Source organism: Triturus cristatus, chromosome 4_1 (assembly GCF_964204655.1).
Source record: "Triturus cristatus chromosome 4_1, aTriCri1.1, whole genome shotgun sequence".
Lineage (NCBI taxonomy): Eukaryota > Metazoa > Chordata > Amphibia > Caudata > Salamandridae > Triturus > Triturus cristatus.
In genome coordinates, this window is record NC_140585.1 from 192,853,966 (window position 1) to 192,988,513 (window position 134,548).

At 44.4% G+C, this 134,548-nt stretch overlaps 1 protein-coding gene across 1 annotated transcript; it reads right to left on the reverse strand.

Moving 5' to 3' along the window:
- Positions 1-15,596: 15,596 nt before the first annotated feature.
- LOC146853991 (zona pellucida sperm-binding protein 1-like) lies at positions 15,597-102,118 on the reverse strand. The gene is made up of 12 exons (XM_085650463.1): positions 101,874-102,118; positions 92,098-92,219; positions 91,122-91,314; positions 76,672-76,818; positions 60,292-60,476; positions 60,105-60,202; positions 59,886-60,013; positions 46,163-46,352; positions 45,943-46,084; positions 34,172-34,253; positions 33,985-34,089; positions 15,597-15,775 (listed from the first exon to the last, which is right to left on the reverse strand). The coding sequence occupies exons 1-12, from the start codon at positions 102,067-102,069 to the stop codon at positions 15,618-15,620; spliced, it is 1,746 nt and encodes a 581-aa protein (XP_085506589.1). The 5' UTR covers positions 102,070-102,118; the 3' UTR covers positions 15,597-15,617.
- Positions 102,119-134,548: the final 32,430 nt, after the last annotated feature.

Consider the following 134,548-nt stretch of genomic DNA (forward strand, 5'->3'; position numbering starts at 1 on the left):
GTACATCATTTAAATAAAGTGCATAGTGCCTCGTGATAGTACAGCAGCACACAGAAATCTGCATATAACAGTACACGTTTCCTCATCCGAAAGTCGTTGGGGGAAGAGGTTGGCTGGGACACAATGTCTGAAATTCCTTGAACCCCAAAAATGGAACCAACAAACTGTTATATAATTAATAAAATATATAAAAAGAAAATGGACCATCGATTGACCAGCACCATTGTTGCACAGGTATTCAGTCACAACTAGATTCAACTGGGTCCCTATAGGGAAACAGTAAGTACTTAACTGTGTCCGCTCTAAACTGAATTATGAAAGAATGCTCCAAGGTCCTTTTTTTTTTTTAAACAGATTTTATTTGTCAAAATAGCACGTATGATGCAGAACTCTGAGCCCCAGAGACAACTGCTGCATGTAAGATACAGATTTTAGACTTTGACCATTTTACATCAATAAAGACAGGAGAATATGAAAGACAATACAAATAAAATCAGATCCTGCAAACAACCAACTACCCCACTGTCCTCCCCCAGCGCACCGTCTACATATCCCGGATCATCATATTACTATCCTAAACTGCCAACAATCAACACCAGAGCTCAACATCCAGAATACCAGTGTCTACTGAGAAACCACGGGCCACACATAAAAGAGGTACAGGGGACAGGAGGGGCCCTTAACCCTGGTCCTCCCACAGCGGCTCCAGCTCCAAGCCACGGTAATCCGCCCAGCGTTTCCAGATCTTATAGAGCTTCCTAGGGCACCCTCTAGCCTAAAAGGTGGGGAGCTCGAGGCCCATACTAAAGTCAAGACCATTTTTCCAGATTGAAACCGAAGGGGCAACCACCGCCTTCCAGGCTCTAGCTATGTCTCTCTTCGCTAGTCCAAAGTCCTTCTTGGTTTCACCTTGGTCTACCTTCTTCAGGGATTGTGCAGGATCAGACATTTTCCAGCACAAACATAGGTTATCTGTGGACGGCCGTACTAGGCTAAGGCCAGTTGGTAGCTTGGGGGTCTCTCTGGCTGGGACATCTAATATTACTACGCAATTATGCTCAAAGTGAGTAGGTACAATGGTGCCATATATTAAGCAATTTAACAAATTATGTAGTGCATAGTCTATGTGAATCTCTGCATTATCTCTGCCAGCTATCTCTAATGCGTTGTGCAAACCGGATGAATCCAGTGGTGCCTCCAGCTCCTTACCCCTTAAATCCCCTCACCAATAATCTATTATGGAGTGTTATTTGCTTTTGATCGGGAGTTTGGCGTTGAAATCTTAGGCCAAACAGACGCAAGGTGATGACCAGCATTTACCTTTTGTTCTGATATTGAAGAGATGAAATTAAATACAACAGGGAATTTTTTTGTGAGGAACATTGTAAAAATTAACAAGGTATAACTCCAAAGCCCCCCTGTATACAACTACTTGAAAATTGTTCCCCCTTTAATTCCAAGGGCTCTGCTCTATCCTCAAGCAGCAGGTTAATCCAGATAGAAAATCCCCCGGTGGGTGCCCAGACAGAGGGAACTGCAGGTTGGGAAAAGCACACAAAACCTTCATAAACAATAGGGTCAGTGCCCCAGGTTTCCTGAAATAATAAAATGTTATATGTTCTTATGAGCACTTGCCACTCGGAGTACGATGTTAGAATGCATAACAGCAGCAATATTCAAACTCAGAATTTGATGGACGTATTTTGCTAGAGACAGGAACAGTTTTAGTGACATTGTTTAAATAATATGGTTTAGGGCAGTGGCGTAACAAAAGTTTAAAGGGCCCCCTGCAATGTACACGGAGGGGCACCCGCTTCGCATTAAATCCGGAGCGCTCAGGCCAGAGTACTGTGCTGAGGGAGGACCCCTGCAGGTCAGGGTCCCCCCGCACCATGGGGGATGCAGGGGCCTGCATTATGCCCCTAGTTTAAGGGTATCAACATCATTTGAATAAAATGGTTTAAGGGCAGGGACTACTTAATCCAGCTCTACGGGGATTTCCCCCCCAAGTCAGGAGAAAACAAAACTTCCACAATCCCAGGCCTTGGTGCCAAAACCTCAGCCTCGACTGACCTAGGCACACCGCATCAGTCGACCATGTTGCAGTCAGCTAGATGGGAAGATGTGTCTGCTTGGCACTACTGGCCCCAAAAAGGCTCCGAATGATAGTTCAACCCAGCCCTGTGACCATCTGTTAGAGAGGTCTATTATAATAGCCCAGTGGGAGCGTGATGCATGACTGCACGTGCTCTTGAAAAGTTTGGGTGTAACCGTTTCCCAAAGTGTTGGGCCGCTGAAAGTTAATTATGATGCAATCACCAGGTATGTCTTTCGGAACAGTATCAATCCAGCTGATCGTGTCAGACCATTAAAATGTCATTTCCATCCAGCATCTTGAGCTTCTATTAGCCCATAGCCAGTGTGTCGCCTTGTCCTGGGATTTCTCCCATGATTCAGTTTAGCCATTCTTCAGTGGGGACACTCCTGCCAGGACATGACAACCCTTTGAGGGAAGATTTAAAATAGTGGTGCTAGGTTTTGCTTCCCGAGTATATGACTTTGGATTATTTGAAGATACTCTAGCAGGATGACCAGGTACTAGGGTAGGATTGCTCGTACTAGAGCACCAATCCAAGGTGTATGTACAAGCTATAGGTTTTACCTGAACTAAGTTTTTAAAGACTGCCTTGACACTGTCACATACTACATCCACTAGTGCATGATCACTATATCCGAGCGCATTTGCTTCCTATATAGTGCATGCACACGAGGAGTCTTTAGCTCCATCACACTAATGTACATTTATGATAGTGATTTTTATTAATTTTTGTTGGCCTTCTATGCTTTTTCCCTTTCTTCTAGGCCACTCCATTGCGAAAGTGATAGATTAATTCACACTTTCTTAGGGCAGACTGGACTAGGTACATACACATCTGTGAGACCCTGTCATACACCCTCACGATTGTAGATAGTTTGCACCACACTGGTCCTGATGAATTGCCGCTGGATCCTCCGGACCATTAGGCGAGAAACATGTTGACCATCCGAGCTGAGCGTTGTTAGTCCTTGACTTAATGAGTCCAGACTACCGCCACTCACACCGTTTTTAAATAGGGTGGTTTACTGACCTAATAAATGACGTTATTCAGACTAATCAACCCTTTTTAATACACCCACCAACATCTACACCTACCTGGCCCTCACTTGCACTCATCTTACGGCAAGGAACAAAAGATCTCCGATAAAGAGCCCCTTACAGGGTGCCCGTTGGGTATTGCAGCGCCGATCCGACGAGGAGCAAAACCCAGATGATGAAGCAGGACACCTAGCTTGCTGGGTGTGTGAGGATTTTAGTTCCACCCTTGTGGGTCCCCCACTCCCTTTACATTTTTTGACATCAATTTTCATTTTTCACTTTATCTCCACCCGGGGTAGATCGTGTACTTCACAGAATCACCCCTGACCAGGAGGAACAGCATCTGCTGCTTTTTGTCCATCGGCAAACTTGCCTCCATCAAGTGTGAATCCAACTCAATGCCCAAAAATGAAAGCTGTACTGGGTCCTATTGTTGTTTCCAGAGCCAAGGGCACTCCAAGTTCCCTCATGATCTCTTTGAAGCTGTCCAGTGCTGCCTGGCATTCCGTGGAGTCTGAGGTGCCAACAAAGAAAAAGTCATCCAGACAGCGCGTTACCAACGGGTGACCCGTGCGCCGGGAAAACAACCACTGTACGAACGTAATGCGCAAAACAGAGCAGCCAATCAGTAATGCCTTGTCCACGTACCATTTACCATTGAAATGGATGCCCAGGAGTCCCAATCCTCTGTGTGGACTGGAAGCAATCGGAAAGCAGACTGTCGCATTTTGCCATTTCCGCTGTTGCGCCTGAGGTCACTACTAGGGACATGGCCACGTCAACCGACAAATAAGACACAGTAGCTTCTGTGTCGTAAAAAATATAATTTACCGAATTGCCTTCAGGCCAGGACAAATGCTGGATTAACCTGAATTGCCCCAGTTCCTCCTTAGGAACCACACCGACTGGGCCACTCTGCAAATGGGTCCATCATGCGGCCCTCACTCACATCATTATCTAATTTGGATTGCACCCCCTCCGGGTGCTCCCTTGCTGACTGTAAATGGTCTGTCCATTGCCTAACCCTGGGGCCCCTGTAGCCGAACTGTAAACAGTCCGTAAACCCATCCTGTAGTGTCTTTGCAGCCTTCTGGTTGTCATAACCCTGTAAGGCTGCTACTAATTTATCCACCGTAACTGGCGTACGAGCCCTTTGGCCAGCACCTCTAGCCCCCTGCCCTTCCCGAAAGCCTGCTGCTGCTGTCCCCCTGCCTGCGATCCCCATTGTAACCACTGCTGGCCCCCCGACTGCTGTCCCAACTCCCCCCAAAGCAATTAACCAAGGCGTGTCTGCCTCCGCATTTCGAGCAGTCTAGCCTGAATCTGCAAAATTCCCAGGTGCACGTTTCCTTATTGAAGTCCCAGCAGGCCCCTCCACACCCCATCTGCCCTCTGCCTGTACTACCCACCCCTCCCTGAGTGGGCCGATGAACTAGCAGTACCTCCTGGCTGTGAAAATAGTCTTCCCGCCCTTGCAGTCCCCACCGTGTGCTGCCGCAGGTCTGTATGTAACTTCCCCCATTTGGCCTCTGTGTCCAATGCCATACAAGCTCTAAACTCCTCATCGTATGGGGCCCACGCATATCCCTACACCATAATCTGTGCCTTCTTAATTGCGTCCATATACTTAATGAGTGCCACAAACCGTTCTTTTTTTTTTCGCAATATACACTTGCATATATTAGAAAAGCTGCAGTCCAGTTTTCGATCGCGAGGGGCACCCTTGGCAACTTGGCCAATTCGTATTCTTCCTCTTTTCACCCTTCCTTTGCGCGCACCTCCCTGTGCAGCAGCTTGAGCATTTCCATATACTCTCCGTTCCGTATGCTCTCTTTCGTGGCAAACATCAAATGCGTACCCAATGGCTTCGTTATCCCCATATACGGCAGCTTCGTGATTTTCAATTCCTTGTTCCATAGTTTTACGTCACTCCTGTCCCTGATGCCCCTGCAACACCCGCCGCCTTCGACTTAGCATCGACCCTGCACTTACGGACGTCTTGCCTGTGTCATCCGTGCCCACACCCACATCCAACATGTATTTACCTTTGCTTAACCTCTCCCCCCCCCCCCTATCTCCACCGACACCATCACAGATTTCACCCTCCCATCCTGTTTTTTTACCTGGCTCCAAGGAGGGTGCCTGTCTTGTTGCAGTTCACCTTGCCACAGGAGCAGTCTCGTCCTACAACCACGCTGTCCGACCCATGGGCTCGGCCAGGCGTCGTGACATCTGCAATGTACTAGAACAAATATTACTCTGCACCCCCGCACCGCCCTCCTCACTTTCCCTCAATTCACCCTCCTCAAGACTATCCTCCTCAGTCTAACTATGGGCTCCAACTTCCCCAAACTCCTGTCTACCAGAGGCGCAGACTGCAACCTCCTATGACCCGCTCCCAGCACTGCCAAGTCTGGCTCCCGCTGCTGTTCCACCGCCTGCAACGGAAAGGGATGGTCTGATGTGCTGGGCCTAATCTCCCTATCCCTCACTTCCCAATTCCTCTTACGCACTCCCAAAGTACCAGCCGCCTAAGGACGCCCTACTCTGCTGTCTACAGCAACCCATCCCCCCCCCCAACCCTGTACCCTTCCTAGTCGTCGCTCCATTCCAATCCCCCCCCCCCCCCCAAGGCTCCCAAACCTACCCAGCCCTGCCGCTGTCAAGCTGGAGCCCTGACCCCCACCACACCTGACCCCTTGCCTGCCAGCTCCCTCCACCTGGCCCCCAGACCCAGCGACCCCCCTTGCGCCATGTAGGCATCAATCTGTCCCACTCTGGTTAAGCCCCGTACCTCCTACTGCTAGGAGGTAAAAATATCCAGGCCCTCCCAGTCTGACGGCCCACCTCCGACCCCAGCTCCTCTGGGATACAATCCTCCTCACCCAGAACCCAGCCCCCCTCCCCCTGCCCCCTTCGCCACACCAGAGAAACCCCTTGCCTCCCCCCAACCTACCCCTCCATCCAGAGCTTCCTGCACCAACTCAAAAGGAGCAGGCATCGTGAGCAGCTTCAAACCCTCCTCTTCCCCTCCTGCACACGGCCCCAAAAGGCACCCCTGCTCACCTCCACTCAGCAGGCTCTCAAGATAGGTAACCCTGCTGGTGGGCCCTCAAGTCTCTACCCCACCCCCCCCCCCTGCCCGCAACTGGACCCGTGCCCTGGGCACCTTTGCCCCCCTCCCCTCTCCGTGTCTTGCTGAACCGGGGCCCGGCCAGGGAACCATGCGGCTCGTTCCTCCGGTGGGCCACGCGCACATTCTTTCCCACCGGAACTTTCAAGTATACACGAGGTTCAGGTACATTCCCCACAAGCGGGGCCACTCAGAGTATAGGAGCGGCCCGAATCTTTGGAGACCCGCCGGGGAGACTCGTGACATGCTCTGCCGGCGGGCCCCGCCCCAAATTCTCCCGCCGCAGCCTCAACGCCTAACAGAGGCTGCGGCTCCTGTACCATATCCTGTGTCCGCTACCCTTGTGGCCCTGGTCACTCACCTGCCCACGCTTCACCCTCTTGGGGGATGAGCAGGCTGCAATGGCGGCCGCCACCACCGCAGACTCGCACCTCGCAGGGCACGCATTCTGAGGCCTCTTGCATCAGCAGATCAAGCCGGCCAGCCTTACTCACCAACCTGACCGCCTCCAGCACTCTATAGTCTTCTCCCGCCTTCATTAACCGCTGAGTAAATAACACTAGCCACACAATACTATAGCCCTCCAAATGACAAATTCCAGCTATGCTCCCAGCCACCAGGTCACCAAAACCTAAAATGGTGGCTGGGAGAGGGGATGCTAACCCCTTATAGCCTTAGGGCTATTACATTGAGTTGGGGTACGTTTGGGCTATTGCCAACATAGCCCAAAAACTTTACAAAAATGGCCGCTGCTGACTGCCCCTCCCAAACTGCCCTGGAGGCAGACCTCACGGGGCTCGGCTGCCCCCCAAGCCCCCCAGTAAGTTTAATGCAGTTTTAACATGGGGTACTAATTTTATGACATGGTATGAGGTGAGCATTTTGAATCATTGTTGCCCACAATCCTCTTACATTCAAGATGTCAAAGTTTGATTTGACTTACTGTGGTGTTTGCTCTAGATTTGATTACCTCTCATTTTAAAGAGTTTAGAACAGCAGCAATGTATCCAGTACCAAACTAAATATCTGCATGAAACAAATTAAAGTAGTCTTAAAATGACACTAGGTAATGAAGGCAGACATGACAAAAATGTATACAGGTACACTATCAAATGGTATTCAAAATGGTTGTTATTCCAATGAACATTATGTTAATGATATCGTAACCAAATCATGTCACATCTATAGTGGTCATAAATGCAGGATGATTAAACTTTTGCTACCATCTCCTAATCATGTTGAACCAAAACATTTTCCATAATGTATTCATGTACTCTTGTTAGCAGGTGCTCTGCCTGCCTAATACGGTGACTTAAATATTTTCTATAACAATCATTATCTGTGTCTATGTACCATGTTTACATATTTGTTATGCCTACAATTTCATATAAACGACAGAAACCTAATGCATGCATAAAAATATACATGTGCATTCTGACCATTTTTTTAAATTATCCGTATAGATGTATAAAAACAAAAGTATTAAAATTTCTGACAAAACGAATATGACGTGCTAAAGTAGCTAAAGAGTAACCCTAGGCGGAGAAGGCAAACCTCCGCACACTGCAGAGGAGCGGAGTTGGTAATCCTTCATAAAACAGCACGCGCACGCACATGAGCATTTCTTGTAAGAAATGCAGACAAATTTTACTTGAGGATTACCGAGACGGCGAGGAAGAGGAGGGCAGCCCGGGGATGCTGCAGTACAGAGGTAAGTGGTTTTAAATGTATTTTTAAGTAATGTTGAATTACTTGTTAATGGGGGGTTGAGGCGGGTAGCGGAGCAGAGTTTAACAGAGTTTGCTCACAACTCTGGACCTTCGCGTAGTCCCACTGACCAATAAAACTGAGGGTTACAGACTAATAGGTTTCCTTCAGACAGTCAAGATGCAGGTATGCTTAGGGCTGTATGGGTACGGCCTTAACGCAGGCTCAGCCACACATGCCATTTCCCTGCAAACCTTACCATGCTTGCCTTAACCACACATATGCGTGGTCAAGGCAATGCACGGTCTAGATTCCAAGACAGGAAGAGAGGACGCAGTGAGGTAAGGGGGTAGTTTGTAGGGGGTAGGTTTTCGGACTCGAGAGGGTCTGGGTCGTTTGTAGGGCAGGGAGCAGTTTTAGGGCTTCGGGCTGAGATTTGGGTAGTTAGAAGGTGTAGAGGACCGTTAATAGGGTTTAGGGTGGGGCGGAGGTAGTTTTTAGGGTGGACAGTTTTTAGGGCTAAGTGGTGGCGAGGGAAAAGGGCCAGTTTACAGGGCAGAAGACAGTTTTAGGGCGGGGGCTGGGTCGGGGTACTTCAGGGATGTAGGGGACAGACTTTAGGGCAAAACCCACACGATTGACTGAATGTTGCACAATGGCAAAACATTCACCCCCAGTCACAGATCTGGGTTTAATCCATCGTTATTTTGCTCACCACGCCACCCCAGTTCAGACATGGCCATATGCAAATCAGTCTTGACCCTGTGCCTCATGGGAACAGCCCAGCCCAAACTGCCAAGCTACGTCTTCCCTGGACCGGAATCAAGCAAGGGGGGGCTGGGGATGGGTAGTTTTTGGGGCATGGGGTGAATTATTTTTAGCGCTCAGTGTAGGGAGGGGCAAGAGGGACAGTTTGCATGACAGGAGGCAGTTTTAGACCTCAGGGCAGTGGTAGTTTAGCGATGTAGCAAACAGATTTTAGGGCTCAGGTGGACCGGGGTGGGTTTGTGGCAGTTTTTGGGGCTCAGGGCAAGGAGAAGGAACAGTTTACAGGGCAGGTGACTGGGGTATTCTCTTTAGCATGCATGTCCCTTTACCCATCATGTCATTACAACCCAATTGCATGGTAAAGATGCGGTGATGGTAGAGACAGAGTGGTACATGCGTGCGTTGTACCATCATACAACCGATATGTACCCATAATCCAGATCTGGGCCTTCTGCTGTCCAAAGTAAGGATGACTGTTTCCAGAAGCCACAATGTCACCACACACTGGAATATGTGGCAGGCAGATGCTCTCAAATAGTGTTCAACTTCTCAGGAGGCAAAAGGTGTTATTAAAAAAAAACTAATTTCTGATGAAGTCTTCACAGAGTTAAAGAAAGTCAAGAATCACGATGTCACATAAGTACAAAGAGCAAAGGATCATAATCAGCAAGCGGAGGGAGCAAGAAAACAAGTGAAGGAACACTGCTTTGTGGTGATGCACCCTCTAACCAGACGGAGGCCTTTAAATAGGAAAAGAACAAGAAAAATGACAAAAAATACCACAGGATAGGAAACATAATGGATGAGAAAGACAAAGGGAGGGACAGCTATGATGGAAAAGAAAAGAATGAAAACTTGACTAGGTGCAGAGTTGTCCTAAGAGGCAGCTGCAAATCCTTATGCAGTTAATTGCCATTTTGAAGTTGTAGGGAGAATGAGCAGTAGCTATGAGTTTGAGAGGAGACCTGCCCAGGTGAGATGCTCCCAGCCCACAGCTTCAAGCTTTGTATGATATCTTCTGAGCCTCTGGAACCATAGGACATCACAAAGTACAATGGTCCCCGGGTGCCTGAGAAGCTACAGGTGCAACTGTTCATCCCTCTCCAGAGATGCCCCAGGTTTGGGAGGAAGACCCAGAAAATATTGGTGAACAAAGTCTTGGGGCATGGACTGAAAAGGCAGGGAGAGACTCAAGAACCTAGATTAGCAGGATATCCTTTCCATTGAATGAAGAGCTGCAAAAAATATCTGAACATTTAGGAGCTACAGGTCTTGCTGACCTCATATTCTGGTTCCACTTCTACCACGACAGGAAGAGATCCAATGAAAAGGAACACGTGCAAAAGGCTTTCACTGGGAGACATTAAAGGTAGGATGAAGAGTGGAGAAGACAGCCTGAAGGCAACTGGATTTGTTTGATTATAACAAAGGGTAAAAATAAATAAAAATTGTGGACTAATCCAGACTAGCCCCTTTCAAGTGGGCAAAAACCTGAAAACAAACCATACCTTCTTGCCAACCTTAAACTTTGGAACACTTATCAATCCTAGCTTTGTAGCAGTCCTCGAATTGCGACGATAGAGCAATTACTCCCCTTTCAGAGTCAAGTTGCTGTAGCAACTCCGCTGCCTACTCCTCTTGTGCCTGCTGCTGCTAAGAGGGAAAGGAGCAACGAGCGAAGCCCTGGATGCAATAGAATAGGGAGACTTTAGCAGCAGAATACATAGCATTATACAAGATCTCTCATAAGAGGTATTCTGCCCAGTTGTTTTGAGTGGCCTCTCTAGGCTCCGATTCACCTTTTCCATTTGGTAACTTGAAGACAGAGCTTGATCGACAGCCAAGGTAGAGCAGTGTGTGCCAGAACTAAACTGAGACCCTGTACGAGATTATGGTGTCAAGGAGCCCACGGAGATGAAATACATCAGTCCAGAATTTGCTTGCCACCATGCTGGCAGCCTCCAAAACAGAAAAAAGGGAGCATTCTAGGTAAAATGGTCTACAGTGATGATCACCCAGTTTCAAACGTATTGGGTTAAGTCCACAATAAAGATGTTGGAAATTGTGTGCCAGTGTTGTGGATGAACAGGCAAAGGCTGAAGAAAAATAAATTGCTTATCATGGACTGCTTCGGACTATGTTCAGATAGTATAGGGAATTGACAAAGATTTACATCTTGGTAAACATGGACTACCAGAAGGAACTCCGATCAATTTCTAAGGTTGATTTAACTCCATGATGGCCTGCTATTGCAGAGTCATGGCTCATTTTCACAACCTCGGTTTGAAAACTTAGGACCCGATTCCAATCTCACTAGGAAAGCCCTCCGTACGATTCTGATCCGGAGGGCTTTCCAATCAAGACTAGCTCCATGAGTCTGGGCGAGCGAGTACGATGCTACCGTATGCTTACGGACTGTTCGCTCAGACTCCCATTGCACTCTATGGGAGCCTGTGTACAGACATGTACACAGACTCCCATAGCAGAAAAGGAGTGGATGGGGAAAGCGTACACCATGTGGCGGGCACCCCATGGTGCCTGCCACACTGTGCATAACTGGATCGGTGGGACTCAGGGGCACACTCCCGTGACAGATTCGGAGTGGCCCAGGCGAAGGGGGGGGCCTGCTACAGCCCCCCAAAGTACGCTTCCGACAGCGGTTTTGTCTCGCTGACACCGAGACGAAGCGGCTGTCCACATCGTGCATGGTCCTCGCCCGGAATATGGCTCCATTGCACGGCACGAATCGTATGGACAGGTTTGGGTCCCGAAAATGATTCAGTCGTCGCATATGCGATCTTCGCATCGTACTTGGTCGTTCAGACCCGTGTACGATTCAGTTGTAAACGAGGGCTACAAATCGGATCTGGGAAAGCCAAATCAGATTCAGAGGCCTTACGAACTACATCGGAATCAGGCCTTTAATTGGAATTTACAAGGCCTGCAGGGAATGGTGGTAGGTCAAGGGCACTTGACGCTGCAGAGCATCAAGGCCTTCCAGAGAGATCTTAGCATAAGCAACCCTCACACGATGTCAGAAGGACCTTGCCACACAGATAACTGTTAGGGAACAAATGGAGGTGTCTCATAATACTGCACAACAAAGTCATCTAGAAAAGGCATCAGCAGGAATGCTCTTAGTGCCTGGGATGGGAACAACAAAACAAAAAGTAATTGTGAAAAGAAATAGGCCAGCGAGCTTGGCTGCGATTTCTACACAGCATGCTCTGTAGAAACTGGCGGTTCAAGACATGGGAGAAATTAATGATGGGAGGCTCCAGATTATCATCCTGGAGTCGGAGAACCACTCCTGCAGCAAAATTTGTCAAATCTGTCACCACAATAAATTTCTTGGACAGATGTGGAGGCCTAAGAATAGGGGCTGGATAAAAGCCTGCTAGAGCTTTATAAAGGCCTCCTGAGTATTTGGAGTCCGAGAAAAACCTTTAGATATGCTCTCCTTCAGAGTGGCAGAAATGTGACTAGTCATTTCAGAAAAGTTTTCATAAACTGTCTTCTAAACAATTACCCAAACCTAAAAAATAGTCTGAGTCTCCTTGATAGACTTGGAGATTGGGAAGTCTAAAATGGCAGGGATCTGCAGAAGGTCCATAGATAATCCGCTTCGGTTCTCTCAAATTCACACTTCTGTCTTGCAGATAGATGGTATTCCCAAGACGAATTAAACAATGACTCAATGCTCAGAAGGGAGTCAAAGATTAGAATATCATACACATGAAACTGGTTCAGGATGTCAAAGAATACCACTAAAAAACTGGTGGAGCATTTGTAAATCAACTATCCTTAGTTTCCAAAAGGCTATCTTGCACTCATCACCTCTTAGTTTGGAACAGATGGTAGGCGCTACAGAGTTCTAGATTTGTTAATTATTAGTTCTTTGTGGAGACTGAGAAAGTGGTTTAATCCATAATAATCAATGCAAGGTCTCAGCTCTTTGGACTGGTTAAGGATGTAGGAAAGTGAAACGCCAGAAAGTGATGTAGACTGGACAATCAGTCCACTTGGGAGATTCACATCTAAATATTCCTGCAGAACCAGTTTCTCATGAAGGGACCAATAGTACATTCTACCATATGGAAGTATGGCTCCGGGATATAGTAGAGATGGCACAATCCGAATGTCTGGGAGGTGGGAGAGAGACAAAGCTAGGCTTTTGAAAGCCATCAGAAAATTCCTGGTGCATCGTAGGAATAAACGCTTTAGATTTGCCTTTAGTAAGTTCTTGTATGATTGGGAGTCCAATAAATTCTATCCAAGTAAGTTATCCCTGTAGAACTGTGAGGATAGAGAGAAGACCTGGTCTCCAAATTGACAAATTTTGTCATACCAGCAGGGATGTCCCAATCACTATGGCATAGTTTGGTGACAGGATTAGATCAAATGCAAACCTCTTTATGAATGCCTAAGGAAACTTAGAACAGAACAGTGATGGAGGTCATAAGGCCAGAAGTCAAAGGAGAAATTTTTTGTATATTATGCATAGAGGACTTCTACTTGATTGGAATTTGGAGTCTCTGGGCACAAATCAAGTCCATATACATGCTGGAATAGACTGGCCCAATTGACTTATAGGGTCAACTCTAGCACAAACAAGCGTGAATTGGCTCCACCGGAGGAAATACAAATGTTTGGGAGTGTGGAATCTCATGCCCCTTTCAATGGGCCAGACCTGGCCTCTGCCTGTCGACTAGTATAATTCTACAGCAGATGGTTAGGACTTGCACCATACAGATACAAACTTCCATTGCATCTTCGTTGCCTTTCGGAGTTGGACAAGAGACCTCTAGCAGATTTGAGCTGCATTGGCTCAGACACCTCAGAAAAAGGAAGAATTGGCTCAGTCCACTTAAAAATTCAAGGAGTAGAAGTGCAACTTCTACGTTTTTCCATTTTCCTTTACACCAGTTTGTGTTCAACCAGGAGAACTTAGGTCAGCAGTTTAGAAAACAACAAATCTGAAGGAACCCTTGCCAGTTCATCCTTTAACTTCCTCTTCATACCTCTATTGAAAAAGTCACCTGAGTGCATTTCCAGCCAGGTGGTTTTCGCAGCAAATAATGGTGCAATAGGTGGGTACTTCAGAATTTCCCTGTGAGATCTTCCACTGGGCATCAACAGCAAAATCCACGATCTGGTCTCTCAAGAGTCTTCTTGAACTTAAAATTATTATTTTTTTTAAACACAAAAGAAAATGAATCAATGTTCATACAGGATCTTTATTGACAATCCGAGTAGTTGCCCAGGTCAAAGATGCACGGGTCAAGGAACCAAAAAAATCATTTTGGATCTGTCAAAAAAAAAAAAACAGTCCAGGCAAAACCGATAGTCGAACAAAACAGTCACCCCTGTAGATCTCCAAAATATTTTAATGTGGAGGGGCTGATGGAGCCCATTGCAAGACCTGGAGTGGACTACTTGATGAAAAGCAGCATTTTGGTCCTCAATTGGTCCAATTCCAGCTTTTAATGCTGGAAGACAGCGGCCAGCTCAACACAAGGATCCATGATGGAAACAGTCAGATGTTTTCAGCATTCCGACTTGTTCAGGGCTGGACGCTTACCTGTAAACAAGATCTCTGTATTACGCGGTCCATGGTAAGGGAGACGTTTTCCAGAAGCCACGATGTCAACACAATGGAATATGTGGTAGTCTTCACAGGGTTGGAGAAAATCAGAAGTCAGCAATCCAGGCAAGGAAGTCCCAAGAGCAAAGAGTCCGGATCAGCAATTGGAGGAAGCGAGGAAACAAATGAAGGAACACTGCTTTGCTGCAATGCACCTTCAAACCAGACTGATGCCCTTAAGCAGTAAAAAGAAACAGGAAAAGGAAATGACATCAAATGCCCCGATACTAGAAACAATTCATTGGGAAAGTCAGGAAGAAACCATGACCGGAACAGCAAAGATGAAGATGGAAAAGTCATAGAAACCTGAAATGAACTGCAGAGTTTCTTTGGAAGGGAGCTGCAAATTCTCAGGCAAGTGATTGCCATTTTGAAGTTGGAGAGAATGAGCAACAGCTAGGAGCACAAAAGGGAACTGGCCCATGTGAGACTCTTCCAAGACTCAGATGAGGGCCCCCTACAGCATCTTCTGAGGCCTGGGAACCGTGGTACCCTATAAAGTACTACAGTTCTTGGGTAACCTGATAGTCAAGAGGCCACAGACTCAACAAGTTAAAGAGATGACACGATTAGCTGTTTTAACTCGCAGGCATCGCTTGAGATCATCAACATTTTCACTATGATAAAGAAATGAATAGTTTAAGACAAATCATGTGTGAGCTAGAAGTTAGCAGTGCTTGCTCCTCTTAAGAAAATTTACCAACCAGGATAATGCAGTTCTCATTAATACCAGGAAGTCCTCTTGGTAAAAAGCAGCGCTTGTAACTGGGTAAGCAATACAATGATATACTTCTCCATATTTTGATCTAACCTGACGTAGGAAGTAAGGTTTGGAGTATTAATTTAAAGCACACTGTCCAAGCCCTCCCCCCTCCACCCCCCACCCCTCCACCAGTGATCCCACAGCAGAATTCACTGGCTTGGTTGAAGTTAACACAGAGGCTAAATAGCCAAATTGCACCCCAACTATACAACTTTTTCTCTAGATCAAGGATTTGAAATCCTTTGATTTTAAAACAAAACAAGGACCCCCACCCCCATTCCACCTCCAACTGTCCAACATTCCTCCAATCCAACGTTTTGCAATGGAAAGTGCTGGCAAGACAAGACTTTCAAGGTCTTGAGACCCAACAACTTTAACATGTTGAGGGTCAACCAGTTCCCAAACTGACTTTCTACCACAGCACAAACAGAGCCAACCTCAGCTGAAGAATTTAAAATATTTATTTTTAAATTGGCATGGTCCCAGCAAACACAGCCTGCCCAATTTTTCTCCAGCACACCACAGATAAGGCAAGAAGTGCGACAGCCATGCCGGTGGCCACCCCTGCGGCAACTGGGAGCCAGGTGAGCAGCAAAGGCGCAGAGCTTGGAAGAGGTGATGACCCTATAGAGTAAATAAAAAGAGGAACATAAACCTATGACACATTTAACGAACAGCAGGCCCAACATGACCAGCAAGTGTCACCACAAAAACAGACACAGAATGGCCAAGAGGGACAGTGCTTCAATACGACAAAATGTGAATTTAACATTTTACCAAAAAACTATAATACACTTTTTTGGTTGCTGGTGTGGAGGACCACATAATTCTTGTTTGTATGACGGGATCCTATGTGCTTTTTATAAGGAAGAAAAGTATTGTAGAAGTACAAGTCAGAACTCTATTTTTCACATTTAAGTTACCTACACTAGAAACACTTGGTACAATTTTACAAAATGGACTGTATATACAAACACCAAGATTAAGGGCCTGAAACATAGAACACCAACAGTTGATAACAGCACACCTACCAAATGACAGCCCATCAAAGGGATAGTTGCAAACATTGGGTTTGGCTAAACGTGAACATCTTACTAATAAGTCCTCTGGCTTTACCATATGCTCTGTGGGTATGACTGTCACCACCAGATGGGGGTGGAGTGGGCATCAGAACTACAGCGATTAATAAACCATTATGCCTGTACAGGTCACCTCAGTGAAAGTGTGGGTGACTTTAATAGAACGCAAAGCACGAGGAAATACACCCTCTAGTTACCTCCTTTTTTTGTTTGATTTGGACATTGGGTATTTTGAATTCCTACAGTCCTGAGGGAACACTGAACCGCTTGAAGGGCCTAAATTAAACAATGAAAAATTGGCGGGAGTATCAGACCACAGAACCTCAATACCATATATTCTGCCTTCTCCTAGCTCTGTGATTGCAAAGTTGAAACAGACTGGAAAACCATCACTCTAGTGCTATGTGAATCACCCTTACTTTGAATTATCTTGCATTGCAAGTGTGACCAACTCCATAAACTATTAGGGGGAAAACAGTTATTTGTTTGCTATTTTATATAGCACAGACATGGCCCAAAGGCATCGGAACGCTTTACAACACACAGGTTACAGGGTTACAGCAGGTTACAGTAATAGTAGTTAAACTCAGATGTTTACATCGGTACATGTGTACAGGAGTTACCTCAAGAGAGTTGCAACACATTCACATTTAAACAAAGACAAAACAGGAAGCAGAGGAGAGAGTTCTGAAGTCTGGTCGTGGGTGAATTAACCAAGAGGTCTGTCAGATAGGAGGAACTGAAGGTCCTATTTGAAGGCTGCTTGGCAGGTGGTTAGACGGAGTGATGGAGGCAGAGAATTCCAGATTCTAGGGGCGCTACCAGAGAGACTGGTTCATGTATGGTTCTCAAATTAAGGGGGGGGGTTCAAGGAGCAGGGATTGGGCATTTCTGGGGCTTCTATTTGCTCTGGAGATTTTCAGTTTCGCCTTTAGATCGGAGGGTGAGGAGGAGCGCCGCACTCTGTGGGTAATGCAGGCCATTTTGAATTGGGCCCATGCTTCAATGGGGAGCAATTGTAGGGTTAGCAGGGCTGGGGAAATGTGGTCAAATTTCTTTAGACCCAAGCCGAAGCGTGCTGCAGCATGTAGTGTTGCCATCAGTAGACCTAGGTGAACTTCGGGAATGCCTGAGAGAAGAACAATTCCATGGTCTAGTCTAGAGAAATCGAGAAACTGCACTACTGTTTTGAGGTCCTGTTCCAAAATCAATTGTCTGATGGCCCAAAGCTACTCAAATTGGTGTTGTGTGCTGTTGTCCATGGCTGCTATGAAGACGGAGACAGTGTTCAACGGTGATGCTGTGTGATCTGGCACTCGTGACAATGGTGGGGCAGCCATCCAGGGCAGGAAAGTTGGCCATCCATTCTTGTAATGGAGCTTTAGCTTTCGGACGGGAGATCAAAAGAAATTCTGTTTTAGTTGTGTTGAGTTTTAAATGGTGATTGGAAATCCAGTTTAGAATCTATAAGAGTATTTTAAATCAAGGAAACATCTTCTGGGGATGAGATTTTCAAGTAGATTTGAGTATCATTTGCCGTAGAGGTGAAAAATCCCAGAAATTCGGAGAATCACACAGTGGTTCTAGGTAGAGGTTAAAGAGGGTTGGGGAGAGGATCAAACCTTGAGGGATTCCTTGGTGAACATGGACTGGTCTTTGAGAACAAGTTCCCCATTTGCACAATTTGGGTATGGTTAGATAGGTAGGAGGAGAAACAGTTGAGGACAATACCTCCACATCCCATAGAATGGGAGGTCAAGATGGTTGACCGTGTTGAATGCGTCTGATAAATCCAGGAGTACCAAGAGGCAGGAGTTGCCAGAATCAAGGATTCTAAGGGAGTTATCAACTATTTGGAAGATCACAGTTTCTGTACTGGGACCCTAGCAGAAACCTGACTGGAGAGTGTCTAGGAGGTTGTTTGTTCAAATGTGTGCGGCTAGTTGGGACACCACGCAACATTCTATGACTTTGCCTAAAAATGGGAGTGTGGAGACTGGGCAGGAGTTATTCAGGTTCTCTGGATCTAGAGGTTTCTTCCAAGGCAGAGTGATTTGACCCATTTTCAGTTGTTCTGGAAAGAGGCCCTGTTTTAGATCGGAATTGACCATGGTAGTCCATTTGGGGAGAAGATGTGTGGCAAGAAATTTTCTGATAGAGCCTGGAATGGCATCCTGATAATGATTTGAGGATTTTACTTTGGAGATAGTTCATTGTAGGTCCTGCTTGGAGATTGGAGCGAAAGATGACCGGGATTGCAGTTTCTTGTAAGGTAGAGACTCAATCGTCTCAAGGGAGTCATTAATGGAAAGTGAAATATGGAGGTCTCTAACTTTTATATCAAAGAAACCTGCAAAGTCATTGCAGCGGGCCACAGATGACTTGGCAGCCGAAGTGAAAGTGAGGTTAGTAGACTGCAATTAACTCAAACAGGCGCTTCGGTCTTTTGCTGAATTTACAAGGGGTCTGACATGGAAGGATTTGGCTCAGAGGATATGGTCTTCATATGGTTTTCTCGCTTTGTGAAGCTTAGTCATACTCTGATGAGATGGCACTTGTCTTCATTCTTGATCGCATTTTCTGATAAGCTTTCGTTCTTTACAAAGATCTTTTGAAAACCAGGGACTAGAGGATTTTTGTCTGGATAATTTGCACTTCAGGGGAGCACATTTGTCAATAAGGGATTCCATGCAGGAGTTGCACTAGTCGGTGGCCTTGTTAATGTCAAGATGAGGTATAATCACAATTGGGGTGCGAAATACCATGATGGCCATGGCTTGTGGGTCAAGGTTGGACGCGTCTCAACTTTATTTTCCCTTCCTTGGGTTGCCCATACGTTTTTGTACAAGAGCTGGTTAGAGAGAATAGGATCTGCATGTGATCAAGCCAGTTAACTGGAACTGGCTCATATGTCTTTAGGTAGAGGGAATTGGAGATTATCAGATCCAGAATGGCGGCTTTGTGATGTGTAGGTTTATAGCTGTGCTGTCAGATAGTTGGCATTGAGAAAGTAGGTAAAAGTGTCCACATAACTGTTGCCCACGTCTTCCCAGTGGATGTTGAAGTCACCAAAGAAGATCGTGTTGTCAGAGCTGTTAAGTTGAGAGGTGAAGAAATCCATGCATTTCTCGATGAATGTGTTTTGACCCGGTGGGTGGTAAACCACATTCAATCGGAGGTTGAAGGTGGTGGATGTGGACAGTTCCACGGACATGTATTTGAAAGACAAAGTGAGTCGTTGGGAGGGTTTGACATCTCAGAGTGTTGAGTAGTTCCTATAAACCTATATAGGATCTGCGCGTTTAGACAACATACACTGTAGGATTGCGTCCGGACTTATTCTAGACGTCCCTACTGGGTATATTAGCCTGTATACCAGCTAGCTCAAAGTGCCACTAGGAACCCCTCTCACCAAGGAGAGAATAGTTCTTGGCAACTATCGAACATGAACACCCTGATGCCTCAGGATCGTGGAAACAGTGCGATACTTTCCGCTCAGTCACTCGTGCTCACTTTGTCTCGGAGAGATACACAGAATAAATGGTGGGGGCGTATTTTAATCAGCATTTATTGAACCGGAGTCATTCTAGTGTAAAATAGGTGTACTAAAACAACCACTAGACAAACTGATCTAAATGATTATAAGCATTATCCAATAAATAGGATGGTAGATTTCTACCATCTTGCTAAAACAATGACTACAGGCAAGTATATACAATACATGACAGTAGAATGCGTACTCCTGCGATGCGACCTTAACTAGATGAACCCAAGTGTACCTATCATGTATGTAGGTGTAAAAGTTAAGAATCCCTCTAGGATAAAGTCAACCCCATTACCTGAAGTGAGACACTGTGGGACCCAGTCTTGGTCTCGAGATGGACATCTCGCAAGGGATGTCAGCCCACTGCAAGCTGGAGTGTCTGCATGCAGGAACCTCAGCGTCTCGCGTCAGTGTGTCAGCATAGAAGTCATTTTCTCCTGACTACATCAGCAAACTATGGTGTATATATACCCAAAGTGGTACCCCCTGGGGATATACCTTGCTGTGTCATGTCAGACTAGGATGACCCTTTCACATAGTTATTATGCAGGAGATGGTAGGCCTGCTGTCCTGCTGTGATTCCAAGAATCCTCATGCATAATGACTGAGGCTCCAGCCTTTCGGAGAAAACCCCAGGTCATCTTCAGGCATTGCCGTAACTAGGTAAAAGGTCAGTACTAAGAACCGTTATGCAGTGTAATGGTAGGGGAGAGTATAGGTGAAAGGTTATGTGACTACCTGGGCCAATATTGGGGTACCTATGTGGAACATAAGAGTTTCGGTGAACGAGTGCGAGACCTCCACTATGCCCATCTTCCAGGTCGTGGCACAAAATGGAGTAGCCTGAAGGTCTACAGCGTGGTTAATGAGACACTCGGCCAGGTTTCCGTGAGGAAAAGATGTCAAGATGGGTCCAGATCAAGTCTGATAATTCTGGACCTTGACTGACTACTGATTGCCAATTGTGTAGCATGCAGTTCAGGGAGAAGCTGTTGTCTTACTGACTTGGTTGCTTCAGGACAGTAGGTGGAATTTTTATCAGGCTAAGGGATGAGCATACACTGGGATGGTGTGCGAGTCATAATGCGGTCAGAGATGATGAAGGAAATCAGGCAGCCGAGGGGATAGCAGGGAGGCATAGTGGAATTTGAAGCTGCATAACGTTTGGAGCTGGAGTAAGTGGTTTAGCGGTGGTTGTGTCAGTTTGGGTAGGCAGCTGTCTCTTGGTTTAAGGGAGGTCTGTAAGGGCTGATGAGGGTAGATGGACATGGTACATACCCCTGACTGAGGAAGTCCATTCTTCGAGAGGTGCGAGAATGAGGAAAGTAGCTTTTTGAAGAGGAGAGTTATGTTCCGTAATTTTGGGAGAATTGGGGTGGACTGTCAGGAACTGACTGATGGGTTGAGGCACAGGAGGAGGTAGGTGCTTGTTGTTGGTGTCTGGTGTTCAGGGAGGTTAGGACGGGGATGAAAAAAGGTAGGAAGGCAGGGGAAGACATGGGTCAACTGTGGGGGATGATAGAAGCGTGGTGGTGGCAACCTGAGTGGGAGATAATGGTTTGTGGAAGGTTGGAGAGGAATGGTGCAGAGATTGTATAAGGGATGATCAAGGTCTGGTATTGGCAGTGAGCTATGGGTTGTGGAGGCTATTATAACTGATTGTAGGAGAGTATGGGGTGAGAGATGTTGTCTAGGTGGACTGGTATGGGGTGGGAGGGTGTTATGGGCATATTGGGGGGGGGGGGGGTTGTGGAGGACCATAGTAGAGCCTTAGCATGAGATAAATTAAGTTGATTGTATCCAGGATTGTATCGTTCATTTGGAACATGATCTTCCCATTGATGTAAATGGATACAGAAAATTTTCCTAAGAAGCCAAAGGAAGAGCAGCATTCAGTTTGCATCCAAAGAGAATGTTAGAGATAAGAGGATGGGAGAAAACTGCTTAAGGATCTGAGACGCAGGTCAGTGCTGTGTGTGAAAAGGAGTAGGTCAGTTTTGAGGGAGCCTTTGCGTTGGCAGTAGTATTAGTCTGAAGAGGGTTTCTGGAAAGTCTTTCAAAGGTCCTGTTTTTCATTGCATGTTTGGAAAGATTTTGGGGGAGGGGGTGGTGGTATGTGTTCTTAAAGCATAGGTCCAGATCTGGAAAGGGGCACTGGGGGGAAGCTGATGGCAACGGGTGTCATCAACATGTTGGAGACTGATGCCAGTTGGGAAGTTATCGGTATTGACCTAAACAACCATTGCTAGATTGAAGATGGTCGTCAAGAGGGCATCGACAGCCTTGCAAAGTGAACTGACTGAGGGAACGGACCGATTCAGTGGCAGCTCCAGGCTCACACAGTGAACTAGAGGAGGTAAACCCTCATAGTCCCTACGTCGGCATCTGAACGTGTTGCAGGCTGTGGGAGCACTCAATGGCATGGAGTGGCAGCTTCAGGCAGCCATCTTGGAGAGGGTTTCTCCACTTGGTAAAGGTTTTCCGCTGTTGCGTCAATACTCTTTTGGTGAATCAGTTATAACTTTATTGGGATGGCTTATTAATAGTAATGTGGCATACTCCTAATGGTGAGGAGTGTGTTCAGACAAGTTGGGACCACTCCAAGTCCAATACTCAAAACCCTGTTGCGAGGCTGGGACCGCAACCCAGGTGAGCAGACCAAGAGTAACTATGCTGTAGTTGAGGACCCGTCATGGGACACAGGGCCGAGTGGACCCCTTGGGTCAGGCATGCCCTGCAAAGCAGCAGGGTTTGTGGCAGCTGCCCAGGGAGAATGAGTTTCAGGAACTCACCACTGCGGACCATATGAAAGTTCTTATTTCCCCCCTCAACGACCGAGCAAGCAGAGCGCGGCCATTACGGATGTTCATTCCCTAAAAAAATGTATAAGCAGTGAAGGCGGGTGAGCTCCAGGGAATGGCCAAGAGCTATGTTCTGGGCATAGTTTCCTGGCCTCTATGAAGCACTTCCCCAGCAGGCCTCTATGTGGGTCTCAGGTTTCTCATCCTTCAGTATAATGCAGGATGCCGGCTGCCAGTTTAAAGTCGGGCAGCATGTCAGATCACGTTCGGGCCTTAAAACTTAAAAGATTGTATTTTCTCCCTCGATGTGCATCACAGCACTGCCATTATGGAGTTGCAGGGGGGGGGGGCAGGGCTTTTCCAGTGCCACAGAGCTTTTACTCAGTTGGCTCACTGAGCTCTGTAATGGCCGGTGCAGTCCTCTTGGCTAGATTCTGAGGGGTCAGAGTCTGAGCAGTTTGTCTCCAAGGACTCATTTCATGCACTTATTGTTTCTGCTGGATTGGGCACCACACAGGAGGAGTGATCCTTTAGACTAATGTGGGTGTTGATTAGGTCTCAGGCTACACCAAGATCTGAGTCGGGGCTCAGGGTCTGCAAGGTCAGGTATGTTTTGGTGTTTGATCCAGTCCAATAAAGCCATACAAGAATAGTTCACCAGCCCCAAACCCCAGCGTTTCCTTGGCTCCACTGTTTGGAATTATGTGGTTCATTAGCTAAACGGCCTCACTTGTATGTGGGCTTTTGCTTCTTTATGCCACAGCTTTAGCGGTTACCCATCTTCTCAATATGCAGTTCATTTGCTAAGCGTCCTCTCTTGTAGAACACCAAATGACCGGTCAGCACCAGCAGGCTGTGTGTAGTTTCTTCGTCTAGAACAGAAACTTTGACCAGTCAATCAAAATGGAAATCACCTTTGATCCTAGTTGGCAACAGCTGTAGGCAATGTAAATCATTTTGTTCTGGATCTCTGAAAATGTCTACTTGAGGAAAGTTTCATTCACAGCAGACATGGTCCTACACTGCATCGTTTAGGACATACCCATTGTGAGAAATTGAGTTGCTGGTTCGGGTGGGGGGAGCATTCTCCAAGCAACAGACAAGTCATGTTAGGGTGAACCACAAAAAGTCAAAATTAACCTGTGCTAACCCTCTGGTAATCTGGCACAAAAGCAGTCAGGCTTAACTCATAGGCAATGTGTAAATTATTTATGTAGCACACAAGCAGTAATTAAATAAAAAAATACCAAACCAATTCAGAAAAATAGGGTAAAATGTAAAAAATTATCTGCAAACAAGTTAACAAAATACCCATCAGTAGAACCAGAAATATATAATTTCAAAGATTTCAGGTAAGTATAGCACCTAAAAGCACAAAGAACCACTCGCAATTATCTGGTCGAGTGAGAGTAAAAGTCACAAGTTCAGGGTGACCACAATTGAGTGTGGGCCGGATACATGGATCATGCTAGTCTCCTGAAAAAGTTACCTTCTAAAGTCCAGCTTGAAGAGTTCAACTCATAGTGGAGGAGGCCGCAATGAGCAAACATTGTGGATGGGCTTGTTGTAGCAGGAATATTTGGTCAGATGCTGTAGATGGTTGTTGCTGTACATTTGCATTGGCAGTCACTGCGGGCTGCCTACTGCAGCACCAAGTGCAGATCTTGTGTTGCCAGTCACTGCAATATGAAGAGGTTCACAGGAGCTTTGAGTTGGCAGGCAGCAAGATCTTGGCACAAATGGGCCTGCTCAGTCGTGAACAGCCCAGAACTTCAGAATTTCTTTTCTTCAAGGAGCTCAACCGATACCACACTACTGACCCAGGACCTAGGAGGCACCTCTTCAGAATTGGAACTCGCACCAGCAGAGGCCAGCAGGGCTCAGACGGATTCAGATGCAGGTCTAGGGAGTGGGTAAGCTGGGCAGATGCAGGGAGGCCTCTGGTGCTTGTAATGTTCGTGTAGGTCAGCTGACCATTGGAGTCACTTCAGCCTGGGATGAAGGGTGCAGGTCTAATTTTTTTTCTCCACAAGCAGAGCAGGCTTTAAACAGCAGGGCGTCCTTCTGTAGGATCCACAGCTCCAGGAATGTTCTGAAGAATGGATCTGAGGTTCTACTTTTTATACCAGATGCCCACTTTGAAGTGGAGAAGCATCTGAAGTCCCCGCTACAGAGGTGTCTGAATTTCCTGCCTCCCTGCCCTGGTCTCAGTCTCTCTGGAGGTACAATAGGCTAGTGTGAAGTCCTTTGTGCGTGAATGGGACCGGTCTATTTGAAGTGCAAAAGTGGTAGGTGACCGCTAAGCACTTCCATCCTGCCAGAGAGATTCCATCCTGCCAGAGAGATCCCATCCTGCCTAGACCCTCTGGGGTGATTAGCTGCACTATAAACATTGATTGAGTGTTGCAGTCTTGGAGAAATACACAATGAATTTAGACCATGGACGTTCCTTCATTTTCAGATAACCCAGACAAAGGGCTTTTGTTATAGCCCTAAATGCATTGGGATGTGCTTTACAGGCTAGTCTTCAGATTGTCAAGACCGGCTTTCAAGAATGAATTTCACCAAGAACTGTTTCTGAATTATGTTTTTGAATTAAATTGGTACGAGTTACATTGTGGTTTTGAGCTTTGTAGAACACCTGTATTTGTTTAGTGTGGACAAGCTTTGATGATTTGATCACTTTATTAAATACAGGAGTCCTTGTGTATACCAGTTTAAGCCCCCACAAGGGCTCCAGTAGTGCACACTGTTTAGGGCAACCGCTCAAGATAGTTTTTGTAACGTTTTAAAATTTACCATTTTCAGAACTGCGACTCAATATCTATCTGCCTGTACCACTAAAGAGGGTTTTAAATTACAAATCCTCAGACACCAAACAGGACTTGCCCATGTTCACCCAATCCATGCTTATCGCTTATTAAATGTAATAAGGTAACCAAATGTTAACAAGGTAGCCTGTGCAATAGTGAAAAACATATTGGAGAGTTTTTCATTATTAGGACATGTAAAGCTTGAAAGTACATGTCACAACTACTTCAATCCAATGCCACCTGACCTATGGGGTGGTTAAACTTGTGGTGACTTAAGTAGGATGGTTTAGGCCTGACAAAAGGTTGATTTTGCCGGGTCAAAATGGTAGTCTAAAACTGCACACAGGCTGCAATGGAAGGCCTGAGACATTGTAGTGTAGTTCCTATTTCCCTTATAGGCTCTGCGCATTGGAATAATATACACCATAGTTTTTGCATAGGACTAAGGTCAGTATGCTCCTATCGAGTACATTAAACTTAATTACTTGTGTGTGCCAGCTAACAGAGGTCACTAGAAACTTCTCGAAAGAACAAGGGATTAGTTTCTGACAACCGCATAAACATGACAACTTTGTTTCCCTTAGAATCGGAACGAGTCTCAGAATCGTGGAAACCATAGATAACAGTTTCACTCAGTCAATCGTGCATGCTTAGTTTCGTCAGAGTTACACGAAAACAGATGGACGGGCGTTTCAATAAAAGGGTTTATTGAACAGTCTTGTTTCTCGTGTAAGAGATATGAGCTGTTAAAATCATTAGACCATAAGCAAAATATAATACGCACAACGTAAGCAGTAAGAAGAAATACTGCAATAGCATTGTCTTTTAGCTAGGACATATATTCATATATATACATACATAAATAAGCTAAAAAGGGAATACTCGCCTGATGCTTCTAAATAGTTCCACCCCAGTGTACCTAACCTAAGTGTAGTACGAGGTAAAAGTATGTGCTGTTTTTTATAGTATGGTATATACTAAGTTTGTATGCCCAGAGCCCCTCTAGGTTCTTGTCAACTCCATACCTTTAGAATGAGAGGTGGGAATCTCTTTCCGTGTCTCGAACTCCAACACCCCGCGACAGGAGTCAGAACACTGGACGCTGGATTCCTCTGCGAGCAGGGATGACAGCGTCGGGTCAGTGCGTCAGGCCGGGATATGGTCTCTTCCGAACTTGCCGTGGCGAACCATGCAGTCAAGTTGTGCCGAGCCGTGCTTTGCCATGGTAAGGGAAGGTATTTTATACCTGGAAGGTGCTTAGGAATGCTAGCATTGACGTAAAATCGGGCCGAGGAAGACATCATGGATGAACCCCCAAGGAATAGTAGTTCATGCAGACTAGATGACTTCTTGGACAAATCAATCCTAGCTAGGGAAAGTCCCGATGGCTTAAGGGTCTGGTTTCTAAGAACTCGTGACGTTGGATGGACGGATGGTGGTGACCAGGCCTGTATTTGGATAGCATGGCAAATGCCTAAATAAGGACGGGGACTCTATGTCCAAATAAGGGCAATGCGAATTGTGCCTGTATAAGGACATGATTTAGGAAACCCAATGTAAGGGCATCTAAATCGAAACCTGTTCAGAAGTGCTACCTAACTGGGTGACACAATAAGTGCTGCTGGTCCACTAGTAGCATTTAATTTACAGGCCCCAGGCGCATGTAGTACCACTTTACTAGGGACATACAAGTGAACTAAATGTTCCAATTGGGTGTACACCAATTTTACCATGTTTAAAAGGAGAGAGCACAAGCACTTTACCACTGCCAAAGTCCTAAAAGTCAACAAAATGGGTTTAGAAAACAGGAGGGTTAATACAAAAAGGTTGGGAATGACCCTGCTGAGAGGCCAAAGTCCAACATACATGGTTTTTGTAGAATGCTCTACTGACAGAAAACTGCTTATGATTTCTGCACACCTGGTAGGTGGACTGGGATGTGCCGATCCCTGGCAAAAAGCCATTTCCAGATGGTCTGGGCTTCAAAATCCAGTTCTCTTGATCTGGAAGCCCTTCCCTAGCTTACTTAGGTAGCGCATAACTGTTGTGTTTCTTATCACAAGGATGGAGTTCATCCTGAAGGGCAGATGGAAGAACTGAGAAAAGCGGACAGCTCATAATTTTGGAAGGATCATGTGGTACGACATTTCATTCTGAGACTATGTGCCTTGACAGCGAAGGTGATACAAAAGGCCTTTTCTTCCCACAAGAAAATATTTTTGAATATTTAGCAGATACCCTGTTGAAATGAACATTGTGCAAAAGGTTTTTATGGTTAGCACGCCATTAGAGCTGCTGAATAGCTATGGGGGTGGCCTTCCAGACATTGAGGTTGCATATGAAGCACAGGATTGGGGACCAGAAACAAGTACACTGCCATGTAGGATATCTGTCTGTAAAGAGGGTGGTCCCCTAGGTTTTGTGACAGCAGATAGAAGAAAATCATTCATCTGAATTAAAAATTCTTGCATTTTAAATGGTAAAAACAGCACGCAGATCCAGAATGGGCTGGCTTAGTGTTGAAGTAGTGTTAGTATGGTTGCCAATGGTGGTTAAGCAGGTTGCGGATATCTGGAAATGATGAAGTGCTTGCTGTCATACGGAGGTTTTGATTAGCAGATCAACAAGGTGTGGATGGAACATCATCCTTCAATGTGTAGCCACCACTGCCCAAACCAGAAAACTATATACTGGTAGTGGTTGTTGCAAACTAGAATCCGCTACTTGCAATATTTCCCTGCAACTGAAATGTGTAAAGTTTGATTGATCTGAGGAGACATCTGATAGGATTTTCTGTTCAGTTTATTTGGCAGTCAGAAAGGAGTCCGAATTCATGCATGGGCCTTTTTTCCCCAAACAAGGGAGACAAATGATTTGCTGGGATGGAAAAGTTCACTGCATGATAAAAGATGTGTATTGCTGCATTCTTGTGAGCTGGGTGCAACACAGGTGAAAGGGAGAAAAAAAGACTTCAAAAGGGTGTTCTGAGATTTAGTGATAGATTGCAAGGAAGATTCTTGGACACATCTAAGGAAGGGGATGGGGCTGACAAGGGAATCAAAAAGTAGGGCTGGGAGCCAGGGAGTAACCTTTTAATGCACATTTCAGTGGCTGAAAAACAGGTGTCAAATCTAGTCACTCCTTTGGCATGTTGTGGGACTATCCACTTCAGAGTCTTTCCTGCTGTAATAGGGAGCCTTTCAAGAGGAAGAGAGAAAAGTATACTCTGCAAAAGAAGCAGAACCCCAATAAAACTTCAAAGATAAAGACCCTAAATCATATTTGGTGTCTTGCAATGGAATATCAGAAGGGGAAGTACAGACCCCAAAAATGTAGTCTGCCAAGCAGCTAGATGGGCTGTTTGAGAAGTGGAAGCTCTGCAAGAACTTCTGCTTGTGACCAGTGCTGGGGGAAGTCTGCTAGTGTCCCTGTTGGGTTAGGGGGATATCACCCAGAAAAACTAAGACCACCTGCCCTGGAGCACCAGCACCTACCTAGACCAGTGTGACCTGTGAGGAAGAGGGGAGCATTGGAGGGAGTAAGGGCCACTAGGGAGCCTAACGGAGAGGACTCCTGTGTGAGGAAATGGAAGTGCACCGACCGGGTCGTTGCCCATGAGCAGAATTGATTTGGCAACCCCCGATATGCCAGAAGAGGATCACCATGAACTGAGCCATGCATCAAGCCCATACCACCTTGTTACAGTGATCCTGTATGCCAGAGGAGGTCACCATAGTAGCTGTCCCAACAAAGCGCCAAGACTTCTATGAGCCTTAGAAGTAACCTCTTTATGCAATGAGGGGCCACTGTGGTATTGGTGATTGCACAGGATCAATCTACGCCTTGCCAGCAGGTATCGCAGCGACCCAATACACCAGGAGGGAGTTTTACCAAGATCAGGCTGTTGTCCAATAGACTTGAAACTGACTGGCAGGTCAAAATGATGCATTGAGACCTGCCCCCTGACCGACCTCATGGACTTCGGAGGACGCACAGAGGATTTTGCTCCATCCTTGGCATCCAGTTGAGAGAAAACAAGATTAACCCCTTCCCCTTGGTGTGTGGTGAAACCTGAACTTACTGAGCCACCAGAAGCACCTCTAATCGCTGTTGAGGCTGGCAGCGCAGAGCTGGAGAGAGCCTGTACCTGCCAGGTGCTGCTGCGCGTACCACCACCAACCAGACTCCTCAGAACAGGACCAGTGCTTGCAAGTGCCCGCATTCAGTGCACCCACTGAAACGTTGAATGCTTCCATGCTGCTGGAACATAGGCTTGAAGCAGGCCTGTCTGGCCTCAGGGTACTAGCTTTTGAAGGTGCTACGGCACCATACACTTGACTGTTTTCTAAGAGTCAAAGGGGAGTAAGGCCTAGTAGTGAGCATTCCCTGGATGTGGCTACCAATGAATGGGGAATAACCCCGACCACATTGCAAGGAAGAGGGTGGGACAGGGATTTGTCAGATAAACATTAGAGCCCTGACCTCTAGGGGGATTGTGTTGCTTATGAATGTCGTTATTTCTTTGAATGTGTAGCGTTCGAAATAAAATACCTCTTTCATATAAAAGCAAGTATTCGACAGGACACCGATTTATTAACATTATGGAATGAACTTTGAGTTATAAGTCGTGTTCACTTAGCTGTATCTACCGACCCCAGAGGGGACCTTGAACTACGCGTCCACTACCATTGAGCCTCAAGTGCAGAAGTGTACTTGGGGCAGTTGCTCAAGATCCATAGTAGGTCGGGCCCTGAGGCATCAGGTGTAAACAGACGTTCTAAGGAATGGGTAAAGTGGGCTCTGGCCCAGGGCCAGAGTCTTTCAGGGGGCCCGATAGAGCCGGCTATGTTCTGCAGATAATCTTGTCCCGATGACCTTGAATAATTTTTAAACATTGTTGTAAATAGCATTTTTCTAATCATTTATTTTTAATGTGAGAGTCTATTACAGACATTACGCAGACACGTGTTTATGTTTCATGCAACAGCCATATAGGTTTTTTTAGTTCAATACAGGACCTCACATATGAGAAGTGGGAGGATGTGACAGATTTGCAGTAAAATTAGTGACCTGCTGCTGTGTTGCAATGCTGAAAACACACATCACTATCCCTGCATATCAGATGGACACACATTTAGAACTTGACCAAAGAGGGTATGAAAGAGCTGAAACTGGATCATAAAAGCAAAGGTGTTCTGAACAAGGGCCCCCAAAATACATTTGGCCCAGGACCCTCAAAATCCTTAAAACTTCCCTGGGAGTAAAAGACTCCAACCACCACGGTGGGGCCCAGTAGCCCCTCCATGCCCAATGGCCTTCCAAAAGGGATTCAGACATGAGTAAAATAAGTTCCCTTTCTTGGTTTTGGCGATTAGGCATCTTATTACACTATGAATGTCTTCATGATTGTATTGGAATTCCTGAAATGATATCGCTGGGGGAAAAGTTTTGGATCTGAGATAATGGCCATTTTGCACAATATTCAGTACACCTGTTTTTGGCGATTAGATATTATATATACTCGGCTCTGCTTTTTCTCCATCAGAGTGGCATATGGAAGAGAGCCAGAGAGCGAGCAGGAGAGCAAGAGAGCAAGCAAGAGAGCAAGAGAGCAAGCAAGAGAGCGGCATATGTAAGGGGCAGAGAGCAGGGTGGCATATGGAAGGGGCAGAGAGAGGGAGAAAGAGCAGAGTGGCATATGGAAGGGGCAGAGGGAGAGAGAGAGAGAAAGAGCAGGGTGGCATATGGAAGGGGGCAGAGAGCGAGAGAGATCACTGCTCACCAGCAGGCTTCCATGTGGCTGCAGAAGGTTGATGTCTTTCTCTTCCTGGTCTGTGCTGTTGCATTTATGGAGGATAAGGCCACTGAGGGGTATGAACCCTCACTGATAGTGGAGGTGCTCGAGGAAAGTGTTTATCGTTCATTCACCATACCAACTGCTATTAAAGTCATCATGTCAGACAAACCTCTAGCATGTTGACGAAAAGCTGCAATCAAAATGCGGGTAGCACAAACAGGGGTATTTCAAAAACCTGTGCTGGGCTTCTGGTTTCAAGTGCTGACAGAATTAATGTCTTTTGAAATGGCAATAACGATGAGCTGTCGGGTGAAAGGAATATGCTCCCATACTTATGTGGTTGGATATCCATTCTGGAGGAATTTCTTTGTAAGTCTGCCTTCTTTACGGAGAAAACTTTTTCAGCAAATAATTTTACAGAGTCCCATCTGATCTCTCATATCTCACCAATAAAGCAGAGGCACTTGCAACATCTGCAACCCACGAGTCCATACGATCCATCGGATCTGGAGGTGCAGTAGATCTAAGCAGCAGTACATCTATGGCAGGTTCTCGCAGTCTTGGACCAAGGTCAGCTTGTGATATGAAGTTATTTAGATACTGCATCCGCTTTGTATCTCATGAAAGGTTTCATCATGAATAGCAAAGACGCTTGCAGGAGAAGAAACCATGAGTAGAGAAGAGGACCTTCTGTGAAAGAAGAAGATTTATCAATGAGGTGTCAGTGTCCTATGGTGAGCCGCACTGCAGTACTGGAATAATAAATAAAAAACTCAAGGTGTAAGAGCCTCACGAGGAGTGTGGTCTGAGGATGCAGCCCCCATGCAAAGTTTGTGGTCTTCAAATTGAGTATTCGGACCTTTGGGAGGTTGAACACCGACAGCTGGGCTGAGGAATAGGATAGACTCCCTATAATGACTCGCAGGCCTAGGTGGAGAAGCTAAAGAAGTTCCACTGGTGTTTTCCATGGGAGGTGGGACAGTAGCAACTCATACAGCTGGTAGAGAGCAACCAGTATTCACAGACCAAGAAGATACTGAAGGATCCACTATCTGAAGAGGCGACTGCAGAGTAACAGTAATAGCAAATTGTTCTCTGCACAAATGCCATAAACAACCACTCCAAGAAGGTTTCTCTTTTAAGCAAGAGGCTCTGTGTTCCAACACATACGGTCATTAAATATTGCAATGGTGTGCGCCTGCTTCTGTAGGTAACAGTGAAAAGGTAATCTGCATGGTTTCGTCTGCAGGTTTTAACACTTAGCACTGTCGCTTGGCAATGGTAGGCAGATTGCCTTATTATGCCATTCAGCAACTGCCCATGAAGTTTCATGTTGCAGGGCAAAGAGCCTCCAGCTGTCAGCGCCTCCATGCTCTCTGCTTCAATCTGCTTGCGGTGTTCGATATAAACTTTGAACTCTAGTGGCATCACCACAACAGTAATGCCATTCAACAATACAGTTGAATAATGGAAGTTAATCACATGTTCCTTATTTCTATTCTGAAAACTTTAATTCGTTTCCCATTGCCTTTCTAAATGGTGTTCTGCAGAGCACAACGTTGACTAAAGCAATCATTGCATGCGCATCCAGCCAAAACGTACAATCCTCTACCATTTGTGGTGTGCAATACTACCATGTCTGAATGTTAAGTTAGTTTCTGTAATGCACGCCTCCCTTTTCTCCTTCAATTTAGATTATCCAACAATCACAGTACAATTATTGTCCTAATTGCGGGAGCCTAAATCACCTAACCACCTATAGGCAATTCCGATCTATGCAGGGGAAGTAGGGGAATCCTTACTATAAATATCTAAAGTAATATATGACCTAAATACATTAGATCCTTTAACTATAATACACTGTCTTGATGAAGACTTAATAATCACTGCTAAGAGGGCTGAAACATGTTTTTGCATTATGGGTGTGATCAAGAAGTGTTTTTTCCTTTTTGAAGGATTCAATTGTAAAAGATAAGAGCATCACATCACTGCTCTTGTTCTAGTTTTGAAAAGGTTGACTAATATTGCTTTCAAACAGCTGGAAAGCAGCAATTTACTGTTAAGACCAACATATATGCTGAAGTAATTTCCATCTTAACCATGCTGCTCATGGGGAGTAAGGGTATCCTTTCATGAATTAAAAAAAAGAACATTCAAGTAAAAAGGACTTTAGTTATCACATGAACACATGGTATTTGGTCTGAAGATCCAGACTAGGAGCTCCGCCGGACCCCCGCATGTCCACAGTCGGTAAGCGGGAACATAAACCTTTCTATTCTTCGCATTTGAATGGGAGCGCAAGGACAGAGTTTAGAAAACACCCAGTTTTCCTGCAATGCGTGATGTTCCCGCTTCAAAGAAGAGCCCATACCCTACCCAGTGCAACAAATAGATACAAAAGCAAAATAAGTCAATGCCAACTAGTACCCTGCAGCAAAGCGCTACTGACCGCATGAGAGATATCAAGATGGAAGCTCAAAAATCTAAAATGTATTCAAATTAGGATATTAAAGTTGAATGCGATTTCTCAGTATGTAGGTCTACCATAATAAGAAGAGGCCAACAAGGGAGAAGAACAAGAGGACCCACAAAGTTGAGTGGCTGGATTACGCCCTTGACCGAAGCACAGAATCCTTAAAAATGCCTGTGCTACAGATTTCACATCTGGATAAAATGACAATATTAAACATTACATACACTCAACATTTACATTGCAACAAAGTTGCACTGGTGTCAAGATGATGAAAGTTTTCCAACAAACCCTCATGAATAGTGCCACTGCTTTGTTAACTTGCTCACCTTTCTTCTGGTCCACAATAGGCTTTCCCCGCAGAATTACCGGTCCAGGAGAAATGACTAAATTCATTGGCTCGTCTTCAACCAGACGCAAAAACCTTTTTGGTCCTAAAAAGAAAAAAAGAAAAATAAACGGGCAGCAAAAATGGATAGTCTCACAAAAATGACAATCAATAAAAGGACTACTTACTTCCTCTAGGTGGAGGGCACAGTGGGGTGCACTGCTCTGCAGCAGTAGGATGGCAGACCGTGGCAGTGCAGAAAAAGTAGACCTTGAATGAGAAAAAAAAAAATTATGGCATCACTATCCGCTGAACCTGAAAGAAAACACTCCTCCCATATGTCATTCTTACCAAGTCCAGAAAAAAAAAAAAAGTTATGAAGTACAATTAAACTGCTTGCAAAAAAAATACACATACATATAAATATATATATATTCACTTAAAAAACCATAGGTTTCACACATGTTATAGTTAGCTGTACATTTCACTCGTAAAAAAACAATGAAATTCCACGTTATAGTTAGATCAGGTAACTATAACTTGCGCGCCCACAATAAACTGCTGATGACGTCACATATTACATCACTCATGACATGGTCAGTGACATCACTCATCACATCAATGATAATCTGAAATGACATTGTGGATTGCGGTCGCGCAAGTTATAGTTACCTGATCTAACTATAACGTGGAATTTCATTGTTTTTTTACGAGTGAAATGTACAGCTAACTATAACATGTGTGAAACCTATGGTTTTTTAAGTGAATTTGCAAGGTTTTGTAAATGATAATTCCTAACTATAACGTGTGTGAAACCTATGGTTTTTTCAGTGAATTTGTACGATTTTTTAAATGCTAAGTTATGTATTTATTTTTTATTTTTTTTCTGGTTTTTCACTGTGCGCACACCCTGCACGCACGGTGCGCTTTGCGCACCGTGCGCGCGCTGTGGGCACTCGGTGCGCTTCGCGCACCGAGCGCCCACGTTGCGCAGTTCATGCCGTGCGCGCCTCGCCTTTTTTTACACAGTAACAATTGTTTTTTTCTCCCTTGTGGGTCCTTTAATTTATTTAATAAATGTGATTTACTTTTTTTTTTATTATTTTTTACCGTACGCGTACGGTAAGCTTACCGTACGCGCACTCCGCGATTTTTTTTAAAAATTATTAAATGTATTTTTCGTACTTTTGGGTCCTTCTTGGACCCCCTGACAAACACTAGGGGGTCTGCAACTCTCTTCATTGCCCCCTTTTCACGTTCCCCACCTTTGTTTCTCAGTGCGAGAGACATAAAATGGCGGCCGACACTTCCTGATTTCGACCGATTCGAATGTTTACAGTCATGTAACCACCAATCAGAATTGAGCTCGCGCACGGCACCGTACGCGTACGGTAAGCTTACGGTAAGTGCACGGAGCGCGCTTACAGATATATATATATATTGATTTAAATGCTATTTTCTCAGGACCTACTGAACAGATTTACACCAGACCTACAAAAGACACATCCTTGACCTGAGGACTACCTCTCTGCCAAATTTCAAGTAATTCTGTTCAGCCGTTCGGGTTGTAGCTCGGACTAAAGGTCCTATGGGAAAATGCATGGGGAAAACGCGTTTTGGGACCCCCTTTTTTCTCAGCCCCCGCTTGACGAATCCCCCCCGAGACTTTCAGGGTAGGAGCGCAGCGCCCTATTAGTTTTGAAAATTTCGCGAAGATTCGTCAACCGGCGCCAAAGTTATTCCAAATAGAATGTTGCGGATTTCCTATGGAAACACGGTCCTAACTATAACCATCTACTGGCGACCGCCAGTAGATAATATATACATACATACACATATATATACACAACTGCTGTAAACATCTTGGAAGCAAATGTTTCTATCATGGAAAAGGGATCTTCTCTCGGTAAAGTTAAATATCGATAGTACATTTGTTGTGATGTACATGAAACCAAGGAGCCAGAGTACACTGGCTCCTTTTATGTATGTGACCCAAGACTGCCCACACCATCATGCACTAGTCTTAGAATTCGGCTTTGCCCGTATCAACCAACTATACAGCCAGGCATAGGCTAGCAACATGCAGCGGAGACAAATTCAGGGTTTTGACTTTCGGGGTTGAATCTGAGAGCATGTGCTAGCACATGCATCTCGCATGCAAGACACTGTGTACAGAAAGGGCTTGAAACCTGCCCACTGCTTACCATTTATTGGCTTGCATGGCATTCTTAGAGTAGTAATGGGTCACTGCGGACCAATATTTGTTCTTTTCCGTAGAGCAGGGACCAAGCACCGATTGATTCAGCTTAAATCAGTGCCAGTCCGCTGCTCCTTATGTGCTTGAGGTACTATTTTGTTCTTTATAACTTCTAGTGCCCTGCAAATAGAAGGCAGCAGACTTGAGTGCGTGAACCCATGTACAATGCAGATAATGGGAACAGAACTGTACTTAATCCGGGGTTCAGGAAAAGTTAACTCGCCAATAATGCTGGCATGCAGCTAAAAGCAAGCTACAGAGCTGAAGCAGCACTTTCAAGGTCGGACTACCAATTATGTCATTTTGCCAAGTCTTCATTTCTCATTTTGCAGACTCGTACTAAGTTTTTGCTTGTGTGCTCTGTTCTCGAAATTGGACGATCTTGTTCTAATTATTTCAAAGTAACATTATTTCTGTTTTATGTATAATTTACTAAATTATGCCTTCGCATACAGTCATGCAACCCTCCCCAACCCACACCACTCCAATCCAATGCGCCCCACTCCAATCTGCCCCACTCCAATCCAGTTCAATCCGCCCCATGCCAATCCAGTTCAATCCGCCCCATGCCAATCCAGTTCAATCCGCCCCATGCCAATCCAGTTCAATCCGCCCCAGGCCAATCCAGTCTGCCCCAGTCCGGTCCACCCCAGTCCAAGCCTCACCAAATCCAGTCGACACCACCCGAAACCAGTCCACACCACACCACCCCACCCCAATCCAGTCCAGATCAATCAACTCAATCCAGTCCTATCCAATCTACCCCACCCAGTCTGCTCCAGTCTACCCCAGCTCACCCCAGTCCAATCAAATCCGCCCCACCCCAGTCCAATCCAACCGAGTCTGCCCCACCCCAGTCCAATCCAGTCCGCCACGCCCCACCCCAGTCCAATCCAATCCAACCCAGTCCGCCCCACCCAACCCCAGTCCAGCCCAATACAACCCAATCCAATCCAATCCAGCCCACCCTAGTCCAATCCAACAGTCTAGCCCAATCCAACCCAGTCCAGCCCACCCCAGTCCAACACGCCTCACCCCAGTCCAATCAAACAGTCCTCCCTACCCCACCCTAGTCCTGCCCAATCCTATCCTACCCAACCTGCCCCAGTCCAGCCCAATCCAACCGGACTGCCCCACCCTAGTCCAGCCCAATCAATCCAGTCCAGTCCAGTCCAATACAGTCCAGTCCAGCCCAATCCAATCTGCGCCAACCCAGGCCAGCCCAATCCAATCCAATCCAGTTCGCCCCACCCCAATCCAATCCAGTCTGCCCCACCCCAATCCAATCCAATTTTTCCCACCGCAATCCAATCTTTCCAACCCCAATCCAATCCAACCCAATCCAATCCAACCCAACCCAACCCAGGGCACCACCCCACCCCAGTTTGCGCCAACCCAGTCCAATCCAGTTCGCCCCACCCCAGTCCACCCCAAACCAATCCAGTCTGCCCCACCCCAATCCAACCCACCCCAATCCAATCCAACCCAGGGCACCACCCAAGCCCAATCCAGTCCAGCCCAATCCAATCCAGCACAGCACAGCCCCCCAACACTACACCCCCCACACTACACCCCCCTACTCCACTCTACGACACTCACTTTAAGCCACGCTAAACAGCAGCCACACTAGTGTACAACATTGTTAAACACATTACCAAAGCCACTAGCTCTTACATTGGCGAGACTGATTGCCTGTTGACCCTGGTGCTTCCGGATCCTACTCAGATGAACTAATTCATCAGTGGATGATCAAGACTCTTATGCCTAACTTCACTCAATGCATGGTTGATCTGCTCTCCATTGCTAGTTGACCTCCTGCAACCCCAACCCTTCACTAGTGTAGGTTCCCATACTCCGAATTTCAATATGTTTCCCTGTCTTCTATTCTTTAGGTCTGGCTTGACCGTGCATCTTTCCGCTGACCAATTGTTACCCATTCAAATAGCAAACTATACATAGAATGGGCTTTAGTTCCACCCAGTGACACATTACTCACTTTATTCTACTAACTAATTCATGAACTATTCCCCCTTCCAGCAAGTGCTTCTTTAGAAATGCATGGGGAACTACTCTGCATTTGAAAAGTACACTCAATCACACTGCTTGTCACGTTGAAAGTTGATCGCTTACCTGAACTCTGTACAGAAAGCAATCTTTCTTTGCTTCAGTTTTTGGAGCATTTCCAAAGCCAGTAGTTCAGGCTTAATGTGATAAATAGCACTGGTAAATGAAATGCATGTAAACATCCTTCATCGCCAGGATTCCCTCACGGGTAATAGCTTGTTTTACAAATACACATAACTTGTGAATGTCTTGGACTGTAAGTATTGGCACATAAATGACTACCAGTGCTCGCTACATGTTGCACATCAGCTCATCTTCATTACCCACTGCCACTTGCAGAATTGTATGATGCAGTTGGAAGTAATTTTCCTCACCATTTACATTGTCCCAGTGTCTGCACATCAGATGCAGTATACTTCTTGCAGAGACACTGATATTTTTGTATCAATGAACCGATATGAATAATGTGTAAAATAGTGATAATATTAATGAAAATTGATTTATATGTAAAAAATTCTATTATGTTTATATAAAGAAAAAGGAAAATATAAAAATATAATAAACAGAAGTAAAAGATATAAATTGTTCTTTGTGTGCTAGCCCATGCTGACTAGGATCTTATGTAAAACAAACTTTTGATCATATATAGGAAATTAAAATAGAGGTCGAGAGGGAGCATTATTTGTTAAGTTGTTTCATTTTTCCCCTTTTCTCCCTGACCTTTTGGAAAATTACTTTGTACAAAGGGGGTCCCAATATTTTCTGCATTGCAATCACGGTTCTTTAACTGTGGGATTGGATTACCTAATTTTGGGTTTTTCTGTTTTTTTAATTGTATGACACCTTGATTGGACCAAGATATACAGTAGTTGGCTAGGTGAACGTATATAAATCACTTGGTGCTATTCACTTTTCATTCTTGCACATTGGTTTGGTGGAGGTTTATTATTTGACTTTAATTGAATGGAGGGCCTTAAAACTTTTGGGTTTTCTGATTATGATTTTACTGCATTGATTGGTAGGGCAATTACAGGTGACAGTGACCCCTATACAATCTAGCGATAGTGGAGAATGGAACAACTTACTGAACTTAAGAAAGAAACTTAAGCGTATGGAATCTCATGCTCACTATATGCTCGAATACTTACGATCAGGAGTGATCCCTTCTGGTTTAAGGGTACGTAATGTCCCTGCATTGTTTGTAGAAGTCCGTAAGTTCCTGGAGCGGTGGTGGCATATTGCGAACCGCTGCTCCAGGGACTGGATGATTCTTATAATAGAAACCACCAGGGAAATGATGGAGGTCCTGAGCAAGGAAATCACATCTCTAGAAGAAAAATTGAATACCTCCACGGCATTAGAGGAAGCAAAAGCTAGATTGGAAAAAATCAACACCGATATGAAGGACTTTGAGATATATCTGAACAAAAAAACGGATAAACTAAGAAAGGATATCAGATGGTATACACAGGAAAAGGCATACCCATATCTTCGCCCTACTTACTACCAGGATTCAAATTACAATCAAGACTATCCAGGTAGGAACAATAATTATCAAAGAAAAACTCAGAATTTTTCTGAAACGTTCATCGGACTCTGACAATGAGGCTAGACAAGACTTAGATGAGGCTCCGTATGATTTTCACCCCCGTAGGGGTAGACAGATGGGAGCACAGTCATATCGTGGCCAGACATCTTTATCACGGGGTCAATATCGAGGAAGAAACAGGAGATGGGCATCGGACAGAGGGGACCCACAACCAATGGCCCCTCAACATCAGCAGCCATATTTGAAAACCCGGAACCAACAATATTGGCGCCAATAGTCAGTATGGGGGAATGTCGAAAAAAAGACGATGTATTACCCATCTTTAATCTGTCATCTGTCAATTTAGACACAGAAGAATGTTCAGTTTTAAGTCGAGGCTTGTCCTTTGTCCCGGTCACACGGCCTAATCTGTGCAAACTACATGAGGACTTGTATACCTTCTTCAGGAAGGTTAGATTGAAAAAATATTTTCTGGACCGTCCGTCAGAAATCAGAAATTAATGATGAGAACCAGTCGAAGTGTAAACCTCCATCTCAATTCATTCAGACCTTGGAGATGGTCGGCCCAGAAGTACAGATTTTTTAACAAAATGTCATAAAGGAGATTACTAAAGTAACCAAACACCTACCATGGGTGAGAAACAATCTGTCCCTTATTGAAAATAATGCCTTGCAGAAGATCAAATCCAATAAAAACCTTATTGTGAAACCATGTGACAAAGGTGGTGGAATAGTTGTTATGGACAGGAATGACTACGATACAAAATTCTTAATATGTTAGCTGTTCCCCAACATTATAAAAAAAAATCGCATCCCAGAGAGCTCGTTCATTCAGGATTTAACAACTAGAGCACTGGAGGTTGGTGACATTTCTCAACAGGAATACATATTCTTGAACAAAACTTGCCCAAAGACTGCCGCTCTCTATGGACTCCCAAAAACTCATAAGGATGTTCATAATCCACCCATGCGGCCTATTATATCAACTATAGGCTCTAGCACTGAACCACTCTCCAAGTATGTGGACTCGTTTTTATGTCCTCTTACTCAAACATATGCTTCCTTTGTCCGCGATACCGGAGAGGTCATCAGTAAACTTGAGGGTAGACCATTCAACCCCATGACTGAAATCCTAGTAACGCTTGACATTGAGGCCTTGTATACAAACATACCTCAATGTCAGGCGTTGCAATCTGTCACTTCTTTGCTTCAGAGGTTCCCCGGGGATAGACCGGACGATTTCATTTTGAATTGTCTGGAGATTGTCCTTTTGAATAATTTCTTCGAATTCAAGGGTTCCCTATACCAACAGGTTAAGAGCACCAGTATGGGAGCTTCGGTTGCTCCTAGTGTTGCCAACACCTACATGGGGGAATGGGAAATTAAGCATGTGTTCAATGAGGCGGCTCCTTTCTTTGACAATGTGGAGAGTTGGAGACGCTTCATTGATGACATTTTCTTTATCTGGAAGGGTGACGACTCATTGAGTGAATACATCTTATGGTTGAATGCAAGTGATGACAATCTGAACTTCACAGTGAAGAGTAGTGTCCACTCTGTGGAATTTTTGGATATTCTGATCTCAGGATTTAACAATACCTTGGAAGTTAGTCTATTCAGGAAACCTACTTCAAAAAATACCATCCTGCAGTACCATAGTTATCACCCTAACATCCAAAAGGACTCTATTCCATTCGGAGAGTTCCTACGGGTGATCAGAAATTGCACAAATATGTTGGATTTCCACACTCATGGTGATGCTCTCAGAATGAGACTCTTGGCAAGAGGATATCCAAAGAGATTAGTAAGTCACGCATACAAGAGGGCAAAATATTATAATCGTGATGCCTTATTGGAGGGAGCAAAACGCACTACTAAGGAACAAATGGTATGTGTGATCAATCACTCCCCCTTGAATTTCAAGATTATAAACATCATCCAGAAAAATTGGAAAATCTTGAATACCGATACTGATGAAACCCAGCTAGAGCAACCCCTGGTAGCTGATCGCAGAAATCGTAACCTTCGTGATATATTAGTACACACGAGATCGAGCCCTAGCAATATTTTGCGTCAAACTACCATAACGGGCTTACCAGTCATAATGGGAAATCATACTTGTGGCTCCTGCCATGCCTGTGACACTGCTTTAGTTACAGATGTATTTGTGTATCAGGGATATACTGCTAAATTGAAAGATCTTACAAACTGTAGAAGTCGAAACGTCATTTATATCCTCCTGTGCCCTTGTAATCTAGCTTATATAGGGGAGACAGCACGTGAATTTAGGGTACGCTTTAGCGAACATAAATCTGCGATTCGTACGTGTAAGACCTCTGCTCCTCTTGTCCAACATTGTTGTACTCCACATCATACTGAACAAGACATTAAATGGTGCATTCTGGAGAAAGTGAAAGGCCAAGAAGGGATCCCCATGGAAATTTTGCGAAAAAGGAGAGAGAACTTTTGGATTTTTACTTTTAACAGCGTGAAATATGGCCTTAATGAGGAAATTCAATGGAATGTTACCCAACCATGGTGAAGTCTTTGGGTAGGTATCATCTTTGTTACCACCTTTAGATGCCAGCCATTCTTTGTCTATCGGTTTCTGAATTACACTGTTAGGAGTCCGTTGAGTAACCTACCGTTAGTATCTATGAAATCTGGATAACAGACGGTTGCCCGTTTGAGATCAGGGTTAGACTGTAATTACTGCCTTAATACTTTCTAGTATACCTGAATATGAATAGCTCTAATGAGTCCCTTGTAAGAGTAAAAATTCCTCTGTGATTGGTTTTTCTAAGCGGGACTTTAAAATTCGGGTTTTTGGATAAATGTGGAGTCATTGATGGAAGAAATTGTTATTATAATAGTCTTTGTGAATAACTAATTTGGACTATAGCTTTTTCGTTCAGAAAGTCTTATTTTGTATATTTTTTTTTCTCTTTGGAGTGAAAGTATGTGTCTCCTATATTGATGGAGACACATATATAACTCTTTGCACAATGTAGTGTTGAGTTTGGCGGAAATTAAGTGGTTCGATGTTTGCAGTCCCTGTCGTATTTGACTGTTCAAAGGGAAACCATGCGATTATTTACATGACTCTCTGTGTACTGTCTTTGGATTCCTAATACTGATGACCTTCTATAGACCACTCTAAGATGGCGCTGTTGGAAAACGTTAAGCCTAGAATCGTTCCCTTTCGTGGAAAGTCGTACGAAGGTGTGAGCTTTTGGAGACCTTGGTTGTGAGCTTTAACTTGTATATCATATTTGGTCAGTTAATACAGATCTCTTTAGGTAACGTATTATGGATTAAGTCTTTATGGTAACTTGGAAATGAGGCATTATGGCATGAATCATGCCTTTCTAAGATGGCGCTCTGTAATAACGTTACTCTGTTAGTCCTTTTTCCCTTTTTTGACAATCTGAGAAATACCACTATAAGATGGCGCTGATGAAAAAACACTAATTGAGAATCGCTCTACCTTGGGGATCGAAAAATGAGGTTATGGTCTTTATGGAGGCCTTAGACGCGAGTTTCGACTTGTGAAATATAGATGGCCTATGATTACATAGGTTTACAAAATCTTCTGGGGGGATGTAGTTTAGACTAGGCTGCAGTGGCAATTCGTATAAGGAATCAGGGCATGTAATACACCTCTCTAAGATGGCGCTCTGATTAGCGTCAGTCTGTTAGTCCTTTTTCAGTGATTGCTTAACTCGCAGGTGAAGCTGCTTAGGCAATATTGGCAGATTGAATGCAGACTGGAGGAGTATAAGTAGAGACACGTATTTGGGTCAAGGCTCACTTGCTGACGGGAGGATGATCTGAGGACGCCTACGTGCTATTAAAGGACTTTGATGTTTTAAACAATGGTGAGTCAGGAGGGAATGGTTTGAACCGTTATTTGAACTGGGGTAACTGAGTCCTTTTCTCCGTTGTTAGTACCTTGATTTAGCCCTTGATTTACTTTTAACCAACAGTTAGCTGGGTACTTGGTGATATTAAAAGATTAGGCACCGCAACCCTCCCTGAAATAAATGTGGGCGTACATTTGTACGGAATAGTGGTGAAATTTTGGTATCGACCTTATATATACCTTTTAAGAAACGGATATATTTTTCTACATTCGCCTTTACTATCCTGGGTTAGGACTATGGGAATAAGTTTTTGATGAAGTAGTACACAGTTATGATTATCGGTGCCCGATGATTTTACTGTGGTCCCTTGCTTTTGGACCTAGACTCTACATTGGGGTAACCAAGAATATTTGACTTTCACCTTCCCGTTTGTCCTCCTTATGTTTTCCTGTACCTTTGTCATCATAGGGACACCACAAAGAATTGTAACAGCGTGCATCTATATCCTTGGGAATTCTTCCTATGTCTGGGTTCGGCTGAAAAAGAAATACCCTGATGGTCTTTAAGCAATATATTTCTTAAAGGTACCTATGACCCTTCGACTTTGGCGATAGTATGCAGTAAGGAATCTCCCTGTAATTAGAAGATAGGTGATAATGCAGTATACTTTAACTTCTTCACACAGATATATGGAACACTACAGAATTATTGTCGGATGTACCGTGGCCTTACACTATATCTAGTGGGACTTGGAGGTTATCCTCACTGGTATGTAAATAGTGCACTGATGTAATAATTAGATCTAGTTATATTTAAATAGGGATTTAATATGGATAAACATAAAATGCAATTAACTTGATTTAGTCGTTGTGTCTTAAATTTTTTTAGGGTATCGTCAGATAAAAAGGAAAACAAAAGAGAAAAGGAAGGAAACTACTGTGATTACCTTTTACAGCACAAACCGCAAGCTTTGTAGTTCGATATTATTCCCCTTAATAGTAAGTATTTTCCTTACTTTTTTTGGCAGGACTAGAACAGAAAATATTGTCTTTGTGTTTGGACCTATACCCTTTCAGGTAGAGTACCATAGGGACTACTTCCTCCCACATCTTGATCAAATAATTTCCCATAATGTACTTGTTTTTGATTAAAAATAACTTTAATTGCATTGTTATGCATGTTGGCCTTCTAAAGCTATCTTTGGTTCTTTTTATAATTGTTTTGGCTCACCTTGGTGCTTATATGTATGAATTGGCTCAATCGGTGTCTTTGTTTTAGTTCACAAGTTTCCTAAAAATAATGTTCTGTGGCTAGTGACTAATTTTTTTATATATATGAACTCTTTTTAGGATATCCCAGGTTGGGAGAACTTGCGATACGAGAAGTAGCTGGTCCTGATGAAGGTGGTTTTCACGTTTTCTTTTGCCACCGAAACGCGTTGACCAAGTCTCTTTGTAGATCCTACAAACTTGTTGTAGTAGCTCCCTCTTGGGGGCCATAAGGACTACCTTATAATTAACAATGTGCTAATTGGGACAACTATTGAGATTTATGTGTAAGGAGTGTTTTGTATGTGGTTGTATGAATGAAGAGTATGATTGTGCAGTGTTCTTCTCCCTGGGTTTTGTTCTTGTCATGATTTGGAATAATATTTTTGTATCAATGAACAGATATTTTGTATCAATGAACAGATATGAATAATGTGCAAAATATAGTGATGTTATTAATGAAAATTGATTTATATGTAAAAAATTCTATTATGTTTATATAAAGAAAAAGGAAAATATAAAAATATAATAAACAGAAGTAAAATATATAAATTGTTCTTTGTGTGCTAGCCCATGCTGACTAGGATCTTATGGAAAACAAATTTTTGATCATATATAGGAAATTAAAATAGAGGTCGAGAGGGAGCATTATTTGTTAAGTTGTTTCATTTTTCCCCTTTTCTCCCTGACCTTTTGGAAAAGTACTTTGTACAAAGGGGGTCCCAATATGTTCTGCATTGCACATCAGCTCATCTTCATTACCCACTGCCACTTGCAGAATTCTATGATGCAGTTGGAAGTAATTTTCCTCACCATTGTCCCAGTGTCTGCACATCAGATGCAGTATACTTCTTGCAGAGACACTTTTAAAATAGCTGATGTTACACCAATAACTGTGGTAAGTAAACCAGAAGTGGCATTAAGCTATACTCGAGTAAAGAGACTGATAAGCAGCTACCTGGTCTCCATGGCTCAAAGGAGATGTAAAGTCCACGAATGTGAAAGCAGCTGCAGTGAAGCGACTGTAGTGTGATGGGAATTGCATTGAGGTGTCCAAAGATACAGTGGTTGATGGGAGATTGTCTCCAGAAAAGGGGCACCTGAAACAGACAAAATACATGGTAGTTTTATTCACCTCCCGTGCCTACTTATAAGCTCAGACATCTTCCATTACTCACCCATCTAGAAGTATTGGCCATTGGGGCTCCTGCCGAGGGTTGGATGTCTGACCTGCCCAGCACTGGTCCAGGACCAACCTCAAGCTTGGGTCTGTCCTCTGAAGGAGCCGGACCTCCACAAAGATCAGATCCCGCAGGACCCTCACAATGGGGTACTCTTCCTCAGTGTAGTAAGCACTATACAGAGCATCTGGAAGGAGTACATTAGAAAAAGGTGATCAGGGCCACACTTCTCACCACTGGTTTACCTTAACCCTTGTACCCCTCAGCGCATTCTTGAACTCAAGTCTGTAAACATTTAATCTTCTCAAAGAGCACCTTGCCTACCTATGCTCAAATATCCACACTAACATGGCAAATAAAAAAAACATGTTTCAAAATCATGTCTACAAATGGCCCTAAATTCACACCAATCCATTCTGCAGCATTTATTGCATCACTCACTTAAGGAGCCCTTTAAATAGGTCTTAGGTCCATCATTGCAGCCTGTGTGTGTAGTTTTACACTACCATTTCAACATGGCAAAATAAACCTTTTGCCAGGCTCAAAGCTTTCTTTTTAATACATAGAAGTCACCCCTGGGTAGGTCTTGAACAGCCCAGAGGACAGAGTTAAGTGTATTTAAAAGGTTGGACATGTACTTTTTAGTTTTACATGTCATGATAGTGAAAAATACTTAATTCATTTTATTACTGCAAGGCCTACTTCTCCCTTAGGATAACATTGGAATCTGCCTATTACATTTAATAAGCTATAGCTTCCAATTGGGAGCAGGTGGACAAGTGTAGTTTGCAATTGAAAACAGTCTTTAATTGTCAAGTCAGCTTTTTAGTCACAATTCTGAAAATATAACTTTTAGAAAGTTGCCATTTTCTTGTCCCAACCATTTGGTGCCTGTAGCCGGTCTACTGGGCCACATGACTAGGTGTAGCTGGCAGGTGGTCTTTGTGTATTGCTCCTAGACAGTGAGACACAGGGAGAATAGGTATTGACAGGATGGGATATCTCGGACTTGATGGGGAAGGGGGGTGGTCACCTACCACACTTGCACATCACAAAGACTCTGCCTTAGCACACTCAGTTTCACACTACTAGTCTTGTGTGCCCCCAGACAAGCTAGGGTCAGGGAAGGGAGGCAGGAAATTCGAAACACCTCTAAGGGGTAAATACCTCTAGAACCTTCTACTTCAAAGCTGGCACCAAGTATAAATATTGGATTATCAGAACCAACACGTCAGTATATCCCTGGACCTGTGGAAGACTCAGGACTGCTATGCTGCTCTATTCTAATATGAATGGCTACTCTGCAGACGGAGTAAGAAGAACTATACCTGCATCTTGAACCCAACACCACTAGAATGACACCAAAGGTTAGTTGGCTGGCCTCCTGATCAGAGCCTCATGGACAGAAAAGGCTCCAACCACCTTCAACCTTGCACCTGTCTCGGTCTGCTTTGAGTCTCACCCCTCTACCCCCAAGTGGTGCCACTCCAGTCCTGGACCCGAAGTAGTGAGCCTGAAGGTACTCTGCCAGAATGGTCTTTGGGGCAGAACTGATGCAACCTGATGCATATCCTAATAGCTCTGCATCTGAACCGCTGCTGCGTGGCACGTCAACGCAAGATACTGCAGCCCGCAGCTCCTTGGAACTGCTGCTGCGTGACGTATCCCGATGTAGGACTTTGCCTCACAAGCCTTAGTCAACAGCATCCTCAACGACGACGCAGGACCAGACATCACAAGTCTTGTTGACCGCATCATTGGAACTAACTGTGAGATGCATTCTCAACGCAGGACCTTGCTTCGCCACCCACAGCTTCCTCAACACAGCTGCTGCATGAGCTCCTCAACACGTAATCTTGCAATGCTCCATAACCAAGGTTTAAGGTACTTTGTTCCACTGGCCTAACTTGGTCCCTGTACCCGGCCTACGCTCCATTGTCGGCAACCTGACTTGTGACTCCCTCCTGGTCTAGCACGACCAAAAAAATCCACAGTTCGCCCTTTGGCCTTCTAGGGACTATTTAAACATAAATCCTTAAAATTGCACATCTCTAGTTCCACTGTTTGGATTTTTGTCGATTGGGTGTCAAATAGAATACATTTAAATCTTTCTAAATAAAAGTGTGGGATTTTTCTTGTGTTTGTGCTTAACTACTGTGTGAAGTGCTGCATAAATTCTTTACACTTTCCTTCTAAGCTGGACTGCTTTGTGCCTCCCTACCAGAGTGTTGAGTACAGGTTAATTTGGAGTTTGTTTGTTCTTCATCCTGAAAAATTGTGGTTGCTGCTCCAAAAGGGTCTCACCTTCCCCTCACTTTTGAATTCTCAACCTTCTCCAAATACTACAGCAGCTGCAGTGACAACAGAAGTAGGTGTTTGTTACAAGACCGGACACAGGAGTAGGAGATGGTACTACTGTACAGGCTCCTTCAGTTGTTGTATCAAGTACACCAGCTAAGACAGGAACAATAGCAATGGTTAGTACTAGAAGACCTGTTTAGCCTATTGCACAGGTTTAGGCAGATTCACCTGAGAGAATGGCTATCGTTGAGGAGCCTCCTGACCCATTGGTATTTTGGAAATCAAATTTGGTGAAATGCTACAGAAAGCAGATTTGAACAGGCTGTTGACCTACAATGCTGATAAAATGAGATCCTTGATAAAAGCAGCAGCCAGATGGGCGAATGATGACCATGAGAAGGTAAAATAATTAGTTGAAGAATTAAGCTGATATCACCAAAATGAAAAATGTTAAACAGTTTACAAAATGGATTGGACTCATGAAGAAACCAGATAAATGAGCTTGATTACTTTAAGGGCTCATATTCAGGATTTATTTGAGAAAACAAGAGATTGGTGTGATTTTAAGAACTTCAGAGAAATAGAAGAAAGGGGCAGCATGTAAAACCAGAGTGAAGCAGCTACAGGCAAAAAGAACAGTAAGTGATTCACAAGTTTGGAGGAGAACGGTTCTAGAGTTACAGAGGTACATAGAGAGAATCCTATGGAATACCATGAACAAGAGCTGATATTTATGCTTTCACTCCTAATTTTCCAAAAGTGTGAGAGGAGCCAGGGAAGTGGTATGAAGAGGTACACACATTTTACGGTATTGTGGACGGATTTGAATTCGTTGTTTGGAATTGTGGTTCCTAGTGACTTGTGGGCAGAGTGCAAAGCTACAGCAAATGGAGAACCACCAAGGATAGTTCCTAATAATGTTCCAGTTGCCGATATAGCGGAAAAATATAAATCTGATTATCTGAAAAAATTAGTTCCCAAAAATGATATTAATTCATTAAAGATTGAGACCTACACATGAGCAGAGAGTAAAGTCATACTTTTTATGAGAGGCTTATGCAGATTTCCAAGCAGCATAGAGTCGATGACCCTGAGAGAGATTGTGTCAGTGGTTTTGGGTATTCTTTTGTGACTTGTTTGAGATTAGTAATCACATTCAGTTGAGTATTATATTGGCAATCAAAGAGTGCAGATGAGATTTTGAAGCTAGCAAAATAGTGAGGATTAATTTGATAAAGAGAAGTTGATTGCTCAAGCAAAACGGTGACAAAGGATCTCCAAACCAGAGGAATTCGAATGTGAACTTTGATCAATCTGGAATTAATCAAATGTATGGTACAGAAATGGGACATGGAAATGGAATGGAGTCAATGCAAAGTAGTGGGAGAAGAATGGTGAACACTGATGTAATGAGTGTTGAAATGATTAAGAAAAGCAGGTTGCTACTTCTGTAGAAAAATCACGCACTGGAAGCGGAAGAGTCATCAAAATCTCAATAGAGGTCAGAGATGTGTTCTGCAAATGAAGCAAAACATGATCCCAATTGTTTCAAATTCTGAGCAGAATATGCAGAGTGAGAAATTTTGAATGTCAATGCCTTCAGCTCCAGAGATGCATCAAAATATTAAAAACAAAATGCCATATAATGCAGGGTACCCACAGAATCCATTTGATTCTAAGAAATGAATTGGCATGGATCAGTTCACAGGGCTGAAACCTGATGAGATAGGAGGATTGCTTACTGCTAACAATTCTAGAGGTAGACCAAAGTGACCCATATGTTGACGTCCAAGTCAATGACCATTCAATGTATCTGTATTGTGGCTACCCATTTTACAGTTCCTTCTGTGGAAGTCCTAAACTTACCCCTCATTAGGAAAAGAAGTCCAATTTGTAGGTTTCAGTAATTAGCAAATTGCTAATCCGGTCTCAGTAAAAGTCCCAGTTAAAATGCGTCAATGGGAATATAAAGATCAGTTCATATGTGGTTCAAGTCTTGTGCATCACCTTGGAAGAGGCTAGTTATGTCAAACGAATTGTGTCATTTATTGCACTAAGGAAGGTTTAACCATTGAAACCCATGTAGGGAACTCCGTATTCAAAATAAAATCATGAGACTAACATGCAGTTATTTCTAGCTTCTGACATAAGGTATACTGTTAATGAGGAGGTATGGGACAGCTCAGGAAAGAAGATTGATCTAATCCAAAGTGCATATTTAGTTCAAATAAAAGTGGGACCAGATGCAGTTTTCCCTAAAACTAAATAGAAGAGGGCAGTAAACCAGTAATTGAAAAAAATTGATAACAGAATTTCCCGGGAGGTACTATTTTGTCCTGTTACCTCTCCCGTGATAGGATTTAAAAAGATGAATGGCAGGTGGAGAATCTTAGAAGAACTCCACAAGATTATAGTATTTCCATGTTGTCCAGAGAATTAATTACCAAATCCAGCAGCAATATTGTTCCAGATTCCATCAGATGCAAAATGGTATACAGTCCAACTTCTGTCCAGCTTTCTTTTCAATTCCCCTTCACAATGAGACAATTTCATCTTGTGTTGCAAAGTTTGAATACATTTCTAGTGTGGTGCAGAATTTCACAGGGTATACCAAAAGTACTTACATTTTTGGTCAAATCTTAAAGAAAGCTCTAGAAAATCTGAGGTTGCCTCGAAGTTCTGTTTTGGTGCAGTACATGGACGATCTACTTATTGCATCAAAAGGCAAAAGAAAGCTATCAATTTGATACACTTGCCTTTTTAAAAACACATAGCTGACGATGGAAATATGGTTTCTCTACGTAAAAAGCAGTAATCTAAAAAGAAGTGATTTATCTTGGACATCACATTGAAAGATTTGGGAGGAAAGTCAACAGAACACGTTTTGTAAATTGAGAATAAGCACACCAACCACCCAGAGGGATGTTTGGATGTCTTGCAACTGTTGGCTCCTGTAGTCAGTGGATTAAAAACTTTTCATGAATGGCAACACCTTTAGTGAGGTTGACCCACAATGACTCACAATATCTGGTACCATTTAAAGACAAATGCACTGGTCCATTTAAGTTTCTTAAAGACTCTGCAGTGCACCACCACTGGTAAAACCAGACTACAACTTGGCTTTCTACTTAGGCTGCCATGTGAAAAGTGGATGTTCTTTATCGATTTTGACCCAGACACATGGTGGTTGGATGCATCCACTTACATACTTATGCTTTGTTGGATACTAGCAGCTGTAAGTGTTCCAGGTTGTTTAAAATTGGTTGCAGATGTTGGTGTTGCTACTTAACAGCATGAACTAATAGTGATGTGACATACATTAATTGTATATATTCCCCATTCGGTTCAGATCATATTGCTTAGAGGACAGCATTGACAAACAGCCGACTGACTCGTTAGGAGCAAGTCATCCTTGCTGCTGAGAACATTTCGGTCAGAAGATGCAACACATTGAATCCAGCAACATTGCTTCTTATTTCAGATAGAACCTGGGATCACAGGGACAGGGATGGCATTGATAAGGAAGCTCTTCATGGCTGTTTTGCAGTTACCAAGGTATGTAAAAAACCAAGACCAGACATGAGAGACACCCTTAGAAGTGGCTGATCTGGCATTGATTATTCCTATTTAAGAGAGCAATCTGGCATTAAAAGCTGCCTTTGCAGTATGTTCTATTTCTGACACCCTTGAAGCATCCCATTTGCCAATTAACTTTAGCACAAGTGGCAGAGGTAGTGTCATTGACAAGAGCCTGTTCACTATCAACCGACTTACAATCTATACAAACAGTCAATGGTGGACGTAAAGGGGTTTTATGACAGTCTGGAACTCAAGACTAGTGTTTACATTTTGGATTTGTTAGAGGCAATACACCAGCCAGAAGAAATTGATATGGTCAGGTGTGTTGCCCATAAGGTTGGAAAGGACTTAGTCACACTTGGCAGTCTATATGCACATCAAGAGGCCAAGTACTATGCAATTCATAAAGAAAGCGATACAGGAATATGAGGAGGATCAAGAGCAAATGGAGTAGAATATTTCTTACGAGTTCAATTTAAACTTCCTTTAAATGAGTTCAGAGATTTGAAGGAAGATTTATCAGAAGAAGAAATTGAGACTGTAAAATTGCCAAGATTTAAATGTAAATGCAGAAAATAAATGCATATTTCCAGATGACATGCTGAATCCAGTGAGCCATGAAGGCAGAGAGTTCATGGTGTATCTTGAAAAAGTATACGGAAAAATGTACATTTAGGAGTGTTGCTGATATATGTTCTATGTGCCTGGTGAATCACTGAAATAATCAGGGTTACAGGACTTTGACAGTGATTAAATATACTGGCAAATCAGAGGGCACACTTACGAGACAAAAAACCTTACAGTTGAAAATCTTTTTTTGGGGGAGTTCATACCCCAATACGGCATACCAACTCCAGTTGAGACGGATTGTGATTATCTGTACAGCATTTGAAATTAAGCAAAAGTTTGAATGTAGTTACAGACCTCAATCTTCAGGAGTGGTTGAAAAGGCAAATGGAACTCTTGAGAACAAACTGGCAAAGGTGTGCGCTAGAAGTGGCTGGGTGCACTTCGACTTATTTTGATGAGCATGATAAGTACTCCAGATAACAAAACAAAAACTGGTTTATCTCCCCACAGGGTGATCATGGGAAGGGTAATGAGACTTGCAAACATGTTTTCAGCTTCACTAGTTTCAATAAATGTTATTATACCGGATTACTGCAAAGAGCTTGTTGAAATGGTGAAATCTGCCTCTCATTAGGTGAATAATTAAACAAAAGAAACCAAAGGCATTGCTTGTCATAATTTAAACTCAGAAATTAGATAGTGAACCAAAAGCATGTCAGAAAGAGCTGTCTGGATGAGCATTAAAGAAGGCCATTCCAAGTGATTCTGATGACCACTAGTGTGGAAAAGTGTGCTGGAGTGCTGCAGTGGATCCACAAAGCTCATACAAAAAGAGGGCGAGTGCAAGAAGTGGCAGACACAACCAGCTACAACATCCCAAGATCAAGCCACAAAATAGTGCAAGAAGTGACAGAAACAGACTGAAGCATTTACAACATCCTTGGATCAAGCCACAAAAGCTAGTGTTCAAACTTTACTCCAAAGACACAGGGTGGATTCAGAGGGGGGTCAAAATATGGGAACTGGTGAAGAAAGTTGTGAAAGGAACATGAAATCAAAGTTTCAGGTCCGCAAAAGGTCTGAAGGAGAAAAAGAGCTGGAAATTTCTAAAGTCCAGCTTTCAAATGGGGACCAGAGTGAAGGGTTGTTGCAATGCAAAAGTCAAAAACATAAGTGGCAACAAGCAGTACTCCGATCCAGAGAGGTTGCAGTTGAAAATCAAACTCACTCAAACCCCTAGAGGAAGAAATACATTTGCCATTGATTAACTGAAAAAAACTGCTCAGGGTTAAAGTTCTAAAGGAAGTTTGTGCAAGTGTTGCAAGTGAAAGCTCAAATTCAAGTGCAAATTCAAGATTAAACTCCACAGAGAGTTAAGAGACTTTACCAATGACTGTTGCTGAACAAAATAAAGATGTAGACGATGTTCTAAGAAAAAGAACTTGCAAAAGAAAGCGTTGTGAACCAGAAACGTTTGAGAACCAATGGAATATAAAGCTATTGGCAGTGAATCGCCTGGGCCAACATATTAACAAGAAAGAATTCCAAATATAAAGTATGCTGCTTCACCTGAATGAGTTTATCTAGCTATAGTCTCAGAGAAAGCTGAAGTTGGGTTAGAAAGATAATAGAATTCACACCTGTACGATTTTGAGAGTGATTCTGAGTGTGAGATCTAGACACAAGACAAAACACTGAATAATAAAAGATTCTTTTTTAAATAAAATGATATAGACTGCTTAAAATAAAGAAGATAAAGATAAATGTTGAAAATGTTTGCATTTTGGTAAATTTAGGTGAATTTAGGAAATTGAGAGACTGAAAGAAAAGAAAACACATCTCAGATCATTTGTTTTAGAATAACTTTAGAATTTTATTTGGACTGCATGTTTTTGATTGTTTCGAAGAAATAAATAAGTATTGTTTCAAAGAAAGTGTTGCATTTGGATTATTAAGTGTCACAATAGCTGGAGATTCAGTACAGGGGATGCTGTAAAATTATAGGGATCATGACTTAACAATATTAGTGGTTTTAGTGGGACTGTCGATGTGCTTGTTCCAATGGGATAAGTTTCAAACATTGAGGTTATTACTGTAAAGAGTGGATGAACACATAATTTACCAGTAGGCAGTTTGGACAACCTCTCCATGCCAAAAGAAATTGACACAGTTTTCAGGTTTTAACTCAATATGCAAACCTTTATTTTTTTTAAACTACTTCTGCCTCATCCTCGTTGCCAATGTGAAATCCCCTTTAAAAACAGGTAGCATTGAAATGAAGCTGAGGCACATCTGGAGAGTTTAATTTCCAGTTCCAAGAAACTCCAGCTACAGGTAGCCAAATCCAGGACAGATCCAATCGCCATTCTAGATAACATTTTAAATGGAACTAGAAGTAAGAGAAGATTCCAACCATAACTTAAAAAGGGAGAAGGGAAATTCCATAATGTAAGAAAATGAATATACGGCACAAAGTTTTGGACAAGATTAGGTATATTGGGTGCTATAATTCTTCAGCAGGTGTAGCAATGAATTACGTGAAAATTAGGCCTCTGTAGACAGTTACAGATAAACTTGCAACAAATACAGAGGATCTTTTAAATTAGTAAAAGCTGAAATTATGGCTATTAAAGCTATTGTAATGGTTGTTTGCCTTTAGATATCATCCTGGCAAAGGAGGGTGGAGTGTGTAAGAATATAAACACCGAAATGTGCTGCGTGTTTGTACCCAATAATAGCAAAGCAATTGATTCTTTTGTGATTAATAGGACTAACCTTTCGTATGAGGTTCAATCTTTTGCAGGGCATATGGGAAAGGGTAAGCTCCTAATTCAGTAAGTAAGGAAATAGGTTTGGTAAAGTTGGTTAATGGATAGATGGTGTGGGTGGAAATATTCTACACTACTTGATAACCCCTGTTCTAATCATAATGATTGGTGCAACTGTCTGGTCTTTTTCGAACGTGTTCTGGAGGGGTGTTTAAACCACTCTTTTCCTTTGTACATTTGCTAAAGTATGAAAGTCTACTGAATGAACAAGAAATGGATGATGTCAAACATTTTGTGTACAACCAGCTACAGACGTGTGAGGAGAATTCCAGAAAGAAGGAGAATGACGACAACTAAATAACTGACTAATAAAAGGATTAGCAGGTTTAAAGATTATAAATAATCGGGGAGGGAGAAGTCATTTTTGGGTTAATTTTTGTCCCGTTGCAAATATTGAGCATTGATGACTTATGGTGAATTGCAATCGCAAAAGATGAATACATTTGCAGCTGGTACAGATTTTATATACGATTTAGAAGTGCGTTTAATAATATGCTTTCGTTAGGCCACATTAATGAAAACTGCCATATTGGTTAAATTACTGTTTCCCTCGGTCTTCGCTCATGCATGCACCCCTCCCATCTGGTCTTTGAGTCTCTTTTCTCCACACAGGCTTCGCAGAGCAGGAACTAGAAAGATATTGTCTGGTGTTTTCAAAAATGTGCATTAATTTTCTTGTATTCGAATGCTGTTATTTAATGTTGCCATTACCCAAGGACTAGTCACTGCAATCCGCTGTTGGCTTTGCATGGTTTACTACTACTCATGTCATATACCATGGCTTGACATTTATTTTCTTCCCCATTTTTGGTATTCGAACTATACCTCAGTCAGAATCAGAGTTAGATCTAGACAAATAAGGAGAGCAAGATAGGTCTCCATGGGTAGATAGTACCATATCATCTACACAAGTTAAAACTTCCTCTTACCTTCTCTCAACCAGTTTCTCTCATTGAAATAATTGTATTATAGATGAGAGCAGTTTATACTCACTACTGGATCAGCCTTTAGTATAGAAATACCATAAAGCGGTCTTCGCCGCTAGAAAGCCTACTGTTAGGATGTTTCTGGATGTAATTTAATGGTTTTCTAAATGTAGTATTTCTGCTGAACTTCTTAGGATGATGTGTTACTGAGGCCGCTCGAACCTTACACACACGGTTTCGTGTTAGCATCAATGCGACATTGAAACTTGGTTTAATATTGATCATGCCAGGTTGAATATGTGCTTTAGCAAATGTTTATGCAAGAATTGTGTACAAGAACTCCTTAATTATGGGAGTGATCCAGAAGGTTGAGCTTCCCTGCATGCTATTAGGAACGCGGTCAGACTTTCATTTATCTTGCTGCACATTGGCGACTTAAGACGATTTACTGACATTTGCATATTTTGTATAACTTTGCAATGAGTCTTTGTAGCATTTATTCTGCACTGCTTGATTGAGATTTGTTTTGTAAAACTACTAACACTTTTCCGGATCTAGAATTCTGCTATTTAGTGGCCTTCATGACTTATTCTATTGCTCTGCTAAACGGATGTTGGTGGGGTGCTCTTACGCTAGATCAGTTCAGAAGCCTGAGGTAAATGGTGAGATTTAGAAAGTTTTGGTGTGAATTATTGAGGTACAGTCATGATTATTGGGATACAGGGGTTCTACTCCCACAAGCGCAAAGCTTATCAAGCATTGACAAAGCCAAATGTTTGTACATATGCGATGGTCGTGGGGATACTTCATGGCTGCCTCCAATTCTCCATTTTTGTTTCAAGTCTTAGCTTGGCTTCTTTAATAGTTAATTTATACATGCATTACACTTGTATAATAATGTACTGAGAAGCATATGCAGTTCATTTCTAAGTATCATGTTATTTGTATACTCAGTCGAAGGCGGGGAACATAGAACTCAATACCCCTGCATTTATGCTGTCCAGTAGGAGACCGCTTTAAGGCCCCAGACAACCAATTGCATCAACTCTGCACTTTCGACAGTGCAATTGGAACAAAGCTTTCATTTTATAAACATCTTCTGAGCCACATTCGGCAGAGGAGCACTCCAGAAAAATCCCTGCCAGGTGAAAAGCACCGTGACTGAGATGCAGCTCTGCAGACTCGGACCACCATTCTGCAATGAGCAGTAGCCTGCGCTACATCAGACCGACTACTGGCACATTATACCCAGGTATGAGGGATTAGGCTAACTGCGGATCTGGCAGAGGGTACTCCCACTATGCCCTCAGTATGATAGGTAGGAGAATAATCACACAGTAACATCATGGTTGAACTGTTCTTCCTTTTCACCTTTTGCATAATGCTGGTTGTTTCATCAGCCTAATTGCACTACACACTTTCTATTCAAGGCTAAAGATACAAAGTGGCTTTTCAAACATTTATTGAAACAATCTTAACGTTTACCTTGGGCATACAAAAGTAACAAAAGGGTAGATCTAGTTCCATGATTTCCTTGGGGAATAACAATCACCATGTTTGAAGTGGTCAATACCATCTAGTACCCTGGTAGGTTTAGGGGTTCCGATAGTGGCACAGTAAGCTAGCTAGGAATTTGGCCTACATTTTCTGATGTGTGATCAGAGCCCCCATATTATGGAGTTTGTTGTCCAGATATAAAGTTCCTATGAATTAAGTAGGACGTTGTAACAAAAGTTCTATTGGCTTTGTCAATTTTGTTTACATGTCACACAGCAGTCAGACACACAGGCATATTTCAGGTTTCTGACCTACTGGATAGCCTAGAATGACAACCATTCCCCAGGGTCATATTTAAGTGCTTTGGTCCAAGCCAAATTGATTAACTCCTAACCAAATCACGTTTAATGAACTATCAATTAAGCCATTTAGCTTGACAAGCTGCTTTATCCCAAGTACCCATTCACAACTCATTCAGGGAAATGAGGACTCCGAATTAGTCCATAAAGCAGACAACTCCATTCACCATGGGCACAAAAAGACATTTATAAACTAAACGGTAATCCGTCAATAACTCGAGCAGCTTACAAAAGGTCACAACTTAGACTGACAGCCAAACCTCCCATTCCAGGAAAGCACAAACTCTTCCTTCCTGATCTGGAAGGACTAATTATGCAGGGCTTTGTCAATCACAAAGACCTAATAAAAATCACAAAGACCAAATAAAAGCACAAAAGAAACGTAAAAAAGCAACCCTTTACACAAAACCAAACACAAACCCACTCAATGGCAACCTCCTATGAAACTAAAGAGAGTAAGGACTAGCAACGTGGGCATTCTAGCTTCTTTCAAAGAAGCAAGGCCAACACAGTTGACAAAGAAACCGCCTTGTGAAAATCAAAATCAGATGTTGGATATACAAAGTATGCAAGTTGGGGAGACTGATAATAAATAAATCTAAAAAAAAAAAAAATTAAGTCCCATTGTACTGACGGGAAATTGAAAAGTGGCAGATAATGACTGCTACCTGTGAATAGACAGTGGTGCCCAGGAACTAAAAGATTTGGGAAGTGGCAGGGCAGATTAGGACTGTGGTCGGACAGACCTGTTTAACATGTATTTAGAGGTTTTCAAAAGACTAAGCGCAGAATTATTTAATCTAAACAATTGTTATTGGGCACTACCTCTAATCCAAAAGTGCATATGTACATACCAAAAGTAACCAAAAAAACAAACAGATGGCTACCAGCTCTTTTCTAAAGAAAGTGATACCATTTCTTCCCAAAAGCAACTTCAGAACTACTGTGCAAGCCCTTGTAGTCTTGTGCCGGGGTGGTTTTGCCCTGCTCCATGACCTGCCAGATTGTACAAGAACATTCCTTAAGGGACTCCTACATGCTGCAGCACATCTGATCCAGGGTCTGAAAAATATAAGATCACTTCACCCCATTCTAAGAGCTGCATTTGCTTCCCTAGACAGCCCACACCATCTTCAAAACCAACTTCTCATTTACAAAGTCATCACCATTCAGACTTGTTCACCATCTGAGGTTTCTAAGCACACCGGCAGGCAGTAGACCATCAGACTGCAGAATAAATGCTAAAAAGACAAACAATGAACCCAGGATCGGTGATAACATCTCCATATTCTGCAGGACCGCGAGAAACGCTGCTTGAATTTAGGAAATAATTGAAGACTCACCTCTTTAAAGACTACTACCTCACAGTACATTAACAGTCCACAAACCAGCTAGTTCTCCTATCGCTCATTGACTTTACGCTAGTCTGACAACACTCCACTGCATTTCTCTCTCAACTTGTGCTACAGAAATACAACTTCATACATTCTATGGTTCACACCATGCAAACACAGCATTGGGTGGATCATCCTTCATGCAAGGACTCCTTAACCAGGAGTTATCTGCTGAAAATGCATTAGTTGTATTTTACTGTTCTCATGTTTAAGAGGTTCCTCTCCACCTCCAAGGGTGTGAATTTCAGGAGTTTCGCTGCCATCACCTTTTGCAATCCTCATCTCAAAACGAAGAGGCCCAGATTCAATGACACTCTGAGGTGGAGGTAAAGTTAAGACCTCAGCCACTGCCTGAAGGGAGTCACTGGTGGTATAACTGCAGCGGACAGTTAACCTGGAATGAGATAAGGGAGACAATTAATGACCAGAGGTCCTTGTGCAGAAGCAAAGGGAAACAGAAAGCCTACCTAGGTCATAGTACTCACGCGAAAGCAGTGTCCCTCGTGATGGACCCATTCTCAGAGTGTTGTACATCAATGGCCGACTTCAGCGTATTCTCGTACACAATGCGATCACTTCGCATCTTTGGGAGATAAAGAAAAATAAAGGATTTCAATGCAAACAAACAAGCCAATTCCCACCCAATTTCTCCTGTCCCGACTAGTCAGTAACCTGGACAATGGTGCCACACTGGTGTAGAGGGAAACGGAACAAACGAAAGGCTGCAGTCGCGACCTTTGGCTGGCAGGCAGCACCACCATCTGCGAAGTGGACTCGATCCAAGCGGATGGACTGGCTTACATAATCGCGAGAAATAACCACAACAAAGAAACCATCAGGAGTACAAAGAACTGTGGCTGAAACAGAAGATGAAATATGCAAATTAAATATTAATAACCTGAAAAAAACAAAACAGGCCAAGCAGGGATCTTTTAGTTAGCACTACTGGAAAAGACAATTTGTTTCTCTCTCTCTGCCAAAAATAATCCCCATCATCACAAATCCTTGCCCATCTCATATCACAAGTAGTCCAAAACAAGCAAATAAACTTGTGTGCACACTATACAACGTGTGTGCACTATACTAACCGTTAGGTCTTGCACTGCAATGACTACAACCTCAGATGCACGTTTCTATCCGATATGAACTATTCTTTAGTGCCACCTTTGTCAAGGGAGTAGCCCAATTAATAAAACGTCCCCACTTGAACCATACCTTTAACTCTTCCATTAATTCACGCACTTATCTGTCAGTCTTCACCTTTCCATCCTCTCACCCTTCCAATCATACTGCCCCAATTTTTCATCCACTATCCATCCATATATTCATGTGTGCTTCCTTTTTATTAACTGGCATCTTTTTGCAATGAAGATAAAAAGCAACAGTGAACAGATATTAGGAGATCCTCACGAAGCAGGTACGAAACTACCTTCAGCACAGCCACCTTAGCTCACTGAAACCTGAGCTTTGCTAAGCAGGCACTATTTTTAATATGCTCACTTTTTTCTTTTAAAATAATCACCCAAAGCAGGAGTTTAATATTGCACAGGAAGTGGCATCATGGTTTCCTGTCCACAGTATCCTGTGCTCCTTCCCTTCCCAGAACCAACAATCTAAGGCAGCTACAAAGCGGAACTTTGGTGCACCAAATGTAAGCTCGTCTGTAGCAGTCCGTGCCTACTGCCACACTGCACAACACAGAAGGAGCTTTCACATGATTCTCATGCAAGTTCCCTGCACAGCCTGGACCGACCACTTCCATGCCAAGGCAATATCTCCGTAATCAGCAACAGCACAGTTGAAAAACCAGCAACTGTGACCTGGACAGACCACGCCCATGTCAGTTTCAGCATATCCAGCCCACACCACCACAGACCTATCACCACAGGAACCACCTGTCACAGCTGGTAAAGCAACACAGAAGAGGATTGGGCTTCCTCCCACTCCACACACCAGCCCGAGCACACCACCAAGTTGTCAAAAGCCGTCAAGAACCTCAACAGTTGGATCACCACATGAACAGACCTGCTGTCTCCCCTCGCATGCAATCCAACAGTAAGAGCCTGACAAAGACCAGTTGGTGCACAGAGGAACTCAAACAGACGAAACCCAACTGCAGGCAAATGATGAACAAATTGAGAACAAGTCAAAACAAAACAGATAGACATCTTCAAATCAGCCTTAATATGCTACCACCAGCAGACATGGAACACCAAGGCACAGTTCTTGCAGATCACATCAACATCGGCACTAACAGCAGCAAGGGAACCTTCACCATCATGAAAGATTTCACCATGCCTCCTGCCACCTCGAGCAACACCACCCTCTTACAAGATCTTTGCACCAAGTTCTCAATTCTTCTGTAACAAACTCAACTACATATACAGCAACTTGGGCCCTCAACCAGATCCAGTCACTGTTGCAACTTAACTTCCCATCAAGGCTGAAACATTAAGCCCGACCTCATTGGTCATCAATTGCCCACCTTAATCAACTTTGAAATGACTATGACCATGAAGACTATCCACTTGGGACCCCATATGACTTTTGCCCCCACTACGCCTTCATCGATAGACCAACCAATAACCAAAGCACCAAGACCAATCCTCAACAGTTCTATCAAATCAGCCACATTCCCCGACACCTGGAAACATGCCAACGTCAAGCCCCTTGCTCAAGAAATATAGACCCATATCCCTCCTACCATACCCGGCAAAGTCTTTGAGGACCTAATCAACCGATGGATAACCGACAACCTCAACAACCACCAGCTCCTTGATACCACCCAGTCCAGATTTAGACAACCACGGTACAGAAACAGCACTAATTGCTGCCCCAGAGGACATCCTCATGATCCTTGACAGAGAAGACACAGCAGCCCTCATACTGCCGAAGCACTCTACAGCACTGGACACTGTTTCACACCCAATCCTCATCTGGCAACTTCATGAGTTTGGCATCCAAGGACCCGCTCTCCGCATATCTGCCCCTTCTTAGCAGAAACTGAGAACAAACCGGACACAACCAGAAAAGTTAACAGTCACTGCATCCTGCTTCCACACCCTGAAGATGCGGAGTAAGATCTTCACATGGCTACCGAGCAACACTAGAAAACCTGTACTAACACCAGAGTCACCAGCAAACTGGACCACTGGAACGCCCTCTAACAGGATCACCAAGCAACTCACTTGAACAGTGCAAACCTTCCAGAATTCTGAAAAACTCATTCCCCCATACAAAACACAGATCACACCACAGGTCAGGAAGTTCTACTAGCTCCCTATGCACAAATACACACATTTTAAACTCCTCACACACATTCAAGGAGCTATAGAACGCAGACCAAAGCTACCTGAACAGTTGCATCTATGTCCACCAACCACACAGACAACTCCGCTCCACAGGACTCCTATTCACATGCATGCGCAGAACCAGATCAGGATGGCAGGTGTGCTTTTACATTGCTCCTGTCAATGGCCTCTCTCTACATCAGCACCTCCCCCTTTCTTCATGAATTCTACAAGAAGCTGAAGACCTGGCTTTTAAATTAATATAACTAACCACAGACTAGGCTAGGGACACCTGCTCAGTGCCAAGATATCCTTGCAGGCGATGGTGCAGGTTACATATTCACAGAACATAAACAGAAAATAATTATCTTGAGGGACTAGCTGTTTTCTGGCAATATGAGGGGGGTGGGGGGGCGAAGGTACTTGGGTCATTGCTCTTTATTTTCAATTTTGTCTTCAGGACCTCCAAGATTTTCCTGGCAGTATCGATCAGAAAAACTAACCTCAAAATGACCAAATTAGTTGGAAGGAGGAGAGTGTGGTGCGGTGATGTAAATGAACGACAGCCCTTTTTGGAACTAGCTAGTGGGCAAAGACTTCCACTAGCAGAGGCTCCAGCACTGGAACCCTGGTGTTTCCGATGTCAAGTGGAAGTATTAAATTGTGAGGCATTTCTAACCGCACATGCGTTAACTTGAAAAGCAAATTAAAAATATATTTGAAAGATGTGGGTGCATATAGAATGGTTAGATACATCTAGGCTATCCGGTTTTAAGTTTAAGCCTAGAATAACTGATCAAACCCTACCAAGAGGGAAATAGCTTTTCCCAATGTAAACATCTAAACACTGAAAAAACACCTGCACAACCACAAAATAAATGCCATTAAAATAAAGGAATAGGAGTGAAAGTCTTTGGTAGCAGCGAGAATAACTGGGCTAACATTCTGCTTGTATTTTGTTGTATAGAGAGGTCACTAAAATATTGTTTCTTTTTCCTTTTGCTTTTTTCAGTTCTGTGGTCTAAGGTCTAAAGATGCAGGGCTTAGAAGCATCTATTTGAGGTCTTATTTAATTATTTTACAAACTGTGGGAATCAGGTTTGATATGTTGGCTACATTCGATTCTTTCACCAATAGGTAAAATGGCCGGTTTCATAAGAATCTTTCCCAAAATGTACCATCACATTTGCCCATTGACAGAATGGTCAAAACGAGTCAGTATTTATAGTAGGTGAATTGCCAAAAGCCCCGGGCTTTAAACATTCAATGTAAGGTGTAGTGACATATATATGAAGTGCTATCCCCAAGCATCTGGGATAGTGGTGAAAACAGGACACCAGACTTTTGGAAAACATGGAACAAAGTGTCACTTGGAATGCTGCAGCAAAAGTTTATTACCAAGTTCAACAAAGACTGGAGAAATACTGCTTGTATTTGCTGTGATTCAGCTATGTATATGAAAAAGTTGGGTGATGACATGTCAAAATCTATATCTGAGCTGAAGTGCTTCCCTATAAGAAATCCTTGCCACTTGCTAATGGTATGATGAAAGCATCTTTACAATCTTCAGAGTTAATGAAGAATGCCATTGACTTTGTGGTCCATTGTTTCATTATTTGCGGAACTAAAACAAATATTTCTCGCTTTGTATGGCATCAAAGAAAGGCATTCCAAATATGTCATTTAGCCGGTAGTTCAGTCTTCGAGGTCGTGAATTCCATATTATCCATGTGGTGACCGTTTACAGAATTTGTGCTTCGTGATGATGCCAAAGGCAAGAAATGTAAGGATATTCGGTCGCATATGGATACAGATGTGAAAAAAAGTAAACTGTACTGCATTCTTAGATTTTTACAGGAAAGCATTACTGCATTAGTGGACATAATAAAAAAAAGTCTGAAAACACTCGTCTACCAAGTGTTCAGCATAATTGGTGTAGATGTAAAGCCTCTCCTTGAGAGTAGGCTGGGCGACACTGACTTTGGCACTGCAACATGTTCCATGTTAGAATGCTTGCCACTTGAGGAGCAATTCAGGAAGTTTTTATTTTACAGTGCATGACAAGTGGCTTGCAATGATGCATAGAAATTCCCCTTCACCAACCATGGTATTTGAAGTCAATGAAGCCTCACTGTGGTATTCTGCACAAGTTCTAGATCCCTTCCGCAAAGGGGATTTTTCTCTGAACTTTGAACAGTACTGCTTCATTTTTGACCGCTTCAATAACAGAGCATATGTGGCCAATTCAACATGTTGCAGAACCTGTCCCAGAGAATCCCAATCTTCAGGTGCACCAGTATTGGCATGGAAAGCTGTCTCAGTGGCCAGAGTTAGAAAATTGTGTATGGCGGATCTGGATTTACTAATAAGGGCCTTTTAACCGATAAAAGTTTACATGGGAAGGAAAGAGCGAGCACGCTTGACCAAAGACTCCCTGAAGAAGTATTGTATGGTGTACTAAAATAAGTTTGATAGGTAACAATGTATTTGGACCTCATACACTGCATGTATACTGTCTACATACCATGCACCATCAGTGCAGAAAGCAAGCAATAATAAAAGCAAAACGTTCCATAAACAATGGAAAAACACTTTGATTGGCACGGAAATGTGTAACCACTGTTTTAAGGTATTGAAATCATTGGAAAAAAAACCCCAGAATTTACCAAAAATAGAAACTGAAAACATGAAAGCCTCGATATAGCATAACTTTATTATGTATATGCTCAAATTTAGATTGAATATCCACTAAGTGACAGAATCGGCCCATTATTGCCTTTTGAAGATTTTCTCCATTACATTTCACAGTGTCTTAAACTGCGCTTCCAGGTTGAATTAACGCAAGAGTTGTACTGCTGGACATTTTAAACCCAATTAGTCCAACATTTCCATAAGACAGATGGCATTCCCGGTGTGTTAGTTTTCATTTGAACCCATCAATACTCATAATGGGTCCTTAGTAAACTCTCCAAATATATCTATAGAGTTGTCTTCCTTTTCTGGTACTCGAATCATATGCGATGTCTAGAAAAGTATTTTCTTCCCCAAACATTTTTGATATTAGAACTATACCTCTGTCAGAATCAGAGGTGGATATAGAGTACAATTATAGGAAAAGCAAGACATGTCTCCATGGGTAGATGGTGCCATATCCCCTACACAAGTTAAAACTTCCTCTTGCCTTCCTTCAAACAGTTTCTCTCATTGAAACAATGTTATTATAGATGAGACATTTATACTCCCTACTAGAACAGCACATTGTATAGAAATGCCATAAAGTTGCCTTAGTTGCTAGAATGTCTCCCGTTGGACTGTTGATGGATGTAATATAATCCAGAGCCCCAACTCTCCTTTGAGCTGTAGGATCCAGTTGCTCGATGTCTTCCTGTAATCGGTTCTGCTTGTTGTAGGCTCCTTCCAGTATGTCTTTCTGCCTCACCTAACTGTTTTGCCACTTTTCAACATACTCTATATTGGCAATGACGATCTTCTAGGATACTATCTGCTCAACACTAATCTGGATCCCAGCAACTTTGGAACAATGCTGTATTGCTGGAAAGTGTTTGTTCCACTAAAGAAATTAACTGCTTGATGGTTAAGTATGTTTATCTGACTGAAGAATTGCCTGGAATTTAAAGTAGAGGTGAGCCCCGTTTCTTGCAAGGGCTCGCATGTGTAACTGGCAGTTTCATGTGCCCTATGCTCAGTCTGCAAGCAAGTGATTCATTAAGTCAGTGCATACTTAGCAAACGTATTGGGATTGGGCTTCAGCTAGAGTTAGAGCAAGAACAATGTCATCACCTCAGAGGCCATCTTTTATTCAGCAACAATTATGGGACAAAAACCTGCCTTACAACTTGAACAATGTTAAACTCAAGGTGAACTATGTGGCTAATATATTTATATTTGAATTGACTTTGATTTGGCAATACATTGTTTGCATTGAAAGACAGTATAGTCAGCATCGCAATATAAACACTGGGCATATTCTAGGTAATTTGGGGATAATTCAACAGGCTTTTAATGCAGCAAGTTAGGCAACCACTTCCTTTTCTAACCATTCTTGAAAAACCATCCTCCTAATGGAAAACGCGTTTACGTATTTTTGAAAACTATCTTGTAGTAATCGATGCACTACAAGAGGATCCTTCAAGGAAAGCTGCACTTTTATTCAACCATTTTATCAGAACTGGTTAAGATGCTTTTGAAAACTTGTTAGATGAGGAAGCACCTCAGGGTCAATTAATTTCTTGGGACAAATGCACTGAAGCCAAGTATAGAATGGGTAAAATAATTTTGAGGAACCTAGTATTCTACTTGAACGTCGCACCCATTTCAAGAGAAAACAAGGAAGTGACTAATCAGTTGAAGAGTTCATTGTTGCACATTGCATAGTATCAGCAACTTGTGATATTACTTCTGGATGTGATATTTACATTGGAGACCCATTTGTTTTTAATTGTTCTTCAAAGCTTGTAGTACTCCAACTCTTCAGGAAACTGTTCATTGAACTAAACACAGATCACAAGGATCATCTCAAGCACTTGCCTCTGGTGAAGGAATTTCTCCCGATTGTTTGGTGTGTGATAGTGCATCAATTTCTGCTGTTATTGTCAAAAATCAATCTAGTCGCCCTTAGTCTAGAAAACCGGCAATTTATGATGTGATTAAAGAAATCACATACGCAACAGTTGTCCTGCACATGGAAAGTGTTGCAAAAATTGCACAACAAAATATAGCCATTTTTTAAAACATTTGCAAATTTTATTTGTCTAAAATAAAGATTTGACAGTGTTGATGTGGAAAATGGGTGCACAAAGAAGCTGGGTAATGTACTTACAGTTGAGATTTTTAACAAATATTGAGACTTCAAAAGTAGAAACTAGCTTTTTCAATCCCAAAGTGTGTGATTAATTCAACATTATATGGTTTCATTCTTTTATTGTACATTGGAGTGTTTAATAAGGATCAGGCAAACTCAAATACATGTTGCCATTAGCAGGAGTGATATTTTTGGGTGGCAAGATTTAGTGAGAAGATTGTTTTTGAAACCAAGATCTGATGTTCCTATTGTATTGAGTGATCTTCCCATATAAGCAGTTGAGCTCAATGTCAAACCAAATGTTTTAGAACCTATGATAAAGCATTCTGAAGTTTTGAAAATAAAGTAGGGTCTGTTCTTGGTTTTGAACATTTGATTAGTGTACCCATCACACATAAAATAAGACCAGCACTGATGAGTGTTACAGATGATTTAAAAACAAAATGCTAGCCAGCCTGTGCATAGAGGGTAAAAGACATCTAAATGGGTTTCTCACATTGTGTTGACAAAAGATTAATCTGGTGATCTACACCAGTGTGGTGCTCTTCATCCTTTAAATAAGATTTAGGAATGAAGTCCTCTACCTCCTATTCATGGCTTGATGGGAAATTTGGGAAAAGAAAACATTGTTCTATGATGATCTTTACTCAACATATCACCAAATTCCTTTAAGTAAAGATTGTCAAGAACCCACCAATTTGGCAACACCTTTTCGATCATGCAAATATTGAAGTTGGCCTCTGCGGGCAATGTTTTCCTGAAAATGGACTGCATTTGGTACCGTGGAGGATGTACTAGTTTTTCAGGGCAACATCCCAATATTGACAGTAGATCCTATGAACATCTTGTCATTTTAGAAAACGTGTTTAGAGAACACAGCTACACCACAAACTATTTACTCGTTAGGTAGAATGTTTTGGACACAGTCTGTGCTGAAGGTATTAGACCCAAATGCAGTTCTGTCAAGAATGCTCTAATCCTCAAAGACCAGGATGCTTTAAAATATTTTTTTAGGAATTTGCAAACATTACATCAGATTTGTCCAGGATTGTTCTGTAATTGCACAACAACTGTTCTCAGCCAAAAAAAGGAACTACAATAACAGAAGTGTTTGGGGAAAAAAATAAAAATTGATGCTTCTGCCTTTCACACTTAAGTTACTGCTGAAAAAAGTGTCAGTTTGAATGCAAACCTTTAATATTATGGGGCAGTATTATGCTAGTATATTGGTAATAAAGAGTATACCATCACTTTTACTTCCAGGATATTACAAGGTTTTGAAAAGGACAGCAATAAAATGCAGGAAGTAGTAGCTTTTGAGTGGGCAGTGGATAAATGTAAAAAATGTAGAGTTCTCCACTTAATATGTGTACTGATCACAAAGCGCTAGTTTATTTAATATATGATGGCTGCATAGGTAAGGCCACATGTATGCTGGTCAGGTTTCTTTTGAAATCTCAAGACTACAATCAAACTATAAAATGCATTCCTAGGAGAAAAAAACTTCAGGTCTGATTGCTTATCTTGTACGTCAATATCTGCTGATTCTTGCACTGACAGTTTAGAGGTTAAAGAGGATGTTGCTGTGATTTCAGTCATCTTGTGCAGCAGCACGGCTGCTCAGCAGTATGATAGAAAGTTAAAAAAAATCAAGCATTTGCAATGCAATAGGTCTTGCATTTGTGAGAGTTTAAGCTATTGGCATTGAAAATGACCATGCCTTTTATTTATGTTTGAAAAACCAAAACATAACATTGTCATTTACAACGCCAATAGCTCTAACAAACAAATGCGAGACCTATTGCATTTCCAATGCTTGTTAATTGTATGTTCAGATGCGACTTGAGCATAACCATGAAGTTTACGATCCAAACATATAGCCTCTGGCCATCCTGTTTTTTAATATAATCCATTGGCTGTAAAATCTTTACTTCCTGGTAGCTTCTTGTCAATCGTTCTCAGAAATTTTTTTTTGTTATGTAACGGCTGTAATGGAGCAGTGAGGAGGTACAGTTTTATACTTCCAGTTCAAGCACTGTTCGTGTCGCACGCCATCTAATTTACAAGAACCCCAGACCAAAAGACTCATCACCCCACCCGAGTTCTACCGCACCCCAAAGCCACCACCTCTCCTCAGTCTCTGAAATCTTTGAGGTACCCCAAAGCACTCCGCCTCACCCAAGCCCCCATCCAATGGGGGATGGCATTTATTCAACCACCTTATACCCTGGACACCCACCTCAATGCCAAGCCTTCCACCTCATCCCATGACCCCACCTCATCCCATGACCTCAGAGCTCCTACCTTTATGCTAAGTCCTTTAGCTCCTTTAGTCCTCCACTCATTTGCCTTCACCAGCATTCCATGTCATTCCTCCCAGCCGCCCCCGTTCTCCCATCACGCCACCCAACGAATCCCCAGTACTAAGCCCCACCCAGTGTCAGTCATTCAAAGTGTATGGCGCATTTTAGCACCAAAATGCCCCCGCTGGTGGTCGCGCCTGGCATTCGCGCATCATGCATTCATTCACTCGCCTTGCACTGAATGTCTCCAAACACGACACCTTGCAGGGGCCGGATGCTTGATTTGAGTGACTGATATCTGACCAGAGCCCTCACAAAATGCTGCCTAAGAGGTTTAAAAGCCCACTGAGGTCCACAGAACAGTGCAAGTTTGCGCATGTCTGTCGAACTGTGTGCTCTTCTGTCTGCGTAGGCCTCACGTAGGCGGTGTAGGTGCGTAGGCCAACATGACAAAATTATCCGGGATTGACAGATTACGAGAGAGCCCTGATTTGAGTGGGGTCACGGACAGAAATAAAGTTCCCAGACCCAGGAGTCACCGGGCGGTCCTGCATCTGAGGGCCCCTCGGCGGTGAGAGGCTGGGGTGGGGAGCACAGGCTGGTCCAGGCTCCAAGGAGAAGCGCGGACCTCAACCTCTTTCCAGGAACCTCTGACCGCTGCTGTGGCGATAATATTTATAGAGCACCCCTTATATGGCTTTGATGTGTTAATATTGCCCAACAGGTGGTCCTATTTATTTTATTTTTTATCCCAGGCGGATGAAAGGATGAGTCAAACCTGTTGAGATAGGGACCTGTGAAGATCTCTGCAGAGGCGGCATTGGCCAATTGCATATATGGCAATCACAAGATTGAATGTATAAATTAATACATGCCATAGTTTGCTGAGCGCAGTCTGTAGCCGATGGAAGTGAGGGGCGTGGAAAGCCAGAGGAGACGAGCTCCCACAGTGCTTGTCCCTTTCGTCTGACTTTTCAGATTCCCGGGTTCGTGCATTTCCCCGCGCGTGTCAGTGCACGGCTAGTGTGTGGGCTTGTTCTGCTTCCGTGTTCACCCAGCACCGTGAGGTTGAGAGCTTCTGGGTCAGATCTCTTTATGGAGCTATCGTGCTGTTTACTTTCTGGTTCCATCTACCGAAGGGACTGGCGCCATGCTTGTTTTCGAATCCTGCTCACTACCGAGTTCTTAAAATACCATGTTTGATGGAAGAGTAGTAAGGAAGGCACACCGGAGTGGCTGCCTGCTTGTGCCCCGGGGCGGGGAGTTGAGGGGGGACGAGAGACGCGTTGGAATACCGGTAATGCCCGCTCACTAGACTCCTTGGTCCCCTCCAGTGCTCGGGCCTCCTCCCCTTCTTCTATGAAGTAACACTTTCCACCAAGTGAGGTGGAGAGACACTGCTGGTTCCTGATTTGGGAGCTTGCATTCATTTATTGAACATCTCCATAATTTGGGGAGTCACCTGCTGGTCCTCCCCTGCTGAAGACCTTTCACCTCTATATATTTTTGGTCCTGAAGAAGTGTCGCTCGATATTGGAGCTTCCGACACAAAACAGGTGTATGTGGTCAACATAACAGCTACCGTGGTACCTTAAGACCTTGTGGTAGCCCCACTGTTTTTACTTAGTCCCAGTCCTATTTTCTGAAATAAAATATTCATGGGTCTGGTGCCTATTTTAAACCACCTAGCCACCTAAACACACACACCAAGATTCACTCACTTTTTGCCCACATACACTCTTCACATACGGCAATCTCAGATTAAAAGAACTCCGCTAAAGATGCCACCAGGCCCGTCAGACACTGCAGCGCCGGTCTGACGAGGAGCGCCCTATGATGAAGCATGACACCCTAACAGGTGTGTGAGGACATTACGATCTGAAAAATAGATCTCCCAGTGACCAATACAGTAGGCAGACCATGACTTCTAGTACTTCTGCCACAACAGAGAAACTGACCCCCTTCCTTGAATCAGATGCACACATGTAGGAGCACAGGAACAGGACCTCTCTAAATAATTAGATCTTCTGTCCCCCCCCCTTTGATTATACCTTGATAAATTGTGCTCATAATGTTAAGAATTCAGGAGAATGAAACTTGAACCATGGTTTTCTATTTTCTACAAAGCCATCAGTAGCCAGTACCTCACCTCAGGATACACAGCCATGCTAACAAAGTCTACCCTTTATACAAATTGGCTTTTGCAGTGGTTGCAGCATAGACTGCCATCCTCAAGATACTAGATAACACTCATTGCAAACTATTGTGACAACGGCCGTCTCACTCTCCAGGATCTCTGCATAATTCAATACTTCAATCACGTAAATTTACAGAGCGCCAATGAAATTTGCATGGGCATCATGAGCAATAAGCATAGATGGTTCATGTCCTTCATCTACAACTATGATCAGCAGGTCAGGCGGTTTTGCCCTGAAACTTGCTAATGTATGTGGTGCTCGCAAGGTCCTAATACTGGTTAATGTTCAACATACACATGGAGCCAGTCAGAACTGTAAAGGAACGAACGCAACCATCCAACTGTATGCACATGGATCACAAATTTACCCAACTCTGAATTGCTCATCTATGTGACAAAACTGAATGTCTGAAATCTATTAAAGCACAACCCAGATAAAGCAGAATTGATTCTGTATCAATGCCTCCAAGACCCAAGCTTCAAATTACATTTGCTAGAAATCTCGTGACCTCCCAGTTCTCACTTTTCTTATCTACATAAATGAGATCAAGAGGAAACTGGCTGGTCTCAAATCTGATCATGCTACCAGACTGAAAAGACCAGCACTAAAGCCAGAGTTGCACTGCAGTTAATCAAGAGAATAAAATATTTTCTACCGCACAATAACTTCTAGATTGGATTAAGGTAATGCTTTTTTGGAAGGATTTCAACATCAGCAGCGAATGAAAGCTCTTCTACATTCTGCCATGAGACAGATTATAGGCACCAGGAAATATGATCACATTTAACTAGTTTAACCCCTTCCCCGCTCATGACGGAACCACTCCGTCATGAGCCACGGTTGAGCTGTGCTCATGACAGAGCGGTTCCGTCATGCCGCGACCGTTGGCGGCCGCTGCGCCCACGCGGCGCTGTTTCCCCGCCTGTGCGGGGGGACAATGCAACTGGGCGGAGTCATGACGGAACCGCTCCGTCATGAGCACAGCTCAACCGTGGCTCATGACGGAGTGGCTCGTCATGAGCACAGCGCCACCGCGCTGCCCCCCCGCACCCCCCAGCGCTGCGGCGGAATTCCCGCCGCAGCGAAGGGGTTAAGGATCTATACTGGTTAGCTTAGGAAGCCAGGATAAAATTCAGGTTAGCCCATATAATCTAAAATTAAAATTGCCAGTATAATCTATATAGCCTTACAACTCTGCTAACATTGTAACCTTCAGGGTGCATACCATTTGAATGCCCTACCAGAAACCTGAGAAGCATGAAAAACGTATGTGACCAAGGAAGGACAAAACAAATATAGATGTTAAGCAAGCATTCCAAGAATGGCACCAGTATTATGGAATCCACCCACTTGAAAATAGATAGGTAGAATCACCATTGTAGTTGAAAACAAAGTTATCTGCTTAAACTACATTTTTTAGATGGACGAGCCTTTCTTTATTCACAGCCTCTTTCTTTACCTTATTCCTCCCTCTGATTCACTGCAATTACTCTTTTCAGCCTTCTCACTTCTTTGTAGTTTTTGCACATGTCCTGCCTTCTAGAATATCAGAGTTAGCCATTGGTCTGATTTAAGTGGTTGCTTATTAAATGTTCTCTGTAAAATAATGCATTATGATACTTCACTGTACACCACACTTATACCATGGAGTTAACTACCATTTATTAGAACACTAAATTAGATCCTCGTAAAGACTATAGGTGCAACTGGCATGGTGGCAAAATACAACAATACGAGCCAGATAAGTTGTAAACTTTTGAGACAACAAATAGCTTTCAGTGATCCACCAGAATGTATAAGCATTGGATAAATCTTGCATCCACCGAGAATTACGGCTGCAATTGGGCATATCCCACCTAACAAGAGAGGTAACTCTGGGCTTAGTCCAATTACAAATAAAAGATTAACAACTTCCAACAGTGAATCTAGGGATGTTATTAGTCCACCTCAGATCTAACCATTGGAAATGTTAACCGCTCGATCAAAAATGCTACATTCTGAATCTTCAATTGTGTTGTCACAGCACTAGTCCAGTTCTTCTACCATACATTACTGAAGAGGATTCTTCATTTGCCTGAAGATGATCTGCCCCAAAATCATACAAAACAATACACAATCCTGTGTCCTACTTAGCCAGTAGAGTACATAAATAAGGGAAAAAACGAACAGGGGGCTCAGGCAAAGCTTATCCGGTTTGTTACACAAGGAGGATATACAGTGTTACAAGAACACCAGCCCTTTTTCACGTCCCATACTACTCACTGTATATCCTCCTTGTGTCCCATTTTATGTATTGTTTTGTATGATTATATCCTAAACCTACAAGTAAATATCAGACCTCTGTCCGGCTGGACAAGTCCACTACATATAGCTACGATTGAGTCTATATTCATTCCTTTGGTTTCCATTTCACTTTCTGGGGACCACTGTTGTTGAAAACAAGAACTGCATTAAGGCTTACGCTAGATTTGTGGCAGCAGAAAACATTCAGATGAAATCAGGAGTATCAGGAAGGAAGAAGGATAAATATTTGTAACTATTTGTCTGCACTTGTGCAGGAGCGGGTTTTATTATGAAAGTCGTATACCCCCTCCAGTTTGCATGTTTATCTTAATAAGAATAATTAATTAATAGTAATTGTACTAATTGGTTTGCTGTGGAAACATACCAACCATACTAATATATGAAAATACATGGGAATTGCATTTGCATGGCCTAATACATAAACTAAAATATGTACGCATACTAATGATAGACATTTAGAATATTGCATGATATATGTTGCTTTTGTGGTGTTTGTGATTTGTGCTTTATAAAATAAGTATAATTTGCAATGAGTGTTGCTTTCTGCTAGATAAATACACACATAAGGGGTTTAGCGAGGGAATAACATTTTATTAGACATTTCTATGTATTAATTACGTTTGTGTTTCTTTGCTTAAGTTGCCCATTTTGGCCTAGTTAAAATGGCCGATCGAGGTGATGAATATGGCTGACCTGACAAAGACGATGTCTTGGGCAAAGTGCGCCTGCGCTAACGACAAGCTACTGCGGCCTCTGTGCGACCCTAGGCAGACTGACTATCAAGGACGCTCCGGGACCACGTCCAAAATTGAAAGACAATAGACAACTTCTTGAAACCGGAATTAACAAGTCAAGATGCCTGTGAGAACTGCACGAATGACACCAAATCCACCAATCGGGAGAACTGTGAACCATATTTTGGATACATGTTGCAATGATTTTTACTATAAAAATGATAGAATAGAGAGGGTCATAGCCATCGCTATTTGATTGCCTTCATGATTTCCTGACGTTATGCTGACAGAGAGGACGGTGACACTGCAGGACAGCTGTTTCCCTGAATCTTTGACGGACTGATAGAATGCCTAGTTCCCTGATACTCAGAACTCTTATATTTGAGTGACAGAATGACTGAATTGGACTTGGAGGACGACATTTAGCCATAATAGGTAAATATGATGATCAGCTGCTTAATTGATTAATGATTTTGCTGCATTATTTAGATAATGTTCATTCTATTAATTACAGAAATGTGTTGGGTTGTTTATTTCAAGAAAATGTATTGATGTAATGTAATTATAGAATTAGAAATCACTCAAGCCAGCAACTAGTTGATCCATGGCCTATCCATGGGAGGAATACTAAAAGTAATGTTCAGGTCTTAATGAGGTAGAGAAGTTTAGGTGGATCTATTGCTCACTAGGAACGAATAGGTATTTCCTTTTCATTACAGCGAATGGCACAATCACCTCCTTAGAAATATAGACCAATAGGGAATGAATGTTGGTGTTATGGGCCCCACCAGTGAATGAAGTGATTACATTTATAAATTGTAAATGTAGATTTGATACTTGTATAGCGCACTACTCACCCACAAGGGTCTCAAGGCGCTTGTACGAATACCGCTGTGGAACCCATCCTGGCTTTCCCTGTGAGGCGTCCACTCCTGGGCACCCCCAAGGTGGAGGCCAGGCATCCTTAGCGTTGTGGGGGCCGTTGTGGAGATTAAGCAAGCTATTGCCCAGAGTTGCAGAGTGGGACTCCATGATTGGAATAGGCACCGAGGCGAGAATTTATCAGGTCCGTGGAATTTTTGAGCCCAAGACCCTCCGAGGCAGGGAATTGAACCCTGGTCCCGGGCTAGACCTCTGCATCAGGGTCTGCAGCTCTAATCATTGAGCCACACTTCTCCAGTGTCTGTGAAAATCTATTGTCTGTGACGAAGGGAGGGATTTTGTATTCCACGCTGCATCACTTGCATATATAAAATGAAACCGAATAGACTGGTTACAGGATAAGAAATACTGCCTGGATTCAAAACTCATCAGAAACATTAACCCGTTCAGTTGTCAGGCTAATAGCCAACTCCAGTTCTTGGCCCACCACCTGCTAGGGTCTTTACATGCCCCACTTACCTTTATTGCCATAGTAACAAGGAGCAGTGTGGTCGGCGGGATCATAGCAGCAGCCAGAACGGAGGCAGGCATCCAATGAGGATGAAGAAGTTCCTCCACATGGAATCTTTCCTGAACCCACCTTGCACACAGAAGGAAGGTTGGGGCCTACAGCATGAAGCAGATGGGGGTTGCGGAGAGGTAAGAGGACATCAAGGTTAATGATTTAATCACATTGGTTACACAGCTTCCTATAGATTATTACATAGCATGTAAAGTTCATAAGAGTAATTTGGAAATAAAACAGTGAATTTAGACTGCTTAAGAGCAGGTTTTAGAAGCACTTTCAATACAATAGATAAGAGCTTTTCTTAAAGCAGACACGCCACATTCACACATTGCAACTACTTACACCCTTTTCACCCTTCCACCCAAACACTTGTGAACACACCTCTCATATCCTCTCTTCCCTGCCTCAGTGATAGTAACTGAAAATACTGAATTGGGCACTGACAAATCACTCTTCCCCAGCTGTAAGATCCAACCCAAGTGGACCAAGCCAACAACAACCCAAGCTCAGTTACCAGTAAGTACTCGGGCCATATTCCAGTCCATTGTGTTGAGCCCACTATACATCTCGAGATAGTCAATTGGCAAATCAGACATGGGCTTGATACAGTAGGAACAATATAGCATGAAGAGCCAGACCTAGTCTCAACCTTGATGAGGACTCCAGCATTCCCCTGGCAGATTGAACCAATTTGGGCTTCATCGGGGAGCTGCAGCTGGTCTATGGCATACTAAGCACAGAACCCACATCTAGGCAGGCATGTTGCATTTATGGCATTCGAATTGGAAACATTTTAAAACGTGATTTGTGATGCTTGAATTTATCGAAGTCACTAGTAATTACATAGTCCACATACCAGTCTGTCCTATTTTAACTCTCTATACCACTTCAAGTGGGTTTTGCTGCTCTGCAAAAGCCTGAAATGAAGTTTCTAGGGTAGGCCTGCCCTTTGGCCAGTCCCAAGCTTCATTTGTGTTGATCTCAGCCAGCTGGAGAAAATTCACACCTCAAGGTACCTTTGCTGTGGGTGCCATAAATTGAAAACAGCCCCCGTGCCATCAACTGAGATGCATCATTCACTATAAAGTCTATATCTGGAGAGTAGGCTGAGGAGGACACTTGCAAGAACCACCCCAAACCGGTTCTAGAGTGAGGCAGCGGATCCAAATTCCCTGTCAAGGACTTGTGCATTAAAGTAAGTTCCCCAAACCACCCTACTTTGTTACAGGTCTATGTTCTTACTGACCAAGGAAAGGAGTGGTCTACAGAGTATACACAGGATTGCTATGCAGCTAAGGCTGGTGTAAGCCTGATGTCCACTCACCTCTGAGAGACTGGTTATCACCTTATGTCTGCACGTTGTGCTCCAGAAGCTGTGGGTCTGATCTGGAGAAACTAGAAGCCTGCCTGCTGAGAGAAAGGAATGAGTCTGCCTGGCCCTAAAGTAAAAGAAAGAATGTCCCCAGTAGCTGATGGATATCTTGAGAGCAGAGTGTCCAAGACCAAGGTGCGAGGGGCCACTGTGTGAAGGCCCACCAATCTCACCCTGGTTATTGTCCAGAACCTCAACTGGAGTGAGATTAGTTGTCCTGGTCAATGGCTAAAACACCTATGATAGTCAGAGGCCCGGTCGGGTTTTGCAACTACTGTGTTCATTGTAGACCCAGTTGGACTAATCCTACTTCTAACCCAATTTGGATCCACAACTGCTGGGACCAGCAGTGCTGGGAATGTGTGTTCTCTCAAAGCTGGGACACATCACCACAACCATATCACAGTAGAATGTGTCACCATGATAGAGCTGGGGGCTCAAACGACTGAAGCTTATCCCACTTTCACACTAAAGCAGGCCTGCACCAGTCTTTCCCTTAGCCCCAGAAAAACCTGCTGCTCAACGTAACCCCGCCCTCACTCCCTACCCCCAGTAAATTATCAGGATAGACGCTCAAACCTTCAAGATGAACAAGGACTTAATTATGCCTACTATTTACAACAATGGAGTAGGAGTAAACGCTTGGGGCCTGCCTAAGTGGCAAAGGTAACTTGTACAAAAATGTACATTGCTCAAAAGTGCAAGTTTACAACTTTTTACCCAGTCACAAAATCAGGGTGTAAAGGTCCTCAAAAAAGAGCAACTTGCATGCCTTTTCCAAATTTAAGGGCCTGGAATTTGTTCACAAACTGCTGGGGATATTCCCAAAGATGTGTAATTAACACGCGGACAAAGAGGATAAAGTTTTCTAAAAGTCTGAAGTTATTTCCATGTGTAATTTACTGTTAAAGTGTAAGTTACCTTTTTGAATCAAGGCTTCTGTGTCCCTTTGAATGAGAGATCAAAAAGACTGCGCTCTATTGACAGGAATATCTCATTTCTTGTGTGGGGGAGGGGCCCAGAGGTTGTCGGGTAGCCAAGGGGTAGAGTTAGGAAGGGTATAGCTCCACAAAGAAGAACCACACCCACGTGCCCTATAATTAAGGCGGACAGTTTTCCATTTTTACAAATACAGACAGAACAGTGTGTTTCCTGTCTATTTGTTAAAAGTGGAAAAATACAGAAAATTATGCTTCTTGTGAATGACTCCCCATGCGGTCTTTCAATGCTTTCCAGGACAACAGCTGAGCAGTGTTAAAAAAAAAAAGTTTCCGATTTCCCTGAATACAGGCTTGTGTTGCATACATTTGTATTAGAATACTGATATTTACCTGTGGGTGTAAGGTTTGGCTATATTTGGCTGCTTAATTTGCTAAAACGCGACAGATAGCAAAGTAGGAGTGCATATTTATCAGTTAAATATGGAAATATACTGAGTTAGAACTATTTATTCTCAAAACACAAAATATGAATAAATACTAAGATGGTCAAAAAATAAATATGGATAAATATAGACGGAAATGTTAAAAAATAAATACCATAAAACCAGGAGCCCTACCTATAATGTATCTAAGATTGAATTCCGTAGTATTTAGTACAACTGTGTGATTAAAAGTACTTTCTTTAAAAAGCACCGCCAGACTACATATTAAAGTTACTGCACATGGTTGGTCGTTGAGCAACCCACCTCCCTGAGAAGCCTATAGCCTTCAAAGCCCTACATAACACCGGCTACCTAAACAACCAAATCTTTTGGCACAATTCCACCAGACACCTCTGCTGAGCCAGACAGCTTGCACAGAAGTTACGAATACACAGCAAGAGCCAGAGCAATTTTAATAGATTGCTCCTAAAGCCTAGACAGCCTGCTTTCACACATCAGAGCCCCCTCAATTCTTGAATTCTGCAAGAATCTGAAGACCTGGCTCTGCGAATAGGTCAACTATCCAGCCCTAGGCCAGGCCAGGCCCCCCCTGCCTCAATGCCAGGATACCCTCCTGGGCGATAGCGGGCAATATAAATATTCATTACATAACTGCATGGCCTCACTTCCCTGACAGGAAGTGCGAAGGGGTTGTACTTGGTCTAGTTTGCAGACCTGGCCCTGTGCAGGGTCACCCCCCAAACGTTTTGCCTTCCCACTTCTGTTTTTGCTGAATGTTTTTGTTGGCCTTAGGACTCTGCACATTCTACCATTGCTAACCAGTCCTAAAGTGCTTATGCGCTTTCCACTCAGTATGGCAACATTTTCTTAAACCCAATTGGCACATTTAATTTACTGTTAAGCACCTAGCAAAGTGGTACTACATGTAGCCAGGGCCTTTAAATTATATGCTACTAGTGGGTCTGCAGCGCTTACTGTGTCAACCATTTAAGTAGCCTGTCTTTACAGGTCTCAGGTCTGCCGTTGCAGCCTGGATGCAGTTTAAAATTGCCAATCCAATTTGGCAAAAAAAACATTTTGCAAAAACTCAGTTTTAAGACATACAAGTCAACCCCTAGGCAAGGCCTTAAACAGCCATAGGGCAGGGTGCATTGCATGTAATATGCTGGACATGTACTTTTAAGTTTCACGTCCTGGTAGTGAAAAACATACAAACTTGTTTTTCCTGTCCTGCTGCTTGAGGCCTGCCTTGCTGTCTGAGAAGGAAGACTGGGCCTGCACCCTTCAGCCCAGACTGAAGTGACTCCAAGGTCCAAGGGTACACTGACTGACCTACTATTCTGAGCTACAAGGGACATAAGCTTCTGAGCCATCCCTATAACTGCACTGTACTAGACATGCATGAGCCCTGCTGGCCCATGTAGGTGTGATTTCATGATCCCAAGAGGCGCCCTTCAGGTCCCTGACCCTTGGTGCGGCATCAGTGCAGCTCCTCCTAGAAGAAATTGAGAAATCCTGAGGATTTTGTCTCTTTGCGACCATAAATGACCAAGATCTTGCCTCCCACACCGACCGCAAATGTGAAGCTTTGGCTGACCCAGACTCTGTGCTACAATGACAACTGGCAACGAGAGGTCTGCACTTCGTGCTGCAACCTCGACAGCCAGCAGGGACGGTCAATGCGAAGCTTCAACAATGACAGTGCGCAACACTTGGCCTGCTCTTTGCACTACAGTAATGACCATCCGCGACTCTCCATGCCCCACGTGGCTTCCTTCACTGTGAGCAGAACTCTTCACGCTGAACTTTAGGACTAACCTGGTCCAAGCTACATCATGGTCAACCAAAAAAACATAACTGCGAGTGGTGAGTTTAGGTACTATACTCACCTTAGTTCTTTGAAATTTATATCTCCGGGTCTACTGATTGGATTTTTGTCAGTTTGGTGTCAAATTATTTATCAATTTTCACTTCCACGATTGGATGGAGATTTTTCTTGTGTTACGATTTCACTTCATCTGTTTGTGTGCTGCATAAATACTTTACACATTGCCTCTTAGTTACGACAGCCAGCTTGTGTCCCCAACTACCAGAGGGTTAAGCACATGTTTATGTTAGTGACTTTTTGTGGTTTATCCGGACAAAGATTGTGACTGTTGCTTGCGTAGGGTTTCACCCACCTCAACCAGCAACTCAGTTTATCACACAGACATAGTAGGACAGACTCAGGACATCAGAGGCAACCGCCTGAACCCTGACTGCTGTGTCCCAGTAGCCCTTGCCTGCGCCCCCAGCACAGGGTCCTACACCATCATCTCTTGAAGTGGCTTCTACTAGGTTACATACCCATAAAAAGTCTTGCCACAGACTTCTTAATTGCATATTCTAAGGTCGCTTTTGAGCTCACTCTTCCTTTTTTGCTTACTTATTTTGACCAACATAATAGAGCCAATGTGCTTTTCCTGCTGTAACACATTATAGAAAGTTTTTTTTAAACCAGTTTGACGTTATAACAGATGCCCCTTGTTTCATTGAGGTATGAAAAATATTTTTGATCTGTGTTTTTCTTTCTCCAGTTGTCCGCACAGGTTTAAGAGTCCAAAGCTGGAATTGCAGCCAATCTTTTATAAGCCTTTCCTGATGAAGAAATGTGTTTTATTACATTGGGCATTCTTATAATTGGGTGTTGCTTCTTGCTGAGAAATCTGAAGTGCATTAGACACTAATAATTCCACCTTGCAGATATTCATTCAGTAAGATATATTACGTTGTTTCGAACAGAAGTGAATGCTCATTAGGGTTCAGTGAAATGACCACATAAATGCACCCAGATAACTTTATGTCTTGAGATCTGCAAGAAGCTGATGGCCTGGGTTTTCAATTAAACACTGAGGGGACCAAACACCGATACACCTGCCCAAGTACCTGGATATATTAATGGGTTATTTGTGCGCTATACAAATGGACATAACAATTCTATGACCGGATAGGTAACAACCCGAAACATCAGAATAGCCAACCAGTGAACCTCGAATGGAGGATTTTCCATGCCTCTTCTCTTTTCAAAGGGAAATTGAGACTCCTCATACACACCAGTTCCTGTGCAGTCGGTGTTTTATTCTTTTCTTTACTGACACCTTTATCACAGTACCGCTGCCTCACAGTCTCCTGATCTTAAGGAGTCCATTTGGATACATAAGGGGCTAAGAATTCATACATGGCAATAGACATGATCCAGGCGGGAGGCTCCCGATTCTTCATGCAAATAATTGCTTTTTTTAGCTGTCTCTTGCCTAAAATTACATTTTCTGCAATAGAAGTCAATGGGTAAAATATAGTCTCCCGTTTTCTTTTTTTAAATCCCCCACTTTCCTGCCCTAAAATGTTGGCATGTCTGAGAATCATTATGGCCCACTGCAAAGGGATGTACCCATTAGCGGCTCCTCCATACAGGGTGCCAAGGCATTGACCTTCTGCCTCTCTCTGCAATTGTTTTGGGTGTTGCTTACAGCTTTTACATGAAAATGATAGAGTGCTTACAGCACTCTAAATTGTATGGGTGCACTATATTCATGGTTGAAACGCACTCACATGTATTTTTGGCAGTTGCAGTGTTTCATGATTATTAAGATGCATTATTCACGTTATAGTAGCATTGAAATGTAGTGTGCACATTAAAGTAGGATTTTAAATGTATTAGTGACATTTACAATTCTTGTATGTGTAATGTGCAGGGTGAAATTATACTCGTGCAATGTAAACGGTGTTTAGTTTTAGTTGCCTGAATTGTAGGCCCAAACTAAGTTGTTTTGTGTTTCGCTTCTCCTTGGTTGCTCAAAAATTAAATGAATCCTTTTTGTGCTCGAAGACAATATGTTCTCAGCCTACTGCAGGTGCAGGAATTCGACTTTGTTATTCTTAGATTCAAGGAGATACCTGGAATGTCTGAATAAGTCTGGATGGCAAGAAGGGACGACTCCTTTCGTGCCTGGCCTATCTGAAACCCAAGGCCACGGGGAGACTAAGAAAAATTAAAGAAAGCTACTGTGGAAACCTACTGAAAACGTTGCAATTGAAAAAGTACACCATGTGACATATTGTGGGTTGAACATTGTCTTTTTGTATGATGTGCAGGGACAGATTCGAGAGACTTCTGCTAATTTTCAGAGGAGAAGGATCCTCTTAGAGCGGGCTCCATAGCTTTAAGCTATCAGACCTAATTGACTCGAGTACTTAGGAAGTCAACATGTGCAGACACCTTTGGGATATGTTAGAAGAGAGATTGGTAGGCCCCTCATTTAGAGCAGTGTAGGGAAAGATACATTTTGTTTGTTTTCTTCTCAAATGAAAAGAATTGGATTCAGCTTCTATTCTTTGCTGTATTTTGATTTTGGAGTTCATCACATTATGCGTTTTGTGCCAAATGAATTATATTTGTAGACTTGGCTCTGTATTGATTTTTATGTACTTATATACTCTGATATTAAGGTGTGTTTACATTCAATTATTTTTGGCCTTCTAATAAATCCACAAAATTGAAGTTCGGAGTCTGTGGTACTTTAGCGTATGACTAAATCGAAAGTATAATCGTGAATTGTTTTACTCCCCGCCACCAATTTTAGCTGGCAAATAAAAGACCATCAGTATTAACTTTAGCAGAGAAAGCAGGGAATACAATTTAGCATAATCAAATGGTAGCAGAGGATGGTTTGCTTCTAAAAGTGAGGGGAGAAGAGAAATTAGGAGTAGGATCGGAAGAATATTAGAGTTTTGGACGTCTCCAATGGAACTCTTAAACTTTGAATTAGTTTGAATACAACTTCGGCCCATTTCCTTCACCCTCACCCTTAAACTGAAAAAACATCCTGAGGCGGAGAAGAAATCTTTCTTGCTCTATTGAATCTGGATTGTGAAAAAAAGGCTTATACTTTTTAATAAAGTCATAATATATACAAGGAAAAATATTGACTATGCTATTCAAATGTTATCTGAGTGTTTCTCCACACCACCCTTCGCGATTAAGCATGGACTTGCGAGAGTCCAAGCCTAAAAAGGAAGCTCCTGGGATTCCGTAAGCTTGCAGCATTCTTCTTTTTGAGGATCCACATAGAGGAAGAAGAAAAAAATAAAATTAAACAACGAGCCGATGGGTTCAATAGCCGTTTTCAGATTCATTTTAAAGATTGAGGATTGTAATACTCTTGAGCTTGCATAAGTGATCTGAAACGTCAGTAGAACCTTAGCCTGGTTAGGTAGTGCACGTCCCTCATTGTAGAGGTTAGTAATAGTCCACTACTTTTCTTGGTAACTTCTAAAACAATGATTTGCAATGCATTCACAACAAATGGAGGTGCACTGAAAATAAAATAGAGAGTCCAAAGTGGTTTTCTGTTTCTTTGTTTGACTTTTACTTCATAGCTGATAAAAACACAACAACAGCCAACGCGTTTCGTTCCTTTAAAGACAAATTTTAACTGAACTTCTTCAGGGCTGTAACAGAATAGAAAAGAAATTTTTTTAACACTCATTAAAACTGACGGACGTACACATTTACAAACTTTAAAAAAGAGATAATAGTTTTTACCTTTGGAGTCTTAGTTTTGGAATATATAAATTTAGAAATGAAATATTCTTTTGGATTTTTTAAAGAATTTGTCAATATGATCTTTGAACATAGTACGGTGATTAATTTGTCTATTTGAAGAAACATATATAAATAGGGTACTATAAAATATGTAAAAGAACGCCAACAAATAAATTTGTTTTTAGGGCATCTTATGTACATAATGACTCCATTTTTGTATCTTTATATAATTGTATAATCTAAAACAAAAAACTTTAACGTTTGTAAATATGTGTACGTCCGTCAAATATGGGCAGAGTGGGCGGAGCTTCCAGTCCCTACCCGATCACAGCATGCCTTGCAGAGCAGTACATGCGCTGCCCAGGCTAGACCTAAATAGGGCATTTTGCGAGGCCCTGCACCGTGTAAAACTTCACAGTCATAGCTAGAGGAGTGTCCAGCAGACGCCAGGAACCTTTGCCTAGGTACTGTGCTCTTCTGGCCAGGTGAGACCAAGAGGTGCCTAGATTGAGAATCTAGGATATCCACGGTTAAAAGTACACAAGGTCAATACATGAAATCAAACTGAAATAGAAGACCACACACATTAAGTAGAACATGACGCTGCTTAAGTTCCCACGTGACCCGTCACAAGTAAAGTCTCACACAAAGTTTCCTTTCGTTTTGGACAAGATAAGCGTCATTAAAATAGCCACAGCGTTGGCTCGGGTCACATTTTGACCTGAAGGTTCATAAAATCTACTGGGAACAATATTTACATTGTTATTGCAGTGAGAGCATCTTGGGGTACTTTGAATCAGCACAGTTTTGGGGTCTGAATGACAACTGATGCCGGAGCAGTGTTCAGATGAGAGTGGTAGAGGCATGAGATTTGATGGTACCACCGGCACACTGCAGTCCGGTTTCAAAATTACACATTTATATTTTCAGGCACAGTCAGATTAAGTGATTTGCCTACAATCACAGAATTATTGGTCAAGTGCCGAAGCTGCTCTCAGGGTCACAACATTAGTAATTTAACCACAAACCTACTGCGCTCCTTTAAGCGATAGACATCTTCAGGTAAGAACTCCTAGGAGACTAGCTCAGGGACTGAATTTCACCCTTGCGACACACTGAATGACCATCAGAGAAAGATTGTGCACACCCTTTTTCTGCAGTGAAAAGTTTGTTTTTTGGGGTGCTTTTTTGTAGAACGCTACTCGATTGAAAGGATGCCACTATATTTCAATTATAGTGTTATTTCTTGCGGCGGTGTTCGTTTAAAATAAATTAGACCAGTGGTTCCTAAACTTTAGAACCACAACCCACTTTTTAGAACGACAGTCGATTGCGACACACCTAGCTTTAATGGACATGAGGCCGGCGATTTTTTAATGTAACTAAAGCATTGTGTGGCAGCTCAGTCATTCACAGACAGCCCATTTTTGATTGAAATGATCACTAAATTTGCAGACAACCAGTAATACTGATAAAACTATACTGCAAACAAATAATCATGTGAGGAAATTGGCATATAGTGAATACTTATTTGTGCATCACCAAGTGTCTTAAATTGTTTTGATCATATTAAAATCTTTGCTTTCATCACTTTAGAATTACCCCAAAAAATGGGCTTCATTTTTGCTTTACTAACTGCTGAATGTGTAGAGTTCATTTACAGTATTTAAATTTTTTATGTGTTACAAAAAAATATATCCTATAGCCTTTGTTCTCACACTGTGCCCCAGCATTATTTGAAATTCACTTTATTTTTCCTTCTTGGACTGCAAAGCGAGAGGAGTTTGTAAACAGTGTTACAACAAGCATTTACAATGCAATGGTCTCGGCATTGTTAAAGTTAGAGCTATTGGCATTGCTCCACGCCTCACCTCGTACTCAGTTGTTTCTCTTAGTCTGGTAGTCTGTTCCTTTCCGTCGCTCCTCGTCAGCAGTGAAACTGCATTAACACAGGTGAACTTTGTGCAGCTCTGTGCAGCGTTCTAGTTCACTTCTTAGCAATTATCCACAGGGTCAGTGCATTCCCTGAGAGCGCACACGAGCCTATGCAGCTTCAGGCCCATGAAAGGCAAGCGGAGAAGTAATGAAATGCTGGCCTCTGCCACTTGGTGGGGTGGCCAAATCGCCCCATGTTGACACAGCAGCATGCTTTCAGTGCTGGGCTTACATTTAGCTTCCTGATGCACTCTGGGAGTTGTAGTCTTTGGATTAGCATGCACTATTTATTATAAAATTAAGTATCATCAGATCAATGAAAAGCAAAATGGAAAGTTTTAAAACGTTCATTTAAAGTGACGGCATTTGAAACTGAAAACTAAAAATTAAGTCCGTATTCTCTTTATCTGTGGGAGTAGAACAAGTGCAGCAAGTGGATTTCAAGTAGGGACGACTGGAGGCCTCAACCGAAGCAGCACTGCTGTGCGTTGACGAAAATGCCTTATGGGGAAAAAAGACAACGTGAGATACTAGTGGCCAGTATGCTGCTTAGTGTTCTAGAAATAAAACTAGATTTGGAAAAGATTAAACGTTCGCATTAAAATTATAATTTTGATTCTCACGTTTATTTGTGAAATAAATAAAATATTTCTTAATTTGTGTATGTTCGATGTATACGCGTTTCTGTATTTTGAGGTTCAAATTGTTTACGCGGGTGTCTCCGGCTTCCAGTAGTAATTAAGTGGGAGGCCACAGAAATCTACAAGTTAAGAATCGTTGACCTGCAGAATTAACATGCGGCTCCTGGCACACTGGTCACGTCTCTTCTTGTGTGGAGCTGAAATTCACCAAGCAACGGTAGGCAATCTCCGTACACGCCTCAGACCGAGGGTAACCGCACGTAATAACCGGTATGAGGCCAGTCTGGGGACAAGCAGCCTATGGGTGCTGCATGTGGCAGGAAACGTGGTGTCGTGAATCGTGCTTTTGAGGGGAGCTGAATGAAGATGAGCACTTTTGTATGTTGGTGATGCTAGCTGTGGTAATGTGTGTGGGTGCGTGTGGTGGTGGGAGGGACAGATCACCACTAGGGGACTTATGTTTTACCTGGTGGAAGATGGGTCATGTCTTCAAGGGAGGATCCTAGGTCTCGGGGAAGGGTAAGTGGTAGCTGTCACTGAGCCTTTGCTGTCTTGGGTCTGAAGAGGAGGGACGGTCTCTTTCTCCACTGACAGCTCTGTTCCAAAGAGGTGGTCCTCTTTCTACCTAGTCGATTCTTCCTCTGGAGGTGGGCGCTATCGGAATATGCTTCACCTTCGGGGTCTCCCCCGAGAATCGCTGGCGCGCGCTCCCACTACGGCAAGCTTTGTCTTGGTGTTATTGGAGGGGGTGGTACTCTCCGTTGTACCTTACTCGTCTTTCTAATCTAGCGCTCTCTTTCCCGAAGGCCTGTCGCTCTCGGGTGGCGTATTTTGTCGCTACCAGCCGCGCCCGGCGCTGCTCAGTAACGGTCACAAAGCCGATATAGCACGGGCCGAATGGCAGAGGGTCCGGGGGTTGCGGGGAAGGAGGGGGCTGAGGCTATCCTCTGATGGCGCGGAGATACGAAGCAGTATGGAGATCCTTGTCCAAAGGGACTGAGAGGGCTGCCTCTCGGGCTCTTCCCGATGGAGCTAGTCCAGTTGTGCATGACGAGAGTTCACTTCGTGGGGCGGGGGCAATGGAAATTCCGTCTCTAGGCGCTACTTTCCCGAGCCTGGGGCTCGGGGGGTGTTTGTCCTTGAGGGGTCCTTTCGCATCTGCTGCTGCCTTCAGCCAACGATTGTAAGGTGATGGAGTGGGGCTACTAGTGGGGCCTCATGGCGGCGAGGATGCAGTGCGGGAGTATTCTCCGGAGTGCGGGGGCTCCTCTCGCCCCCAGACGCTACTCCTCCTTTACCGTGGTGGCAGGCGCACTCTGCCTGTTCCAGCATCCAGTCTGAGCAGTAGAGGCACAAAGCCTGAGGGGGCGGATGAAAGGGAGGAGTTTGCAGGGGCAGGAGGAGGAGTCTGCCGCCCGGACACTACCCACACACATAGAACCCGCAGACCTGCAGAGACCCCCCTTAATAATTACCCTTAGCCCTGTGTACCTCCACCGATCCCATATTGACACCCGGTGCCTTGCAGAGCCACCACCCTCCATGTATACTTTCCCCCACCACATTGGGACCATAGCCACGCAGATACATTGTGCTTGTCAGCCTGGCCCCTTCATAATATTAATTTGCTAAGGCGCGAAAGTAGGGAAGCGAGGACGGCGGAGGCTCGAAGAGCGCTGAGCGGCTGTTTCTGGGAGCCGGAAATGAAGGTGACAGACTGCGGTGCCCTGAGCCTTGCTGCCTTTCTCCGAGGCGAAGCAGAAATGCCTCGGAGAAAGGCAGCGGCGTTTCCGGATTCGGGGGCGTGTTTTGCTTTTCTCTCCTCTTGCCATTGGCTGGAGGAGATAATTAGAAAAGTTTAAAAAAACACGCCCCCGAATCCGAAAAGGACGGGGCCTGTTCGGAGTGACGGACCTCTTCTCCAATGGCTGGCCACCATTCAAGAGGCCAGCCAATGGAGAACAGGGGAGAAGAGGGGCGGGTTCAAGCCCCTCTTCTCCAAGTCATTATGTCTCGCAAGCGAGACTGCGCAAGCGCAGCCTTCGCTAGCCGAGACCTAAAAAACACATCAGCAGCGATTTGGGGAAAGACCAATCCTGATTTTTTAGCTCTGTCTTTGAAGCTCAGGAAATGTGAAAAGTTAAATACAGAGTTTAAAGGAATCTTAATTTCTTGGACTTTCATGACCCACTAAAAATTGGCTCCTGACCGATGTGAAACACTGAAGTAAACTATAATCAATAATAATAATAAGTAAGTACAGGAGACCAGAATCCATTACCCTGTGTAAAGATGTCCTATTTGAAGGGGTTTACTGCAAATCGATCATGTGAACATTCTGTAAACACAGCATAAATCCAGCCCTGAAGGACATTTCAGGGGTCCATCACTCAAAACAGTAATAAGACGTGATCAGCAGAGAACCATGGTGCAAGGTAAATTCTTTGAAATTAACAATACAAACAGATTGCTCCCATTTATATTAAACTAAGGTCTTATTACAAACAAAAGAAATGAAACTGAATAATTTTAAAAACAAGGGGCCATATGTATCCACATATTTTCCCATAGACACAGAATGGGCAAAACCCTTTGACGCCTCTGGCCCAAGATTTCCAGACACTGAAAGCACTGACTTGCCACAATTAACCAGTGAAATGTGGTTCCTGACCAGAGCCATCAACGATTACACAACATGCAGGAGTCGTGCCAGGTAAACAAGCCCATCTTTCCAAAACTGCTTTGGTGTAACTTTCCTCCATTCTAAAATGGAATCCGCATTCAGAGCTAAGCTTAGTCCATGCCCTAGCATGTGATTTTCATAATTTGGGTATGGACTGTAAAATCAAGTGCATTAAACCTACTGTCACTGGCCTCCTTAAATCAAGTCAAAGTCCAATTAACCAAATTTTAGGGACAACTTTTGGAGAAGGGGTTTGGTTTCGTGTAAAACAGGCTCTAAAGTATAGACTGCCAAAATCCTGACCTCACAAATATCTTGCTTCAGAAATTAAGACCTGGTTTTAATTCTCAATTCCAGTCAACCTCACATTCCTCACAGATTAGAAATTAGACAATTTGCTATTTTAACTTAAGTACAAAGTTTGGGGGAAAGTGCTAGATAGTGGAATAAGGTTGAACATTGTTCAAGGCAAAACTGCTGTAGGAAAATCTCAGAATAAGGGCGAGATTTGGCAATCTGAGTTTTGGAGTCTGGTTTTGTAAAATAAATTTAAGCAGTTTTTCACCTGCTGCAAGAAAACACAGGTGGTGCAACCTATAGATTTGTCTTCCATTCTAACCATTCATCATAAAATAAACTGGTTACTTGCACAGTTAGATTTAGGAGTCAAATTATATAGCAATACTATATGCTAACTTAATCTGAAATGTATGCACGACCTGTTCGAGATCAACATTTTTACCCCAACTACAACTTCTCCCTCCCACACCCCAAAAAAGTAAATATGCCAAAGATTACTCACTGGTCGCGGGAGTCCGTGTCGACACTTCCTGTTGGGATGGAGTGTTTAGTGAAGCATTCCAGGGCGACGGAAGTAGCCTTACCCAAGAGCCCGGGCGGGGCTTCTGGCACGTGACCTCAAGATCTCGTAAAAGAACGGGGTCCTGAGACGCTGACCGCTGCAGGATTCTCACTTTGAGGTGAAAACTGTTGTCCTGTAAGAAGCAAAAAGTATTAGAAAGCAGTCAATGATGACTGCCAATCCAAGTTTGAAAAATAAAGATGAAAGATCAGTGGCAATGAAGAAAACTCTTAACAATTGAGCATCAGCCCTGTGACTGAGGCAGGTCGAGAGACCCCAAGAGCTAGATTCAGTACACAAGCCAGATAATAGTGACGAGGTGTCATTGTGACAAAGGCACTCAGTTCTAGTCATGGCCACTAACATTCTATGGGTGTGCCATTTCCGTTTAAGTATGGGCGTACCACCCTTGCCATAATGCATCACCTGCTGCAAACTTTGAACTTTATCACATCATTTTGTAAATAACTTGTTGCAAAACGTGGTCCATACTGCCACATGATTCTAGTGGCCCCGATTATAGTCCAGGTAGTCACAGTTGTAAAGGAACCCACGTGAAAAGGCAGGGGTAGGAAGCGGCTAATGTTAGCAGGATTACAGAAAGAGACCGGCGCACGCGGTGTGTAGCTTATGTGGCTAGAGGAACAAACTACCCCGTTTCATGTCGATCAAGGAGTAAAAGGAGATTACACACTTTTCAACCAGGAAAGTGCTTTATTTAAGCCATAAGCATTTTAGCAATCTGGAAATGTATGTTCCTGGGGAATACCATCAATGCCTATTAATGAGGGGGGCACTAAAGCTTACAGGAGACTTCATGCTTCCTTCAAGAGCACAGAGAGTACTAAACTGGGGAGAACTACCCAAGAGGGCACCAACTGGACTTTCAACGGAATACACAGAAGTTATCAAATACCGCCACGGAGACATAGCAGCCGGTGTATTTCACCGCCAGCACGGCTTCACCCTGGGGTCCTGTGGTGACCCAGTGCTGGCAGGCCCAGCAATCCTCCACATCCTTTGCATTCCCAAACTCATCTGTAAGACACAAAAACCACAGCAGTAAGGGACAAAAACCAAGGCACTAAGGAGACAAAAATCAGAGCGGTAAGAGAAATCCACATCAATAAAACAAAACCATGGCAGTAAGACACAAAACCAAGGCTGTAAGGAGACAAAATCAGGAGTAATAGAAAGAACATTGCAGTAAGACCCAAACACACAAGTGATAGACCCTTCGCTGTATTAAGGCCAAAACATAGCAGTAAAAGATAAACCCACAGCAGTAAGGCAACAAAACCATATTAGGAAGACAGTCATAGCAGCAGTAGACAGCAAACAGCAGTAAGGCAAAACCACAGCAGTAAGTGATATAACCTTTGCAGTGTGGAGGCAAAAAACATAGCAGGTATACCAGAGTCCATTCTCAGAGTAACTTAAGTATTATATGAAAGGAAGCATGTGTTAATCACAAGAAGTTTTGATATATTCAAAGTCAGAGGCCTGTTACAGTTGAAGAAGGTTCATTGCCAACTGACACAAACCATTTCACAACAAGGTGAGCGTTCTGTTCTCAACATTCTAGGGCAGAAGTGTGGGCATTCCATTATGGATACAACACAAGGGTGAACTGGGAAAGGCGAGGATAGAGAAAGACCAAATGGGTTGAAAATAAGAATAAGCCCATTGGCAAGAAGGTGTTAACAAAAGGAAGCATTTATGTAGGACACATTACATAACTGGATAAATAAAAGACATGCTGCCCTTTACAAAAAGGAAGCAAAATTAAACATCGCTTATTATGTAGAAATAAATCTTCTAACTGCTATAAACGATACACTAAATTCAATTGTGCTCTCGTTGTCTCCCTATTGAGGTGATATATAACCCAACAGATAATGTATAGCACTGCTTGGTCATATCATATGACAATCATTTAACCATGTTGATTTCCTACTGTTCCCATTTGGTATAGTGTTACCATTATCTTTACGTTTGTCGCTTCTCCGAGCCAATACACCAGGCAAACCAACTAAAGAGCAAGGGCACCCTGATATGCTATCCATGCTCCATGTCTTTCCATGGTCCAGCACTACACCATTTCTCCATACGTGTGTTATGCATTTGGGCTCAGAAAAACAACGGTTATTGGGTCTACAGGACTCTGCGAGTAGAACTACCACCTTGTCACCAATCTTCGAGGCCTGCTTAAATAAACGTTTTTAGGTCTCGCTGAGACAGCGAAAGCGTTCTCTTTGAGACATTTTGTAAGTGGGCTTTGAAAAGTGCTACCCACATGATCTTGCTGGCCTAATGCTTGAGTGCACGATGGCATGCACAGCTGCTCTTCTGCTCCTTGCCCTTTGATGCTCTGCTCGATTACTTTCACTTTCGCGGCCACAAGGCCGCTTTGATGTTTGATCGCAATCGCGATCACTTTCGCGGCCATACGGCCGCTTATCCCCTCAGCCCCCAATACTTCTTTCTGTAACACCTCCTTCTAAAGCTCTGTGTCGAACATTTTTCACTCTTCTTTATGTGTTACTTACACAAGCGCTCTTTTCTTTTCGGGTCTTAGTCTTGTGTCACTGTCTCGCGCTAGCAGTGCCCCGCGCGCTGCTCCTTTGCCTGGTGTTCTTGAAGAAAATAAATACACAGCCTCTGACCATATTGTTTTTAAGTCAAACGATACAGTGGCGGTCCTGCTGGTGGGTACTTAAGGTGCGTGTTTCACTACTATGCAAACATTCTTAAAAACGTGCATGGGTACACACTGAAAGGGGGTTGAGTCTGGGTACGTGAGAGTGTGCACGAGTGAATTAAGATCTCCTAAATATATATGAATATAACGTTGAAAACAACGTCTATTTAATGCAGTTTCTTTCAGGGAAAATGAAAATGCTTTTTAAACAGTGGAAACGTTAAAATCATTGCACGTAGCGGATTTCCATGATGACGCGATAGCTTCAGGACCATAATTACAGGCGAGCTGGGATTGGGAGAGACAGCAATTATCTCCCGTTCCATCGGATCAGCATTATTTCCTCTTCTTTTCCCTGCTCAGGCGGACTCATTTTTCCCTCCTAACTTTACTATGGCGGAGATCAGCAGGCGCACACAATGATAATTCGTTCCCTGTTAGTACACTTTACGACGCCTGGCCAGCAAGCAAGCAATCCATCCATCTGTAGTGACGTTAAATGCTAGGCGTCTGCCACTAGCAAGGATTATTATGGCAGGCAAGGGTGCTGCCAGGCTGCTGCGACAAGCACTCACAAAACCAATGGCGCTGCCTTTAAGCATTATCTTTGCCTACGCTGTTTTATATCTGACGATACAGAGCATTGTAGAACCCACCCCACTTAAAACCCTGCTCTCTATATCTTTATTGCAATCCCTGCTCTAGCTGATCAATCAAGAACGAAAACAGTAATATTGATGCCAAGGCACCAACGAAGCTGAAATCAAATGGGGAATAATCATGGACCACACCAGGAAAGATGCTTCTAGTTCTTTTGAAATGCCTGTTTTGTATGCCCGAGAGACAGTTTGGGTCAACAAAGGAACAGTTCACTTTGTGCGCGCGAAAGACAAACATTTAAGTCTGTCCAAACTTAGTAGTGTTTTCTTGTCGCCCCTATGTTACTAAGGAATGCAAACACACCAGTGAATACCAGTGAGCAACTTGCTGAAAAATACCGAAACCAAATAGTTTCTTTGAGGGAAATTAAGCATCTGGTTAGAAGCGTTTAAAGGGCCAGTTCACACCTGCCAAGAGCAGATGCGTATTTTAAGACCATCTTACTGAAAAAGAGCAAATGACCTCTGACGCAGAAAGTGGGTAAGGCCTTAGTGGCATCAGTAGAGAGCTTAATTGAAACAAGGACAGTGAGACATGCTAGCTGAGGCACATTGGTTTGTGCACTATAAATTAATTTGCATTGGCATATAGACTCTTGCACAGATGGGTTATGATACAAAAGTTGCATTCTCGACCCCGAGAGGGACCACAGCTCTAATACCACAGTCTTCTATTTTTATATTTTATTTAATTCTAACTATGTGTTTCCGCATTCTCCTAGAGTCTTTAACCCTCTAAGTGCACATTTCTTTCCAACGCAAAAGCTCATGTATTTTTTGAAGCTGTCAATAAAAGACACAAATGATTAAAAAGTGTCCTAATTTTCAAACACAAGAGGGTGAATAAAACATACCCTACGTTTGCTATTTTAATTTAACCGGTTCAACAGAATGCACAAATACGTGTCATCCATACACGCTGTGTAAAAAGCAACGTTCCCCAAAAAGATAGCAGAAACAAAATCATTATTATTATAAAATTGAGGTCTCTGAGCTTTTTCGAAATCATTCAGTTTTAATCTCCCATCGTAACTTCAACTGGTGATCGACTTTTCTTATTATTTTTTGTAGATGCTAGCACTATGTCAGTAAAGAGGATAGAGAAAAATATGAGAAGCCACAAATCTTGAAAAAAAAATAAAGCATTAAAAATGAAATAGGTCTAGCCTTTGATTAAGTTAAAGCCATTTGCTTTGCTAATGGTATTGTATAGCAAAGCAAATGGCTTTAACTTAATGAAAGGCGAGACCTATTGCATTTTTAATGATTGGTTTAATTGTTCTTGGGAAACATTGGGTTGGCACAATGGGGATTATTCCGCTCCCTCGTAGGCTTACAGTGTACAGGCGCCTCATGCGTGGATGGCGCATTGTATTCTCTGATCGTGGCTTTACTGATGATCTTCACTCACCTTGATGGCCCTGGTCGTAGCTCTGTTTGCTTCTCTGCCTGCTCACACAGGCTCTCCCCCAGGCCCCAGCTGCCTTTTACTGCCATACGCCAGTTACACGACTGACTCCCCCTCAAATGCCGTTCAGTAGCTCGGACTGACGCTTGGCAGGCACCCGCATTTCAAAGGGACGGTGCAATGAGCCTAACTCTTCCCCCGTGCAATTTGCCTTTCAATGCCAGAGGCCAGACGTGACCGACTCGCCCTACCGTCATCGTTATTGCACCTTTCTAATAGCTGGCTGTCCATGCACCATACCTGCCGTTTTTTTAAATTGATTCTTTCCCAAACCCATCAACTACTTACATGCTACTTATTTCTAGCCCTCATGGCTTTCATTGGCTAGCTGTACTATATGGGAATATTTAATAATTTCAATTTGGGAATATGCCTTTGCCTACAAATAGGTATATGGATTAATGGTACCATCTGCCTCTCAAGGGTTACATTGAGCCACCTCATGTATCGCCATCTGCCTTGCAGTATTAGACGTAAATGCTATAAAAATACATATCATGTACTCCTGTCCAAAATGTTGAACACTTTATTTTGTACAAACATTCTACACCACGTTACTAAGCTGATGTTATTTAAAGCAACAAAACCTACTTTACGTTGTGTAGCGTAATTGTTAATGATATACTAATTGACCGCTGCACTTTCTGTGTGTGTGTGTGTGTGCGCAGCAGTAGAGGGATACTGCACCCCGGCTCCACCCAAAAAAAGAAAATGTGCGCTTTTTAACACAACACAGCATTATGCTGCTGCGCAAGGTGGTGATGGCAGAACCCATTTGTCCTCAAGGAGCCAAGGCACATACATAGTTACACTGCTCATTAGACATTAATACATAATTACACTCTACATATATCCACTTGGCTCCAAAACACATAACTACACTCAACAAAATTCAACTCAGCAACACGCACCATATTTACACTCCACATAATTCTACACCATGCCACACAGTTCCATCCACACAATGCCACACCACACAATTTAATGCCACACAATTCTATACAACAACAAAATTACACTCCACTCCATAGCACATAATCACACCGCACATAAATCTACTCCATGGCACACAACACTCCACATAAACACACTCCACACGTGCCACATAATTCTACTCAACATAATTTAACTCAGTCCCACACAATTTCATGCAACACAATTCAACTCCACACAATTCAATTGCAGAGCACACAATTTCACTCCACAACACAATTCCCCTACACACCGCATACATGTAATCCACACCACAGAATTCCACATCATGCCACATAATTCAATACCACCTCACAATTCCACTCAATACATGACACTTCACAATACCACATCAGTCCACTCCAGTTAATACCACATAATTACTATCCACATAATTCCATTGCACAAGCATACCCTCAACCAACATTTCTCATATTGGTTCACTTCAGGTCTTATAGCAGTTTCTTTACCGTAACTTTTCAAAAAATCCACACCACAAACACACGCTCTCCTCCACTTCTTTTGGTGTGTACACAAACGCAGCCTCTTTATGTGTCTATAACCTTCTCTCCCATTCATTCTCTCTTACACACTCTTTCTACTACTCTATCTAGTCTTCATTCGCCACTTCATACACAAACTACCTATTCCTCTATCTATTTTATACAGCTCTCACCCCTATCTATTCACCATACTACATAAATACACTACACACCACACAATTCAACCCCACACTATTTCACAACTAATTCCAATCCAAACCACATAATTCCACTACAAACAACATACATCCACTCCAAACAAAAAAGCAATATCATTTACAATGCCAATAGCTCAAACTCTCGCAAATGCGAGACCTATTGCATTGCAAATGCTTGTTTTATTATGGAATGCACTATCTTTTTTTATGTATTTCAATCCGTTCATCCAGTTCCACCCCCTTTGGACCCATACTGGCTGCCCTCCTCCCACCTAATTTAGCTTGAGTTTGTTTTCTGGTACTCTTCCTTTGAGTTACATGAATGAAGAGATACCAGTGACAGAGTTGGGAGTAGTATGGTAAGACCATAACATGTCCCGTATTGATTTATACAAAGATGCCCCAGATATCGTGGCAAGATCCAGATTCTCTTTAACCATTATAAGGTCCGCTCTACCAAACCATTGCTCTAGGACAGTACAGAGCGGTGGCTAAATGGGTTATAGCTAAACTTTTTAGAAGTCTTTAATCTCCTCTGAGGTAAACTGTACCCCATTGTCAGATATTAACGTGTTAGGAATGTCCTCAATACAGAATGTTTCCATGAGGAATTAATTACTTTTATGGTAATGGAGTGTACTATCCTGATCACTATCCAAGGAGAATGATAGTCTATTAACACCATCATGTACTTCCCATACCATGTCACGTATTTGAAGGGTCCAAATTTGTCTATAGAAAACTTGTCTCATGGTTTACTTGGTACTTCTACTGGGGACAAAGGGTTCTTCGTAACCATTTTGATTTATTACTTTGAGCACAAGCTATGCAGTTCTTCACCGTGTTCTCCAACAGGGTATCTATGCCTGATAACCAATAAGGGTCTCTGGCTTTGTTGTTGGTTAAGCTCTGGCCTGGGTGTCCTTCACGCACTAACTTGGCAATTCTATCCTACAATTTCCTGAGAGGTATTAACTGGTCTCCTCTTTTGATTAGTTTTTCTTCAATGTTAAGTTATTGCCCAACTCCTCAAAAATGTTGCAATCTTCAGTTAGACCATATTGTGTGTTAGGTCATCCCTGCATAACTTTGTCTCTTAGCTCGGATAAGGTATCACCCTCATCAGTCCCTGATTGCCTTAGCGGGTATTCGTGAAGAAGAATGGTAATCTCCAAAACTGGCCCCACTTGACTCTTCAGTGGGTACATATTTTCCTATTGGCAGCCTTTAGAGGCACTCTGCTGCTAGGTTCCCTAACCCAGAGATATTCCATTCTGTAATTATACCCCTCAAGACCCAACACTCAATTTGAAACCTGTGGTGTAGTGTTTTCTATGCCTTTGGTGGAGAAAATGTGAGACAAATATTTATGATCAGTGTGCAGGGTGAACGGTAGGCCCACAGGAAGTACTTAAAAAGTGTAAGGTGGCCGAATCATGGAATAATGAGACTCCGCCCCTTTAAAAGTGTGTGACGCAAATGCTAGAGCTCATTGTTATCCACAACTAGAGTTAGAAGGGCCCCAAGCACCTTAGTACTCGCATCCGTTGTTAGTATGGTTTTGAGCCTCACATCAAATTTCCTGAATGTGGTAGCAGATTATTGCTTGTTTAATATTCTCAAAAACATTTTGCAACTGCTCATCCCTTAAAAAGTAGGTACTTTTTTTTTTAGCAATTCCTTAACGGTGCAACTCTTCCTCCAAAGAGTATTTATAAATTTAGACTTGTATTCAACAAGTCATAGGAATGAATAGAGTTCACCTTTATTGACATGTGAGGCTGCATCTGACCACTTCAATCAATTCAACCTTTGGTTTTATCCCATTTTTGGAGATAGTTTTGCCACGGTAGTCAACCAAACCCATCCCAATTTGAAACTTGTCTAACCTTAGTACTGCCAAGACTGACCTGTAATGTTCCATTTCTGAGTTGCCATAAATCAAGACATCTTGGAAAACCAGAACATTTTTAAGGCCTTCAAAATTTGCTACATTAGTCTTTGAAAGACTACAAAAATGGAAGCTAGGCCAAAAGGTATTCTTCGATATCTATATGAGCTAAAAGGGGTTATAAATGATGTAGAAGGTCATGATTCTGGGTGGAGCTCAACTTGATGGTATGCCTGTGAGAGGTCAATCACGTTAAAATAACTAACTTTACCCATTGTGCACAACATTGTTTCTCCTAGGAAAAGAGAAACTATATACTTAAATGCTGGAGTTAAGGTCCCTGAGGTCCACACATAGCGTGATCCCTCTACCTCCAGCCTTGTTGTTAACTACAATAGGCGCTAGCCACTCAGTTTTCAATTTGCTCTATTACCCCATGATGTTAAAATTTCTTGAGTTCTTCTTTTAAGGGTCCTTTTGTTAGATGACAAATTGTTCTCAAGTTGTATACCCCCGGGAATGCCTTACTTTTTAGTTTAGTCTTGTGTTGGTAGTTTTATAAACAACCCAATTAGCTTTTGAGCAATTCTGAGAATTCTTTGCAAATGTAATTTACCAGTGTACGACCCCTCACTTGGGAGTAATCGTTCAGGGTCATTTGGGTCTAGCTTTATTCCAGATTCTCTTTGGTGTCTCCATCCTAATAAGTTAGAACCCTGTGCAGTCACAAATCTTTCCAGTAGCGGACTGTTCTTTAAACTCCATTTTCATGGTGGCCAATCCCCATAATGGAATGGGATCCTTATTGTAACCACTGGGACTTATTTTGGCATCTTGCAAACTGTACACCTTTTTGTAAACTTCCCAGAAACCTTTTTCTCTATAATGGTATGGGGTTAACAGGAGTATGCAAAACGGTAATTTCATCCTCATCTAATGCAATCTTTCAAGTGGAATAAGTGTTTGTACTCCTGCGCATCAATTTGGAGAATGAATTTCTCCGTCTTCTTCCCACCCCAATGTATGTACTAGTTTACTCGGTTTTTGCACAACTTGGCATAGTGCCCCTTGTTACACTTACTGCATATGCTTCCTTCAGATATGGGTTATGAGCCAATATTTTCTCCTGTAATCTCAAATTATTATTAGTACAGCTCACCAATTGGTATTGTATTAAGGAATCTCATAACACTCCAAATTCATGTGTTTGATAGGCCTCTAGGTACCGCAATTTAGCTCATTGCTTTACCGTTTTTTTCTTTTACTCCGCTAAAAAATGTGACGTTCTAGAACAGCATTTATTTTTTGTCCAAAATGTTCTTTTAGCTTCGCGTTTTTAGGTAAAGATCTAATTGCTCATCATCACTATCCCTCAGAAGGTCACCCAAAGTCAGTAGCGGCTCCAGAGGGCCCTCTCAGCACAGTACTCTGGACAGAGAGCTCCTAGTTGAGTCTAGAGGGGTCCCCTCTGCAAACCTGGGGGGGGAGGGGGAGGGCTCACGTTGTGTTACGCCAGTGAGCGTGACAGGTTCTCCCCCAATGCCTCTGCTGTGCTACACCGGCTCCTTGTTGCCTCCACTCGACTAAGCGCTGTACCTGTCGAGTTTTAAAATTAGCACTGTCGCCCAGCATGACAGGGTTCCCCCAAGGCTCTGCGACGCCGTTCTCAGTAGCTGTTAACAAGCATTTACACAATAAAGGGTCTACCAAGCCCTCATCCTTCCTACAAGTTCAGGAGCAGCAGTCCCTGCACATGCCTGGTGTAAAACCCACACAGCGTGTGTGCATCCGTCAGATGCAGGCGGAGCCACCCCTGGGGGTGGGGAGGATGGGAGCACAGGGGATGTGAAGGTGGGGAGTGGGGCTTTGCAACAGGACACGGAGGCTGCACAGGAGGATAGCTGGCAGCTGAAGTGAGAAAGACTGAGGAAGGGAAGGATGCAAGGCGTGGTCTCGATGCTTTAAAGAAGTTGATGTTCAAGTTGAATTTAAGTCATTATATTACTGCAAACCGGTCCTTATGAAGTGGCCTTTTGTGCGTCATCAAGGCCATTTCACGAAGTAACTCTGGTGAGCGCAATACCTTTCGGCAGAGTGTTTCAATGCCTCACAAGGGATAGTAAGTGCTCTATAAATCTCCAATACCAGTCATCAACAGCTTTTTTACTAACATGATTTTTCTGGTATTTAAATTTGTAAATGTTGGTCAGTAAAGCGGATGGCGCGTTACTATCTTACACGGTGTTTCAATCTCACACGGTGCTCACGCCGGACCCAGGCCTCGAAGACCCCCAAACTCACCCAGTATCTGGAAATCGACCCGGTCCCCGGGAGGCCACGGCACCAGCGAGGCCACGAGCTGCAAGCCGTGCTCCCCACAATCATAGCGCGCCTTGAGGACCGAGTTGGCCGCTGCAGAAAGGTCAGGGAAAGAGGCCCCCAAAACCAGGAGACAGACCCAGGGCCAGAGGCCGCTGAACTCGCAGACGTGCCACATCGGACCAAAAAAAATCAGAAAACAAAGTCCGGGTCAGCTGGCGACCAATATAATCTCGGGAAGGGAAGGCGTCGGAGAGCCCTCAACACAGAGCACCTGTGGAGACCAAGCCTCCGGGGGAGCGAGGGAAAATTATCCACGGGTGAGGAACGCCCTGAACCAGGGAGGCATGGACTGCCAACTCTTGGAAATGAGGCAAAGAGAGAGAAAGTGCCTAATTTCAAAAATAATAATAATGATAGTCTCAGGGGTCCAAAGGTTTTCTTAGGTGCCCACCGCAGGAGCGGCCATGCTGTGGTGCCCAGACTTGTGGCTAACGAATGCCTCTTTTTTCCACCACCCCCACACTCTTTGTCTCCTTTTCTCCCTCTTACATGTTTTTTTTTCATCCATCCTTTCTCCTTGTTTTGCCGTTTTACTATCTCTTTTTTCCCCTTCTTCTGCCTTTATCTCTCATACTCCGGGTAAAGCCTGAACAATGAAAAATGTGCCACGTTCCGTTAAAAATTAGAGCGAGACCCCAGCACCAGATGAAGTGTTTTTCCCGGATTCACTGTCAGCTGGATGCCCCTTGTCAGCAGGACACCTTGTTTGCAGTCCGGGGCTTTCGTTTTAGGTATTTTTGTTTCCAAGTGTGTTTACCCACACTGGTCCACTGAGGAATATCAAGACCACAACTCCCAGAATGCACCGAATGGGTAACTAACATGACTGGAAACGGCCTTGTCAGGCCATAGAAAGCGGGGTGCAAGCCCTAAGTGTATCCAGTCTGCATGTGGGTGAAGTCGCCACGGAAGCTGACTCCACGGTTTGTACCTTCACCAGCCACGTGACATTTAACACCAGATGTGAATCAAAGCGTAACTGCATCCACGTGCCACCTTGGCCTACACAACTGAATTTGCACCAACCAGCATACCTGCCAAGTGGTCCCATGACTTGTGTCGATTTTTAGCCATCAGCACCTTACATTGCGGGGATTGTAGTTTCACTTTTAATGTTGCTGCATTCAAAGTATTCTTGCCTTAAAAGCCAAGACTGCCTGAAAGTGTGGCATGTGACATTGGGGGTTTACAAGTTAGCTATGAGCCAGTGCATCGTACTCCATTCAATCCAGGATTACATCTAGGAAGCATGATTGGCACATGTTGACGTTTAAAAACATGCAAGCTGTGCTGTGCCAGGCCAGGTTTTTAGGTCTCGCCTGAGCCAGCGCTTTAGCGCTTCTCTGGCGAGAGTTTTAGTAAGCAGGATTTGGAAGTGCAAACTAGTGGCTTTTTTCAGGCCTCCAGCTACAATGCATGTGCGCCGGGCGCGTGCACCATTTGTTATCCTGCGTGATCACTTTCGCGGCCGCTTTGATGTTCTTCAGTTTGCCGCGCGGCCACTGAGAACATCAAGGCGGCCGCGAAAGTGCACACCATTTGCCAGCCTACGTGCCTCTCTCCGCCTACCCCCTCCCTTATGCCACTTCCTGCTTGTCAGCTGTTTTCTCTTGTATCACGTGTACCTCCTGGCATTTGTTTCTTTGGGCCATAACTGCATCTTCACAGTGTGGGGTATTTTTTAGAGCTTGTCCCAACAGACTGAGGAGAACTGCCTCAGACCCACGCGCCCCTACCTTTAGCTTCCGGTTACTATTACAAAAGACAGACATCAATTAAAGTGACACAGGCACTTTACTGTCGGATGGTATTATCCTAGTGGCCAACTTAAACTGTGTGCTGCGGCGGACAAATCCCTCCTATATGGAATATTTCATTTTATCACTTAGTCCTTTCTTTAGATGTTATACTTCCTTCATCCCTCTCTTCCTCATGGCCTCACTGCTTCCCTTCTTTATTTTGCATTTATTTCACACCTTGCACATAACTGGTCCTCTTACAGTAACCCATGAGAGACAATTTAAAGAACAATCAGGGATGGCAATGAATGAGAATGCAGGGGACATCCTGCTACACAACTGGGGGCCAAGGAGGACTTTGAAGTTGAGATTGCTTCGCTATTTGTCTGGAGGAGGCGGGTCCCTGTGCTACGGCACTATGAAGCGCACTTCTATCTACCGCTGCACTGGAGGCGCATGGGATGCGCCTGGGCACTGCCCGGGTGAAGCTCGGGCTAAGACTGGGAACATCTGTACCCGTCAGCCCCCTGAGGAGACTAAAAAGGCCAATCCCCGTTCCATCTTAAATCTCGCTCTTACATCTCCCGACAGGGACAAACAGAAAACTGCTCATAACTCAAGCCCTCCTACAAAGGGGTCAACTATTGATAATTGTTTTGAGCGCCCTGTCTGTACCCTAATTAAGGAAATTGAGCTCACAGAAAGGAGACTCTCACTTGAAGGGGGTGTGCATTTGTGTCAACAAGCACGTGTTTATGAATCTGTCACTTGTGCCAAAACTGATGTTTTTGATAAGCTTAGCTCACTTCTGGGTACAGCATGTATTGCTACCTCACTCTCTATTGAGCACAGAGTCAAGTATAAACAAGCATTGGCATAGCCAATAGGTCTCGCTTTTGGGACCTTATAAGTATTTAGTTATGCAGCACAATATTCTTGGTGGAACAACATGAACTGTTGCATGGCTAAACACTTATAAGGTCCCAAAGGCGAGACCTATTGGCTATGCCAATGCTTGTTCTCTTTGAGTCCTGGGACTTGTAGTCCTGCTTATAATGGAATAAGCAAGACTTACGCTCCCATAATTCAAAGACGAAACCTGAACTGGAACAACACATCACCCACGGACCCGAGAAACTTGACTGGGCTGAAATAAGCGCAAAACTCCGGGCACACATCTGATTGGAACAACACTGTGTGGAAAACACAGCTCATGCATTGTTCGGACGCTGTCTGAGTATTCGATGAGGAAAAGGAAAAGTTCAAGCAACACAGGCGATGTGCTGTGAGCCTAAACACTTTACACCTATAAACTCTAAAGTTTGCAAATTCGGTGCCTGAGTAGCTGGTCCAAGTCGGATTTCTTTGTTTCATTTTGGGGCTTGTAGTCCAGTTGAGTCCATCATTAAATGAGGAGCACAAGACTCAGGGTGCCAAGGAAGACCCGAGCCAGGAGGAGCGCATGCAGTGCCTTGGGACAGCACAGCGATCTGTTGTTAAGTAAGGCTGCCCGGGGGAAGGTTGCGTAGCGGCCTGCCCCTTGGAGGGCGGCCACCTTAGTGCCACAGGAAGGCACAGGGGTGGGAGGTCGAGTCCCTGGGCTAGACCAGGGGAGACCCCAGCAGATGGCTGCTTCCGGCGAGGGCGGGGAGGAGACAGGGGTACATATACTGTCTCCGCACCCTCCTCGTCCTCTTGTCCGCTCGTTCGCCTTGGGTAGCAGTTCGCCGTCGTAGGATTCGTTGTGCGCTCATCCCGCTCCATCTTTCTCGGTGAGTTCTGCCGGCTACCTTCCTCTCGCCCCGGCCTCGTCCCTGGGCAGTACCAGGAGACGGGGCCCTGTGGTCGGTGTACCATGGGCGGGGGGGGCCGTGCGCGTGAGGGCTGGCCGTGTCGTGTTGTTGGGGGCATTCTCTGAGAGTCACTATTGTCTCATTGTTTAATATTGTGAAACGTACTTCGGTCACAGTTTCAATCGCATTGTTCCTGTTGCGGTGGATCTCTTTGTAAGGCCCCGGGCAACCTCGCGTGCAGGTCCTCCCGGCATTCACCTGCTTGAGCTCGACGCGGGAGAGGGGTCGGTCGTCGAGGCCAGTTCCCGGTATGATAGCTTTCTAGTTGGTTAAACGGTAGTGCTCTCGACCGCGGACTGGGGACCGGGGTTCGAGGCTGTGCTGGGGTCCGGGGCGTAGCACTCACGGGGCGTGCCGGCCTAGGCGGCATGCGCTGACACTTGTAGCCCCGGGGTTTTTGGGCCATCCTGCCTGGAACCCCCCCCCCCCCCCTATGGTGTAGATGCGGTCTAATGGCGAGAGCTGCCGATTTTGCGAAAAATATAGCCGGGCTGTATGGGGAGTGGATGTGGTCCGTCGGCTGCGCTGCCGACTGTGGTGCAGGAAACCAGGATTCGAGCCTGGAGGTTGCGTCCACATCCTGTTATTCTGGGCAATTCACCTAACCTCCCTGTGCCTGAATATGTAATGTTAATACGGTGATCATGTACCGCGCTACCATGCCTTCGGGTCGAGCTCGCGCTATATAAAAGAAGCAACAATTCTCTCCGGCACCTGGAAATGCCTTCCGGGTGCTTAATCGAAGTGCTCTAGGCCGGCGGCCGAGTCTTGCGACATAAACACAGTTGAATGTTGCACGTGTGAGTTTTTTTTTTAAGTATCCCAGTGATCCCGGGTGCATGAATACTTAGCCATGCAGGTTCCGCGCGATAGGTAGGAGGGGTCCGCTGCCTTTACTGCCGTTGTCCAGTTCCAGAGGTCGGCCCTGAGGTCGCGCTACCGTCCTGCGTTTCTGGGCATGCCAGGAACCTCCGCGAGCGGTCCATGTCGGTAGTATGCCGCGTCTTAGCAGGATTAAGAGTTTGAGTCCACGGGGTTTGAATCCACACGGGGAAGGTGCTCGCGGAAGTCACAGAGCCACAGAGCTCCAGCAAGGAGGACAGCAAATGCATGAGGGTGGATATGGAGTGTACAGCTTTCCTGCCCAGCCTCGACCTAGCTCCCTGCATGCGTCCGACTTCGTGCCCCCTCCTGCTAGCATGGCATGCACAGGTCGTGGTGTCATAGCTTGAGCGGGGACCACGAAGGAGTTCGAGTCTCGGCAACAGCGCTCTACATCCTGTGTTCCTGGGCAAATCTTTTCACCGGCTGTGCCTAACAGACATTGAATGGGGAAAGTAATGGGGGTCATGTTAAGCGCTCTGATCCTCCGAGCAGAGTGCGCGCCAAAACAATGATTTGGCGGGGGAGGGGAGGCATGCCACATGCATTCCATGAGCCGGCGATAGCGAGTCACGGACCATGCTTTCCTGGTCTGCGCCCTCTCGGTTTTCGCGCCTTGGGGCCTGGTGGGAACTTGTGTCACTTTCCCGCGTATCTGGCTTTAGGAGGGGCACATGGAGCGTTGTGGTGCATACTACCGGTGTTCCTGCGCCCGGAGGGCGCTTCCCAGGCCCTACATTTGGCCCGTCCGGGCCGCTCGGCTGGCGGGAGTGCGGCGGACCTCGTGCCCCTTCCCCCCCCCCCCCGGCCTGCACAGTAGGGCTCGGAGCTAGGGTCATTGCGCCCTGGAACTCGCGCCACGAGCTGCACCCGGCCGGAGCCACGTGCGGGGAGGCGGGAGAGGAGGGTAGCCCCAGCATCCTTGGTGTGCCCCCTCCCCCCCCCTTACGTGATCCAACAGGAGTCCTGCGCAAGGGTAAGGCAGGATAAGGTTCCGAGTCCCGCAAACGCGGTCAAGTGTCATAAGTTGGTTGCAATTTCAACTCCTACTCCACCGCACCGTGAGGATACGGGGGGTAATGCCTGCAGGCCACAGAAGCATGGAATAAAAAAAAAGAAAAAAAAATGGTATTAACCTCTCCATTCTCCCCCTTAGATCGTGCCTGGTGTCCAGCTGACTAGTGGAACTGGCTCACTGCTGGACAGGGGTGTAAGTTCGCTAGGGGATGGGGAGGGACACGGAGAGTAAGCTCTCGGCCTGCAAGCACAGGAGCAAGGTCGCCGTTGGGCGCGGGATATAACAGTTGTTGTTCTTTATTTTATACAGGAATAGTGAGATATCACAAGTTCGGATCAGACGGCCGCGCACACGCTACCGTGAGAGTAAGTAGTGGCGGGTTGAGACGGCGCTGAAGGGTCACCGGGGGGCCATGGGCCGGTTCATGTTTTGCTGGCCGTAGCTCACGTTCATTTCTCTTGCAGGTTAGGACCCAGTCGAGGGATGGATAGCGAGGGTACCCCAGCGCAGCAGGGGCAGCGGGCCAGGCGGGTCACGAGAGTGTGGTTAGGTGTTGGCAGAGCGGACCGCCTCGGGGCTCAGCGAGCATACACCTCTGCGTTGTGGTGGCAATGCGTGTAGATTAGAGTGTCTTTGGGTGTTACACCTGGCAAAGGTGCTTGTTTGTTTTCAGTTCTTTGGCCTTTCTTTTCAGTAGGCAGATTCTTCCACCTCCGGCGCACTCCTTTCTTCTCGCTGGTTTTGATGGTGCTGTTACTCTTGCACAGGGAAGTTCGTGGCAGGGGGCACAAAGGGGCAAATGAATATGTTGCCAAAACCGTAATTTTCACGCAGTATGATTTGCGTGTTTGGAAAATGCTCTGGATGATTCTCGGGTCTGTTTTGCACGAAGGGTGGTGCAATTTGCTGTGGAGGTGCTTGCTCCATGCCCTCTACTGGAAGGCCATCTCCAGGCCGCTCTGTGGGAGTTAGAGCCTCTTAGTGGAGGCCCAGCCATTGGTGCACCCTTGTCCCTCAAGGATGCACGGAAGCCGCTTCTCGTGGCCACGGTTCACTTATGTAAAAGTGCGGTGAAGTTTCGTTAGGTGTCACATTTGGTAGAGCTTTTTGTGCAGTGTGTGACTCAGAGTCTACATATATAGTGTTAAACTGGATGAGTTTCACTCCTAGCCGAGGACAATTTTAGCTCTCCCACATTATTAGAGATCCGGGAAAGCCGCGTGGAAACGCATCGGTGTCCCCAGTACGCAAACGCTCGGAGAGGTGTGCAGGCCCTTCCAGTGGAAGCCGGTCCTCTTCTGGGCGGGAGGAGGCGAGAGTCAAGACAGGCATCTCCTTGACATATCTTCCTAGTTCCTGCCTTACATATTGAGTCTGTGGCCAAAACCGGCCTGTGCGCATGGATGCAGGGTGTATGTGTGCAGCAGCACCCCCCAAAATAGCCATGAGGGAGTTCTGAAGGTGAATGGACAATAGATATGCCTTTAAAACTTGTTTTTACCACACGTGCTGTGCATTCAAAGACAGGTCATATGTCCCTGGTTGCGGTTTGTGTTAGCGGTGGTTGATTTGCCCTCCTCCCATGCATTGACATGTCATGGCATTGTTGCTTGTCTTAGAGATTGGGTGGATGTTGCTTGAGTTCTACCGGGCTGAAAGCTTTCGGAGTGCACGTGGTGAGTCGGCCACCTTGGAAGCAATGTTCCTTAAGGGGTAATGTGTAAACAGCATCCATCAGGGGGTAGGTGTCCTCCGCCACAGCTGACTACCTCGTTGGCCCGAGTCGGTCAATGGCATAGGCTGAGGGGCCCGCTTTGGTTGTGTCCGTCAATGTCTCCTGGCCAGGAAGGAGGTGTGATTTCTCGGTTATTGCCTGCGTTGGGCCAGGCAGGCTGACCTATTGTGTGAGTTCTTTGTGTGGCCAAGTGCAACATCTTTCAGTGTCCACTGCTTTACCAGCCTTTTTGTAAGTCGTTCATCGCCACCGGCTCAACATCGTATTCTGGTGGTTATGCATTGCGGATGTCCTTAACCTACGCGGTATCTCAGTAAATGTTTAAATAGACCTGGGGAAGCAATGATCTGCCTGACTTTGCCTGGGCTCACCAGTAATGACCACGGCTCCCACTGTTGGTAATGCACATCCTTCACCGGGATGGGCACGGGGCCCGTAGGTATCCCCTGTGCATTTTGATTCAAATAATATTTACACTGAAAGGGCTTGGGAGTGTAAAACTTTAGTAAGTTTGGCTAGTAGTGTAGGTGACCCGGCCTACCATGCCTGAACTGAGGCATTTTCAAGAGGATATGCCTGTTAACCACAATGATGACTCATTTATCTTATGCAACAAAGAGGCATAGTCAAGCCATTACTGATGATGAGAGCCTTCAGATGCTGAAAGGATGTCCATTGTTATTTACTCGATTGTTCAACGATTGGTTATTTCCGGGGTCAGCCGCGGGTGTAGAGCGTTAGGCTCTTGTTGTCTTTCCATCGGGTCGGTTTGATGCTGGATGGTGGTTTTGGGCACAGCCACGTGGTGGGACTTTCTGTGTCTGACTGGGTTTTAGCCTTCCTTTAATCTCCCTGTTTGTCACACACGGTTGCAAGACGGGGGGGGGGGGGCAACTAGCCCTGTGCTGATTGAGTTGTTACCACTGTTATTAGTATTAAACACATCAGGTACTCGTGGTACTGATATTTGCACCCAAACAATAGGTACGCATGTCCTCCATTACACACATCTCCAGACTGGACTGCCCCTCCTCCCCCCCTCCAATTTTGGAGCAATAGGGGTCCAAATACTTGTGGGGTTGGCAGGCTTGGACAGAGGTTGGTGGTGAGCTCCTACATCATTCGGTTGGAGGATTTTGTAGAATCTTGGGGCAGGTCACAGGCCGCTTCCTCTCGCTGTGTTTGTTCTTCTAGGTGTGGTCGGGTCAAGTAACGGAAGAGAGCAATCATCGCATGGTATATCTGGGCATGAAGGAACGCCAGGCCAGATTGTAGCGTAGGCAGATAGTAGTACTTATCGGGGACTGGATGTTGGTCTCAATGGCATGCCGCCATGCAAGGGGACCATGTACCTAGGTCACGTACACCAGGCAGTGACAGGTGAACTGGGACCATTTGTACTAGAATATACAGGAGTGGCTCCCACCACGGTTGGTCAGAGGGGAAGCTGTCATCTTTATTCTCACTGGATACCCTTACTCCATCACTCCTAGTGTAAGCTGAGGATGCCTGTTGACGCTGTTAGACCTGCTATTGGTTATTCCACACACCTGTGTGCCTGGGCATGATTTGTTTCGCATCAGGGCCAGTTTGGGGTTACTGGCGAATTGTTTGCTCTAAGGCCGAAGCGGCGCTTCGGGATCAGGGCAAGATTGCTTAGGCCAGGCAGCAGGACTAAGGTCTTTTCGGCACTGGCAGAATGGTGCAGGCTGCGAATTAGTACCATTGCAGAACATGAATTTGTCAACTTTCGGATAGGAAATGATGAGCAGCATCAAGGTATCGAACCATGGTGAGAAATTGTTGTGGGTTTCGTGCTCAACAGGAGCAAGGGAATTGCATTCGGTTCATCAAGCTACAGGTACGGTCTACAGCACCAGAAACTGTAAAGCTGCTATGTTCGCCCGGGACTGGGCTGCCAATGTCGTCTAACTTTACATCCAGCCACTGAGTAGGCAAAGACATACTTGCGGTGATGCAACGGGCACTCAGCAGTAGAGTTAGTTGAGTGTCATCATACGCCGATATAACGTCAGTGATAAAACGTAGGTTGTGGCCACACACGACCAGGCACTCTAGGGCAGCTGGGGCGGGAGTGTGCCAGTGCCAAGAGGGTGCGGGTTGCTTGGTTAGGGCGGCTGGTTTGGAGGGAACACTAATACGGATCGCCACTAGAGCACATTTTGCATTCATAGAAGGCTGAATTGTTACTTTTATGGCATGGTGCCAGTTGCTTTAGTTATGCGCATGTTTCTTGGCAGTGTCAGAAACATTCAGAACGCAATGCTGGTGGTTAGCCTGTTGTCATGCTGTTCAGAGGTATTTTAGCTCAGGCATGGCCAAGCATGGGTTATAGGCCGGTGGTCTGCCCTGGGATTCGTGTTAACAGGCAGGTGAAGCAGCAGAACTTGGAGGGGCTTGGGTTTGACCTCTGGATACTAGGGCGGAGCTTGGTTGCTCACTTAGTAGCCCGCCCTTGAGTTCGACGAAACAGGTACCTTTGATGCATAGCTGCCAGCACTGGCTGGCAGCTATGCAGGTTGTGGAAGTGGCCTTCCAACAGGGGCTTATGGTCCATATGATTAAGGGAAACACCGGGGTAACACTTTTGGGCTACAAATCTGCAGGAGAACAATTGATTGGCATTGTTCTCCTCTGTGGTCACCCTGACCTGTCTCTCCCTGGTATACTAGCAGAATTTTGGGAGGGCAAGGCTTTACATTTGGTGGTGACTGATGGAATACGATGGGCGCACTCCAACGGAGTGAAAGAGGAAGTAAGGCGGGCTTGTCAACTCTTACCTACTCCCGCATGGGCACTGCCAGGCAGGAGTGTCTTGTCAAAGGGATTGTTCTTTAGCCATGCAAAGGCAACTTTGGACCATCACCTATTTTAGGTTTAAGGTCATTTCAGTCAGATCCACGGGGGAGCTTAGAAAGGATGGGGAAACCTGTCCTGAGGGTGCATGCTGGCCGCCGGCCCGGTTGGGCGTAGACTGGTTTTGGCTGGACCTGGGAGAAGCCCGGTATCAGTATGCTGTAGGTATAAAGGCCTACCGGGAGCCATGCGCAGTTGCGCAGAGCAGGAGGTCTTGGCTTCATCAGGCATGGTCTTATACACGCCAAGTCCACAGGGTGCCTGGAGGGAGATGGGGTGCACCTCTCTAGTTTAGGCATGGACATTTACCTACTGGACCTAGGGGAAGCTTGGGCTGCAGCAGGTTGTAAGTAAACAGGTCTACCTTGGTGGGGGGCCCTGGTAGTGACGGTGGCCACTCCCAAGGCTGTGGAGGAGTTACAGTGCGATCCAGGGTCTGCACATACCAAGGGGTACATCATGCAGCAGCACCGCGGGGTGCTAAGGCAGGATACCCAGGGATGTTTTAGCGTGTCCCCTGGAAGAACGACGGCGCCCCGTTAGCCGACAGGCGGTTGTGGGTCTGAGCAACCGGGGGCTGCCATGTATGCTCCGCCCACCCATCATGGGGGGGCGTGTGAAGCAAGTGGACTGGGGGTCCACGGATGGGAGGGGTGGCCCCTCCCAATATTTGGTATACACCATTTGGCGTTGCCATGGTGACTCTAGGCTTATCAGACGGGCAGGCGGCATAGGGGCTGGCCTGCCCTGGGATCGCCCGTAAGATAACCCACCATGTTTGCATATTGGTTATGCTAATAAACCTGCAGCAATATTTCTCCACTTACATTACAGTGTTGTGTGTTTTATTTATGTACTTATGTGTTTTGTGATAACTGTTGCCGATATTGGCACTATGTAAGGCTGCCCAGGGGGGGGGGTTGCGTAGCGGCCCGCCCCTTGGAGGGCGGCCGCCTTAGTGCCACAGGAAGGCACAGGGGTGGGAGGTCGAGTCCCTGGGCTAGACGAGGGGAGACCCTAGCAGATGGCTGCTTCCGGCGAGGGCGGGGAGGAGACAGGGGTACATATCCTGTCTCCGCCCCCTCCTCGTCCTCTTGTCCGCTTGTTCGCCTTGTCCGCCCCTCCGCTTACCCGGCGTCTGGAGGGACAAAGGGGGGGCCAGGTCTTCTAACAATTTTACTTTGTGTTGCAGGAGGAGTTACAGGGCGATCCAGGGTCTGCACATACCAAGGGGTACATCATGCAGCAGCACCGCGGGGTGCTAAGCCAGGATACCCAGGGATGTTTTAGCGTGTCCCCTGGAAGAACGACGGCGCCCCGTTAGCCGACAGGCGGTTGTGGGTCTGAGCAACCGGGGGCTGCCATTTATGCTCCGCCCACCCATCACGGGGGTGCGTGTGAAGCAAGTGGACTGGGGGTCCACGGATGGGAGGGGTGGCCCCTCCCAATATTTGGTATACACCATTTGGCGTTGCCATGGTGACTCTAGGCTTATCAGACGGGCAGGCGGCATAGGGGCTGGCCTGCCCTGGGATCGCCCGTAAGATAACCCACCATGTTTGCATATTGGTTATGCTAATAAACCTGCAGCAATATTTCTCCACTTACATTACAGTGTTGTGTGTTTTATTTATGTACTTATGTGTTTTGTGATAACTGTTGCCGATATTGGCACTAAGTAAGGCTGCCCAGGGGGGGGGGGTTGCGTAGCGGCCCGCCCCTTGGAGGGCGGCCGCCTTAGTGCCACAGGAAGGCACAGGGGTGGGAGGTCGAGTCCCTGGGCTAGACGAGGGGAGACCCCAGCAGATGGCTGCTTCCGGCGAGGGCGGGGAGGAGACAGGGGTACATATACTGTCTCCGCCCCCTCCTCGTCCTCTTGTCCGCTCGTTCGCCTTGTCCGCCCCTCCGCTTACCCGGCGTCTGGAGGGACAAAGGGGGGGCCAGGTCTTCTAACAATTTTACTTTGTGTTGCAGGAGGAGTTACAGGGCGATCCAGGGTCTGCACATACCAAGGGGTACATCATGCAGCAGCACCGCGGGGTGCTAAGCCAGGATACCCAGGGATGTTTTAGCGTGTCCCCTGGAAGAACGACGGCGCCCCGTTAGCCGACAGGCGGTTGTGGGTCTGAGCAACCGGGGGCTGCCATGTATGCTCCGCCCACCCATCACGGGGGTGTGTGTGAAGCAAGTGGACTGGGGGTCCACGGATGGGAGGGGTGGCCCCTCCCAATATTTGGTATACACCATTTGGCGTTGCCATGGTGACTCTAGGCTTATCAGACGGGCAGGCGGCATAGGGGCTGGCCTGCCCTGGGATCGCCCGTAAGATAACCCACCATGTTTGCATATTGGTTATGCTAATAAACGTGCAGCAATATTTCTCCACTTACATTACAGTGTCGTGTGTTTTATTTATGTACTTATGTGTTTTGTGATAACTGTTGCCGATATTGGCACTATGTGCAAGGTCATCGGATAATGCGGCGCAGGGTTGCGGCGTTTCATAAGTGTGACTCTAGCGCGCCGCAGCCATGTTTCCTGCTCGTGCTATCCTATCAGCCTCTCTTTCACACCTTGGCTCCCGAGACGCGAAGCTGTTAACGTGCTCGCTCCAAACAGTTCCGCCTCCAGGCATAGTTGACTGATGCACACCTGAGTGCAGAGCGGATATTGGCATGAGGTGCAGTTTGTTTACTGCTGCAATTATGGGCGGTAATGAGTGAGATGTAGATGAGGCTGCTTGTATTAGCTGTGCTGGGATAACGTGAGAGTTGGTGCAGGATGCATGGGTGGGTGATGGTAGAGATTATGCGGGGTGCTTTGAAGGGAGGCGCACAATGAGGCTATGGTGTAGTGATCAGATCTGTGCCATGTGGAGCAGGAGCCCTACCGTGGCCCTTTCAAGCCCAGACATGGGATCCATTCTGCTGTGTGCGGACGCTATGAGGGACAACATGTGGGAAGCATCTCATTGGCTCACTTCATTGATCCCTTTTATAAACTGCGATGAGTGCCGGGCAGTGCCCTACCTTTCTTCTCCTGCTCAGACAGTGCAAGCTCTGAATGGGTTTGCGTCTGCGCCTCTGCATATTGCGATGCAATTCACCTGGACTGAGCAGCTTTCTCGATTGAAAAGCTACAACTGTTTTAGAATTATACTTCCAGGTGAGTGTGTGGCCAGACTCGTGTGTGTAACCATATCAGACCTTCTTTGGCCTCCCCTCAGCGTCTGCCAGTAAAGCAGTGGATTCGTGTTAAGCCTTTCTATTGGTGCACAGGGCGGTCTATACTCCCATCCGGTCGCCTCTTCACAAGAGGTGTAAATGGAACTCTTCTGCTCGTCTTATGCAATCCGCAAATCCCTTTCACCAAGCGATTCGCAAATCTCAGTTTCAAACTTTGGGCGGTGGTTCTCTGTCGGATGTTTCTAGATGGAAGTCATTGCCTCTGTAGCCCCGCTCTGCACCTGGTCTGATCTGGTGAGATTTGGGAAGTTCCTGAAAACTTGATTTTTCTTCCGGTTTTAATTGTATCCGTCATCTTTTGTGCTATGTATTGCTTTCTGGATTTTTTTGTGCCAAGATACCCTAATTAGGGCGTATATAGAAATATCACATATAAATTACAAGATGTCAGTGCTTAATTTCCCAAAAAAATAAGTGCCAGGGATCTCATCAGGAGGCCTCTGCAGCTTGCACCACACACTGCCCCTTCAATGCTGCCAATGACAGTAACAACACAACTGCTAGCTATCACACTCCTACAAGCGTGACAGTTCAGACTGCTACAGACTGCTAAAGCTAAAAGAATGGCTTGGGCAGCAAATAATAGTCATTTTTAATGTATATTGGATTAATAATTGACTGCTGTTGTGGCCATCTCTAAATTAGCCAGACAGCGCCAGCCTGTGGCAAACTGTCACAAGCACCGGTGTTGACATTTAAGTGCCAGTGCCAAGCACCGGCTCAAATTAAGCACTGAAAGATGTCCCTGCGGGGAGAGGGCATTGGTCTTGAATCAGTCTGTCCGGGTATGACGTAGTCTGTCATGTGACCCTTGAAGCTGCTGGAACTTGTGGTTGACTGCTCCAATTATTTTTTATTTATTTTCTTTTCGTTTGTCAAGTAGTCTTTACAATGAGAAACTGAGGCAGTAGAAAAAGATGATCTCCGGTGCAAGTCAATCTGGATGTTTGAAAAAAAAAAGTCAAGCTGCAAAGATGTGAAGATACCCTTTGAAGCTTACTTGACACCTGTTTGTGATGAAAGTAGCTCAAGTATTCCAAAACATAGTTACAGCAAACCACAAGAAGGGATTGTCTCAAGTAAACTTCAATCTTTATGTCAATTATGGTGTAAGTCTGTTTTTCTACTCCTGTTTGCTCCTGCAGAAAGCAACATTTCCTATGGGATCTTAATGGAAAAAACATGAAAGAGGAAAATGCCTCTGAGGATTGTCTTTGTGCATGAAGGTCTCCCTGCCTGCGCTCAAACAATCCTGCCTGTACTGCAGGCACCCTGGTCAGGGGTGAGTACATTGGCGCAAGGCAGCACACAGCGCCCGGCAGAGGGCAGGAATGTGCCATATCTTAGTAAATATGATGCATATCTGCTCTCTCCCTGGCAAGCAGCGCTGCACAGCGCGTTGTCTCGCTGCGTTGCGTGACTTCTTTGTAAATTTGCCCCAAGTGTGTTCATGCCACAGAAATTGGAAGAACCTTATCAAGAACAATTTGTTGTAATCGTATTTATGTCATAGAGATATGGTTTAATCTCGCCAGGGTTCTCTGAGGAAAGGGTACAAGCTCGCTGCGTGCCACCATATGTCTTTATAACTCTATTTTGTTCTCACTAGAGGAACAGGAATAGCCCTCAAAAACATATTTGTGGCAAACATTGTTTGCAGCCCAGAGAAATCTGTGTTTTTTCTCTTTCTAGAATGTTGTTACTGTTTATTTTATCGTTTTGGTTTTGCTGATATGGGTTTAGGGCACTCTTAACACAACGCAACAAACCAAACAATAAATAAGTGAGGTCAGGGCTGTCTTGAGTCGAGCACAACGGGAACAGTGTAAACAAATATTACTTGGTTTAAATGTAATAATCGACAGGAACTCATTAGTCATGCAATAATAAATCGCATCATCCGCAAATAAATAACATTGACATGCATTTGCATTAAGCATTTCTTATTCCAAGTTGAAACAACTTAATGAATATGATTATGTCTGCAATACATTTCCTCTGCTTCCTTTATTAGGAAAGTAGCAGCATCCACAGGGGAGTTGCGATTCTCTACATCCAGAAGAGGCGATATTAACATACCCTATCTCTCGGGGCATCTTTAAACATCCCCATTTTGGACCAATGTAAATAGCTATCTGAATCCTTTTGGTTGTTAGCAGATGTGACATAATCAGAAAAGTTCATGTTAACTATAAGTAAGATACCAGGCAGTGGATTTTCGCAAGTTTTCTGCCTAAAAGTTTCACAAAAAAATGTATTAGAATGAATGTATTTTAAACTCAGTACTGAAATACATTTTTTTACACTGTAATTAGAAAACTCCCAAAACACTGCGGGGCATATTTACAAGGTCTGGTGCATCTCTGCAAATCAGCAGGGATGCGCCAGAACACTTACGACAGCCAAAACCACCCGTGCGCCACCACAGATGCGCCGCATTTTCAATGCGGTGTGTCGTGGCGCACGGATGGGCAGATGCGCGTCGCATCCCCCGTCGTAAAGGCGGCGCATTGCTGGAGTCGCATCGCAAGCGCAATGCAGCTCCAGCACGGCTCGGGGGCGCCCTATGCCTAACATGCTGCATCACTCCTTGCGCCTGCTTCAAGCAGGCGCAGGGTTTTGACGCAGCATGGCCGTAAAAGTGACTCCGTGAAATCTTGTAGATTTCACTGCGTCATGTTTACGAGGCGTACCTGCGAGGGAACGCCCACCCTGCGCCGTACGCCCACATGAAACCTGACGCAGGTTTAATGTGGCGCGGGGCTTTACAACATGACGCATCTCCCTAGATGCGTCACGTTGTAAATAGGGCGCAACGTGGCGCAAGGTTTATGCTGCCGCTGCATCACAGAAGTGACACAACAGCGGCGCAAATGAGGCGCAAGGGGCTTGTAAATCTGCCCCTCCGTATTTTCCAAAATCAGGGACCTAGTAAATCTCAGGCACATTGCTAAACAAATGGTCGTCACAGTGAGCACTGAGACATTGAGGGCAAAGAACTGTGCCATGCCCTCACATATTCTACTCAAAGTGGAGATGCAAGTTAGATTGCACTCAAAACCACACCAAGATAATAAAACCAACTAAGCCCTCCCAAATGACGTTCCCCAAATTCCCATATGTGTGTCCAGACCGGTCTACTCGCCGCTGGCTTATCCCACGCTCCATGTGTGATCTTGGATAAAATGTGTTCATGGACAGTTGCAAAGTTGTACTTTATTGCAGACCATGGTAGAAAGGTCACTTAATTAGCATAACATGTTGTTCCTTCTAATTGACCTGTGTATATACACATTGCCCGATTTCTACTAGTGCATTATCAGTGTTTATATGTTTACAGTACTATGTTATCTATGGTTCTCTACTGTATGAAGTCTTTTCTACTGTGTAGTATAAATTCCGTATGGAGCATCTGACTTGGGTATTGGTCTCATTCTGTGCTCTATGTGTCATTTGGAATAGCTGTGGTGTATGGCTGTTTGAAGAGGCATTTTCCTGAAGGCAATGCTAGTAGGCAGAGTTGTGTATGTGGGTGAAAGAAGTAGTGTTATGGGCACATGTAAGAGCGAACTAGTGTGTGATCTCAGTTACCTATTGGCGTTGCCAGTGCTTGTTTAACGTGACTGTTCTCTTGATAAATCTGCACAAATCGTAACAAAATACTAAATGCCTGCCAAATGTAGGCAGTTTTAAAAACCAGTGCCAGAGATAGCAAAATAAAGCCAAGCATTGGCAAAGCCAATGAGCCCGGCTTTAAAAGTTCCCACAAGTAAACACAGGCATTCAGAAATTCTGTTTAGTACAAAAAGCCACACCTATTCACTTTGCCAATGCTTGTAAAAAAAGTTATAAAAAATTACTTTAGGTTGCTGTGGGAGATAAAGTATTGAACATGGCTATCGGTGTGATGACTGAATTTACTATGAGGATGCCACATAGTCCCTCATATAATCAGTTGGAAGCATTTCCTAGAAGGCAGAATCATACACACAACAGCCAATAGCATGAGGGAAAGGTGTGATACTCTTCTCCGGGAGGCTAAAACTCACTCTATCAGTCCTCCAAGGATACTGTGGCATTGATTTGAAAATTTGGGGGCATAAAAAATGGACAGTTACGACACACAACTACAATTTGTGCAGCATTTTTGTGGATAAGTTAGTGATTAGAATGAATCTGTTTTTCAGATGGCTCAATGGGCGATTGCTTCCCATATATAGACTATTTGGGCGTCCTGCTGCCTATGACCCCCTTCCACAACGACCCATGTTACTAGCATCCTGCCTCTTCTCTCTCCCAAAACACCAAGTCAATTTTAGAAGCAGAGGTGTTGGGTTGAAAGTCCCTGCATGGCTTAAAAATACTATGCATTCCTGAAGTGTCCATATTTTTCTAGCTTGCATTGTGTTTTCCTCCGGTGAACTTGACAATCATGAGTATATGTTGAATGGGCTCCATGTTCTGCTATGCTGTTTGTCATCAAATTGGGTGACCAGGATCTCCCAATGTATACTCCCCCATCCGATTGAGTATGGCTACTGTCTCCTCATGTCAATCACAGATAGACTCTAAGAGGAGCATCTGGACGACCAGGTGTGCACCGTTTCCAGAAACACAGTTCATAATGCAAAAAGGCACACTAATCCCCTGAGATCAGTCTTCAAATGAGATATCTCCGGACGGCTGGGAAGTTCCTTGGTTCAGGGAGGTAACCCTCAACCACCCTTAGGTGACATGCTTCATCATCGGGTCCCTTCTCACAACAGAACCAATGGTTTCTGATGAGGGCTACAACTCCCTTAATCGCGGCCGAAAATCGCCGAAAACACCAGCTTGGGAGCTCGGGAATCAAGGCTGCGTGGAAGAAGAGGGGTCTTGGAGTCAGGTGAGTGAGTGCGTGTGGACATCGTGTGTGGCGGTAACAGCAGCAGGCAAAATCTGGCACCCGTAGCCATCACAGCAAAACGCAATTAGCCTGCAAATTGCCCGCCGCTCACCACTATCACCGCCGTCCCCTCCCCCTCCTCCTCACCCTCCCCCCGGCTTCCCCCACCAGCTCTGCCCACTAGCTCGCGCCACTTTACTCACTCTACCTCATTCAATTTTTAAATTTAAAAAAAAAAAAAAAATCTGCCGCTAATCCCCCGCTAATCTCTTGAAGAACTCCAGCCAGCCCCCAGCACTGCCTGCTAAAACTGTCAGTTAAAACACCATCGCACCACTGGTCTTGGAAAGGCAAAAAACTGAGAAAACCGTGGGCTGTGTGCACATGACCCTTGGACCTTGGGCTTTGGGCTTTGGGGAAAAATCCCCCGCTGGAAAGGGAACTGGAAAATTGGAAAAAATTGGGAAAAGATCAGTGTGTCTGTTGGAGGCAAGCGTGGCTGCCCTTTAGTAGGCGGCCGCAGCAAGGGGCCCACAGTGCATACTGCCAGACACGTTAAGATCCTTTAATGCCATTTCTCCCGCAGCATAGCTGCAATTCCTTTGTACCAATGAGGTAGCGCTTGCTCAGCCCGGCAAGATCTGTAAGTGAGCAGAGACACAGCAGGAGGAGCTATTCCAGTGCTCCACCTAGACATGGGACCCAAATGAAAAGGACGAGCGCACATGACTCCCGAGGTATCTCTCAATGCTCACCTCCAAAAAAAGGGGTCGACGAGGACCACAAGGAGTAAATCACTTTCAGACGACCGAAAGGAATTACCGCAAGACGTTGCACAAAAGGGCTCGATAAGGCACTTTCTGAGGAAAAAGGATACCTCCAGCACTAATCATGACCAGAGGGGAACCCCTGGCGCTCTACCCCATGGCCTAAGTATGGCACATGACAGCAGTTTCAAAGAGCTTGGTAGATCACCCCCGAAGCATACTTGCGGAGAGGGACAATTTGCTTGCTCAGGACTATTCCTGAGCAATGAACCCAGTGGACAGAAGGAAAGGGAGGGTGCGGCCCGAGGTCTCCCCGACCTAACACAACCCAAAGGTCTAACCATGTGCCCAATTCCTCCTCAATTCTCAGCCATGGGGGGAGACGTTACACCCACCATGCCACACGAATCCGTTCCAATCAAGGATGTACCAACTTTAACGACAAAAGCGCAAATTCATCGGGCCACAGCCTACGGTCCAGACTCCCAGAGCATGGAACCTGAAGCAAACCGCATAAGCACATGGCCACACTCAGTCATTGAGGAACCAGACTCCCCAGTGGGAGGGGATCTAACAGCCTCATTTCTCCACAATCTGCGCCAGGAGATTGAAAGAACCCTTGAATTAACCCCAAATCTGCTGATGCCTTTGACACCCCCAGGGGGCGTCAATGTAAAAAGTGGCAACAAACCTTGCAACATAAGTATGGACGCAGACTGGGAGAAAACTCCCCCGTCAGAGATGAGCTATACCACTAACAAAGCCCTACTATGGCAGTCATCCAAAATGGAAGTTCAAATAGACCTCCTTCAAGCCATCGCAGCCCGGCTAGTCAACATAAGTTCCAGAGTGGATGAATTAGATAGCAAGCTCCACCAGTACATGACTTCTAGTCGGGGCGACTGCACCTGCTGTTGCTCAACCCTCATGGAGAAATAGCCCTCCCTCCCTGAGATCATAATAAATATAGTAGAAACAGTCAAAGAATGCCGGGAGACATTTAGTACATCTACCACAGATGACATGGCGCTGACAAACCGCAACCACCTAATCAAGGGGCACAGCGGAGGGGACGAGGCTCCGGCACGAGACTCGCAGGAACACATCCCCAGTACAGTGGAAGCGCAAGATACCACTCTATCGAGGCGAGCAAAAAAGAAGCTGAGGAAACAACGGAAAAAAAAGAAGATAAGAGGAAGACATCAGCAGTTGATGAAGAGTACAACCCCGCCCCCGCATGGAAATACCAATCCACCTCAGCCTTACCCAATTTTCATTGCCTGTCATCTTCTGGTGGAAGAGCAAATACAACTGACTTCCCCGACCTCCCACACTGGGATGGCCCAAAAACCCTTAACAAGGCCTGACCAGCCCAGCGGCCACGATTCAGCAGTCAGACTAAGCTCGGCAGTACGCGAGGCAAGACCCCAAGCAGAGACGCCCACAATAGTGCTAGAACAGATGGATCCGTCCCCACTTCAACCAGAATCTGGACAAGAGTCTGACCCCGGGGTCAACCAAGGCCATAACAAGTGGTCCCAAGCAAGACAGCCTAGGATCAAATTAGGAAGGCAGAGCACAGGGTCAAGGCCGGCAGACCCCCTACCTTACATGGGCAGAGTGGCCCCAATCCACGGCCCACCAACAGTGGTCCATGAGGTACTCCTCATCCCAAGGTATCACAGCACTGGACAGCACGACATCTTGAACAAGAGCAATATACTCTGCCTCTTTAAACACCTGGTCACCCTAGAACAAATACAAACAGGCGACATTGAATGGGTGAAATTCCTGAGTACAAAGGGGGGGACACATGGCGACTCATCAGTGGTGGGATTAAACCACATAAAAATACAACAAGCCATCGTGAACAACTCCACACAACTTGCAGAGTGGGACATCGATGTTCAGATGGTGCCACATCCAAAATACCCGTACGTCCTGGCACCAGACAACAGGGAAAAGGCCCCTTGGTCGATCCTGCAGGGGACAAATAGTCCGGGTTGCTCGGGCATTACACGCACCACCCTAAGGGTCCCAATGGACATAAGGATTTCGTGCCAAAACAATTATCGGGTCATTAGTGCAGGTCCCTTTTCTACTATTCCATCAGGAATTCCAAATGGGGGGCACCAGCATCCCTAACGGCAGAGAATTCCAGCTAGCCAGGGGAGAGACAAAGCGAAGAGCAGCCCACAAACAGCAACTAACCATAATTTCCTGGAATATAGCAGGGATAAGAAAAATCAGCGGCAATGAAATTTTGAAGCATTTTCTGGAAACAGGCGATATACTCTGCCTCCAAGAGACGCAGGCCTCGTCCAGCACTTTACTGGTAGGGTACTACGAACACTTCATTCCAGCCATAAAAAAGAATCTTTTTGGCCAACCAGCAGGCGGTCTATCAGTTTTCATAAAACACTAAAGCGCCCTGGAAGCTACGGCAATTGACTTAAACACACCTGGATTGCAAGCCTTACACATCAGAGGCCTGTACCTTAATTCATATCCAATGCGTCTCTTAATAATTAACTGTTACATCAACCCGGCGCAGCCTACCATGAAAGAGAAGCGGGAGGGACTGCTGGGGAAACTGGAAGTCCTCCTGTGCAAATACAAAACACACCAGGTTATCCTAGCGGGGGATTTCAAACTGAGAGATCTGGATACAAACAAACCCCCTAACCTGAGATCCGGTAGGGCAGCCCCGTGTCCAATTTCATTAGCAACCATAAACTGACCTCAACTCACGCACTGAAAAAGGCCCATGAGAACATATGGGATCCTCTCCCCACCTTCAGAGATATCTCAAGAATTGACTACATAATGGTCAGCGAGGCACTGGCGGCCAGACTAGATGACTTTGAAGTAGAAGATAGGTCGGAAAGCGAACACAGGCCATTGAGAGCGGTCTTCCAGATGACAGTTCTGTCTGCTCTCTATCATCAAACCATCGGAGCATCAAGAGGGGATGAAAAATACAGAGCTCTCAGGAGGATCAAATGGTCGGACAATACAGGCAACACGCTACAAACTTGGCTCCAAGAAAAACAGGAAGGCTATTCTTCTTTGTCTTTGGCGCTCTCACCCATAAAGGCCTGGGAAGACATCGTGGAGGACCTACAAGCTAAGCTCGGGAATCCCCAGTCACATCCCCCCAGGCTTAATGGGCAACAAAAAAGGGGCAGGATAGAGCTAAACAAAGACATATAGGACAGCAAACGGCTACTGCACAAGGCCCTCGCAAACAAGGAAAGAGGGGGTGGCTTACCGGAGGGACCATCAGTTGCCTCATTGAGGGCAGCACTAAGGAAGAAAATATGGGAACACAAAAACGCCACCAGGGAAAGTGAATGGCTCTAAGTTTTCTCCCTGCTAAAACAGAAGAATCCAGCGCAGCTGTGGAGACACATAAACCAACTGAGCAGCAGAGGAATCTCAAGAGAGAACAGAGTAGCAGAAAAGGAATGGCTGATCTATGTCAAACAGCTTTACACAACTACCCCCGCATACAAAGATAGCTCCGACGGGGCCAGCGGAGGTGAAGGCCCAGACTGGCAATCAGACATCACACCAGAAGGCACGAAAGCCAGCCATTGCAACCGGTCCGAGGGTAATAGATCACCGGCGGCCACACGCAGTGTAGTAACAGCCCAGCTAAACCCTCAAATGGTCATTAAGACCATAAAGAACATGAAGAATGACAGGGCCCCTGGGCCAAACGGGATTCCAGCGCCGGTTTTCAAAAAGGCCCCTGACTTTTGGGCTGCAATATTAACTCCCCTATACAACAACACTTTCCAGACAGCAACAACGCCTGATGCCTGGAGGGGCTCCATCTTGGTCGCTATCTTTAAAAAAGGAGATCGCCTAAAGCCGTCAAATTATAGGGTTATTGCCCTACTTGACGTTGAGGCCAAGGCCTACGCCCGCCTGCTACTAAAGGACCTGGAGGAGTGGGTGGAGGAGAACAGTATTATGCCTCCTTACCAAACTGGCTTCAGGTCACAGACATGAACAATGGATATTGTACTGGCACTGACCCATCTATCTGCCCAGGCTACCTGGAAGAACCACCCCCCACTCTTCTGTTGTTTTGTGGGTTACAGCACAGCATTCGACAAAGTTGGTCGCAGAAGATTATGGTGGAAGTTAGAAAACTAGGGAATTCCTCCAAACCTACTGAAGGCAATAAGATCGCATTGTCCTCGAAAATAATTACAGAGAACGGGCTGAAGCAAGGGTGTGTGCTTGCACCCATTTTGTTTAACCTATACACGGCGGATCTGGGGGACGCCCTAAAAGGAGCCTGCCTGGTAGCACCAAGACTAGGTAACTTGAGGTTGCCGGTGCTTCAATACGTCGACGATACAGCCATAATGGACCACACAAAGGTTGGTCTACAAAGAGCCCTAACCACACTAAATCATTTCAACAGAATCAATAACCTGACAGTAAATCAAGGAAAGACCAAGGTCGTCATTTTCAGGACCTACCATCAGAAAAAGAAAGCGCAATGGCAAATGGGCAACTTGCATATCAATACAGCAGAGTCATACAACTACCTGGGGGTCTGGCTGACAGAACGGGCAAACGCAAAGGCCCACTTGAAACACCAGAGTACTAAGGCCAACATGGTGATACATCTACTCAAGCAATTAAACCACCACCTGATCAGCCTGACTGCCGGCCCAATACTGAAAGTTCTAGAGCAAAACTTCTACCAGCAATCAGTTATGGCCACCTTGCTTTCCCCGGGTCACAGCACGCTAGCTTAAATTCAATACAATCTAAAGCTTATAAAATGGTGCTCCAAATTCCGAGGTCAGCAAGGAATGCAAGGCTAAGACTGGAATTAGGCTTGTCAAGGCCCGATTTGATATGCCAGGAGGAATTTATAAAACTTTATCTCAGGATTTTAAGGGCCCCAGCGAATTCATTAAAACACTAACTGAGATCCATCTTTGAAGAGCCACGCACGCTCTGGCACATCGCCCTGCACAAAGCAATCAAGGCATTGAACATAATGGAAGAGAGCATATCGAGGCCAGAAATTCCAATGATCACCTGGAAAAGAGCTATAAATAAACAAGTGGGCGAAACTTTATTCGATCTCGATTGCAAATCCCTCCGCTCAAGTCCACACCTAGACCCGCTGAATAGCTCCTACATGGTAGGCAAAGCCCAGGTTTACCTAAGTGACGCTCTCACTCCATCAACCCGAAGTAAAATACTGTCCATGAGATTAATCACTCTAGGAATTGCAGACTTCAATCCGGCATGGGCCCGAAGGGGAGATGCCACAAGATGCAGACTCTGCCCATATAAGAAGGAATCGTGGCTACACCTCTTATGCTGATGCCCGAATCTCAATGACGATCGAAGAAGACTACTGCGCCCAATCTGTAACATCTATGGAATAAAATCCTGTTGCGAAGTGTCAGCTATGTGCTTTTCCAAGTCTAGCACAATGACCCTAGCAAGACTGGGGAAATTGATCTACAGCATCAGGCTCGCCTTAAAAAAGGCAAATGAACGAATCAAAACTCTGGAGCAATGTATTACAAACCCAAGGAACGACGGCGAAGTGGCCTCGTAACTGCATTGACGCTTCTCCGTACTTCTAGCATCCCCCCTAGGACAGAGCCATACAGGAACACGTACCCATGGTCAATGGACATTTGCCACAGTTGCACAATGTCATTCATCCCCATAGAACTATGTGGGCTTTTGGATTGCCATAAAGACCCTACTTCCGCATCCAAAAACCCTGGGGAAGGCTGATTGTGGTGGAACTGGGGAGGGGCGGCAAACTTCTTTTATAAAATAAAAATAAAAAATGTTTTTTTACTCACTGTTTTAGCTGTAACATGATGACTGCTTTTACTGTAATGATTTTAATTAATTGTACAGTTAACAATAAATACAAACTCCCTTAATCAAGGGAGGAGCTATTGAGCTGTTTTTTTCAATAAGTAAGGCCCTTAGAAAGTTAGTGATGTGCGTGAGGAGTGCAGAGTGCAAGATAAGTGATAGGACGTGTTAAAACTACTTGTTGGTGGACTGAACAGTTCCTTTATTCTGGTGCCTCCAAGGGAAAGATTAAAACTGAGAGGGGAGTGAAACTTCAACCCAATTGGAGAAGGGTCAACATGATTCTGCCTGGCTCAAGACCTTACAAAGATATTCTAGTCATTCTTCTTGACTTTTATTGGATATTGTCTGCCAAGTGCTAGAGCCGACGTGTATGTAGGTAGAAATCAATTAAATTGGTACTGAAACTGACCCACAGTAATTGAAGGAGGAGTCCACCATCATACTCACCCACAGGAGACGGGTGTCACACCTCAGCTCAAGCCTATTTTTGGCAAACCAGAAACAGCAATGATCCGCTGTTGCTCCTTAGGAGGTTTGTAAGGCAACAAGACAATAACATTGACGGTTTTACAGTTTTTTTCTACCTACTTCTCTCCACTTTTCCTTTCCCTCTCTTGCTCTTCGGGGAATGTCCAAGGAGGCAAAATAAGTAGGCAATCCCTAAAACTAAGTGCCAGTGGCCCCCACCAGCAGCCACCGAATCAAATTAAGCTCTGGGTACTGCTATTCTGGGTGGTAATGTTCCTATCTTTGACACCACCCCTGAGTCTCTCCAGTCCCACACAACCCTGTTATTTTCTGTGGTCAAAACATAAAACTGAACAACAACCAACAAAGCACTATCTTTACCCAACACTTTCCAAATCACTCAAAACACTCCTCCCAACCTACATAAGTGGAAACCCCATCTGCCTGACCCTATTATCCAACACAATATTTCAGTCTTCCTACCACTGATCTACCACCCTTTAACTTCACCAAATTACACATAACTGTATATGGTACCTTAACATGACCAGCAGTGAACACTGATACAATCTTTGCTGGTGGCGATAGAGGACCTAAAGTACCTATTAAATCATGTTGAGATGTTTTAAAATCAGAATTTAGTAAGCCTGAAAGACCTTATTGTCCCTAGAAAAATTACAGTAAAGTGATCACTAGTAAAGGCAACCCCTAAAAATGATTCTACATCTTTTGTGACTGGTATCACACTCTGGTGGAGACTTGTTTTCCTCTTTGTAAGTTTTATGTATTTTTTAACAATTTTGTATAGCTCTACTGCAGCACATGGGGACAAAACAATAAGAATCTTGTACAATAGTAAATAGACTAGATATACAATGGAGACATACACGGTCAGGAATTGTTAGGTTACAATAATTCAAAAGTCTGCGTGTATTTGAAGAAGTGGAAACAATGCGTTTTGAGCTTTTTCTTGAATGTAAGAAAAGAAGATTAAGTTCATAGGGTCTATCAGGTCAAAAAGGCTGTTCCCGCAGTTAAGACAGTTTAAGTTTGCACTTGGAAGGTATTGAATCTTAAAGCTTCCAGATATAAAGAGGTCTTACTTTTGAGACCTCTTTGTCCACATGAGATGGTGATAAGTTATCGGTAAAGGATAAATTGCTTTGTGGAATGACTTTATATGCAAGGCATCAGATTTTGAATTTGATTCTAGCTTGAAAGGGTAACTAGTGTAGGTTACACAGGATTATGGGAATGTCATTAAATTCTGTTGTTGCAGGTATGACTCAGGCTGTGAAATGCAGTATAACATTAAGAGAAGTAAATGAGGATTGAGTGTCACCTCCTACTAGGGAATTACCAAAGTCTACTTGAGAATGACCTAGCTCACAGTTGGTTGTTCTTGGGTGGATGGTCAAAGAAGTTGTGTAAACGCTTTGGGAGAGTGGAAGTGAAATTGGATTCAGCTATTCTGTTGCTCAGAGGGATGGATGAGAGAACAGTCAACAGCGAAACTCATAGATCTCACTGAAGAGGATAGTGCAAGTGAGAAACCTTTCACTTTATGTTTGTTGAGATTGCATACATGACGGCTGTTTTGGGATAATAAGAATGAGATCCATTTTCTGAAGAATGGTCATTAAGAAGTTGTCTGCATCTACGATCGAAGTATATTGAGAGCGGTGAAAGGGTGAGGATATCATTGATGTACAGTGTTTTTCGGTACAGGTTTGTGATGAAAGCTCCTGTCCCCTCTTACAACCTTTGTGAATTATGATATAAACTAAGCCAACTGGGTGCTTGCGTACAGCTCTGATGAATGTCAGAGGGCGTTAGCTGTACCTGACGTGTGCTTTCCAGTCTTCATCAATTAGTGGCTGATTGTCAGAAAAGAGAAGCGCTAGCACAGTACGTCTCTACCGAAAACCATGCATTGTTGTAAGCCTTATCCAGTATACAGTCAACATCATCAAAGATTGTCTGCTACAGCAAAAGCAGAAACTTGAGTCATCGTCCGTTAGAAGATTCTCTTTCTTAATATTGGCCAAACATTGATTCAACCCACATCCATCCATTGCTTTCCGCGACAGAGCAGGAAAGATTAAAAATAGAGCTAATTACTAGAGTTAGAAGGGCACACAAGCTGCTGGGACTTTTAGGGCTAGATTTGCCATTATACCTACCACGAAAACCCATTGCAAGAAAACCACTGAAGTAGGAGGTTTCGAAAGACTAGGTTGTGACAAGAAATAAAAGGGACGACTCGTATCTCTCTATCAGCATACAACACTAAATTCAGTCACCGCGGCATTCCAGGTTCCAGAAGATTCTGATCACCTGCAGAGGTCTCCAGGGTTGCAATTTGTCCCCTTTCATCTTCAACCTCTTTATGAAGATCCTAAGCACACTACTCACTGGCTAAAGCATAACAGTGTAACAATATGCCAATGACACGCTGCTATATTTGAATGTCTCCTTTGCTCTAAGCTTTCAACATGTCATACACTGCTTGCCCCTCATCCAGTCTTGGATGTCCAGCACCTTTCTGAAGATAAATTCCACCACAACAGAATTCCAACTATTTGCCAAGAGCAACAAACAAGAACCAGTGCAAACCTGGCTGGAGAACATGAACATGGTTGGATTCAAACCCACATTTCACCCAGTTCTAAGTAATTTGGATTCACACAGGACACCATCCTCATTTTCAAGGAATACAATGCCAGGAAAATTAAGATGGCCTGGTATCAGCTTGCGCTACTAGACTGTTCTGACTCAAGCCTTCACATCGTTTTTACTGTTTTTGATTTCCTTATGGTTTTTCATCTGCCAGATCGATTATAAACTGCATCAGTTCTAGAATAATTATTTGTGTGTCATTAGATATTTGCCAATCACTATTGCAGAGATGTTTTGCGATTTTGCACCTTTTTCTGCACTTTTCTGTTCTATTTGTGCTATACCCACTCATTGCTGAGTTCTAGGTTCGGTCGGGTGTCCCCGAGCCCTTTTGTACATTTTTTACAAGGCTTCCTTTCCCTCTTCGAGCTGCCATCTTGGGGGTGGTTTTAGGCTGGGATCTCATGCAGTGGTCTAGTTGTGGGACTGCGAACATTGTTAAAAACACAGTTACACTGCGCCCTGGTAAGATTCTGTTCTGACTCAAGCATTCCATGCCTAAACAATGCCACGCACCAGGACCCCTAATTGTTTGGGGTCAGGTAAGGAGAGCCTGATTACCTACTCACCTAAGTTATTACTGTCATTGAAATCTTACTCTCTCCTCAGAGATAATTGCTGTAGGGTCTCATCTTGGGAGACGGCAGAACTGTTTCCTTGTTCTTGCTGCGGGTGGTCATGTCTGCCGGGCGCTGAGACATTAAGGGGATTCACTGATTTCAACTGCTCTATCATGGTGGAAACACCAGATACTAGGGTAAGTGTCCCACATCATTTATATGACTTTACACTTCTGTCTCCTGACGACCCTGCCAGGGATGGTCTTAATGGCAGCAGAATCCTTGATTATCAACAAATTCATGCCACCAGTGATCACTACATCAATTGCATCTACTTGAATGCCTGATGTCCGCCTGGTCATCGTTTAGAGGTGTGGGATACAAAATATAGTTTAAAACCAGATATCGGTTTCATCACTGAAACTTGGTTAAATGATTCCACTAATCAGAAATTAGCTATTGCTGTGCCAGAGGGCTACGATATAGTGAAAATGGCCAGATCAACAGAACGGAGGGTGGAGGGGGTAGCAAGTCTCTATAGAAACTATTTGGTTTACAAAGTGATGGATTAACTTTTTTTACAGATTATTGGGAAATTATATTGTTCCAGATCACTCTAAACCTCACTAGTAACATAGGCCGCACTTTCATTTATAGAATTCCTGGCCCCAATTCTCAGCTCAGTTTTGAGCTATCATCTCTTCTGGCCCCTGTTGTGATAAGATCTGAATATTTTCTTCTGATTGCGGATTTCAACCTTGACTTTGAGGATCCGCTTGGCACGGTTCATATAAATCTCCTGAAGGATTTAGGGATTTTACAGTAAAACAAAAAAATAGTTGGTCCAACTCACAATGCTGGTCATACCCGAGAAATGCGCGTCTCTAATACAGCCTCTCTTGGGATGGATTTGGTTGATCCTACAAATATCATATCTTTTTCTTCTAAAGTTCTCAGCTACTTTGACCAATTGCCTGTCTGCGGGCCATAGGGCACCCACCGCCATGCTTAGAAGTGCGTAAATCATAGTAATTTTCAAAAAACCTTGCTTTCCGGGAGAGGCCTACTCTATTAGTATGGCGGTTACCAATTTTTCCCTAGCAGTGTCCGAGGATATCTAGGTCTGTGCCCTGTTGAAGACAGGCAATTTGTCCAGACGCTAGACCTAGGCTAAGTGGTTTTCCTCGTAACTTCATTTGTAAAAGGAAACGCACGCAGTATGAGCAGCACTGGCAATTCTACAAAGACTAAAGAGGATAGAGATATCCACAAAAGTGCATTTAATGGCTATCATATGCAAATCAAGGTGGCTAGATATCAATATTTTGCTAGGAGAATGGAGGAAAGTATTTGCTCTTCAAGGGAATTGTTTAAAATTGTTAGAGTTCGCATACCCAGTCGATCCCGACTTCCATATCAATCTATGAAGATTTGGCATCATTCCTCGGCCACAACCTTTCTGAAATTTATTCAGGGTTTGAATCGCTAGCGTATGCTGAGATGACCCTCCCTAATATGCAAGCCTCTCATTTATCCACAGTTACCTTGGGTTCTTTTGACCCCTTGCCTATTTTGGCAATGGAGGTGGAAATGACGAAAGTTGAATCTGGCTCTCCACTAGACTCCTGTCTGCATTTCATTTTTTCATGCATTGACTCAGTTCTTAACTAAGGAATGCTGAGTATCCCTCAGACAGGAAACATGCTTAGCTGTTGCCTCTGATGAAAAAAGCTGGAGCTGACCCAGCAAATATGGCTGTCATCCTATTTCCCCTCTTCCTTATCCTGTGAATATGCTGGAAAAACTGATTAGTACCTAGTTTACACAATATTTGAGGGATAGTAATCTAATGGAGTTCTCCGAAGCAGGACTTAGAGCAAATAACAGCACTGAGCCAATGTTGCTGGCAGTGAGGGACTATATTTGGCTCCTCGTGGATAAGGGCAAATCAGCTGCCCTCCACCACCTGGACCTGTTTGCTGCTTTTGATACGGTCTTTCACTAGTAACTGCTGCAAACAATACATGACATTGGACTGCACCCAAATACCCTGATGTTGTTCAGCTCATTTCTGAGCAACCGGTCCCAGTCTGTTCATCTTCCTGGCTGTAGGTCTAACCAAGTGGTGATCAAGAGTGGTGTCCCCAGGGATCGTTGCGGAGTCCTAAGCTCCTCAATGTCTATATGACTGCTTTGGCTAGTATTGGTAGAGGTTAGGGGTTCAATATGACATCTTACTCAGATGACACCCAGTTAATTGTCTTCATTGATGAAAACTGTGGATATAGAAGAGGGAATGCTATGGCATGCCTTACGGCAATAGCTGACTAATGGCAGTCCCACTGCTTATAGCTTAATGGTGATAAAAATGGAGATCATATGATTTGGGAAGGCTAACTGTGTTTGGAAAGACTCTTGTTGGCCAGTTTCTCTGGGACCTACCCAAAATCCAAATAATCAGCTAAGAACTTGGGATTTCTGATTGATGGTTCCCTTTCTATGAAAGACCAAGTCAATGCTGTCTGCGGGAGCTGTTTTGGCATCATGCTTCAATTGAAATCTGATCCACTGGCATAAAGCTACAATGCAGGCAGTTATTATTAGCCGGCGTCATTATGGCAATGCTTTATACATAGGTATGGCTGATTTGCTTTTTACAAACCTGCGAAGCATTCAAAATATGGCAGAGCGTATGGAGTGCAACCTTCCTGTTGGAGCATCTGTATCCATTAGTCTAATTCTCTCCAAAGACTACCCATTCGCAGAGAGCCCTTTTCAAACTGGTCTGCCATGTGCATCCACCAGCTCATCTCACTGGACCTTTGGCTCTTAAGAGTACAGGGGTATATTTACAAAACAATGACGCAGCCCGGCACTGCAAGCCGTCTTGCTGTGCCGAGCTGCGTCATTAGGTAAGTGCAGGGATGCGCTGTATTTACAGCATTACAATGCATCCCTATGCATTCCTCTTTACTGGCGCACATTGGCTGTCTGGCTCCAATGCAGGCACCCTTGCACCATCGTGCATGGGTGCCTGCGTTGCCGAGATCATTGTTTTTGTGCAGGAAGGGACACCTTCCTTCACAAAACAATCATTGATGGTGTTTTCCTCAAAATGCAGCACACATAGAAAGAGCAAAAAATGAGGAGGAATAAAGGTTTATTTATATGTTGAGCCACTTCAACATCTCCCTTGAGTGGTGTTAGACTCGGACACATTCCCAGATTTACGAAAACTTGTAAATCTGGAAATTCGTCAGAATCCATGGGCCTTGTGTGGGAACACCAATAGCAACACCCATGGAACGCCCCTTGCATGCAGAGTAATGTGTGAAAGAGGGCCTTATTTACAAGGCCATGAAAAGCCATGCAGGATGGCTTTGCGTGGCCTTGTAAGTATGGCTCAGCGTTGTGTGCCACCGGAGCGTTAAAAAAAGTGATGCTCCGGTGTTGCAGGGGCCTTGTAAATATGCCCCAGAGTTTGTTTTTACAAGCCCTCTAGAGCTCTTAGGTCAGCCAATCAGGCCGTTCTTTTTTTCTTTTTACCAGAATTCATATGGGAAGAAGTCTTACCTTTGTTTTCTCAGTCAGAACTTTGTCTAACGCTAGGATATGTCTGGATAATAATAAAAAGACCGGTACTAAAGAAAGTGAAACTATTCCTCCCAAAAAGCAAAGTGACTTAGAAATGCAGTTCAAGCACTCATCATTTCAAATCTGGATGTTGGTGATGCCCGGTTCCATGCCTTTCCGAACTCAACACTTGCCACCCTTGAGGGCATCCTACATGCTTCCTCAAGGACCTGAAGAAATATGACCACATCACACCCATCCTGATGAACCTCTTTGTTGGCCAACACCATCTTCAAAACTAACTGGATCATCTACAAAGCTATCATGACTGGCACCAACAATATAGACATCCATATATCTATCAGGACACTTATAGCCTTTCCAATTCAGGAATGGGGTGAAGACACACTTCTTTCTGACTTTCAATCTTAGAAAT

Excerpts from the sequence above, each read along its gene's own strand:
- LOC146853991 (XM_085650463.1), bottom strand. The coding sequence starts at position 102,069 with ATGTGGCACGTCTGCGAGTTCAGCGGCCTCTGGCCCTGGGTCTGTCTC. Across the intron at positions 92,220-101,873 it reads GGTCGATTTCCAGATACTGG|ATGAGTTTGGGAATGCAAAG; the intron begins GTGAGTTTGGGG and ends TGTGTCTTACAG. Across the intron at positions 34,090-34,171 it reads GTGCCCTCCACCTAGAGGAA|GACCAAAAAGGTTTTTGCGT; the intron begins GTAAGTAGTCCT and ends TTTTCTTTTTAG.